Source organism: Schistocerca serialis, chromosome 7, assembly GCF_023864345.2.
Source record: "Schistocerca serialis cubense isolate TAMUIC-IGC-003099 chromosome 7, iqSchSeri2.2, whole genome shotgun sequence".
Classification (NCBI taxonomy): Eukaryota; Metazoa; Arthropoda; class Insecta; order Orthoptera; family Acrididae; genus Schistocerca; species Schistocerca serialis.
Genome location: NC_064644.1, coordinates 355701711 through 355845889, shown reverse-complemented (window position 1 = coordinate 355845889; position 144179 = coordinate 355701711). Strand labels below are relative to the sequence as shown.

Sequence of the window (144179 nt, the reverse complement as noted above, 5' to 3'; positions counted from 1 at the left end):
GAATGGGAAGCACTGGCAGTGTTCTTCACCCTCAAGAAATTTAAGTTTTATCTGGAGCACATGCAGTTTCTTCTAGAAACGGATAAACAAATATCTTTATAAAGGGTAGAGCAAGTAAAATATTCCATAACCTTAGCAGTGGTTTTATAAATGCCCAAGTGGCACTCACCATGGTATCATGTAATGGAATATGGGACTTGAGTTAGGTTCCAGCACATCCCCAGAAGATTGGGCAAATAGCATGCTGAGTGCTTCAGATTTTCGACTTTTGTTTCACGTTCAGTCATACTAGGGGCCAGACAATCAGGTGGCAGGTGCCATAAGCTACATGGCCAAAGGTGAGCTGCAGAATAACCAGGAGCATGGGATCTTTTGAAGATTGGGCAATAGGGAGGTTGAGGGAGGTCCCCGAACTCTTCACTAAATTGAAGGGAAAGCAAGATCTTGACCCTAGAATTGCCAGGATTAAACAGAGGTTATTACAATGGGGACAGGTCACTGTGTATAGTAGCCTGCAAAAAGGCCTACATTATTATAGTCACTCCAGCAAACATGAATCTAAAAGGTGTTTGCCAATGAAGTTGTCGGTCCCGTATTGCGTTACTTTCTAGTCACCATGATCAGTGGCCACTTGGGTATTCTTAAAACCATTCCTAAAGCTAAGGAACATGTTACTAGCACTACCCTTTATAAGGATATTTGGAGACTGGTGGGGCAGTGCGAATGTTGCAAGAGCATTAAGCCCAATTTTAAGTCACATAAGAGGCTTTTGCACTCGACTAAGGAGGATTGTCCTATGGAGAAACTTTTTATCAATCACATATGACCCATCCTTTGTACTCTGCACTTCCTTGGTCCCTGTGAGATCATATAAGAACTAAACGACCCCTCGCCCCCTTTACTAGTTTCGGTGGAGGAGACTGAGCCATATCAGCTCCCTTATTTACAAATTTCCCGCCTCGTCCGCATGAGTTCATGGCCATGGTATAGAGTGTGCTTTTCACCTAGGGCATAGTAGTGGTGTTGCAATTCAGGAAGTAAGGCATTGCCAAGGGGAGAGGTGAGCTGAGATTGGCGGTGCTTGGGTGGCAATGTCCTCCTCTCTCAGGGTCAAGGGGGTCATGAGGCTTGAATTTGTGGTGAGGAATACTGACTTTTGGGCATGGGGAAGCTCATGAGTGTACGACGCTTTCTGGGGTCAGGCACTTTCTAAGTATGGAGCTCACTCAGGTCTTCCCAAATTGATTGCCTTGTGGTAATCTACTTGCACTTGGATGCTGATTCTTGGGCACAGAATTAAGTGCCCTTGTTGCATCTTTGCCTAGTGTGAATTTTGGCTCTGAGAAACCCTCTCCTTGTCTGCAGGTGGGTAGATCAAATATTTGCAAGTAAGCATGATTGCTCCAGTCTAGTAAGAGTCTCACTGCTCCAACTGTCTCATTCCCACTATCTTTGTAAATTGTAGAGGAGCCAAGTCAAGTTGCAAATTTCTTGCTGTTTAGGTTTCTTAGTCCATGCTCAGCAGTACTTTAGGAATTATTTTTCTATTCTACCATCTTGCTTTGTTATACCCACAGTGAATGTGTATTGTAAGACATTTACCCAGTTTTAGTCATCTCGGTGAGCAGCACAAATGCAACAGTGTTGAGGGTGCAGTGATGGCCCAGACTTAGACATGTCTTTAGTCTGTTCCAGCATCACGGACAGTGTGGTATGTCATCTTGTGATAAACCTTTTGCATTTCTTCTATGTTTTTGTCTTCTTTAAAGGCCAAAGAGAAAAGATGAAGCGGTAGCCCATCATAGAGCCTATGCCTACCGTCAGGAGGAAGGAAGGATTCACGCTCAGCTAGTGAATGAGCGAGAAGCACGCCATTTTTAGCGAGTAATTGTAGACCGCCATTTTGGGGTCGCTATGAATAAGTGAGGAGTATGTATTTCATATGTGCACCGATTAGAAAAATACTGTATTGTTTTATTAACAGAAAGGTCGTGTGAGTTGTTACTTCAAATAGTACAATAATTACAAGAACTGAAGCCCACCTGTGTACTTTGGAAAATTATGAAGATCCGATAAGCTTAATGGGAACACGGTCAAGACTTCAAAGGTGAACACAGTGACCAAATGTAGCATTATAAAGAATGGTAAGCAAAAATCTACAGTGGAGAAAGAAACTACTTTGCCCCACAAAATAATATGAACTAATACGAACTTATTTCCAGGCATAGCTCAGCTTATTGTGCTAGTCATTCATGCCAAAAAATTAATCTAATTAATTCAATACATTTTAAAAAGCCACACATTACAACATTTTATTATCATCTATTCCATTATTTTATTATATTATAATCTGGCTTTGGGTACCTTGTGCTTGCTTTACCATTCTCCCAAGCTGTGCCATTTTTTAAAAATATATACAGTCTGTTGTTTAAATAATATCATCATTTGATTGTAATTTGACAAAAGAAGTTTCCAATTTTATAGGCTTGTCTATAAACAGCACTAATTTCATAAAAGCCCCTGTATCATTTTATAACTGTTGCCGGTATCCAAAGTGTTGTCCCCCCCCCCCCCCCTTTTTTTTTAACTTGCTGTTTAATGTATTTATTGCTGATCTCAGAAACTGTTTCTTGTAATACATACATTTCTTTTTTTAATGGCAATAAAGTTTTTCAAACTGTGAAAATGTGTACTTAAAACTCTGGCCCAGTCCTTTCACATGTTTCATTTTGGTTAAGCCACACTGTAAACATCAGATTTCAGCTTCAGGTGGGCAGAATGGCCTATGGTTAATGTGGCTTAAGGTAATTATCAGCAGGCATGGTTCTTGTATCAGGTTGTGTTGCTCCAAATTTAGTGAGCACCACTGTCCTTATTTTCCACTTGAGCCGTATAAAGTAAACCATAATACTATATGCTTTAATTGTGTAAATTTATTTGTGTGACGAGAGCTGAAGCATTACAGATGTGGTTGCTACAGAAGAATGTTGATAAGGTAAGGAAGGAAGAGGTTCTCCATGGAATCAGTGAGGAAAGGAATACATGGGAAATGGCAACATAAAGAAGGTACTGGTTGTTAGGATATCTGTTAAAATGTCATGCAATAACTTCCACTAGAGGGAGCTGCAGAGGGTGAAACCCTAGAAGAAGACAGAGACTGGAATACATCCAGCAAGTAACTGAGGACATTAGTTGCAAGTGCTACTCCGAGATGAAGTGGTTTTCACAGGAGAGGAATTCATGGTGGGTCGCATAAAATAAAATAAAAAATAAAAAAAGGTGTGTTTGCATGAGAGTGTACTAAAATGGCGTTTTCCATCTGTTTTATGTTGCATGAAGGAGATCCTGGCAGGTGGTTCCTCAGTGTTCCACCAATGTAGCAAATCAGCAGTGCAGGTCACTAATCACAAGAGCACTGACAACAGTCCATGGCAGCGAGAACATCAGGTCATCATTGTCAACATCACCATTGTACATTGTTAAAAACTGATGCTTGAAATGAACAAATGAAAATGTATTGGTTCTACATAATGCCTTGAGCTTGTGTGACCATTGAATGTTACCAATGTTTGTAAGATAAATTGTATGTTAGCTAAATGTGTGTCAACTACATCTACTGATAAGCATAGCAATTGTACCACTGAACCCTACTGAAGATACTGGAGTTAGACTTCTTGGAATATTTGAAGGCATCTGAAAGGATAGATCTTCTACTTTGTTACTGTTGAAACCAGTTTTAAAGTTATTAACTGACAAGATAATTTTGTAAATTAACACATGACAGAATACATAGTAGAGGGTTTCAAATTTATTTAAGTGCCAGAATTAGATTTGGGAAGTGTTCCACAACAGGAAACAGTAACTTTCATTAAAGTGACAAACTCTGAGCAGATAGAAAAATAGTTTCATTCGATTGCTCAACTTCAAATTTGATCTTGGAGGTCATTCGAGTAATCATTATCTTCATGTGAACTTTCACCTTGCACTAAATGTAAGAGACTCAGTGATCAACATTCTAGATTAAAATGTGTCTGATAGTAAATTGAACACAGGAATTTAAAAGACTATTACTTCTTAAAGTTTCTTGTAACTGATTGGCTGTTCATACAGTATAACAGGTATTTACATACAGATGTTAAAACTTTTAAAATAGAAAACTGAATGGAAAGTCCATTAGTCCACAAAGATGTTGATTAGAGACTCTCACAACCAATTTCACAACTTTTCTTGTAAGTCACTGCTTGACATTTACGAAGATAGTAATGGAAAATGATGCACACACATCAAAAAACAGTTTGCAGCACCCCAGTTCCCAGAACTCCTGAAGATAGACATTGATTGTGGATATTGTATCACAGATACAGTCCCTTTGACTGTTCAGAGATGTCACTAAACCTGCCCAGGGATGTAAACAACCATGCATGAGCAGTGCCTATTAGATGGAGGGGGTCAGACAGCCAATCCGTTCCAGTCATTCCACCAGGAAGGAGGTACACGGCTTGTGTTGTCTGTAGTTCAACCATGCCTAGACGGTCACTACCACAGTTCGATTGTGTCCGCATTGTTACTTTGTGCCAGGAAGGGCTCTCTCAACAAGGGAAGTGTCCAGGCATCTCGGAGTGAACCAAAGCAATGTTTTTCGGACATTGAAGAGATACAAACAGATGGGGAACTGTCGATGACATGCCTTTCTCAGGCCACCCAAGAGCCACTACTGCAGTGGATGACTGCTCCATACAGATTATGGTTCAGAGGAACGCTGACACCACCATGTTGAATAATACTTTTCATGCAGTCACAGGACATCCTGTTATGACCCAAACTGTGCACAATAGGCTGCATGATGCGCAAATTCATTCCCGACGTCCATGGCAAGGTCAATCTTTGCAACCATGACACCTTACAGCACGGTACAGATGGGCGCAACAACATGCGGAATGGACCGCTCAGGACTGGCATCATGTTCTGTTCACCGATGAGTGTCAGATATGCCTTCAACCAGACAACTGTCGGAGATGTGTTTGGAGATAACCGAGGCAGGCTGAATGCCTTAGACACACTGTCCGGTGAGTGCAGCAAGGTGGAGGTTTCCAGCTGATTTGGGGTGGCATTATGTGGGGCTGACGTATGCTGTGGTGGTCATGGAAAGCACCATAACAGCTGAACGATACATGAATGCCATCCTCCAACCCATAGTGCAACCACATCGCCTAGCATATTGGTGAGGCATTCGTCTTCATGGAAGACAATTCATGCCCCCATCATGCACATCTTGTGAATGACTTCTTTCAGGATACTGACATCGCTTGACTAGAGTGGCCAGCATGTTCTCCAGACATGAACCCTATCGAACATGGATGGGATGGATTGAAAAGAGCTGCTTATGGATGACATGACCCACAAACCACTCTGAGGGATCTACGCCAAATTGCCGTTGAGGAGTGGGTCAATCTGGATCAACAGTGACTCGATGAACTTGTGGATGGTACGCCACTATGAATACAGGCATGCACCAATGCAAGACGACATGCTACTGGGCATTAGAGCCATGGTTTAAATGGCTCTAAGCACTATGGGACTTAACATCTGAGATCATCAGTCACCTACACTTAGAACTACTTAAACCTAACTAACCTAAGGACATCACACACATCCATGCCCGAGGCATGATTGGAACCTGCAACCATAGCATCCACGTGGTTCTGGACTGAAATGCCTAGAATCACTCAGCCACTGCGGCCAGCAAGGTGTGTACAGCAATCTGCACTAATCTCTGAAGGTCTCACTATATGGTATGTGTGGTTTTCATGAGCAATAAACAGAGCAGAAATGATGTTTATGTTGATCTCTATTCCAATTTTCTGTACAGGTTCTGGAACTCTCGGAACAGAGGTGATGGAAAAGTTTTTTTGATGTGTGTCTTTCAACTTTATGCAGCAGAACTGTTAAAGAGTATCCTTGGTCAACAGAGTTTTTTCAAGTTTATGTGCCACTGTTTTCGTGAAGCAGAAAAGCACTTCTTACACGAGAACCTGATTTATTATAAATGTACTAGACGGCCCCTTCTCAACTAGGCAACTAAATGAATCTGATCTATACGTGTAAAGAAAAATAGGAATATAATTCTAGTTACAGAAGATATGAAATCCCATACAAATAAATTTTAGTATGAAATATAGTCTCCTGATAAAGACAGTCATTTATGTTATTGGAAGGCATCTTTGAAGAAATTTAATTAACTTCTGAAGAAAGAAATTTAATTAACTTCTGAAGAAAGAAATTTAATTAACTTCTGAGGAAAGAGTACTACATTTTATCATAACGTGAACACTGGCTTGGCTCTGAATTACTGAAGACAGGTACGCCCTTAATTATCAAGACTGTATTGAGGAGAAAAACATGTTGCCAGTGGAAGAGAGTATCACAGTAAATAAAGGGATGGAACATCTAATTGTGGCCACCAAAATGCACAGGATGCCACTAGAAGAGAAGAGGACTAAGAAATATTGAGGGATAGGTTGTCAGGGGAAGACTGAGTTCACTGGAAAATGTGTGGAGAGAGAGAATTCTCTTAGTTTGGAAGCAATCTTAAGTTTGTCCTGGTGCAGTTGAGCTGTCCACATATGGGGTCTGAGCAACATCTTCTAGTATGTTAGTGCAGGCAGGAGGCATCTTCAAGTCAATACCAACAGTCTTTCAGCAGCAGTCAAGGAGACATCTACAAGTCAACATCTACAGTCTTTGGCAGCTGACAGAGAGCAGCCACTGGCAATCTGTCACACTGTAGCAACTGTGGTGAGTCAGAGTCTGCAGTATACCAGTCATTTGCATTGAGGTGGCAGTTCAACAGCAGTGGTGATATACAACATTGACAGGTTTTCAGCACAGCAGTAGCTTGTCTATAAATATATTTACTGCTGAAGTGTTTACTGAAACACAATTTTGTTGTGTAGTTGTCAGTAAGTGGTGGATATACTTGGGTGTGATAATTATCCTACTTGTTAATTGTATAGTAGTCAGTACATTAAGTAGGAATGGAACCTGATATAATTCAACTGCTTAAAGAATTAAGAGAGTGCCTGGAGAAGGATTGGAGAGAGATGTGAAAGGAAAACAGAGAATGAAGAAAGGGTTTCACTGAGCCTATGCCCAACAACAGCAAAGATTTGGAAAGGGAACACTCTGAGAAAATGTCTAAACAACTCTGTAAGCAAGTGAGTAACACTAATAAGGCTCTTACTGAGCAAGTATTTTATCAGATATCCAAATTAATATCTAATTATTATCAGGGTCTAAAATTGGAGTTAACTTAGCAATTAATTACTAAGTTCACTGAGATAAGGTATTAGGATAATAATAAGGCTACTGTTGCACAAGTTACGACTTACTAAGGTCTCAGAGAAAATATCTAATAATAGTTAACTCTACGTCAGAGACCTGTGATCAGGCATCTGAAGTTAATACTCAACTTCCGACTCATAATTATGAATCTTGAGCTGACAAGGTGCAGGTGTGTAATAAAAGACAGAAATGAGTATCTTTCCAGTTTATGACTGAATTTGCTTAGTGATCTGGAAAAGATAAAGACAATTTGTGTAGAAAAGTAAATGTAAATATAAAGTAGAAAAAAATCCATGATATACAGTGACAGAGTAAAACTCATTTTTGATAAGAAGCAAGATGAAGGTTTATCTAAACTCTGGTTAGAAGGTGGTAGTAATTTATCTCACTGTCATCTAACATTGAAACAGTAGGGTACAATACATTTTTATAATTTTCTTAGGGATAGTTTAGCAAATTTAGGGTTCCTCGTGGAAAAATAGAAGGAAGGATGTCTTGTGTAAGTAAATCCTAGTTAGCTCCAGAATGTAGGCTCAGGGAGTTCACACACTTTGTGAACATGTAGCTCACAATTGCAGAATCCTGAGCCATTTCATGTGTATCTTCCTCTTGCATTTTCTGTACACCATTCACATCCTATACCTTCTGTTTGTAGTTTCTCTGACTATAACTCTCTTCGCATTTAGTCACTCTTTTCAGAAAAACTGGTAGTATGAATCAATGTGAACATTCCAGCCGGCCTTTCGTGTGAAAGGATATAAACGTATGTGTAATATATATATATATATATAGAGAGAGAGAGAGAGAGAGAGAGAGGAAACATTGTTAAAATCTCAAGTCTTTATACAGTAATATAGGTGACTGATTATTACCATTTAAAATACTTCAATCAGTAAGAAATAGAAGCAGTGATCTTTGATTCTTATAGTATTATTTACCATTGCTAGTACTAAATTACTCATTTCGCTGTAGGATAGTGATTTTATTTCTATCATATAAGTAGAGCAATGGCACTGCTTATATCATTACATGTTTCACTGGAACTACCGTATTTACTCGAATCTAAGCCGCACTTTTTTTCTGGTTTTTGTAATCCAAAAAACCGCCTGCGGCTTAGAATCGAGTGCAAAGCAAGCGGAAGTTCTGAAAAATGTTGGTAGGTGCCACCACAACTAACTTCTGCCGTTGAAAATATGTAGCGCTACACAGGCATGCTTTGTAGGCACAAATATAAATACTGGCGCCAAATCCTCTGCGTCAGTAAATGAATTTAAAAAAAAAAAAAGGTGGAAGATGAGCTTTTTTTTCTCCGCCCTGAGTTTCGACCACTGCATTTTCATACATTATCCAACGAAGTAAATATAAATTCCGTATTGTTCATCTTCGAATGTAGCAGAATTTCAATGTACTACGAAAATCCGACTGGCAAGACTGTTTGGGATGTTTGTCAATATGGCCAACTCTACATTCTGAATTTTTTTCTACCTGTGAGAAGAGATGGTTGCTAATAGGAACCTGACGAAATGTGAATCACATGCAGTATTCTCTTCACCATAAGAAAGAATACGAATAAAAACATTTTGCCATGTATTCTTTCGTGTTTGCTGCTATCTCATTTAAATCCTGTCTGCCTAATAAACTACGAAACTAGAGTGAGACAACAGCAAACGCGGAAGAATATACATATCGTGTCATGTTTATATTCGTATTATTCTTATGCCTAATAGTGATACAGTCAGAAATGAAGCACGGCAACTGACTAGATTTTTAAATCTAAGATGACTCTAATTTCTGTGCAGAATTTGATGTACTAAAGAAGCGGCCGCAAAGATTTTCAAACGGAAAATTTTTTTCGCCTAACTCTCGTTCAGAACATGTTCCATCTTACGCAGTCTATTATTTGGTTCTTGTTAATCATTATCAAAGAAAGCAGCAATGTAAGTAACAACAAATAGCAGTCTCTTGCCATTGTTTTGCTAATGAGATGATTCCTCTCTCTTTTTTTTTAAATTGTAAGCGGCGGTGGCGCGCACAAAAGCAAGCCATGCCGCGAGCAACGACAGGCCATAAACACGCACTATCAGAATGCGACAAACAATGCATGACACAGTACAGTAATGCATTTTCAGCTTAGAGTGACGTAAACACCTACAACAAAGAGAACGGCACTGATCAGATCAAAGCAAAATAAGCAATCGATTCAAACCAGACGAAGCACGTGAAAAAGGAAGGGTACCCATATAAATACGGACGGAGCGCCTGACGCATAGCGATGGCTACCTGGTGAAGCTTAACTGCTAAGCTTAAGACTCGAACCAAACTACTGTAGCTGTATCGTCATTCATTCGACCTAAATTGTGTCTCGTATTACAATGGACCAACTTTGTTTCGATTTGGAGGTGCGGCCTGAAACTTTTCTCTCCCTTTGAATTTCGAGTTTCAAATTTCACGTGTGGCTTAGATTCAGGAATTTTTTTTTTCCTTTATTTTGAGTCTAATTTTTCAGGTGCGGCTTAGATTCAAGTGCAGCTTAGATTCGAGTAAATACGGTATATTTCCATTCCTTTTGCCATTAAGCTCTTTTTACATTATTATTTTTCTTTAATACTAGGAGCTCCACATCTTGAGATAAAGTTTCCTTAAATTAACTGATTTGACAACATGCTCTGGACATACGAGTGGCTGTTTCATCATGTGTATTCGGGTGTTTTCCAGCACTGATTACATTTTTAGCAACCTTTACATCTATTCTTATTTATTTTCTCCATTTTAACTGAGGATTACTTGAGAAAACTTCAAAATGTGTGTCCCTTTACCACAAACAATGTGGGTTTGTTAGGATGCTTTTGACTAATTATCTTAGTGGGTACTATTTTGGAGGTATTGCTTAGTCCTGCACCTTTGACCAAATTATTTATAATATGTATTCTAATAGTATCAGTGATGTAAAATGTGGGTTACTTACTCTTCCTTTATTATACCAGCCCTAAGGAGCAGCTTGGGTTCTTGCCTGAATTAGCACCATCACTTTCTTATGCAATGAACTCTGGTCCATGTGCAAATATTATACTTCAGGTGTAGTCACTGACAAGATTGCCTCCACATAATGCTCAAAGGCATGAATCACAAAGTAATAGAAACTACCTTAGTAGAGGTTGGCTAAATGGGCTTTAATGCATAAAGAATCTCCTCTAGTAAACTATACCCACAACACCTGTTACACTGACATATTCATAATTATTTCCATAACTGTCAGAGATTGATGGTACTAACATCCTCATTCATCCTCACATGCTTTACTATATGTAATCCATTCACTCTTATCTTATCTTTCACCTTGATAATGATTAACTATAGACACTATATTCTCTCACTTCCTCCTCAGAGTTAAATTATGCTTTTGAATTGAGAACGGCAATAATTCTAAATTCACTTCTTTTTATTTCTTACTTCCCTGCCTTTTTGGCATACTATTGGTTCCTCCTACCCTATTTCAGCTAACAGCTGGGATTAGCCGCTTAGCCAGGGAGGGGAGGGGAGGGGAGGGGAGGGGAGGGGAGGGGAAGTGCGGAAAGGAGAGAAGTAAAGAGACTGAGTGTGACAGTGGAATGACAGCTATGTAGTGCTGCAATGGGAACAGAGCAATGGGTGGATGGGAGAGTACAATGACTAACGAAGGCTGAGGCCAGGAGGGTTACAGGAATGTAGGATATATTGCAGGGGTAGTTCCCAACCGTGTAATTCAGAAAAGCTGGTGTTGGTGGGAAGGATCCATATGGTACAGGCTGTGAAAGTGGCCATTCATACGGACACACAGCTTGTTGGTTGTCATGCCCACACAGAATACAGCACAATGGTTGCAGGTTAGCAGGTTAGCAGGTTGGCTTAGGCGGGAATAATGTTTCTTTCTTCTGTTTTCTCTACCCAATTCCCTTCCCCCTTCAGAAGAAGTTGCTGGCAGTTGAGGCAGTACTTCCTGTTCAACTTGAAATGGGTGGGTTCTACTCATATGGACAGCTGTGTTCTGGGTGGGAAGTTGTATTTTAACATTAACTGGGGATATCATTTCTACTGTCTGATAGAGTTCTTGGTACAGTTGAATTAACTTCTTTGTCTTTTCCCTACAAAACATGAGGGTTAGATAATATAATCCACTGCCTTGGATAATTTTGCTTTTTTTTTATTGTGAGTGCTTTTCTGTCTTTCTAGAGCCTTTGTAGCATAAAGTTCTGAATGTAGGTACATTCTCTCTTCAAGCAGTTTGACATAATTCAGTTGTTGAGGGCATTTCTAACCAAAAACAGTCTCATAAAATGAAAGACTCACATTTTCATGGGATTGTGAATTTTACACCCTTATGACATACTGTAATAGCGCAGTTTACTCAGTGTACTATAAACTCTATCAGTTCTACCATTCACTTGAGGGTGAAGACCACTTTTTCTTAACTTCCTAATGCATACGTTGACACAGCTGTTTAAACAATTCAGATATGCCTTGTTCTGTTGTTCTTGCCCACAGTGTGCCAAATTTCAATACACAACAATTAACAAAAGCTTGAGCCACTGTGTCTGCTTGTCATTTGGTATGGCAATCATGGCCACAAACATGAGAAATCATCAGTTATAATTAACTAATATCAGTTTTGGGCTGGTATTTGTGAAAAGGGTCAGGGATGTCAAGGCTGATCCTTTGAAAGTGTTTCTCTGTCTCGGGTAGCCTTTGTTATGTGATTCACTGTTGATTCAGCTCAGCTCTAAGTGCAAGAGAAGAAGTTCTTCTTATAGCATTCAATGAACTGTTTCCTCTGTGGGTACCAGTAATTTTCCAAATTGTGGCAGTCAGAGGCTTGTCATCTGCTAGGTCCAGCTAACATGGTGTCATAGGCTTGCATGAATGCTTCATCCTGTAAAAATGTTGGCACAATGATACAGTGACTACATAATGTTTGCTTTGAAAGCTCTCCATCATCAGAGGTTAACTGTCCTTGTTTGATGTGTTGCTGAAAATTGGGCTCGGCAGCCTGAGTTCTGCACTGCTCTTCTGTAGTCATTCTAGTGTTATGCAGTGTGTACTTTGTGAGTTAACCTGTCAGTGTTACCATTAGACTTCCCTAGACGATGCACAACCCAAATAAGGATTCACTAAGCCTTAAGGCCCTGTGGGTTAACCTATTTGTTGGATCCTTTAATCCCACGAGCCATTTTACTGTGGCACAATCTGTTATGAGCTTGAAATGCCTCCCATACAGATAGTAATGAAAACATAAGATACCAGAAATTGGAATCATAATTTCCTTTCCCATAGCTGAATAGTTGTTTTCTGCATTATTGAGCTTCCTCGAAGCATAGGCTAAAGGGTGTTCCCTCTCCCATCCACCTCTTGGATCAGAACACAGCTGACAGCACATTTTTTTTCAAATCATAAGACAGGCTCAACCGTTTTTTGATAGTCTGGAAAAATGAGAACATGACATGAAGTCAGTAAGTCCTTTAACTGTTGAAATGCTTTTTGATAGTCCGCAGTCCAGCTAAATTTTTCACCTTTTTTTAGCAAATTCGTAAGAGATCTTACGACCTTTGCAAATTTTGGAACATATGTTCTACAAAAATTTGCAATCCCAAGATATGATTGTACTTGTTTTACTGTGACAGGCATCGGAAAATCTTTCACGGCCTTCACTAATGGGCAGTTATGTGACCTAAATAGGGGACCTCCTGCAATAAAAAGTGATCTTTTTCTAAGCCTGGATTTCCTTTGGGTGCTCTGTTATACTGTCTAGATGACTAGGCATTGCTTTGGTATCAGGCTTCACAGAACTCTGCCTACTAAGCTTTGAAAAGTCAGTGGCACCTTTCAGACTGAAAGACATCTGATAATAGTGGGTGTCCAAACGAGACCAAAAAAGCTGTCTTAGGTGGATCTTCCACTGCTACTTCAAACTTGTGATAGCCACTACTAGATCTAAGGTCATCACATAATGGCATTGCCGCCGATTGTCTAATGTCACTGTGATATTACGCACGGGTACACATTGGTGATCGTTCATTGATTTAGTAATTGTTATCATCGCAGAACCATCTGCAGACTTCTTGGGTATAGTTACTACTGACACTGAACAGGGGCTAGTACTTCCTTCTATGATTCCATCCCGAAGCTGTTCATCTATGAACTCCATTACCAGTAGAAAATAGGGGGGGGACATGGTATGGTATCTTGTACAAGAATACTGGCAACTTGTTCCCAGTGGGAATTTTGTGTTGTATCAGTGATGTAGCTCGTAGTGGTCCAGGCGGGTTCACCAAACCATTATATTCTCCCCCATATCTACACTATCATTTTCTTTCGAATGTGACATTTTACCCTCAGTGCAGTTAATTGACAGACTGTCTCGGCTTCTGGTATTCTGCAATGAAATCCCTTTCTAAGCAATCCTCTGAAACTTCTAAGTTAACTATCAGTGTTCACTCTGATAGCCTCGCATCCTCTGAACCAAAATTACCTACAGTGATGACACTACTCTGCTACTATCTAACTCTTGCACATATGACGAAGTATGTTGTACAAAACATTGCGCCCGGTCCAGAACCGCTTTCTCTAGCAAGCGCTCACTACAGATACAGTATTAATCAGTGGATCAGTTCCTATGTTCCTGTCCTCTTGGTACTGTATCTCAAGTCGGGTCTAAGGGACTATATACACCGTTTAACTGGCTTACCCAGTGTCTCCGGTGCTCCACGAGTGTTTGGCTCTTTCAGCCATAAATTCAAGACTGAACAACATCCCATCCAGCTCTACCATTCACTGCTGCAGACTGACTTTGGTGTGATGTTTAATCAGAAGTCCATACCCAGAAGGACATAACTAACACCCACAGAAGGCAGAACTTCCACACAGATTTCGAAGACTCTCCTTCTCACTCACTCAGAAACCTTACAATGTGGAACCGAGAAAATTCACACGTTTATTACCCATACCACTAAACCTAGATCATGGCAGGATCAAATTCAATGTATTCAGTACACTCTGGTTAGCCACGAATACCTTGGTCCTGAATCCAACAGCAAACTACATGACTTTTCCTTTATGTAGCCAAAAAGACAAAGGTCTTCAACTGATTTTGCACTGAAGTGTTCATTACTCAAACTTACTGGAAGCATTGTACAGTGGTCACGCGGCTTCCTGTACCATTTAACACAGGGGAGCAAGTGTCACACTGATTACCCCATCTATTGGTCATTTCTGAAGACAGTGCCCCACTTGCTCGCACCTCTGATATCGAGTTTTACACAAAAATGTTGAATGTGCCCCAGAGCACCATGCCTACATCACATAATCTCCATATTAAACACTACCCACTTCTCCTTTAGTCTAGTTTTTTTGAGTTATCAGTCTTCTGACTGGTTTGATGCAGCCTGCCATGAATTCTTCTCCAGTGCCAACCTTTTCATCTCAGAGTAGCAACTGCTATTATTTGCTGGCTGTATTCCAGTCTCTGTCTTCCTCTACAGGTTTTATCCCCTACAGCTCCCTCTAGTACCATGGCAATTATTCCTGGATGTCTTAGCAGATGTTCTACCAGCCCGTCGTCCTTTTCCACATTTTCCATATATTTCTTTTCTTGCCGTTTCTCCGGAGAACCTACTCATTCCTTATCTCATCAGTCCAACCAATTTTCAACATTGTTCTGTAGCACAACATTTCAACTGCTTCTCTTCTCAAATCTTCCAAGGGTCCCTGTTCCACTACCAAACAATGCTGTGCTCCAAACGTACAGTCTCATAAATTTCTTTCTCAAATTAAGGCCCATGTTTGATACTCGAAGGCTTCTTCTTGCTAGGAATTCCTTTCTGCCTGTGCTAGTCTTCTTTTTATGTCCTCCTTGCTCTGTCCATCATGGATTAGTTTGCTGCCCAGGTAGCAGAATTCCTCACCTTCATGATCCCCAATTCTGACATTAAGTGTCTCGCTATTCACATTTCTTATTACTTTTGGCCTCCAATCTACTCTCAACCCGTATCCTGTAGTCGTTAAGACTGTTCATTCGATTCAACAGCTCCTGTAACTATTCTTCACTTTCACTCAGGGTAGCAATATCATCAGCAAATCTTAGCATTGATATCCTTTCACTCAGAATTTTAATCCCTCTCTTGAACCTTTCTTTTATTTCCGTTATCGTTCTTCAACGTAAGGTAGGTCTGGTTACTGAACCGATCTCTGTAAAGCTTCTGCAGTTACAATTGCCTTGTCTAGGGTTCTTGTAAATTCCATGTGTACTTTCTGTGAGATTTTGGATGCCATGCCCCACAAAAACCCGTCAAGTGGCTATTGTTTTCTCTGGAAAATGGCTTTATTGGTATGATCATCATTTGTTAATTCATATATATTGTCACTGATTTGTCTGCTATTGTCCACAAAACCCTCTATTTATACTCCCTGCTAATGCACTACATCATAAAGTTGAACTCGAAAATTCCATGAGGTGGTGGTCTTCCTGTACATGACGTATGTCCTGGCACCCCTACCAACTTTGAATGAGCCACACTTAATTGTTCATCAAACCAATTCCCTAATTCTGCAGGTGTATGCAACTTATCCATGAATATAAAAATATCTTCCCCACATTTACTGGAAAACAGTGCCACCAATGAGGCTGTACCAGCATCAAGGATAAGTGAAGATGCTGCAGATACCCATTCTTTCACACTTGAAACTAATCACTTCTCTACACAAAACTTGTGTGTCATCTCTAACTTTAGTCACTTCATTTTGTAGATGCTGAATTGTCTTCTGGGTTGCTGCTTTCTCTGGGATGGGACTGCCATTTTGCTGAGTGCAACAACAACAAATGTATATTTTCTATTTGGGTATACTAAGGAGTGAACAATGAGACTGGCCTGAAATAAAACACTTGTTGCTGGCACTTATTTGGAAACTAGTGCTGAATGCCACTGTTTCTGTACTGCCTTCTCTTCAAGGCTTCATTGGATGACTATTTCCAGCAGCTAGATGCCAATATTGAAATGTGTGTATACTGTAGGATAGGAGGGGGTGAGTGGTTCTCTGCTAAAGACTGGTGGTGGAGCAGGAAATGCAGGCAAAGTTCAGTAGAAAGAACACTTTGTTGATGGACATGAATAGTTAAGGTTCAGCACATATGAAACAGGCAGACTGCAAATGATGGGAGATTATTCTTGGACCCAAGTGTGCAGCTGCAGATGTGCCTGCACAAGCATTCCCTGTAGAACGTAGTGCCAACTTAGTTACCACAGCATGTTAGTGGATGGTGGCTACATCGTGGCACGGCAGTGGGGATATGTCAATATGCCCGAGTCGGACACTTGGACAGTGGTCACTGGTTTTTGGTCCAGTAGAGGCAGCGTCATAGATGTAGCAACGACTGACACAGGCTGTTGGTCATCAGATGGCCCAGCTGTGGCGACTTGCTGATGACCTGGTCCTATTGGTGTAAATCCCATTTCCACATGCTAATAGTTGTGGAATACCCCTGTTTAAGAGACCATGTCATAATCTGGAGTGGGTTCAATGACACTGGGTGGTGTAACTGGCAGGTTGGTCAAGTGTGATGTCCCTCTTGTCGACACACAGAAGCACTAGCTGTGAAAGTTGTGTCTACTGAGCACCGACCAATGTACTGCAGCATGGTTTCAGTGGCTGGGCTGTGGTCACAGCTACCAGTGTCTTCACTGTTATAACAAGCTGAAGAAGAAGCCAACACTTTTTCCAAACACTACAGTGTTATGACATCGTGCCTATAGCCAGACTTTGAATTCTGAGGGGTGGCCAGTTTTATTGGCTGCCATAGGTGAACAACCGATTTAGTCTTGGTGTCCAGGTTTTCTGACAGACTGTACCAATTAAGGTTCTGCGGGTTGGGAAAGGCACAATTGATTTTTTGTTTCTGATGAGGCATTCTGGACAGACTCTCACAGTTATAGGCAAATATCATTGAAATTAGCATACTTACATACATTAGCATGTTGCAGAATTTTACAACAAATTTCACACTCCTGTGTTATGACCAAAATCTCCACACAAATGTATGTGAATTCCAAAAATTAAGCTTTCTCCAATAGTCCAGAAGATCCATAGGGGTTAGATATGATGCAGACTTCCTACCAAATAGTCAAGAGGGAAGAGGAGGCCAAACTGCGATGTTATCATTGCCACAACCCAAGGTGGCAGAAACTAAGAGGGGAACAACACCAATAGCACCGTCCAGTTGATGGAAAAGGAAATGGGTGAACAAGAGACAGTAGGAATGTTGGGGCTGCAGGACAAATAAAAAACAGGAGGGGGGGGGGGACATAAGTGGGGAGGGGCGAAAGCATAGGCTGCCACAGGAGCACTACACAAGATGGGGCACCAGCACTGCTGCCAACCCATTCCAATCCCCACACCATACCATGATCCTGCCAGTGAGAACAACATCAGATGAAGAAGACACAAAAGAAGGGACAACAGAATGGCATGAAAGACCAGACAAAACACGGGGAAGAGGAGGGATGGCACCTGGCTGATGTGGATGCAACTCCAAAGGCCTCCCCAAAGAATGCCAATGTTAACTGAGGGACTCTAATTATGCAAGGAAATTCAGGTACTTAGATCTTGGAGGGTAAACCACTTTCATTGTGAAAGTAACAACATGAGAGCTGTCCGCTAACAATAGGCAAAAGGAGAGTGGAAGGGCATATTTAATGTGAATGGTCTAAAGGCAGGGCCGGTCCAGCAAAATATGGATTACTGTCTGGAGAAGCAGCAGCTACAAAGGTGGTGGTGGTGGTGGTGGTGGTGGTGGTGGTGGGGGGGGGGGGGGGGGGTTGCTCATTATGGAGTAAACAACTATGGGTCAACTTGGCGTGGCTGATACAAAGACAGCAGAAGATTGTAGATCCCCACTGTGATAGGTGGAAAAAAGAATACAACAACACAGGAGGACCCTTAATCACACAGTTTATTAGACCCCTCCCAACAGGGCACAAAACCAACTAGGGTCATACACACCCATGTCAGAATTGTGGAACACTAAGAAAAAAGGAGTTAAAAAAAGAGTACATGTGCATCCCCGTCGAGGAAACTAAAAAAAAAAAGATTAAAAATGGACTTGGAGAAAGGACCTTAAAATATGCCACAGACAAACAGATGTCTTGAACTAAAGATTAAATGTCCTTTCCCCGTTGTTGTTGTTGTGGTCTTCAGTCCTGAGACTGGTTTGATGCACCTCTCCATGCTACTCTATCCTATACAAGCTTCTTCATCTCCCAGTACCTACTGCAACCTACACTCTTCTGAATCTGCTTAGAGTATTCATCTCTTGGTCTCCCTCTACGATTTTTACCCTCCACGCTGCCCTCCAATACTAAATTGGTGATCCCTTGATGCCTCAGAACAAGTCCTACCAACTGATCCCTTCTTCTAGTCAAGTTGTGTCACAAACTTTTCTTCTCCCCAATCCTATTCAGTAACTCCTCGTTAGTTATGTGATCTACCCATCTAATCTTCAGCATTCTTCTGTAGCACCACATTTCGAAAGCTTCTATTCTCTTCTTGTCCAAACTATTTATTTCCATGTTTCACTTCCATACATGGCTACACTCCAAACAAATACTTTCAGAAACGGCTTCCTGACACTTAAATCCATACTCGATGTTAACAAATTTCTCTTCTTCAGAAGAGCTTTCCTTGCCATTGCCAGTCTACATTTTATATGCTCTCTACTTCGACCATCATCAGTTATTTTGCTCCCCAAATAGCAAAACTCCTTTACTACATTGTCTCACTTCCTAATCTAATTCCCTCAGCATCACCCAACTTAATTCGACTACATTCCATTATCCTCATTTTGCTTTTGTTGATGTTCATTTACATCCTCCTTTCAAGACACTATCCATTCCATTCAACTGCTCTTCCAATTCCTTTTCTGTCTCTGACAGAATTACAATATCATCGGCAAACCTCAAAGTTTCTATTTCTTCTCCATGGATTTTAATACCTACTCCGAATTTTTATTTTATTTCCTTCACTGCTTGCTCAATATAAAGGTTGAATAACATCAGGGAGAGGCTACAACCCTGTTTCACTTCCTTCCCAACCACTGCTTCCCCTTCATGTCCATTGACTCTTATAACTGCCATCTGGTTTCTGTATAAATTGTAAATAGCCTTTCGCTTCCTGTATTTTACCCCTGCCACCTCCTTTCCCCATATTGCTACACTGAATAAAAAGTAAAATGTGGTTAACAGCATGCATGTCGTTCACTAAAATAACTGATAACTCAGGTGGTAAACATAAATGAGAACGAAAGTGGTTAAAAAAGGGCATTCCGTCAGGAAATGGTGAACTGTCAGAAGTTTAGGGAAATGAACACATAATAGAGAGGGAGCACCACTTAACAAATGGTGATGGCTTAAAAGACAGTGCCCAATATGTAACATAGCTAAAATGATCTCCTGAAGGCGAGAGGGCTGAGAGGAGGTTATCCAAGCCGATGGGAGAAGGCTTAATTCCCCAGAGTTTGTTCCCATGAAGGGAGGGCCAGTGGTGATGCCAAAGTTACACCACCTGCTGACAGGCAGCAACACAGAGATCATCAGAGGTAATGGAAGAACTAGTGGGCCAAGGTACGAGGACTGCAGCCTCAGACGCAGTGTCAGCAGCTTCATTTCCCATCAGTCAGAGATAACCAGAAACCCACATAAACATCAGAGTGGCTCCATCGAGGGTGACGAAGTGACAGCTTTTCTGGACCCATTGCACTACAGGATGGATGGTGTACAGGACACAGAGTGTCGACCAGATGATGCCACTGAAAAGCCTTTGTCTCCAGATGTGCAGCATGGCCTCATACAGGGTGAAGAGCTCTGCTGTAAATACTGAGCAGTACTCTGGAAGCCGATACTGAAACTTGTTGGTGCCAATGAGTAATGCACACCCAACACCACGGTCAATCTGAGAGCCATCGGTGTACACAAAGGTACTATCGCGAAGTTCAATGTGGAGGTCGTGAAACTGAAGGCAACAGAGCAAGGCTGGAGTAGTGTCCTTAGGAAGTGAATGAGGGCCAAGGTTAACATGGGCCACTTTACGAAGCCAAGGTGGTGAAGGGTTCAGACCTACCAGGAAAGTTGCACGTAGTGTGAAGTTAAGTTGCCGTAGCAAGTGCCGAAAGCGGACTCCAGCAGGTAACAGAGAAGAGGTATGCACCCCCATACTGGCGATCAAAGGAATCATCAAAGGAGGAGGCACAGGATGGGTGGCCATGCATGGTAGACAAATGGCATGCATACTTGCTGAGGAAAAGGTCATGGTAGTAGGACTGTGGCAGTTCAGCATACAGACTCTCAACCGGGCTAGTGTAAAAGGTGCCAGTGGCCAAACAGATGTCACGATGGTGGATAGCGTTGAGACGGCATAAGAGGAATGGATGTGCAGGCGCATAAACAAAGCATCCATAGTCGAGTTTCGAAAGAATGAGGGACCGGTAGAAATGGAGGCAATCAGCTCCCCAGGAAGTACAGCAGAGGACACACAGAACACTGAGTGACCACATACAGCTGGTGGCCAGGTAAGACATATGGGAAGACCAACAAAGTTTCCTATCGAGCATGTGTCCCAGGAATTTTGTGGTTTCAACAAACAGAGGAGAAACTTGATCAAGGAAACGGTGGAAGAAACCAGCTGTGCTACTGGAAATTCACAGAAACAGCTTTGTCAGTGGAAAATCGAAAGCCACTGTCAATGCTCCATGAGTAAAGATGATCAAGACATAGCTGAAGATGTCGCCCATGGAGACAAATCCGAGGAGAACTGCAATAGATGGCAAAATCATCAACAAAAAGGGAGCTGGAGATGCCCGGCAGAGGACAGGACATTATACGGTTAATGGCAATATCAAAGAGGACAACGCTCAGGATGTAACACCAAGGTACACCGTTTTCCTAGATAAAGGTGTCTTACAAGGCAGAACCCACACATATCTTAAAAACTCGGTCTTTTAAAACTCCAAAAGGAAACAGGGCATGCAGCCTTGGAAGCCCCATGTGTAGAGAGTACAGAGGGTGCCAGTCCTCCAGCAAGTGTCATAGGCTTTCCCCAAACTGAAAAAACATGGCCACAGTATGGTATTTCCACAGAAAACCATTCATGACAAGGTAATGACAAGGTAATGAAATGGTCAACTGCAAAGCCACCACACCAGCCAGGCATGAATCATATGTTCCATCACCTTGCGAACAAAGCTGGTGAGACAAATGGGGCAATAATTAGAAGGAAGGCATTTGTCCTTACCAGGCATGGTACAGATATGACAGCTTCCGGGAAACATGCCCCCTGACCAGATGCGATTGTGCGTGTGAAGGAGAAAGTGCTCGCACGTTAAGGAAAGGTTCTTCAAAATAATGTGAACATCGTCTGGCCCTGGAACGGAGCGTCAGGATGAAGTGAGAGCATGATCTAGCTTCCTCATAGTAAACGCAGCGTTGCAGCACTCACGACTCAGAAAAGAGAAGGGTATCGCCTGAGTCTCCTCCATTCATTTCCGATGGAGAAAGGCAGGGTGATGGTGGGTGGAGCTCGAAATCTCTGCAAAATATCTACATCTACATCTACATCTATACTCCGCGAGCCACCTTACGGTGTGTGGCGGAGGGTACTTATTGTACCACTATCTGATCCCCCCTTCCCTGTTCCATTCACGAATTGTGCGTGGGAAGAACGACTGCTTGTAAGTCTCCGTATTTGCTCTAATTTCTCGGATCTTTTCGTTGTGATCATTACGCGAGATATATGTGGGCGGTAGTAATATGTTGCCCATCTCTTCCCGGAATGTGCTCTCTCGTAATTTCGATAATAAACCTCTCCGTATTGCGTAACACCTTTCTTGAAGTGTCCGCCACTGGAGCTTGTTCAGCATCTCCGTAACGCTCTCGCGCTGACTAAATGTCCCCACGACGAATCGCACTGCTTTTCGCTGGATCATGTCTATCTCTTCTATTAATCCAACCTGGTAAGGGTCCCATACTGATGAGCAATACTCAAGAATCGGACGAACAAGTGTTTTGTAAGCTACTTCTTTCGTCGATGAGTCACATTTTCTTAGAATTCTTCCTATGAATCTCAACCTGGCGCCTGCTTTTCCCACTATTTGTTTTATGTGATCATTCCACTTCAGATCGCTCCGGATAGTAACTCCTAAGTATTTTACGGTCGTTACCGCTTCCAATGATTTACCACCTATGGCATAATCGTACTGGAATGGATTTCTGCCCCTATGTATGCGCATTATATTACATTTATCTACGTTTAGGGAAAGCTGCCAGCTGTCGCACCATGCATTAATCCTCTGCAGGTCCTCCTGGAGTACATACGAGTCTTCTGATGTTGCTACTTTCTTGTAGACAACCGTGTCATCTGCAAATAGCCTCACGGAGCTACCGATGTTGTCAACTAAGTCATTTATGTATATTGTAAACAATAAATGTCCTATCACGCTTCCCTGCGGTACTCCCGAAATTACCTCTACATCTGCAGATTTTGAACCGTTAAGAATGACATGTTGTGTTCTTTCTTCTAGGAAATCCTGAATCCAATCACAAACCTGGTCCGATATTCCGTAAGCTTGTATTTTTTTCACTAAACGTAAGTGCGGAACCGTATCAAATGCCTTCCTGAAGTCCAGGAATACGGCATCAATCTGCTCGCCAGTGTCTACGGCACTGTGAATTTCTTGGGCAAATAGGGTGAGCTGAGTTTCACATGATCTCTGTTTGCGGAATCCATGTTGGTTATGATGAAGGAGATTTGTATTATCTAAGAACGTCATAATACGAGAACACAAAACATGTTCCATTATTCTACAACAGATTGACGTAAGCGAAATAGGCCTATAATTATTCGCATCTGATTTATGACCCTTCTTGAAAAAGGGAACGACCTGCGCTTTCTTCCAGTCGCTAGGTACTTTACGTTCTTCCAGCGATCTACGATAAATTGCTGATAGAAAGGGGGCAAGTTCTTTAGCATAATCACTGTAGAATCTTAAGGGTATCTCGTCTGGTCCGGATGCTTTTCCGCTACTAAGTGATAGCAGTTGTTTTTCAATTCCGATATCGTTTATTTCAATATTTTCCATTTTGGCGTCCGTGCGACGGCTGAAGTCAGGGACCGTGTTATGATTTTCCGCAGTGAAACAGTTTCGGAACACTGAATTCAGTATTTCTGCCTTTCTTCGGTCGTCCTCTGTTTCGGTGCCATCGTGGTCAACGAGTGACTGAATAGGGGATTTAGATCCGCTTACCGATTTTACATATGACCAAAACTTTTTAGGGTTCTTGTTTAGATTGTTTGCCAATGTTTTATGTTCGAATTCGTTGAATGCTTCTCTCATTGCTCTCTTTACGCTCTTTTTTGCTTCGTTCAGCTTTTCCTTATCAGCTATGATTAGACTACTCTTAAACCTATGATGAAGCTTTCTTTGTTTCCGTAGTACCTTTCGTACATGATTGTTATACCACGGTGGATCTTTCCCCTCGCTTTGGACCTTAGTCGGTACGAACTTATCTAAGGCGTACTGGACGATGTTTCTGAATTTTTTCCGTTTTTGTTCCACATCCTCTTCCTCAGAAATGAACGTTTTATGGTGGTCACTCAGATATTCTGCGATTTGTGCCCTATCACTCTTGTTAAGCAAATATATTTTCCTTCCTTTCTTGGCATTTCTTATTACACTTGTAGTCATTGATGCAACCACTGACTTATGATCACTGATACCCTCTTCTACATTCACGGAGTCGAAAAGTTCCGGTCTATTTGTTGCTATGAGGTCTAAAACGTTAGCTTCACGAGTTGGTTCTCTAACTATCTGCTCGAAGTAATTCTCGGACAAGGCAGTCAGGATAATGTCACAAGAGTCTCTGTCCCTGGCTCCAGTTCTGATTGTGTGACTATCCCATTCTATACCTGGTAGATTGAAGTCTCCCCCTATTACAATAGTATGATCACGAAACTTCTTCACGACGTTCTGCAGGTTCTCTCTGAGGCGCTCAACTACTACGGTTGCTGATGCAGGTGGTCTATAGAAGCATCCGACTATCATATCTGACCCACCTTTGATACTTAACTTAACCCAGATTATTTCACATTCGCATTCGCTAATAACTTCACTGGATATTATTGAATTCTTTACTGCTATAAATACTCCTCCACCATTGGCGTTTATCCTATCCTTGCGGTATATATTCCATTCTGTGTCTAGGATTTCGTTACTGTTCACTTCCGGTTTTAACCAACTTTCCGTTCCTAATACTATATGCGCACTATTTCCTTCAATAAGAGATACTAATTCAGGAACCTTGCCCTGGATACTCCTGCAGTTTACCAATATTACGTTGACTTTTCCTGTTTTTGGTCTCTGAGGACGGACGTTCTTTATCAACGATGATAATGTCCTCTCTGGTAATCCGTCAGGTATTTTATCGTTTCGCCCAAGGGGGGGGGTCCCTCTAACCTAAAAAACCCCCGTGTGCACGCCACACGTACTCTGCAACCCTAGTAGCTGCTTCCGGTGTGTAGTGCACGCCTGACCTGTCTAGGGGGGCCCTACAGTTCTTCACCCAATAACGGAGGTCGATGAATTTGCAACCATTATAGTCGCAGAGTCGTCTGAGCCTCTGGTTTAGACCTTCCACACGGCTCCAAACCAGAGGACCGTGATTGACTCTGGGCACTATGCTGCAGATATTAAGCTCAGCTTGCACTCCGCGTGCGATGCTGGTTGTCTTCACCAAATCAGCCAGCCGCCGGAAGGAACCAAGGATGGCCTCAGAATCCAAGCGGCAGGCGTCATTCGTTCCGACATGTGCTACTATCTGCAGCCGGTCACACCCAGTGCGTTCAATAGCTGCCGGAAGGGCCTCCTCCACATTACGGACGAGACCCCCCGGCAAGCACACCGAGTGCACACTGGCATTCTTCCCCGACCTACCCGCTATTTTCCTAAGGGCTGTAAGTGTTGGGGATAGCAGTAGGGTCCACTACGACATCATCTGCTGCTGTCAGACAGGACCTTTGTCCCAGACAGCCAACAGAGATTGGCCAACATGACAGATGAAAGAATGGAACAGTTAAATGAACTAGTAAAGGAAATCCAGTTAGCTTTTCTGACATCCTGAAGAACGCAACAACACTGTGCATGCAACCGTTTGGAACTAATGCAGTTTGCCACAGTAGGATGACGTTTAAAAACACGGAGAGCACATCGTCGTGGCACGCCTCAGTCCGGCAAGGGACCAGAACATGGATTGAGTGGAGTCTGGACAGAACGTGAGTGCTTCTGTGTTGAGGCAGATGAGGTTAAGGTCCGCCAAGAGGGCACCTCTCTGACAGGTTCCGGTTGAGCAGCAGAAAGGGGTGAGGGAGTTGCCCAACAAGCTGAAGGAAATCTGTCCTGGTGACAACAAATGATGGAGAGATGTATACAGTACAACGGGAAAAGATCAAGTGAGGAAGGAAAATGCAAACTGCAACAACTTGGAGCCAGGTAGTCAGCGAGATAGGTTGACTACGATATCATCCCAGATGAGCAACATGACTCCTCCATGACATGAAATGCCATCCTCAAGGGGTAGGTCAAAGCAGACCGGGAGGAAATGCACAAGCTCAAAGTGGTCATGAGGATGCAGTTTTGTTTCCTGGAGGCAGAGTACAAGCGGACACTGGAATTCTAAGAGCAGCTGCAAGTCCTCTTTCTTGGATTGAAGACCATAAGCATTCCATTGGAGGAGAGTCATGACGAGGAAAGAATGATAGGGTGTCACCTTGGTGGCTGCCGACTGCCAGCCTTTGAAGACTCATTGCTACAGGGCTCAAAGGCTGCAGGATCCTGCTCCGTGAGGTCTACAGAGGCATTAATATTGTCCTTCTGTTGGTCTACGGAGTCTAGGGCTGAAAAACGGTTGGTGGTGGGCACCGGTGATAAGAAGGTCATATGGGTGAGGGTATGACAGGACAAAACCGTCGAAGAGTTCTTCAAGTCGGTGAAGGGGAAGACCGTTTCCCATTGTTTGACTTCTTGTTTGCTGGCTGAAGGGATGTAGAAAGTCTTCACAGGAGTACTCCTTCTGTCCTTTCGGTTGTGTAACACATGACTTCGTCCCGTGAGGCAAAAATTTGATGGAGTGTTGCACAGCTGGAGGAGGAGGAGGAGGAGGAGACGGGGATGCTAAATTTGAAGTCTGATGTCTGCATGGCCATGTCCTCTGTGGACTGAGATGTAGAAAGAACAGTACTGTAGGTGCCAGATGTAGAACGCACAGTTTTCCACTAGCCAACAACTTGCGAGCGACCGGGTAAGGCATTTTTTCCTCACTGAGATACACAGGACAATCTACGGAGGGGGTGGCATTGTTGTCATTGCAGTTGATACAGCAGGGAGAAGGAGGCGGACAATCACCCTCATGAGCATCCCTACAACATGTCAACATGACCTTTAAGTGTGATTGTCATGATGACACTGCTAGCAGCACATCAGGCTCGGCAAGTATGGTCAGACTGTGATAACTTCATAGCCTGCTTTGATCTTTGACAGAAGCACCATATCAAACATGAGAAAAAGGGTGCTTGTAGGCACTAAGGATGCGTCTACTTTTTTCATCATCTGATGGATTGCAATGACACCCTGATCAGAGAGATACATTTGGATTTCTGCCTCAGTCAGAGCAATGGGCAGCCTAGTATAAATAACACCATGGGAAGAATTCAGTGTTCAATGGGTCTCGACATGAATAGAATAGCTGTGGAAGAGCGAAGCTGCAAGTAGTTGTTTTGCTTGAGAATCAGAAGTTTCCAAAAGCAAAGCGCCATTCCGTAAACGAGAGTAGGATTTCACAGGGCCGGCAATTGCATCAACACCTTTCTGAATAATAAACGGATTTACCGTGGCGAAGGACTGACTGTCTTCAGTATGTGAGACACGAGGAACCGAGGTAGAGCGGGAAGGGTCTTTGAATCATTATCCTCATCACGTTTACGATTTGTAGACACTGATTGCGAAGATGATTGGCTCATTACGAGAAAATTCCCCATGATGCCAGCGTCTCCGATGGTGTGCTCCTTCCAACTGCCCCACCCCCTCAAAAGGTGGTGCACCAGCATTAGGTGACCAGACAGAGGGACCAATCGGCGATTTAGGAAGGTGGCAACTTGGGCAATCACACCTCCTTGGGCCTGGCCTGTACCACAGGCTATATGCAAACCCTACCTGTCAAACCAGGGCTGGGAATTTCGTGTTATGCATCAGGCGCGTGGGCTGGCCTTTAAGAGTGCACAGGGAGGGAAAAGTAAAACAGGAATCTCTAAAGTCAAAGCAGAAGAAGGATAGGAGAAAGGGAATGAAAAAAAGAAAGAATGAACAAAAGACATTGGAGAGACTGTTCTGATATCAGCAACTGATATGCACGACACATTTCCAACAACATCCCAGGAAATGTTCCCCAAGGGAGGGGGGAAAAAGAATAGAATAGCAAGAGGATAGACATGCAGCATGGAAGGGAAAAGATGCTGCAAAGGCTGCATCCCTGTGGTAGCCAAGCACGAACCTACCAAAGAACGGTGATCCCCCTGGGGGCAAGGACTTTGATGCTAAGTTGCAAATCCCCAGGAATTGAGGGTAGATGGCAGTCCCCAGCTGAACTATTACCAAGCTCATTACCTGGGATTATCATGTGGCTGGGAACCCAAAAGAAATTGACTGAGGAAGCAGCACTTCAAGATCAGCGAGAAGCTCACGAAAGGCAGAGAACAATGGGTCACTCCGAGTCCATACATAACAAAATTTGGATAAGGGATGACCGTTTAATACAAAAAAGGGCCCGGTAAATTGCCATCAGTTTCGCAGTGAACACCCCACATGTGGCAGGCAAGAGATGGTATTCTGTGCCAACAGAAGACATGACGGCACGCCCCAAGTGATTGGCAGATTTAGAGCAATCGGTGCAAAAATCAACAGCATCCTGAAGCTCCCATAAAAGCAGGTCGAAAAAGCAATGGATGATGATCATCATCATAGCAGTAGAGACTTTCGGACCCTATGAGAGATCCATCTGAATTCAGGCCAGACAACTAAACAAAGGGGTGGGGGTGGTCAGGAGAAAAATGTGGGAAACAGGACAAAGAGGCAAGATGGAAATCACAGTGAAGAGAGGTGAAGCAGAGCCCAACTGGTAAACCCACCCAAGGGAAGGCAGCAGGTGTGCAGTATCCTGGAGCTGCCAAAAGAATACAGTAGGAGGGGTGAACAGGGAAAGAACAGATACCAATGGCATAGGATACCATGAGCTGGGAATGGCAAACTGAAAGCAGGGGGACGGGGAGAAGGAGGGGGGGGGGGGGGTTTCCAGCATCAGCCAGAAGACTATGGACAGGACTAGTGCAAAAGGCACTTTTGACCAAACTGAAATCCTGATGGTAGATGGGGTCCAAAAGGAACAGTGTGGAAGGGGCACGTGAGCTATAAATTTGACAACCATAGTCCACATGGCAGAAGAAGAATGGATAGCTTTGAGACATGAAATGGTGAAAGCAAAGAGGATCAAGTATGTAAAAGATGATGGCTGGTAGAAATCCTTGGTAACACAAGAGATACTGAATTTAATTGATAAAAGTAGGAAATGTAAATATGCAGTAAATGAAGCAGGTGAAAGGGAATACAAATGTATAAAAAATGAGATTGACTGGAAGTGCACAATGGCTATGCAGGAACAGCTGCAAGACAAATTTAAGGATTTAGAAGTATACCATTAACCAGGAAAATTAAAGAGATCTTTGACAAATAAAAGAATCATCAGTATGAATATCAAGATCAACCAGTCATAATGCAAAGAAGGAAAAGCTGAAAGGTGGACGCAGTATATGGAGAGTCTATAGCAGGGAAATGTACTTGAGGGCAATACAGAAATGGAAGAGAGGAGAGATGAAGATGAAATGGGAAATACGATACTGCATAAAGAATTTGACAGAGCACAAGAAGACCTAAGTCAAAACAAGGCTCCGGGAGTAGATGACATTCCTTTAGAACTATTGATAGCCTTCGGAGAGCCAGCCTTAAAACAACTCTTCCATCTAGTGAGCAAGATTTATGGAACATGAAAAATAGCCTCAGACATCACGAACAATATTGTAATTCCAATTTTAAAGAAAGGAGGTGCTGACAGGTGTGAATGTTACTAAACTATCAGTTTAATAAATCATTGTTGCAAAATCCTAATATGAATTCTTTACAGAAAAAGAATACACAAACTGTTACAAGCCGACCTAGGGGAAGATCAGTTTGTTTTCCAGAGAAACGTAGGAACATGCAAGGCAATACTGACCCTATGACTTATCACAGAAGATAGGTTAAGATTTAAAATGGCTCCAAGCACTATGAGACTTAACATCTGAGGTCATCAGTCCCCTAGGCTTAGAACTACTTAACCCTAACTAACCTAAGGACATCACACACATCCATGCCCAAGGCAGGATTTGAACCTGCGACCCTAGCAGCGGTGCAGTTCTGGACTGAAGTGCCTAGAACCACTCAGCCATAACGGCTGGCATAGGTTAAGGAAAGGCAAACTTATGTTTATAGCATTTGTATACTTAAGAGAAAGCTTTTGACAATGTTGACTGGAAATGTTAACTGGAATACACTGGAGATAGCAGGTGTAAAATACAGGGAGCAAAATCCCATTTAAAACTTGTGCAGAAACCAGATGGCAGTTCTAAGAGATGAGGGGCACGAAAAGGAAGCAGTTGTTGAGGAGGGAGTCAGACAGGGTTGTAGCCTATCCTATACATTATTTAATCTGCACATTGAGCAAGAAGTAAAGGAAACAAAAGAATAATTTGGAGTAGGAATAAAAGTCCAAGGAGAAAAATAAAAACTTTGAGGTTTGCCGATGGCATTGCAATTCTGTCAGAGGCAGCAAAGAACTTGGGAGAGCAGTTGAACAGAAAGGACAAGATCTTGAAAGGAAAATATAAGATGAACATCAACAAAAACAGAATGAGGATAACGGAATGCAGTCAAATTAAATCAAGTGACGCTGAGGGCATTAGATTAGAAGACTAGTAGTGAGTGAGAATTGCTATTTGGAGACCAAAATAACTGATGACGACCGAAGTAGAGAGGATGTAAAATGTAGACTGGCAAGAAAAGCATTTCAGAAGAAAAGAAATCTGTTAACACTGAGTATAGACTGAAATATCAGGAAGTCCTTCCTGAAACTGTTTATATGGGCTGTAGCCATGTATGGAAGCAAAACATGGATGATAAACAGTTTAGACAAAAAGGGAATAGAAGTTTTTGAAATGTGGTGCCATAGAAGACTACTGAAGATTAGATGGGTAGATCACATAAACTAATGAGGAGGTACTGAACAGTCTTGGGGAGGAAAGAAATCTGTGGCAGAAACTGACTAAAAGAAGGGATCGGTTGATAGGACACATTCTGAAACATCAAGGCATCATCAATTTAGTACTGGTGGGAAGTTTGGTGGTGGTGGTGGTGGGGGGGGGGGGGGGGTAAAAATCATAGAGGAAGACCAAGAGATGACTACGAAGATTCAGAAGGATGTAGGTTGCAGTAGTTACTCTGGTCAGAAGAGGCTTACATAGGATACAGTAGCATGGAGAGCTGCATTGAATCAGGCTTTGGACAGAGCAGATAATCATCATCATCATCATCATCATCATCATCATCAACAACAACAACAACAAACAAACAAACAAACAACAACAGTAGTAGGAGTAACAGTCCAGCCAGAACAGATCTAAGGTCTGATAAAGGCAGAGAGGAGTCCAACAGTCTGCGCTGTAAGGTTTGTGGGCATGGAAGCAAATGCTATTAAATTTTAGGAATTCAAATGGCAGATACAGAGCAACCAAGTAGGCTTTTAAGAACACCAAAGAGACAAAACTGTGGGACCATGGTCGGGCATTGGGTATTGGTGTGGAGTTCTGGACTGGGAAGGACTGTAGTATGGTGACAAGAGCACCACCCAAAATTTAAGGGGAAAGAACTGAAAATTGTGTGAAAGAGTCCAAGCAGAACAGCACCAGATGACAACCTGGAACTGTTGCTCCATAGAGGCCATTGAGTGAAAACCAGCCCAGTTACAGAAACCACACACATACAGAGCAGGGGTGACCAACAGTCTGATGGAAGCCAAACTGTGGCCCCAACCAAAGCAGACGATCGGTCAGAGACCATTCTTCCAGCAAACTGGACTAGTAAGTAAACAAAACGTCCCAAGATTTGACAACCCAGTACAGCCGAAGAGCCACCATAGTTTCAAATAACTTGCAGGGGACGCTGGTCAGACAGACCATCCGGTAAATGAATCCTTAGCAGAATTAATGACAAGAACAAATAATCTGTCCTTCCATTGAGAGGAGAAAACACGTTGGCGCCAAACACAGTTAAATACCCAGAAGAGTACTATCACTGGGAAGGAATGAGGTGTTGAAGCGATTTATTAAAGATTGAATCGGGGCAGGTGCTCAATAATGGAAAGAGGAGAGACCAGAAGTAGTTTCAATTCAATGAAAGATCTGTTGTAGGATTCTGCCTGGCAAGGGTTAAAACGTAAGTGGGAAGCTTCCGTAGGAGAAAGGAGGCCAACACCGATGATGTTGCAAAACGGGTCACAAGACGTTCTGTGAGAACTAACGCATCTGAAGAAAAGCCATCTGGGAAAGCAAGACCCGGGATATAAGACAGCTGTAGGCAATCCTGGAAGACGTGTAGTATAGCCCACACCCATGATGAAGGGACAGAGGAAGGCGACAAAGCATTCCCAAGCCACCCACTTGCTCTGTTTGATTAAGTAAGGGACTTTGGCACAAAGATATTTACAGGTAATGAGACCGGTATAGGACAGATGCTGCTTAGGGCATTGCAAGGCTCAACAGTGATCACATATGGCAATGGCAACTGCGAAGGTAATGGTAGTGGCTGTGCTCCACCACAGAACCAGCTGGTGATGAAACGGGTCCGTCAAATGGGGAATGGTAATGCTGGCAGTGCAAATAATCTTATTAGAGATACCATAGACGACTTCATATATACAACCTGACAAAGAAGGGGTAAACATGACCTGGTGTATAGAGGCCATCAGCAATCAGAAAGCCCAGCTAGGTAACCTGGCCCTCGGGAGGTGGGAAGGGGAAAAGAGAATCAGCTACTACAGAGGTCTCATGTGGTACCACTGCAATGAAGGGAGAAGTGAAGGGGAACTGACCAGAAAATCAATAGCAAAGAAAAGTGCCTTAAGCGGCATTAAATTGGGTAGGGGAATTCACATAAAGGCGGCAAAGGTTGTGGTCCACAAGAAACTGGTCTATGAGGTGAACCGCACTAGATAGAAAACCATTAACCCTCAAGGGGGAGGAAAAGGAGGGGGGGGGGGGGGGTTCTGAAGAACTGCAGTTAGGGCTGAAGGTGTAGTGGCCTGTCAGGAGAGAGACAGAAATTGCAACCATGATTGCATAGTCCAACAGGATCCCGACAGCTACTCTTTCCAATGTTGTACAAAGGGGGATCCATTTACTAATAATGTCCGTACAGAAAAATATGTACACACTGCTGGAAGCCCTCAAAGGGCTGTCCCAGTTCCGAAAGAAAGCATGGAACCATAGAGGGTCAGTAACTGAACATCAGCAAAATAAGAATCCTTTATTATGACACAAGCGGTGCAGGAAAAGGAAATGAGGGATTGCAACTACAGAAGGTGACGGTAGCATCCATTACAGTTCCACTGAATAAGCAAAGAAAGGGGGTCCAAATGGGAGGTGAACTGGCCAAAGCCAGTCACACTGTGGGTCACTGTCCATCACCAACAAGGTGGTGGTGATTGATTGATTAAGGAGGCATAGGACTAAATGGTGAGGACATCAGTTCTGCAGTTCCAAAGTTATACACAGAAGAGAGAGGGGTCCACTAAAAGTGGAGAGGAGTCAAACTATAAAACGAGAAAGTTAAAACACACACAGTAGAAGGGATAAAATGATAGCCCAAATCTAAAAAATTGGGAGAGAGAGGGATAAAAGAGCAGTCTTAGCAGGGAGTAGTAGTCATGGGTCCCAGACCAAGAAAACATGAAGAGTGTCCCCAGCCACAACCACCCTGTCCCTGATCCAGAAACAAAGCAAAACTTTGTGTCTGAAAACAAAAACTACTTCCATGCAGGTAAATGAGGGCAAGTTCAACCATTCTTGAATCGTCTGCCAATATTAAATTTAAGGAATCTGGATGACGATACTTATGGCGAAGGACCAAAAGAAGAGGACATTCCACCAATATAAGAGATACCATCAGTCTGGTTCCACAACCACATTGTGGGGGATGGTTCATCACGCAAGGGGGGAAAACGAGTGAGCCTAGCATGACGAATGAGTAAAAAGCATAAGACAGTGGACTCCTTCTGAGAGAAGTGGGAGGAGTAGCACCAAACTGCTGTAGACACCTTGATTGTGCTGAGTTCATTACTGTGAGCATCAGTGCACCACATGTCATTCCACTTTTGGGCGAAGAGAGATTTGATGTAAATCTGCGTATCAGCAGCTGGATTCATGAAAGGGAATAGGGGGTAAGTATCTGCTCCTCTAGCCAGACAGTTAGTCAGTTCATTCCCTGTGATGCCCACATAGCTTGGGACCCAGAAAAAGACAACTGAGCAGGTGGCACGCTCTAGGGCAGAGAGGTCACGAGTAGCAGAAACCAAAGGGTGCTAAGGACAGCATTGGTCAATAGCCTGCAGGCTGCTCACTGAGTCAGTACGAACTGAAACACTGTAGAGGGAGGCCTGAGAAACAAAATGTTGGGCTCTGTGAACAGCTAGCAGCTCTGCTGTGAACACACTACATGATCCCGGCAATAAATTGTGTTCTAAGCCAGTAGGAGACGTGAAAGAGTATCCTGCCTTATCTATCATCTTAGAACCATCAGTGTAGAAGATGGTACAACCCTGGAACTCTACAAGGATGGCACATACAAGTTGCTGAAAAAACCATATGGGCGACAGAGACCTTAGGATTCTGGAATGAGTTGGTCCTAATCTGTGGTCTAGGTAACATCCAAGGGGAAGGGGGGTGGTGAGGGAGGAGATACATGGGGCATGTTCCAATGAGGGAAAATGGAGATCCCAACAGAGAGAAGTGTGATGCATTCCAACTGGCAATCCCACCCATGGGCAGTTATCAGGAGGGAGACATCCCTCGTTGGCAATGGGTACACGAGATGGTCACACAATTGGCAAATGGCAATTGCATAAGAAACCAGGACTTGGCTCCATCGTATTTCTAGAGGAAGAATCCCTGTTTCTGTGAGGAGACTGTCAACAGGACTTGTGAAAAATGCACCATTAGCCAGATGCACCCTACAGTGGTGAACAGGGTCTAGTATTTGCAGAGTGAAAGGAGCTGCTGAGCCATAAACCTGACAACTATAATCTGATCTGGACAAGACCAGAGCACAGCACAGATGGAGAAAGTAGCATGGTCTGCACCCCAGGACTTGTGTGTCAGGAGATGGAGAGCATCAGGCGAATATGGGGCAGCCACATCAACTTTTTATCAAAAATAAGGCCGAAGAAATGGGACTGCGCTACAACATCGAGGAACATGCTGCCTAAATAAAAGTCCTGGATCAGGATGTACTGTGCGTCGAAGACAAAAATGCATAACCTGTGCTTTGGAGGGAGAAAACTAGAAGCCATGGGATATGGCCCACACAAGAGGCCCGTCAGATGGTGCCTTGGGAGCTGGTGATCAGCACATGCTACTGAGTGGTATTTGCACCAGATGCCAAAATTGACCACATACAATGCCAGGGTAACCACAGGCCCACCAATGGCTATGAGGAAGAGTGTTACACTTAACACAGAAACCTGTGGGATACCATTCTCCTGAATCCGATGGGTGCTGAGTGAAGTGCCAACTTGAACCCAGAAGAGCTGGTGAGATAAAAACTTATGATAAAAATCAGAAGGGGGCCACGGAAGCCCCAGTCATGGAGGATAACTAAAATGTGATTATGCCAAGCCATGTTGTACGCTGTATGTCGGTGAAAGAAAACCGCAACAAGGTGCCGGCGGTAAGCAAAAACCTGTAGGATTGCTATTTCCTACCAGATTAAATGGTCAGTTGGAGATCGTCCTTCCCGGAAGCCACACTGATACGGGGAAAAAGCCCCCAGAGATTCAAATACCCAACATAATCTGATGCTAACCATTGTCTCGAGCAGTTTACTAAGTACGTTCATCAGGCTAATTGGGCGGTAGCTGTGAAGAGATGTTGGGTTCTTCGCAGGTTTAAGGACAGGGATAACTATACTGTCTTGCCATTGCAATGGGAAAGCACTCGTGAGCCACATGCGGTTGAAGACTCTGAGGAGATATTGCTACCAGGTAACGTCCAAGTGTTGGATCATCTGGTTCTGGATGGAATCTGGGCCTGGGGCTGTGTCACGTGAAGAGCTAAGAGCCTGCAAGAATTCCAATTCAGTGAAGAGTTTATTATAAGGTTCAGCATGGTGCGGGCTGAAACAGAGGGGGGGGTCTGTGCAACTCGACATTTCTGCCAGAGAAAGGCAGTAGAATAGAAAGAGGATGCCACTGCCGTTACAAAGTGTTTCACGATCAGTGCACAGAGCAACTTGGAGGTTAAGAACCTGGAGGGCTGACTTTCGCTGGCGCTGCGATGAAGAGGCATATGCATCCAGGGAGGAAACGTAGGGTTCCCAGTATTCCTTTTTACTCTGCTTAGTAAGGTAACGAGCCTTAGCATGGAGACACTTAAAAGCGAGGAGGGTGGTCTGTGAAGGGTGTCACTTAGATAGAAACACACGCCATTGATAAGGGTGTGGAATCATTAGATCTGAATGTATTGTCCTCAGTACCCCAGTACACTTGATTTAGGGACTTCTAGAATTAATAGGAGAGGTGCAAAATACAAACAAGAGTAACATGCTTCATCGCAATTTCTTTAAATGTGGAATAATTGGAGAGCTCTGGTACTTCCCAATGACTGTTGACAAGAGACGTGAAGATGATAGCGATACCGAACCTACCCTCTGTCAGTAACTGTAAGGCGGCTTGTGAAGTGCTGGTTTAGATGTACAGAGTGGTCCATTACATGTAACAAATATGTCTAACATTTAAGATAGTAAAATATTAAAGATCTGACCCTACTATTGTGACAACGGATATGGCAACAGTTCTCACATGAAATGGAGTGTGATTGCCACCTAACTGCAACGTCATTGCCTGGAAAGGAGAATAATGTCTCTGCATTTACCATCCATTTTTCACCTTTCCGAGTCGGTGAAGAACAATGATAGATACCAGCAACCTCATTTTGGGGGAACAGTAAGTGACAAGTGTGTGGATCCATGAACAGAAGCACAACAATGAAAATATGAGACATGTGATCAATACATTTCACGGACAGTTCTGTGAAGAGCCACCAAGTTGTCAGCCTTTGAGCACGTGGGAGAAGAAAGCTTTTCACCTACAATTTGCTTTTGATACCCCTTGCTCTTGTTGTTTATCAGCCAAAATGGAAACGTGCTGAAGTCAGTATGTCAATAACTTGTGTGAAGTACCTGTTGCATGTGATCAAAAAGTAAGTCCCAAATGTAGAAACAAATTCTATTTCCAATTAGTGCTGAAGTAGAGTACTGTAGGACCAGTAGGAGTCAAAGCTTACAATAAGAAAAATTTTCAAGCCTGGCAAAACTGAATTAAATGCAAACAATGGATGGACACATTGCTGGATCTAGGATGAGAATGTTGGCTCAGACAGCAGTGACAGCATCATGCCAGAGGGAACTGATTGGAGAAATGCAAAATCACTCTGCCTGCTCCAGGGAGCTCACCGAGTGATTTGGCAGCTCACAGCGTGTACACCAGCGTAAGTACAGCTCTTGGTGCCACTATACAGTCCGTCTAGTTTCCTGTCACACGTCCAGCATAGAAAAGAAGTCCGCGGGACTCGGAATACCTACTAGGGCTTTGGCCGCCATCTGTTTGCCGTGTACAGCAAGGCAGCTCTCTACTGTTGGCTATAAGAAAGCTAGCTGCCCACGTACTGTGGAACTTCAATTTTACATCCTCTGATTTAATGTTTTTCACATTTCTATGCCATAAATTCGTAGCCCCTGTGAAAACCCGTAAAATCAATTCTAAGAATTACCTGATTTTATGTTTCTCCCTCATAAGATTTACTCAATTCTACGTCCTTACTTGACATCTCATTCGATTTTGGCCCATTTTCTTCCTAATGACATTTGATGTGACTGAATGAGTTGTAAGTGGCACTAAAGACAGATGGTTTGCACCATGGGTGGCAGCTGAGTTAAGGGAACATTTTAGGCTGTTGTGAAGAGGGGGGATGTGAGAGAGAGGAAATGCTATCTTAATCCACGAGTAGCGCTGTCAACAGACTCTGCAACATTTAGCTTCATTGTGCAAGCGTGATGGGTCGAGTAGATTTCATACTACTTTTTGCAGGAACTGACATGATCATAGAGCCAGCACTGTGAGGGCGACCAGGAATGAGGCTATCTATTTGTCGATCGCTACAGTGTGAAGTTGATGTTCATGGATGTCTTAGTCATAGGAGAATCACAGTTGCAGCAATATGTGTGTGTATGCACAACATGTGAAATATTTGTGACATGGAAGGATGTCAATGAATTGCTCGTTGTTTACTGGCAGCAATTTAAGCTGTAATCTTAAGTTACTGCCCAACGACACACTGAAATCACAACACATTTGGAAATAAACAGCCAAATATTTATTTCATCCTTTATCCTCTAATCAGACAGAAATGTTAAATAACATCAAATATTGCAGAACATACTGTATTACAACCACAACAAAGTTTCAGAATGTAAAAACAACACTGGTAAGAGTGGAAGGAGAAAGAAAAAAGAAAAAAAAATAGCATGCAGAAAGTTGTGAACGTGTAATCCCAAACTCAGCTAACTACGATGTTATCCATTACATTGCATCTTACTCATCTGAATTTTGTATTGTGCATTAGCTGTCATAAAATCTCTTGAAGTCTTATGTCACGTATTTCATTAATTGATATTTAATGGTAAGAGTGACTTATCTATAATATAGTTCACTCCACCCATGGTCTAGGGATAGTGTCTGATTAGTAATCAACATGTCCTCCGTTCAGGGTTCAAAACCCGACACCACTTTAATTTTGATTAATAATCAGCACTGGCGGCGGAAGACTTCCGGCATAAAAAGTCACCATCATTCTTGTCAGAGAGGGCAGAGGAGCAGACAGAGGTTCAGACCACTCTCTTGTCCTTGGGGTAGGAAACTGCCTCTAAAGGCAAAACAATGAGCAATGATCAATGGCATGAGGATGCAGAAGGCAATGGAAACCACTGCAGGAAATGAAAATAACATGTATCCACAGGACATGTGGCCTGTAATTGAGGAAGTGTGATGACGATCACTCCATTGGCAACCGACTCCAGAATAGTTCCCCATTTGGATCTCTGGGAGGGGACGGATAAAGGGGAAATGACCAGGAGTAGAAGACTCAGTAACCAACTAAAAGATACTGTTTAAGTTCTCAGGAAGTGCAGGGAAGCTAAGAAAATGGCTGCACAAAAAATGTGAAGAAATCGAAAAGGATATAGAGGTGATAACATTAAGAGTGGAACAGTAATTCTACTGTTAGATGCAGAGGAGAGCAGATAGGTGGAAAGAGTACATAGAAGGCCCCTATGAGGGAGATTTGTCTGATGGGATAGTAGAAGAAACAGGAGTCGATTGAGAGGAGATAGGGGATCCAAAGAGAGCTTTCGAAGACTTAAGATCTAAATCAGAAGGGATACATAACATTCACTTAGAATTTCTAAAATCGTTGAGGGGAAGTGGTAACAAATTTACTATTCTTGTTGGTATGTAGAACGTACGAGTCTGGCGACATACCACCTGACTCTTAGAGAAATATCATCCACACAATTCCGAAGACTGCAAAAGCTGACAAGTAAGAGAGTTATCACACAGTCAGCTTAAGTTCATGAATCCAAGTTGCTAACAATAATAATATACAGAAGAATGGAAAAGAAAATTAAGAATGTGTTAGTGGTGACCAGTTTGGCTTCAGGAAAGGTTAAGGCACCAGAGAGGCAATTCTGACATTGCAGTTGATAATGGAAGCAAGACTAAAGAAACATGAACACACCTTCATATGATTTGTCGACCTGGAAAAAGTGTTTGACAACCTAAAATTCTAAGGAAAATAGCAGTAAGATATAGGGAGAGATGGGTAATGTACAATATGTACGAGAGCCAAGAGGGAATAACAAGAGTGGACAGCCAAGAACAGAGTGCTCAGATGAGAAAGGGTGCAAAACAGGGATGCAATCTTTCGCCCCTACTTATTATTCAATCTATATATCTAAGAGGCAATGATGGAAATAAAAGAAAGGTTCAGAAATGTAATTAAAATTCAAGTTGAAAGGATATCAATGATACAATTTGCTGATGACATTGCTACCCTGAGAAAAGTTAAGAAGAATTATATGACATGCTGAAGGGAATGAACAGTCTAATGAGTACAGAATATGGATTGAGAGTAAATCAAAGAAAGATGAAGGTAATGATAAGTACTGAAATATCGACTGCCAATTACAGCTGTGTATGTTCATATTATGGAGTTTTTAATGTATTCCTCGATTTGGCATTGCCTTAAGTCTGGACCGCACAAAAACGTAAAATAGTGGTGCCACTGTAACTTGGATGAATTGTAGGTTTCTGGCAGAGTAAGCATAAGCCAATGATATTGCAGTGTTCACTCTCTAAGTCGATCGAAAAGTGTGCTGCAGAACTTAATTAAAAGAAGCACAATGGAACTCTGCACAAAAACAAATTTAGGCCTACCAGCATTCTGACCAATGGAAATCAGTGAACTAACGGATGATGACGAACACCTGGAGGTGTATCAAGTTGTGCAAGGATAATGATGATCAATATATGGACTTCTAGAAAAAGAACTAAGGGTTATTCAAGTTAAAATAAAATAATCTTACATGAAACGGGACTTTCTGTCCATCTTGTAGATGGAGGTTTTTGGTTCTTTGTGTGTGTGTGTGTGTGTGTGTGTGTGTGTGTGTGTCCATTATTAAACCCCTGCAATATATACGTGAGTTATTATCTATACTTGTCTCATTGCAAAAATTTACAACAGAATAACCATTTGTCATAATAAGTTACATTCGATACCGTTATGTAGGTTAGTGTTACTAGATTTTTTAAGACCGCTTACATTAGTAAACCTCAACTTGTGCTCCCTTCACAGCTCTGAGAATGTTGAGGCAGTATTCCAGTTCCCACCACGTGTTTCGTAACATGCGTTCTGTCACAGTGCCCACAGCAGCTTGTATCCTATAGCCTTCAGTTTGTCAATGTCAGCAACTGGTGTGATGAATACTCTGTCCTTGATATAGCCCGAGAAAAAAAGTCAAGGAGCGTAATGTCTCCAGAGTGAGGTGGCCAGGGTGTTGGATTGTTCCTTCCAATCCACCGATACGAACATTACTCCCCTCCCCAGAAATAACGCCCCTTGACCTTTTTTTTTTTATGGGGCTATATCAAGGACAGAGTCTTTCTCATACCAGTTCCTGACATCGACGAACTGAAGGCTAGGATACAAGCTGCTGCAGGTACTGTGACAGAATACACGTTACGAAACACCTGACGGGAACTGGAACACTGCCTCAACATTCTCTGGGCTACCAAGGGAGCACACGCTGAGGTTTACTAACGTAAGTGGTCTTTTAAAAAAAAAAACTAACCTATGTAACAGCTTCAAATGTAAATTATTATATCAAACGGTTATTCTGTAATAAATTGTTAGAATTGGGACAAGTTTATGTGCTCACTCTGTACTTCTGTTTTGTCTCGAAAACCAGGGGCAATAAATGCAGGGAAGTGTTGCACTGTACTGCATGGCAGCCAGAGCAACTCCTCGACCAAAATATCAACAGAAAGGTGAACGAAACACACTGACTGCATTATAAAAATTCCAAATTCAATATTATCAGGTTTCTTTTCAAGGGATCATCAATTATTTTCGTTTTCATTTAAAGGATTTAAAGCAACGTGTATGGGAAAAATTTCATCAGAAAATCATCTTTCCAAATCCCATTCCTTTTTTTCTAGAACACTGACCTACTGAATTGTGAGCAAAAATTATAAATGATGTAAGTGTGAAGCATGTATCAAATCCATGTTGGGAATAAATATTATTTTGTATTGCTTCACAGTAACAATTATCATAAAACATAAAAAGCTACTATTTCCTGGTTTATTACAATTAATTTGCTCCATCTGCAGTTTATGTAGAAATGCCTGCTTTAGGTAACTCAAGTCTAGATCACGTTCAGTGAACCTGAAATAGTGGGAATGATTATGGAAGTGACAGTAGTAAATTGTTAAGTTTATAATTTATGCAACTGTAACTTAGAATTACCAGTCATGGAGACAAAATGCACAAGACAGCATCATTATACTTAAATTTCTTCTTGTTTTATTGTCCAACTTGAAATGGGAACAGGCATTAAGCTAAAAAATTCAGTAACAACAAAAACGTTGACCATTGTCTGCAACAAATAAAGTGAACACAGCACAACATGTATTACAAGGTAGCAAACTCAAGTTTTTTTATTCGTAGGTCATTAAGGTTTCATTCCATTACCACACTTGTTTTATAGTTGTTAATAATGATTACATTCACAAATCCAGAGAGGACAAAATTACAACTCACTGCATCATGTAACGAATAGTTAAGCACCAGTGTTTGAAGAGTGGATGCACTGAAACTCGAATGTAGTCTTTTGAATAAAAAAAACTGGATTGTACGGTCTGTGCTGTAGCATTTCTTTCTGGTAACTCTGGCATCTCTGGAGCCAGACTCAGACAAGCAACACAATTATCACTACTATGTTTATTATGTTTTGTTGTGTCACTGCCCAAATTCAACAACGAAAACTGTTCATGCAACACAATGTAGTCAGACAATGACAATCTGATATAACACAGAAAGCATATTGTTATTGTTATTGTTATTATTATTATTATTATTATTATTATTATTATTAATGTTGTTATGCTTGTTCAGACAGTCTCCTTCAAACTTTAGCATTACTTTCTTATGCTGAAACTTTAGTCTTGAATGAGTTGTAGCACAATAGCAGAGTTTTATAATATTCAGTAGATCTTACTCATGTAGATATATATACATAATGACCATTATCTACAATGTATCCACAGAATGAACTGAAAATATGATCAATGGAATGAAATTAATTGAAATGTGTCAGTGAATATACATTCCTGCAACTACACACTATATTTCTGAGAACACCAACAGAAGGTATTACAAGACGAGACAATTCAAATTCACATATGATCAACAGAAAAGTTCACTATTACACATACATACTTATCCACATGAGAACATTTATTTACAAAATATCTCTCCAAAACATAACTTTATATAATGATAATTTAGTAGTACCGAATTAGATAAAACTGAAAAAATAGGTGGAGAGGTACAAGAGAAAACAGGAATTTATGTTACATACATACACTTTGAGGATTCATACAGTAAGATTATACATACATAACAAAACTGTTAACTGAATATAGAACATGCAGGAATTTCCACAGACTCCATCTTCACCTCAGCACGACTCTCAGGAGGTGGTGTTTCTTCAAGCGTCTCATTGAATGACAGGTAATGACGAGGTAGTCTTAAAGGATTGTAGCCTTGTAATTCTAAAAGAAAATCTTCCTGTTCATGTGATGCCTGCTGAGAAAAACATGAATAAGTACTTTTAACACACTGCAATGTTGCCAAATAGAAATTGGATATTGTTTCTTACCATTTGTTTTTTACCCGGATACTTTCGAACTCTACCTGATGGTGGGTAATTAATTCTTGCTACATTCCTCAAGACATCCGATCTCTCTGCCATTGGTGATGTCATAACAAGTTTTGACAACTGATCTATTGTTTTGTTGAAGAACTCCACCGTTTCCTTATTAAGTTGCTTCCCAGGCAGACCACAAAACATATAATATAAGGTTTCATACAGACTTCTGGGAAAACAAAAACAACCAATAGAGAATGTTAGTGATACAATGCACAAAGCAACTGTCACATTAACTATTAAGAACACTTTTCCATTAGCATGAAAACTCTAAAGCCATCAAGTACTGAAGCTGTAACATGATGCTACTTAAAGACACAGAACCAATGAACAAATTAATAATATTTATTTCTGCTTTTATATTGCCAAAGTCAAGAACGTATTATGGCTCCAGTTAAACTGTGTATTTAACTGAATGTAGGGCTACAAAAGAATACAGGTGACAAGATACTGACAGCTACAAACCTCTGTTTCCAAAGCTTGCATAATCAACTGAGCTGCCGTAACAATGTAATAACAGAGAAAAAAGCTATAATTACCAGAACTCAGGAAACAAAACTTTGAGCTCTATGGCCAATGGGGAGGAATGTAACAGAAGTTGAATGGGTAAATTTGAAACATGGGATGGTGAAACCAGCAGAGAACAAACTACACAGAAACTTGGGACCTGGTAGAAATCCTTGGGTGACACACAATATACTGAATTTGGTCGATTACAGAAGATGATATAAAAATGCAGCAAAAGAGCAGCAAAATCGGAAAGGTGGATCACAAGAAAGTGCAAAATGGCATACTTATTTGGAACTGTTAAAGAGCTAATGCAAGTGATATGGTCCTACTCAAGTCTGGATTTATCGTTAAGTAGGAATGGGAGTGGGAGGGCTAGGCCAAGTTCAAGGGGATCGAGCAATACAGGCTCCAACAGTGATAGCGAAAGGCGCGCCTCAGAATAGGCAACTCTCTCAAGCCAAATACGCGCCCAACATACAGGGTACAAGATCACGATTGGGTGCGGAACATTGGAAACCAATGTCGGCCCTGATGCTGACTATAAATACCGACGTTTCTTGTCTTCCCAAACCTTAAGTTGGAAGAATATATATATAAAAGGATATACCAAAATTATGGTCACTACACAATCAATACCCAGAATTATTTTACCTTTTAAATATTAACAGACATAGATAAAGGACTACAACAAAATAATCGTTGAAGCAACAAGTAGCAGGTGTTACTAACAACCGTAATACTTAGTCGCCAGACCTGCTGCGACCCAGCATACACATACATCAAAAATAAGGAAGTTTAAACAATACGGAAACAAGATGGCGCTATGGTTGGCCTGCTAGATGGCACTGCCATAGGTCAAACGGATATCAACTGCGTTTTTTTTTTTTTTTTTTTTTTAAATAGGAACCCCCATTTTTATTACATATTCGTGTAGTACGTAAAGAAATATGAATGTTTTAGTTGGACCACTTTTTTAGCTTTGTGATAGATGGCGCTGTAATAGTCACAAACATATAAGTACATGGTATCACGTAACATTCTGTCAGTACGAACGGTATTTGCTTCGTGATACATTACCCATGTTAAAGTGGAGTGTTTACCAATTGCGGAAAAGATCGATATCGTGTTGATGTATGGCTATTCTGATCAAAATGCCCAACGGGCGTGTGCCATGTACACTGCTCGGTATCCTGGACGACATTATCCAAGTGTCCGCACCGTTCGCTGGATAGTTACATTATTTAAGGAAACAGAAAGTATTCACCCACATGTGAAACGTCAACCATGACATGCAACAAATGATGATGCCCAAGTAGGTGTTTTAGCTGCTGTTGCAGCTGATCCGAACATCAATAGCAGACAAATTGCGCGAGAATCTGGAATCTCAAAAATGTCGGTGTTGAGAATACTACATCAACATCGATTGCACCCGTATCATATTTCTGTGCTCCAGGAATTGCATGGCGACGACTTTGTACGTCGTGTACAGTTCTGACACTGGCCACAAGGGAAATTAAAGGACGATGACAGATTTTTTGCACACGTTCTGTTTAGTGATGAAGCACCATTCATCAACAACCCTAACGTAAACCGGCATAATACGCACTATTGGGCAACGGAAAATCCGCAATAGCTGCAACAAGTTGAACATCAGCGACCTTGGCGGGTTAATGTATGGTGCGGCATTATGGGAGGAAGGATAATTAGCCCCCATTTTATCAATGGCAGTCTAAATGGTGCAATGTATGCTGATTTCCTACGTAATGTTCTACCGATGTTACTACAAGATGTTTCCTGCACGACAGAATGGCGATGTACTTCCAACATGATGTATGTCCTGCCCATAGCTCACGTGCGGTTGAAGTGGTATTGAATAGCATATTTCATGACAGGTGGATTGGTCGCCGAAGCACCATGTTGATGAATGGCCCGCACATTCACCAGATCTGACTTCCCGGGATTTCTTTCTGTGGGGAAAGTTGAAGGATATTTGCTATCGTGATCGCCTGACAACATGCGTCAGCGCATTGTCAATGCATGTGCGAACATTAAGGAAGATGGACTACTCGCTGTTGAGAGGAATGTCGTTACACATACTGCCAAATGCACTGAAGTTGACGGACATCAATATGAGCATTTATTGCATTAATGTGGTATTTACAGGTAATCACACTGTAACAGCATGCGTTCTCAGAAATGATAAGTCTACAAAGATACATGTATCACATTGGAACAATGGAAATAAAATGTTCAAACGTACCTACGTTCTGTATTTTAATTTAAAAAACCTACCTGTTACCAACTGTTCCTCTAAAATTGTAAGCCATATGTTTGTGACTATTACAGCGTCATCAATCACAAATCAAAAAAAGTGGCCCAACTAAAACATTCATATTTCTTTACGTACTACACATATATGTGATAAAAAATGGGGGTTCATGCAGTTGATATCTGTCTGACCTATGGCAACGCCATCTGGCAGACCAACCACAACGCCATGTGGTTTCCCCCTTGAAGCTAGACAAGTTTTGTTTGACACTTATTTCGTGATATATTTGGCCCGGTCACGATCAATGGACCAGCCAATAATCACAGAGCAATGACTTATTTGGTTATAACAGTAATTTCATTGAACACTCAACGTCACTCTGTCTGAAGGCTCCTCTCTTGTTGCTTGCCGTTAAACTGTCATTCAACGGTGCACGTTTACAACTACAGGAAAATTCGGGGGACACTACACGAAAGCCACGAGATGAATCTGCAGATGCGAACTTACAAATCAAGCTGACAATATACAGGGTGTTACAAAAAGGTACGGTCAAACTTTCAGGAAACATTCCTCACACACAAAGAAAGAAAATTGTGGACATGTGTCCGGAAACGCTTACTTTCCATGTTAGAAGTCATTTTATTACTTCTCTTCAAATCACATTAATCATGGAATGGAAACACACAGCAACAGAACGTACCAGCGTGACTTCAAACCCTTTGTTACAGGAAATGTTCAAAATGTCCATCATTAGAGAGGATACATGCATCCACCCTCTGTCGCATGGAATCCCTGATGCGCCGATGCAGCCCTGGAGAATGGCGTATTATATCACAGCCGTCCACAATACGAGCACGAAGAGTCTCTACGTTTGGTACCAGAGTTGCGTAGACAAGAGCTTTCAGATGCCCCCATAAATGAAAGTCTAGAGGGTTGAGGTCAGGAGAGCGTGGAGACCATGGAATTGGTCCGCCTCTACCAATCCGTCGGTCACCGAATCTGTTGTTGAGAAGCGTACGAACACTTCGACTGAAATGTGCAGGAGCTCCATCGTGCATGAATCACATGTTGTGTCGTACTTGTTAAGGCACATGTTCTAGCAGCACAGGTAGAGTATCCTGTATGAAATCATGATAATGTGCTCCATTGAGCGTAGGTGGAAGAACGAAACTAAAATGGGCTCTAACATGGAAATTAAGTGTTTCCGGACACATGTCCACATAACATCTTTTCTTTATTTGTGCGTGAGGAATGTTTCCTGAAAGTTTGGTTGTACCTTTTTGTAACACCCTGTACTATTGAACGGTGAACACACACACGCGACCACAGGCAGATTCCAACTGTCCAACTGTGAGCATCGCTCTACCAGGAGGCAATCTCACTGGTACAACCTCGCGGGCAGCAAAATAAATAGCAAACAACCGGCACATACTAGTAACCAATGCGGTCGTCCTCACAGGCCACCTCACACCAACTGCCCACACGCTAGTACGTCCTCTCTCTCTCTCTCTCTCTCTCTCTCTCTCTCTCTCTCAAAGCCCCAACGATTGCACACTAAGCACCGTGACCCCGTTTGGCAATGCGCCAGAGGAACGAGAGGGGGGAGGTGACTTAACTTGCACACCAATGAACCAAAAGTTGACCAGACCCAGTCGCTTGCGGACCTGGCATGGGCCAATAAAACAGGGGGGGAACTTACCAACACTAGGTGCTTCCTGGTCACATGGGTGTTCAAGTTACATGCGAAAACCCGATCCCCTACCTTTATTCGGACCGGGTCCCTACCACAATTATAGTGCTGAGCTTGCCAGAGATGAGATCGCTTAATATTGCGTCTAGCATTCTCATAATTGTACTTAATTTGATGTCGATCCAAACTTGCTGGTACGAGGTCTTTGATATTCCACAGATTGGCTAGGGGAGTATTAATTGGATAAGTAAGCATTAGGGAGGCGGGAGTCGTGCTGGAAGTCTCATGCTGAGCAACGTTAAAAGCAAGATTGAGCCACGGCAATGACGAATCCCACTTGTTCTGCGCGTTGGCATCATAAATAATTAAGGCTGCCTTTAGGTTCTGGTTAACACACTCAGCCAACGAAGGCTAAGGATAGTAAGGTGTGGTGGTAACATGTTTGATGGCATTATTAAAGCAGAACCTGCGAAACCCTTTTAAAATACAGCTGGGAGCATTGTTGCTAACCAGGGTCTTAGAGGTGAGGGGAGGGGGGGCGGGGGGCAAAAAGAGTGAAAACTTTAGTAAGATGGTTAACGGTGCTGCACGTCACAGTCTCCCTGCTAGGGAGGAGCCACATGAAGCGGCTAAAGGCATCCACGATGACCAAAATATTGCAGTTCCCATTCCTGTTCCCGGGTAAGGGTCCCACGTGATCAATGAAGACCTTATCCATGGGGGTAAACTGTTGGTCAGACTGCAATAATCCCTGACAAATGTTACTTCCAAGTTTACCCAATTTTACAGGCCTCACATTGCCTAACTAATCAACGGACATCCTTGTACATCGCGGGCCACATGACATGCTGGCACATTCTGGTGACTGTTTTGGCCACCTCTAAATGTCCGCCTAGGAGGAAGTGTGAAAGTATGTACAGGTGGGCTGAACAAGGATCTGGGGCAAGCAAATCCTATCCTCATTGGACCTGCCGAACCGCTGACATAGGACTCCTATGTGTAAGGTATAACCGATGACCTCTTTCCCATTCAACACGGCTCGCCTAATGTGCCCCAAGATGGGATCTTGAGACTGTTGCTCTTTGAGGTTAACAAATAGTGCAGGGATCTCTGATAGGCGTCGTTTTTAAGATCTTCCCCTTTCTCCTCAAACATGCACTCAGCTCATTGGTAGCCTGGTTCTCAGCCCCTTTAATATGGTGAACCTTAAAGGAAAGCCCGATACGGGTACCGCCCACCTAGCAATATGCCCACTTTTTCTGGGCCTGGCTAATACCCAGCTTAATGCCTGTTTATCCGTCTCGAGGTCGAACTCCCTACGCTCGAGACAGAATTTAAACTTCTTGAGGGCGAACAAAACAGTGAGAGCTTCACATTCGTACACGGAGTACTTCAATTTGACCTCGAACAGACACCTAAAGGCGAAGGCAACAGGGCGTCTATCCCCTTCAATTTGCTGCAGGAGGACGGCAGCAATGCCGGTACTTGACGTGTCGGTCTGGACAATGAATCAGTGATTGAAGTCAAGGATGGCCAGGACCTGGGGGTTGGTGAGGGCAATTTTCAGGGCGTCAAAGGTGGCTTGTTCGCTCTCTCCCCAAATAAAGCTCACCCCTTTCTTGCGTAAGTTGTTAAATAGGGCAGCCTGCTGAGTGAAATTTGGGACAATCTTCCTGAAATAATTGGCCATCCCAATGAAACTTGCAACGCCCTTCTTACTGGTGTGTAGGGGAAAAGGTAGTAATTTTGCCAAGTTATTAATAATCACAGAGCAATGATGTATTTGGTTGTAACAGTAATTTCAACTGTACGCTCATTGAACACTCAACGTTGCTCTGTTGAAAGGCTCCTCTTGTTGCTTGCGTTAAACAAATTGTCATTCAACAGTCTACGTTAACAACAACAGGAAAATTTGGGGAACACTACAAGAAAGCCGCAAGATGTGAACTTGCGTATCAAGTTAACAATATACCATTTCACGGTGAACACACACATGCAACCACAGGCAGATTCAAACTGTCCTATGGTGAGCCGGTGCAACCTTGCGGGCAGCAAAATAAATAGCAAACAACCGCCACATACTAGCAACCAATGCAGCCATCCATGGGGGCCATCTCAGACCAACTGCCCGTACACTAGTACGTCGTCTCTCTCCGAAAGCCGCCAGCAATCACATGCTAAGCACCGTGACCCCCCCCCTCTCATGATGCACCAGAGGAAGGAGAACACAGTTCTGCAAGGTTTAAAAACTATCAAGAGGAAAGATGTATGCCATCTATATGAAAAATAAAGACAAATGTGAACATAAAGAAGTCAGATGGCAACCCAGTAGACACAAAAAAGGCTTAAATAATATAACAAGAACTATCAGTTATTGACAAAATTATTTAATTGGACAGATCAAAAATCTACTCATCAAGTGGCAGCAGAAGGCACACATAAAAGACGGTTGTATTTGCCTAGCTTTCGGAGCCACTTGCTGCTCCTTCAGACAGAAGAGTTGAAGGGAAAGGAAAATGGGGTGAAGGGGAAGGGCTGGAGAGGTCTAGGAAAGGGGGTAGATTTCGGAAAAGTGACCCAGAACTGCGGGCCAGGGGAGTATTACTGTATGGGATGAGGAGGAACGACTTATTGTTGGGGACTGCATCAGACGAGATTTGAAAACCTGTGAGCTTAAAGGTGGAAGACAGGGCTATATGCAGACAGAGATTATTGCTTTAAACATCATGCACGAGTTAATAAGAGTGAAAAGCTAAGTGCATTGTACATAACATAGGTGGGAGGGGGCAATGAAAAATAGACGGGAAAGACAATGAAAGAGGTAGAAAACTAAAACAGAGTGACGCAAGTAGTTGAACAGTGAAGAAATGTTGAGACAGAAGAAATTAACGTAAATTAAGGCCAGGTGGGTGGTGAGAACCAAGGACATGTTGTAGTGTTAGATCCCACCTGGGGAGTTCTGAGAAACTGGTGTCTGGGGAAGAATCCAGACAATGTGTTTGGGGAAACAGCTGCGGAGGTCACAAATGTTATGTTGTAGAGCATGCTCTGCAACTGGATATTGAGAGTTGCCAGTATACACCCTCTACCTATACCCATTCATCCTAACTGGTATTTTGGTGGTAGTCATGCCGATGTAAAAAAAAAATGGTTCAAATGGCTCCGAGCACTATGGGACTTAACATCTGAGGTCATCAGTCCCCTAGAACTTAGAACTACTTAAACCTAACTAACGTAAGGGCATTACACACATCCATGCTCGATGCAGGATTCGAACCTGCGACCGTAGCGGTCGCGCAGTTCCAGACTGAAGCACCTAGAACCGCTCGGCCACACCGGCCGGTGCCGATGTAGAAGGCCGAACAGTATTTACGTAACAGCTGGTATATGACGTGTTGCTTCGCAGGTGGCTTTCCCTTTCATAGTATATGTTTTGCCACTTACAGGGCTGTTATCAGTTGTGGTGGGAGGGTGCACAGGGTAAGACTTGCAGTGGGGAAGGTCATAGGCCTAGGAGCCATAGGGTAAGGGATGGGTGCAGAAGGAGCATAGGGTCCGACAACAAGATTGCGGAGATTGGGAAGGGCGACAGAAAGCTATTCTAGGTGTGGTGGGCAAAATTTCAGGTATAATGGATCTCATTTCAGAGCATGATTTTACTAAGTCATGGCCTTGTTGAAGTCGCTGATTAATACATTCCAGACCAGGATAACACTGAGTCATCAGTGGTGTGCTCCGACGTTGTTTTTTGGAGGGATTTGCAGTACCAGGACTGGATGTGAAGGCCCAGGAAATATGCATTTTAAGTAGGCTGGTGGGGTAACCATGTGCAGTGAAGTCTGAAGTGAGAATCTTAGAGTCTGCATCCAAACAAATACATTTGCCTCAGATGCCAAGGCTCTATGGGAGGGAACATTTGATATGGAAAGGACGGCAACTGTCAAAATTTTAGTACTGCTGTTTGTTGATAGGTTTAACGTGAATGGAAGTGTGTTGCTGGCCTTTGGTGAGGATGAGAACAACATCAAGTAAAGCGGTATGGGATTCGGAATAGGACCATGTGAAATTTAATTGGGAGAAGGTATTCAGAGATTCCAGGAATTTTAGCACATCAGCCTCACCATGAGCCCATATGGTACATATGTTATCAATGTATCTAAACCAAACCAGGGTTTGAAGGCTTATGAATCCCAAGTAAGCACCCTCCAAGTGACCCATGAAAAGGATGGCATAGGAAGGAGCCATCCTGGTTCCCACTGTCGTACCTCTGACCTGCTTATATGTCTGCCACTCTAAGGTAAAGTAGTTGTTGGTAAGTATAAAATTTATTAACGTGAGTAGGAAGGTTCTTATAGGTTTGAAATCAGGTGGGTAGTGACTGGGGAAATGTTCAGCAGTAGACATACTATGTACTTGGGGGATGTTGATAAAGAGGGAGGTGACATCAATAGTGACAAGCAATCTGTGTAGTGGGAGTGGGATGGCCACAGATTTCAGATGATCTAGGAAATGGTTGGTTGGTTGGTTGGTTTGGGTTGAAGGGACCAAACAGCAAGGTCATCAGTCCCTTGTTTCAAATGTGGTCCATTCCGATAGTGTGATATCTCAGTGAAGTCAGAATGATAAAAGGGAAAAGGCTAAAAAATGTTAAAAGGCAGTCATGTTGTCAATGGTAAAACAAAATGAGGTAAGTCAGCAAGAGAGAGAACCCAATGCTATGATAGAAGCAGGAAATATCCAAACACTGAAGCAGCAGAAGCAAGACCACCTCCGACTTAAAAGGTGCGATCGCTAGAATGTAGAAGTGCTTATGGGAAAAGGAGACTAACCAATCCTAAAAAATGATAAAAACAGAGTAAAAGGGGGAGAAAAGAAGAACGTGGTCAGAGGGGGAGTCGGTAATCTCCAAATATTGCTTACAGTGAGAGATACCCCAACACTCACTGCCCTGCCCAAACACCAGAGTGAGATTAAAAACCTTAAAACAGAGAATAAAAACCACTTTCCCAGAGGAATCTGAGAACCAGGTCGACCATCTGGGAATTGTCAGCCAAATCACAGGTAAAGTGTGGGGGAGCCAAAAGAAGGGGGCATTCAACCAAAATGTGGGCTACTGACTGGAAGGCTCCACAACCACAAAGTGGGGGGTGGCTCATCACACAAAAGAAAACCATGGGTCAGCCTGGTATGGCCAATGCGGAGACGACACAGTGTGGTCGAGGCCTTTCGGGAGAGGTGAAAGGAAGAACGCCATGGGCCTGTTGTCACCTTAATCGCACGAAGTTAGTAGACAAGGAAGTAGCCTCCCAAGAGTTGGCCCATGAGTGTGCAAAGTGGGACTTGATGTGAAGCTGTAAATCCGCTGCAGGAGGGGTTACAGAAAACGGGGGGGGTAACTGACTGCTCCCCCAGCCAAACGATCAGCGAGCTCATTACCCGGGATACCCGCGTGGCCAGGGACCCAAAGGAAGTCAACGGAACAAGCAACACAGTGAATATCAGCGAGATGGTCATGGATGGCAGAGACCAAGGGATGGCACGAAAAACACTGGTCAATAGCCAGAAGACCACTCATTGAGTCTGTGCATAACAAAACGCGGTTGTGTTTGGACTGTTTAATAAAGGTAAGGGCCTGGGAAATTGCCATCAATTCTGCAATAAACACCCCACATTTAAGTGGCAGCAGATGATTTTCAGTTCCAACAGAGGACGTGAAGGCATATCCCACATGATCAGCAGATTTAGAGCCATAAGTGTAAAAAACAACAGCATCCTGAAACTCCCATAAAATTCAACGGAAAAAGGAACGGAACACCATCAGGGGGATGGAATCTTTCGGACCTTGGTGGAGATCCATCCTAATTCGAGGCCGAGGAACTAACCAAGGGTGGGTGGAGGGGAGGGAGTGACGAAGACAGGACAAAGAAGGAAGCTGAAAATCACGGCAAAGAGACGCAAGGCGCAGCCCAACCGGTAAACCCGCCCGAGGGCGGGAATCAGGTGGGCAACGTCCATGGTCTTGGAACAGGACAGAATAGGAAGGATGAGTGGGAGAGGAACAGACAGAGAGCACATAAGACACCAGAAGCTGGGACCACCGAACAGAAAGGGGGGGAGGGGGGCAGATTCCACCTTCAACCAGGAGACTATCAACGGGGCTAGTAGGGAAGGCACCGGTGGCCAAACGGATACCACGATGGTGGACTGGATCCAGAACGTGCAGTGTGGAAGGAGCAGCCAAACCATAAACTTGACAACCATAGTCCAAGCGAGACAGAACTAGAGCACGATGAAGACAGAGAAGGAGGGAGCGGTCCGCACCCCAAGAGGCGTGGGCAAGGAAGCGAAGGACATCGAGTTTACAGAGACATCCTACCTTCAGAAGTCTGATTTGGGGCAGCCAAATGAGCTTGTTGTCGAAAAGAAGACCCAGGGAACGAAACTGTGGGACCACAGGCAATTGTTGTGCATCGAGATAGAGCTCTGGATCAGGGTGGATCGTAGTACGGTGACAGAAGTGGACCACTCGCGATTTTAAAGGAGAGAATTGAAACCCGTGTTAGAGGGTCCATGCAGAGGCATGCTGTATAGCTCCCTGGAGCTGCCGCTCTGCAGAGGCCATCAAAGAGGAACTAACCCAAATGCAGAAATCATCAACGTACAAGGCAGGGGCGACCAAAGGACCGACAGAGGCTACAAGTCCATCGATAGCAATGAGGAAAAGGACACTCAAGACAGAGCCCTGTGGGATGCCCGTCTTCTGGGTCTGTGCAGAACTAAAATCAGTACCTTGAATGACTGATGGAACAGGAACTGGCGGATAAAAATCAGGAGTGCGCCCCAAAGACCCCACTGATGAAGTGTAAGTAAGATGTGATGGCACCAGGCCGTGTCATAGGCCTTGCATAGGTCAAAAAATACTGCAACCAAATGGCGGCGCTGGGAAAAAGCCTGCCGAACTGCGGATTCCAAGTGAAGTAAATGATCGATCGGAGACCGTCCCTCTCGGAAGCCACACTGGTAAGGGGACAATAGATCCCGAGATTCGATGACCCAATTGAGCCGATGGGCTACCATCCGTTCGAGTAACTTGCAAACAACATTTGTCCGACTAATTGGCCGATATCTGTCAACATATGGGGGGTTCTTACCAGGTTTAAGGACAGGAACCACAATGCTATCGCTCCACTGAGAATGGAAGTCACCCTGGAGCCAAATACGGTTAAACACCCGGAGAAGATGTTGCCGTTGTGGAGCACTGAGATGTTGAAGCAGTTGGTTATGAATGGAATCTGGGCCAGGGGCCGTATCATGAGAAGAAGATAGAGCAGAAAGAAATTCCCATTCAGTAAAAGGTTCGTTGTAAGATTCTGACTGACAAGGGGTAAAACACAAGGTGGAAGCTTCGGCCCGCTGTTTCTGGTGAAGGAAAGCAGCCGGATAGGAGGCTGATGCTGATGCCACTGCAAAATGGGTCACAAGATGTTCCGCAAGAACTAACGGGTCCGTACAAAGGCCATCTAGGAGGTAAAGGCCTGGGAGGGTGTACTGCCGATGGAAACCTTGGAGAGAGCGAAGTGTAGCCCATACCCGTGACATAGGGACAATAGAACCAAGGGAAGAAACAAATCATTCCCAACATATTCGTTTGCTCTGTTTGATTAAATAACAGGCTTTAGTGCGAAGGCGTTTAAAAGTAATAAGGCTGGCAAGGGATGGGTGCCTCTTAAGGTGTTGCAAACCACGACGGCGATTACGGATGGCAATGGCAATGGCAATGGCCGTACTCCACCACGGGACTTGCCGGCGACGAAATGGTCAAGATGAGCGCAGTACAGCAAGGCTAGCAGTGCGAACAATCGCGTCAGACGCGTCACGTAGGACGTCATCAATACAACCCAACAAAGAGGGAGAAAACACGACCTGTGCGGTGTATAGAGGCCAATCGGCGCGTTGGAAAGACCAACGAGGTAACCTGTCCATCAGGGAGTGGTAAGGAAGAGAGAGAATCAACGGGAAATGGTCACTATCACAAAGGTCGTCGTGTAGCGACCAGTGTAATGAAGGGAGGAAGGGGGAAGAAAAAGAAAGATCAATGGCAGAAAAGGTACCATGACCAGAACTGAAATGAGTAAGGGAGCCATCATTAAGAAGGCACAAGTCGTGGTCTGTAATAAACTGATCTAAGAGAAGGCCTCGTCTAGATGGAAATGCACTGCCCCACAAGGGATGATGAGCATTAAAATCCCCAAGAAGGAGGAAGGAAGGAGGAAGTTGCCGAAGAAGGGCAGTTAAGGCAGCAGGTGTAAGAGCCCTGTCTAGAGGGAGATAAAGATTGCAAACCGTGACCTCAGAGTCCAGGTGGACCCTAACAGCAACCACTTCCAATGTAGTTTGAAGAGGAATCCACGTGCTAGCAATGTCTGTACGGACCAATGTATAAACGCCACCAGAAGCCCGTAGAGGTCCGACCCGATTTCGACAGAAAACACGGAACCCACGGAGGGTCGGGGAGTGAGCATCAGTAAAATGAGATTCCTGGAGAACCACACAAGCTGCAGAGTAAAACGAAATAAGGGATTTCAATTCCGGAAGGTGATGGTAGTATCCATTACAATTCCATTGGATAACCACAGAATGATGATTTAAATGGGGGCTGAACAGGCTAAAGCCAGTCGTACCGCCGGGTCACCACCCGTCACTGACAAGGAGGGAGCGACATCCATGAACGGCAGGTCAGAATCTGGTTGTGAAGCCGGGGATGGGACCTCTGGTGACACCAGAGGCTCTTGGTCCCGGCACTTATGTTTCTTCTTCTTTTCAGGTTGAGATCAAGGAGGGCTGTGTGGCATAAAGGAGCCAGCAGCAGCAAGATCCGGAACAGAAAGAGATCGGGCGACCTGGGGGCCGACAGGCCGCAGTTTTCGCGGTCGTCGCGTGGCAGCAGACCTTTGGCCTGGAAGATGCCGGGAAGGGGCATCCCGCGAGGGGCGCCCTTGACCGGCAGATGCCGAAGGAGTGGAACATTTCTCCAGCTGGGGATGGGGAGCAGTGCCCGGAGAAGGTGTGGGAGTTGTAGGGGAGGGGGAGAGGAGAGGGGAGGAAGGGGTGAAGAAGTAACTAAAGCATAACTAGACATCACGGACATGGGGTGAAGATGTGTATACTTCTTACGAGCCTCTGTGTAGGTTAAACGATCAAGGGACTTATACTCCTGTATCTTCTTTTCCTTCTTATATACTGGGTAATCTGGTGAACGTGGAGAATGACTACCATGACAATTAACACACACAGGAGGGGGAACACAGGGACTCCCCTCATGGAGTGGACATCCACAGTCACCACAGAAAGGGGCCTGCGAACAGTGAGAAGACGTGTCCAAAACGCAAGTACTTAAAACACCGCAGAGGAGGTGGGATGTACAGCTTCACATCACATCGATAAACCATAATCTTTACTTTCTCAGGGAGGGTATGTGGTGTCACTGCCAGACACCACACTTGCTAGGTGGTAGTTTTAAATCGGCCACGGTCCATTAGTACATGTCGGACCCGCGTGTCGCCACTGTGTGATCGCAGACCGAGCGCCACCACAAGGCAGGTTTCGAGATACGGGATAGCACTCGCCCCAGTTGTACGGACGACTTTGCTAGGGACTACATGGACGAAGCATTGCTCATTAGCCGAGCCAATAGTTAGAATAGCCTTCAGCTAAGTCAATGGCTACGACCTAGCAAGGCGCCATTAGTAACATTGCATGTATCTAAAGAGTCTCACTTGTATCGCCACAATCTCCAGATGTACCAAAAGGATGGATTAAAGTTAAGTATTCCCGAAGCTACGTACTTTTCTTTATAGCCTTCATTACGTATCCTGTTTCAGACCTCACGCATCCGGCTTTAGCTTAGCGCGTGCCTTTCGGCTTCCTCTCATTGTGTCTAGGCTGTCTTGCCTAGACACAACAGGGTATCCCCTTCAAAGGCCAGGATAAAGGCACCAGTATCAATGTGATTGTCCTTAGGACCCTTCTGAACACGCCGAACAAAGTGAACACCCCACCGTCTGAGATTGTCCCGAAGTTCCTCATCAGTTTGAAGGATGAGGTCCCTGTGAAAAATCACACCTTGAACCATATTTAGAGACTGGTGGGGGGTAATGGACACAGGAATGGTGCCAAGATGGGTACAAGCACGAAGGGCCGCAGACTGGGCAGCTGAAGCAGTTTTGATCAGCAACGAAGCCAAGCGCATCTTGCTCAGGGAGTCCACTTCGCCAAACTTGTCTTCAATGTGCCCCACAAAGAATAAAGGTTTGGTATTGGTGAAAGTATCCCCATCAGTCCTGGTGCAAACTAGATAGGGGGGAAAGGCTTTGCCCCTAGCCGACTGGCCTGACCCTCTTCCCAGGGGGTAGCCATGGAAAGGAAGGCTGAAGGGGCAGGAGAAGCAGCACTAGAAGAATCAGTTCCACGCAGAGACGGCCGCAAAAGAACGGCCAGAGTTCTGGACCCGTATGCGTTTCATTTGCATAGCGTCCGCCCTGATACCACCCACTTCGATCAGGGGCTCTCCTCACGGGCGCCACCCAGCCACAGCAAGGGCCATCTGGCACAGCGGCCATTGCTGGGAGTTCTGATGCTCCAGGATGACGAGCAACCACTCCAAGGCTTGCATGAGGTGGTCACAGCTCAGGTATCAGAAGTGTGATCCCTGTGTGTTCAGGGGGCTCAACCAAAAGGGTACATAGCGACCCCACCACACGGGCTGGCTACCGTGCTGGCTATGCACCCTAGCATCAGACAACAACATGAAAGAAAAGGTGGAATGAACTAGGAGGGCACACGTCGGCGACACTAGGTAAGGTGCTCTTCCCCAAATGGCTCACACTAAGGAAGAGAAATTTAGTAATGGAGGTCAAACCCCAGAGGGGGACCAGGGAGTGCCAAAAGGAGGTGATTACGCAACAAAGCTAAACTGCAAAACCAACAGAACCAGGAGGATAGCAGGGGCCATCATAAGGAAGGACAGCACGAGAGGGAGAGGAGAGGGCGAGGGGGAAGGAGCAAGGAGGGGAATGGGAAGGAAATGCAGCCCTGGAAAGAAGGAAGGCTGCAATAGCTCGTGGCCCCGTGCTCGCCACGCACGTATCCACAAAAGAGTTGTGGACCCCCCCGGGGGAGGAGGGGGGGGGAGGGGGGGGCAGGTTGGTATCTTTTATGTAGGAGAAGAGTCTTTGTACTATGAGTTGTGGGTGTTGATCAACTAAGGCAGATACACGTTCGGTGGGTGCTTTGAAACCAGCAACTATGGGACGACCAGTATTAACGGATTTGTGGATCTTAGTAAGAAGGTAAAAGATGGGGGTTCGTGGTTTGGGTGGGGTGAGAAGTTTTACGGATTGAAGTGTTGGTTCTTGTGAGGGGCCTGAGGTTTTAAGGAGGGACTGCAGGTCAGTTTTAACCACAGGGATGGGATCTTGATGGCAGACGCTGTATGTAGTGCCGTAGGCCTTCACTCATATACCCCTTTCGATCACGTACTATAGTGGTAGATCCTTTGTCTGCTGGGAGGATAATGATGGAGTCATCAGATTTTAGGGAACATAGTGCCTAGAGTTCTGCAGAAGACAGGTTGTATGGACCTGAGGAAGGGTTGTGAAGCAATGCTGGATGTGAGCAATTCTTCGAAAGAATAATTTTGAGGTGGTAGTTGTGGAAGAAGTTGGGATTGTGGTCTGAACTGTTAAATGCAGAGTTCAATGTCAGGTTCGCTGTTAGAAAGGTTTTGGGATCGAGTTGCAAAGTAATATTTCCAATGGATATTACGTGAAAAGGAAAGTAGGTCCTTCACCAAAGCTATATGATCAAATGTAGGTTTAGGGCTGCAAGTTGTTTGCTTTGTTTTGCTTTAGAGTGCAAAAACATCTGGGGTCGTAAGAGTCCCAGTCAAAATTATACAACAGGAAGACAGAGGAGTTAAACAACGACTATAAGTCAGTCCCAATTGCCAAAAGAGAAGACAGCTAAAAACGGGTGTGGAGAAAGGGCTAAAGAGACATCTTACAGAAATGGAGGTCCAAAACTAAAAATTAAATGGCCTTAGCCATATTTCTTTGTCGGATAAAAAGTAAAACGCAGTTGACATCCTTCACGTCATTTGCTAAAATAGCCAATAACTCAGATGGCAAACCCGAGGAGGAACGTGAACGGTTAAAAAAATGGGCATTCCATCAGGAACTGGCTGACAGTTAAAACTTGGGTGCAATGTGGACGAAGTGGTAGGGTAGCGCCACTTATCAAGTGACGATGGCTAAGAAGGCAATGCCCAATATGCAACCTAGTTAAAATGAACTCCTCCCGGCTAGAGGGCCAAGCCACTGGGAGAGGCTTAATGAGCCAGAGCTTATTCCCATGAAGGGAGGACCATTGGCGATGCCAAAGAGATACTATTTCCTGACAGACAGCAACACAGATATCATTGGAGGGAATATAGAAACTAGCAGGCTGAGGTACGAGGACTGCAGCCTTGGCAGCAGCGCCAGCAGCCTTGTTTCCTGGCAGACTTACATGACCAGGAACCCACATAAACGGTACAGTAGCCCCAGCAAGAGGGAGCAAGTGACAGTTTTCCTGGATCCGTTACACTAAGGGATGGGCGTGTACAGCGTACATAGACTTTAAAGGGTGATGAGCGAGTCTGAGCAGAGGACACAATGGAAAAAACTGTGTCGCGAGATGTACCCCCATGCTCTGATACAGGGCGAAGAGCTCAGGTGTAAATACTGACAAGGGAACCTCCCCATCGCACCCCCCTCAGATTTAGTTATAAGTTGGCAAAGTGGATAGGCCTTGAAAAACTGAACACAGATCAATTGAGAAAACAGGAAGAAGTTGTGTGGAACTGTGAAAAAAATAAGCAAAATATACAAACTGAGTAGTTCATGGGAAGATATCCAATATCAAGGACATTTGGAACGCAGGAGCGCTGTGGTCTCGTGGTAACGTGAGCAGCTGCGGAACGAAAGGTCCTTGGTTCAAATCTCCCATCGAGTGAAAATTTTAATTTTTTATTTTCAGTTTATGTGACAAACTCTTATGTTTTCATCACTTTTTTGGGAGTGATTATCACATCCACAAGAAAACCTAAATCGGGCAGGGTAGAAGAATCTTTGTACCCATTCGCCAAGTGTACAAGTTAGGTGGGTCAACAATATATTCCTGTCATGTGACGCACATGCCATCACCAGTGTCGTATAGAATATATCAGACATGTTTTCCTGTGGAGGAATCGGTTGACCTATGACCTTGCGATTAAATGTTTTCGGTTCCCATTGGAGGGGCACGTCCTTTCGTCTACTAATCGCACGGTTTTGCGATGCGGTCGCAAAACAAAGACACTAAACTTATTACAGTGAACAGAGACGTCAGTGAACGAACGGACAGATAATAACTATGCAAAAATAAAGAGAGTAATATTTTCACTCGAGGGAAGACTTAAACCAGGGACCTCTCGTTCTGCAGCTGCTCACGTTACCAGTGGACCACGCCGCTCCTGCGCTTACATTGTCATGATGTTGCCTATGTGGTCCATGGACTACTCAGTTTGTATATTTTGCTTATTTTTTCACAGTTCCACACAACTTCTTCCTGTTTTCTCAATTGATCTGTGTTCAGTTTATCAAGGCCTATCCACTGTGCCAACTTATAACTAAATCTGAGGGGGGTGCGATGGGGAGGTTCCCTTGTGAGCAGTGTGCCGAAGTTGATAGCGAAAGACACAGGCACCAATGACAAAGGCACATCTGACCGCACAGTCTGCCCGTGAGCCATCAGTGTACACAAAGGTATTATTGCGGAGTTCCATGCAAAGGTTGTGAAACTGAAGGCAACAGAGCGTGGCTGGAATTGTGTCCTTAGGAAGTGAATGAAGGTCAAGGTTAACATGGGCCAGTTCACGAAGCCAAGGTGGTGAAGGGTTCAGACCCACCAGGAAAGTTGCAGGTAGTGTGAAGTTAAGTCGCCATAACAAGTGCCGAAAATGGACTCCAGGAGGTAACAAAGAAGATGGACATGCCCCATACTGGTGATCAAAGGAATCATCGAAGAAGAAGGCATAGGATGGGTAGCCACGCATGGCAGACATACAGCATGCATACTTGCTGAGGAGAAAGTCACGGCGATAGGACAGTGATAGTTCAGCAGCTTCAGCATACAGACACTCAACCGCGCTAGTGTAAAAGGTGTCAGTGGCCAAATGGATACCACAATGGTGGATAGTGTTTGGACGGCATAAGAGGGATGGATGTGCAGACTCATAAACAAAGCACCCATAGTCAAGTTCTGAATGAACAAGCGACCAGTACAAATGGAGAAGTGTGTTTTGATCGGCACCCCCAGGAAGCACCATTGAGGACACATAGGACATTGAAGAACAGCGTACAGCAGGCTTACAGGTAGACACGTGGGAAGACCAAGAGCGTATCCTATAGAGCATGAGCCACAGGAATTTCGTAGTTTCGACAAATGGAAGGGCAACAGGCCCAAGATGTAGAGATGGGGGAGAAACCATTTGCACAGCCAGAAATTCATACAGACAGTTTTGCCAGTGGAAAAATGAAAGCCACTGTCAATGTTCCAAGAGGAAAGACGATCAAGACATTGCTGAAGACGCTGTTCAGTGTGACACATCTGCAGAGAACTGCAATAGACAGCAAAATCGTCAACAAAAAAGGAGACTGAGATGCCTGGTGGGAGACAGGCCAGTATCAGGTTAATGGTGATAGCAAAGAGGACAACGCTCAGGACGGAATGCTGAGGAACACCGTTTTCTGAAAAGGCAGAACCCATACGCACCCTGAAAACTCTGTCTTTTAAAAATTCCTGAAGGAAACAGGGCAGACGGCCATGGAAGCCCCACATGTAAAGAGTACAGACGATAACAGTTCTCCAGCAGATGTCACAGGCCTTCTCCAAATCGAAAAACACGGTCACAGTCTCCGATTTCTGCAGAAAACCGCTCATGACATGGTTGGACAAAGTAACGAGATGATCAACTGCAGAACGCCACGCTCAAAATCCACACTACGCATTCATTAGTAAACTGCAAGACTTGAGCCACCATACCAGCCGGGGCATGAATCATGTGATCCATCACCTTGCACACACAGCTGGTGAGAGAGATGGGGCAGTAGCTAAAAGGAAGGTTTTTCTCCTTACCGAGTTTAGGTACGAGTATGACAGTGGCTTCACGCCAAAGTCCAGGAAATGTCCCTCTGCCCAGATACAGTTGTATGTACTAAGTAGAAAGAGCTTGCCTGCAAGAGAAAGGTGTTGCAACATCTGCATGTGGACAATGTCTGGCCCTGGGAGGAAGGATCGAGATCTACTGAGAGCATGGTCTAGTTTCCTTATAGTAAAGGCGGCATTGTAGCACTCACAATTCTGAGAAGAGAAGGGTATTACCCAGGCCTCCTCTACTCGTTTACGATGAGGAAAGGCAGGGTGATAGTGGGAAGAGCTCGAAACTTCCACAAAACGGCGGCCCAATGTGTTGGGGCCAGCAATAGGGTCTACGATAATATCGTCTGCTACTGTCAGGCTAGAAATTGGCGAATAGATCTTGGTCCCTGAGAGCCATCGGAAATTGGCGCACACAAGAGGAAGGGGTGGAACTGTTAAAAGAATTAGCGAATGAAACCCAGCTAGCTTGATTGCTATCCCGAAGAATATGACAACACTTTGCATGCATCTGTTTCTAATGAATGCCATTTGCCATCGTAGGATGGTGGTTAAAAGCACGGAGAGCATGAGAGTGCGAATTGAGTCGCAGCATGCCTCAGTCCACCAAGTGACTGGGACACGGCGTGGTACAGACGAAGTGCGAGGAATGAAATGTTCTGCAGCAGTAAGGATAACGTTTGTGACATATTACACCTGGTCATCACAACTGGGAAAATCTCATTCTTCGAAGGTCGCCAGGGAGAAGTAAAGCCATCAGACAGCCTTAGTAAGCTGCCATTTGGGTGTGTACGCAGGTGGAGTATGTCAGCATGTGGGAAATAGTTGCTAGTGTAGGCATCAGAAAGAATGGACCACTCAAGACGATGGGCAAGCTGGGCAGTGCCGAAGGATAGGTCCAAATGTGAATAGGTGTGCGAGGAGTCAGTAAAAAAAGTGAGTGCTCTAGTGCTAAGGCAGAAAAGGTCAAGTAGATTAAGAAGATCAGCCAAGAGTTTCTGGGAAAACCCCAAAGGGGGATGAGGTGCATTAAAGTCACCGAGTAGCAGAAATGGGGTGGTGGTGGGGGGGGGGGGGGGGGCCATAGCTGCCCATTAAGCTGAATTAAGTCTGCCCTAGTGACACTGAATGATGGAACGATATAACTGGTAGAGAGGGAAAAAGTCAGGTGGGGAAGGAAACGTCTAACTGCAACAGCGTGAAGACGGGTAGTCAGGGAGATGGGTTGACTATGAATGTCATCCTGTGTGAGCAGCATGACACCCCCACGAGATGGAATGCCGACCTCATTGGGAAGGCCAAAACGAACCGGGAAGAAATGTGAAAGCTCAAAGCAATCATGAGGGCGCAAGTTTGTTTCCAGAAGAAGAGTCACTGCTACAGGGCACAGAAGCAGGAGGATCCTGCTCCACAGAAGCATTGGCTTGCTTGTGCGGTCAGTCTGTGGAGTCCAACGCTGAAAAATGGTTGGTGGTTCGCACTGCCGACACTGAGGCCGACCAGGCTAAGGTATCATGTGGCAACACCGTCGAAGAGAATCTTCGAGTTAGCGAAGGAGACGTCCGTTTGCCTTTGGTGGCCTCCTTTGAGCCTTTCCGATTAGAGGAAGACTCGGGTGTCATTTGGCTGGAGGGGCGGAGGAAGCCTTCATGGGCGTACTCCTTCCGACCTTTCCAGCCTACCAGTTGTGTAGCTGGTGGCTTCGCTCCTTGAGGCAAGAGTCTGATGGCTTGTTGCACTGCTGGACGATGCTAACTTGATATTGGGTGAGTTCACAACCTCAGAGCTGAATTTGAGGTCACATATCTGCATGGCCACGTCCTTCATGCAGTGAAGGGTAACTAGAACAGAACTAAAGGTGCCAGATGGAATAATCAGGGTTTGCGACTACCCAATAACTTACGAGAGACTGGGTAAGGCACTTTTTCCTTTACCCGGATCTCTTGGACAGCCCGCTCATCAAGGTACATGGGACGATCCCGAGAGGAGGGGGCATGGCCGCCATTGCGGTTGATACAGTAGGAGAAGGAGGCAGACAATCGTCACCGTGCACATCCCTCCCACAGTTTAAACATTTGGCTGGGTGTCAACAAGATATTCTAGTGTGGTTGAAGTGACGACACTGGTAGCTGTGCATCGGGTTTGGAATGTATGGCTGGATTGTGATAATTTCAAAGCCTGCTTTACTCTTGAATGGAAGTAACACTATCAAACGTGAGAAAAAGATTGCGGGTGGGCACTACGAAGGAATCTATCTTTTTCATCACCTGATGGACGGCAATGACACCCTCATCAGAGAGGTAAGATCGGATTTCAGCCTCGGTTAGACCGTCGAGCAGCCTAGTGTGAGTAACACTATGGGAAGAATTTGAAGTTCTATGGGCCTTGAAACGAACGGGGTAGTCGTGGAGAAGTGAGGCGCAAGCAGTTGTTGTGCTTGAGAATCAGAAGTAGTCTCCAAAAGCAAAGTGCCATCCCATAAATGAGAGCAGGATTTCACAGGATTGGCAATTGCATCAACACCTTTCTAAATAATAAACAGACTTCCCATGGTGAAGGACTGACTGTCTTCAGTGCTTGAGACCACGAGGAACCATGGTGCAGGGGGAAGGGTCTCTGAATCATTAGCGTCTTTACATTTATGTTTCGTAGACGCTGATTGTGAAGATGATTGGCTCATTGCGAGAAAATCCCCCATGATTGCCAGCATCTCCAATGGTGCACTCCTCGTAACTGGGGGACCCCTTCACAAGGGGGCGCACCCAAGTTAGGTGATCGTTCGGACCTCAGGTCACACCTCCCGAACACCTGACAAGACAGACCAGTCGGCAATTTGGGAAGGTTGCAGTGCAGGCAATCACCCCTCTATGGGCCTGGCCTGTACCAGGGGGTACATGCGAACCCTACCTGTCGACCTGAGGCTGGGAATTATGCGTTTCCTTGTCACCTCTTACGTGTCAGACGCATGGGTCAGCCTTCAGGAGCACGTAGGGAGGAACCTCAAACGTCGAAGTGGAGGAACGAGAGGAGGAAGGAAACAAAGAAAAGAAAAGCAAAGCAAAGCAAAGCAAAGCAAAGCAAAGCAAAGCAAAGCAAAGCAAAGCAAAGCAAAGCAAAGCAAAGCAAAGCAAAGCAAAGCAAAGCAAAGCAAAGCAAAGCAAAGCAAAGCAAAGCAAAGCAAAGCAAAGCAAAGCAAAGCAAAGCAAAGCAAAGCAAAGCAAAGCAAAGCAAAGCAAAGCAAAGCAAAGCAAAGCAAAGCAAAGCAAAGCAAAGCAAAGCAAAGCAAAGCAAAGCAAAGCAAAGCAAAGCAAAGCAAAGCAAAGCAAAGCAAAGCAAAGCAAAGGAAAGGAAAGGAAAGGAAAGGAAAGGAAAGGAAAGGAAAGGAAAGGAAAGGAAAGGAAAGGAAAGGAAAGGAAAGGAAAGGAAAGGAAAGGAAAGGAAAGGAAAGGAAAGGAAAGGAAAGGAAAGGAAAGAAAAGAAAAGGGAGCTAAAAACATTGGTGAGATTGTTCTTATGTCAGCGACAGACAATGCAGAACATTGCCAGTAACATCCTGGATGTGTTCCCCAAGGGAGAGGCATAAATAATAGCAAGAGGATAGATATGCAGCACGGCAGGGAGAAGATGCTGCAAAGATTGGGCCCCTGTGGTAGCCAAGCACGAACCCACCAAAGAGTGGCGAGCCCCCTGCGGGGGAGGGGGCTCATGATGAGGCAGACCTAAAATTCCTGGAATCTCTGAATACCTTCTCCCCATTAAATTTCACATGGCCCTGTTCTGAATCCCAAGTCACTTTCCTTGATGGTTATCTCATCCTCACTGAAGGCCAGCAACACACTTCTGTCCACATTAAAGCTACCAACAAACAACAGTACTTACATTTTGACAGTTGCCGTCCTTCCCATGTCAAACTTTCCCTCCCACACAGCCTTGGCATCCAAGGCAAACATATCTGTTCGGATGCAGACTCTTTAGAGCAATACACCACCATTCTCACTTCAGCCTTCACTGCATGAAAGTATCCCACCAGCCTAGTTGAAAAGCAGTTTTCCAGGGCCAACACATCCAATCCTGGTACTGCTAAACCCTCCAAATAACAACTTCTGAGCGCACCATTGGTGACTCCGTATTATCCTGGTCTGGAATGTGTTAATCAGCTACTTTGACAAGGCCAAGACTTCCTAAAATCGTGCCACGAAATGAGATCCATTCTATCTGAAATTTTGCCCACCATACCTGGAACAGCTTGCCTCACCTTTCCAATCCCTGCAATATTCTTGTCAGACCCTACGCTCCTTCTGCACCAATTTCACTACCCTATGGCTCCTACCCCCGTGGCTGTCCTCACTGAAAGACTTGCCCTATGCACCCTGTTACCACCACCTTTAACAGCCCTGTAATTGGCAAAACATATACTATCAAGCAAAGGGCCACCTGCGAAACAACACATCATTTGCCAGCTGGTGTGTAAACACTGTTCAGCCTTCTACATTGACATGACTACCACCAAATTATCAGTTAGGATGAATGGGCATAGGCAAAGGGTGTATAATGCCAACTCTTAATATCCTGTTGCAGAGCATGCTCTACAACATAACATCTGTGACCTCCGCAACTGTTTCACCACACACATCACCCTTGACTTTAATTTACGTTAATTTCTTCCATCTCAGCATTTCTTCACTGTAACTATTCTTTGCTTCACTCCATTTTAGTTTTCTACATCTTTCACTGTCTTCCCATCTATTTTTCCGCCACCACCCTTCCCGCCTCTATTACAGCTTTTCACCCACCTCTGTTACAGCTTTTCACTCTTATGAATTCATGCTTGATGTTTAAGCAGTAATTTTTGTCTGTGTGTCACCCTGTCTTCCCCCTTTAAGCTCTCAGATTTTCAAATCTCTTCCGATGTAGTCCCCAACACTCAGTCTTTCCTTCTCATTCCTACGTTAAGTCTCCTGTGTCCTGAGGTCCTGGCTGACTTTACCAGAATCTACGCCCTTTCCTAGTCCTCTTCAGTCCCTTCCTTCCCCTTCAACTCTTCTGCCCGAGGAAGGAGCCACTGGCTCTGAAAGCTTGGCAATTACGACAGTCTTATGTGTGTGTTCCGCCACCGTTTGGTGAGTAGATTTTTTATCTATCCAATTAAATAAATAAGGCTGAAAGGTGGAAGAAATATACAAAAAAGCTATGAACAGGAAATGAAGACAATATTGTAGGAAAGGAAAAGGAATTAGATGAAGATGAGACGAAAGATACAATACTGTGAAAGTAATTTGCTTTTTAACACTGCCATAGAGGTTTCAGAAAACAGTTAGAATTTTTGGATTTTGTTTTGTAGTTTTCTTTTTTTTATAATTAGACTCTAATTTGCAAAGTTAATGATATCTAGTAAATATACACAAATGCTTGGTGCATCAATGTTCTAAGCAACAATGAGTTTTCATGTAAAAATAATGTTCACGGTAAAAACAAGCTGTGCACAGCAATATGTAATGAATGATTGCTGAGTATGTGCAGATAATTTATGAAGCACAGTATACCAATGGAATTTTTTGGAAGAAATACAATATTTCACCACATGAAAAACATCAAATATGTTCATCAGAAAAGTGGTAATTATGGCAGAATAAGAAGTTAATATTACATGAAAATAAAAAATATATGAAAGTCTCTTATAAAACTTTGTTGAAAATTGAGGTACAGAAATTTTCATTGTAGTTACAAAGTTAAATACTATAAATACAGGTAACAGCAACCAGTTGATTTATTGTAGTAAGTGTGTATTCCAAAACCAGTTTCCAAACCTTTTCTGTCTTGTCTTGCAGACTTGCTAGCGGACATACAAAGTAACAGTCCTGAAAATAACACTCTTAGATCTCAAAATCCCCGAGAGATTAGTTGCTTTATTACAAATACTTTGTTAATGACACTCTTAACCTGTTTAATGGAACAACAGAAGGAATAGAATGCCTAGCAGGAGAACTTAATTGATTACAACAAAAAATTGAATTCACTGTAAAACATGGAACTCGTTATTGATGGTAGGGATGTAAGAAGATTTAAAAAAAGGCTGTAAAAGCAGCAGCAAAATGGGAATCCAGAGATCTAAAAAGTGAAATCAGAAAGAAAGTACAAATGACAAATCAGGAATTGTTAGACAACTACTGCAAGGTTCTAAAAAATAAAAAGAGGAAAGATGGATGCCATATGAAATATACAAAAGTGCTATATACTGGAAATGAAGAGAATACTGTAGGAAAGCATGTTCATACACGAATCATTTACGAACAATCGACAGAATCTGGTTTCACTAATATTCCAGACCATGTTAATGTAAAGTTTATGTTCATATAAATATCTGCAATTCTCTGCAAATAGTGTAACTTTAATTTGTTTTATTTTTGGACATTCAAGCTAAAATTGGTTCTGATCGAAGTTTTGTCCATACACTGACTGTATCATATGCTAACAAAAACAGTATATTATATCTTTGTGTCAAGATCTTTGTAACGAGCACCAGTTGTACACCACATGCTGAATGCTGGCTAAGCTTGATGGTAGGGATGTAAGAAGATTTTAAAAAAGGCTGTAAAAGAAGCAGCAAAATGGGAATCCAGATGTCTGGCTAACCAGCGAAAAGTGGGTTACTGAAACAAACTGGCAAGCACAGTGGAAGCTGCCAAGTGGATAGTAATTAAAAAAATCCGAGCATACTATCACACAAGTACAGAACTCATTTCTGGATAAAAAAATCACCATCTAAACATAAGTCATTGTGAAACATCAAAACATTTTTTTTATCTTCTTGCCACTGAGCCAGTACCCAGCACTATGCAATGGAATCATCATTCAACTTCCTGCACACTAACTGACCATTTCGATGAATGTTACAAAGCTTACATGAAGGCTTACAATACGACACTAAAAGCTGCAAAATTTGTGGGTAACATGACTGCTCTGTTACTGAACAATGGCACAAGGCAGATAACTGACAAAGAAACAGGAAAATCTTCAGACAGTAATAGCAGATGTCTGAAGATCAAAGTAAACAAAAAAAAATAGTTTACACAGTAGTTAGTAGTACTTTAAACAAATATTTTACCAACCTATGCAGACACTGACACAAAATAACAAAAATGATCCTATGCAAGCACTGCACCTGCTTAAAAATGAGCAAGATCCCATCACTAATTCATGTTATTTGTATCCTACAACAGAGCAGGAGACAAAGTTATAAAGAAATTTGAAAACTTCCCAATCAAATGAGCTATCAAAATTTTAAAGTTAATAACAAATGAAATGGCCATACCACTTCACTACCCACTTAATTCATGTTCACCGAATAAGATTTTTTCAGATAAAAAAAAACAACAACAGAGAGTCTTACAACTACACAAAATGAAGATCCAATGTGCTTTACCAACTACAGACCAACTTACGGCCCATTTTCTCAGAAGTTCTTAAAAAAATTACATTTATATCAAATATTGGAAAAAATGGCATATTAAATGGTTTGTTTTGTTTTAGGGCACAAAAACAGATAGGGTCATGTGTGCCCAAGTCAGAACTGTAGGACACGAAGAGAAAATATAAGTTGAAAATGACTACTCGTTGTGTCCGACTGACGGAAGGAAAGGCAGCTAAAGACAGGGACTTAAGAGAAGGGACCATAAAATACACCATAGAGAAATAGAGGTCCTGAACTAAAGATTAAATTTCCTTCGCCATATTGCTATGACAGATAAAAAGTACAATGTGGTTGACAGCCTGCACATCATTCGCTAAAACCGCCAGTAACTCAGATAGCGAACATAAATGAGAACGTAAGTGGTTAAAAAAAGGGTATTTTGCCAAGAAATGGTAAACATTCAGATGTTCAGGGCAATGAACACATAATGGAAGGGGAGCACCACTTAACAAATGGTGATGGCTAAAAAGACAGTGCCCAATATGCAACCTATCTAAAATGATCTCCTAGTAGTGAGAGGGCCAAGAGGAGGTCGTCCAAGCCGATGGGAGAGCCTTAATTCCCTGGAGCTTGTTCCCATGAAGGGAGGACCACCGGTGGTGATGCCAAAGTGACACTGCCTGCTGAGAGGCGGTGAAACAGATCATCAGAGGGGGTGGAAGAAATAGCAGGTCGAGGTATGAGGACTGCATCCTTGGCAACAACATCAGCAGTCTCATTTCCCATCAGACTGACGTGACCAGGAACCCACCTAAACATCACACTGACTCCATCAAGAGTGAGCACGTGACAGCTTTCCTGTACCCGTTGCACTATGGGATGGACAGTGTACAGCACACAGAGTCTCTGATGGGCAATGAGAGAGCCACAGCAGACGATGCAAATGGAAAGCCTGTGTTGCCAGATGTACTGCGTGGCCTTGTGCAGGGTGAAGAGCTCTGCTATAAATACCAAGCAGTGTTCCAGAAGCTGATACCGATAAACATTGGTGCCAATGATGAAGGCACCCCTGACACCACGGTCAGTCTGAGAGCCATCAGATACTATCGCAAAGTTCTGTGCAAAGGTCATGAAACTTACAGCAATAGGGTGTGGCAGGAGTAGTAGCTTTAGGAAGCTAATCAAGGCAGAGGTGTACATGAGTTGCCACACGAGGCCAAGGTGGTGAATGGTTCACACCCATCGGGAAAGTGTCAGGAAACAAAGTTAAGCTGCCGGAGCAAGAACTTCAGCCGGTAATGGAGAAGAGGTAGTGCCACATACTGGTGATCAAAGAAGTCATCAAGGATGGAGGTGTAGGATGGGTAGCCAGGCAGGGCAGACAAGCGGCATGTGTATCTGCCGAGGAGAAAGTCATGGCTGTTTGACAGCGGTCCTTCGTCTGCAGGTGTCTTAGGCTTTCTCCAAACTGAAGAACATGGCCACAGTAGGGTATTTCTGCAAAAAATCATTCATGACATGGGCTGACAAGGTGATGGTCGGGGCATGAATCATACGTTCCCATCACCTTGCACACACAGTTGGTCAAAGAAATGTGGAAGTAACTAAAAGAAACATGTCTGCCCTTGCAAGGCTTAGGTATAGGAATGACAGTGGCTTCACACCATCATCGGGGAAATGTGCCCTCTGCCCAGATGTGAGAGTATGATCTAGCTCCTTGATCGTAAACATGGCATTGTAACACTCACGATTTTGAGACTAAGGGGGTATCGCCGAAGTCTCCTCCGCTTGTTTCTCATGGAGCAGGGCAGGGTGATAGTGGGTGGAGCACGAAATGCCTGCAAAGTAGTGGCCTCAGTTGTTGGAGGTATCAGTAGGGTCCACTATGGCACGATCTGCTACTGTCAAGCTGGAAATTGGGCAACGGACCTTGGTCCCAGACAGCCGTTCGAGGCTGGTCCACATGGCGGAAAATATTGTGGAACAGAACTAGGAAAGGAAATCCAGCTAGCTTTTCTGCTAGCCCGAAGAATGCGACGACACTAAGCATGCAACTATTTGTAACGAATGCAGTTTGCCACTGTAGATTATGGCTAAACACGCGGAGAGCACTTCTCCGCACACAAATTGCACCACGGCAGACTTCAGCCCACCAAAGGACCAGGACACAATGCACCACGTCAAAGAGGAAGTGTGAGAAATGCAATGTTCTGCGGTGGTAATGATAATGTTTGCAAGATATTCTATCTGGTCATCACAACTGGGGAAATGTTTTTCATCGAAGGCCTCCAGGAAGGAGTGAAGCCTCCAGTCGGCATTAGAAAGCTGCCGTTTGGGTGTGCAAATAAGGGGGGTAGGAATCACCAATTGGGTAGCACACGCAGAATGGTCGCTTAAGTACGTGTCAGAACGGACCACTCGAGATCATGGGCAAGCTGGGCAGTGTACAAGGCGAGGTCCAAATGGGAGTATGTGTGGGTGGAATCAGAAAAGAACGTGGGTGTTCCCGTGTTAAGGCAGATGAGATTAAGGTGATTGAGAATGTCAGCCAAGATGGTATCTCTCTGACAGGTTCTGGGGAAGTGTGTTGCCCAACAAGCTGGAACACGTCTGCTCTGATGACAGTGAATGACAGAGGGATGTGAGTGGTACAAAGGGAAAAGGTCAAGTAAAGAAGGAGAATGTCGACTGCAACAGCTTTGAGCCCGGTAGTCAGGGAGATGGGTTGACTATTAACAGCATCCCGGAAGAGCAGCACAAATCCCTATGCTGGCCTCGGGGGAAGGTCAAAGCAGACTGGGAAGAAATGTGAGAGCTCAAAGCAGTCATGCAGCTCAGAGCAGTCATTAGTCCTCTTTGTGGGCACTGGAGGAGAATCCTAACGAGCAACATGGAGGAGGGAGAAAATTAATGGGTGTCATCTCTGTGGCTGCAGAGAGACAGCCTTCGAAGACTCGCTGCTACAGGGTGCAGATAATGGAGGATCCTGCACCACAAGATCTACAGTGGCATCGGCATTCTCATTGAGCCGATCTGCAGAGTCCAGGGCAGAAAAACAGTTAGCAGTGCGTGCCATTGACACAGAGATCGGCTGGGCAAGGGTGTCACTTGGCGACACTGCCAAAGAGGGTCTCCAGGTCAGCAAAGCGGAAGAACGTTTGACTTCTTGGAGCCTTTCCAGCTGGCACAGAAAGACTCAGATGTTTGTTGGCCAGAGGAAAGTAGGAAGTCTTCACGGGAGATTCCTTCTGTCCTTTCTGGCCCATCAGTTGTATACCAGGTGACTTCGCCCCTTGAGGTGAAAGTTTGGTGGCTTTTTGCACAGCTGGAGGAGGATACGGGGATGATAGCATGACACTGGGCGATTTCACAACCGCAGTGCTGAATTTGATGGCACATATCTGTTTGACCACATCCTTCATGGAGTGAGATTGTCGCAAGAACATTACTGTAAGTGCTAGATTGTAGAGGGTTTCTGACTAGCCAACAACTTGCAAGCGACCGGGTAAGGCACTTTTTCCTTCACACACATCTGTACAGCCTGCTCATCGAGATACATGGCACAATCTCGGGAGACGGCGACATGCTCACCACTGGAGTTGATATAGCAGGGAGAAGGAGCTGGACAATCGCCTTCATGGACAGGTTAAACATTTGGCTTGGTGTTGACAGGACATTCGAGTGGGATTGTAATGATGACACTGGTAGTAGTGCATGAGGTTCAGAATGTACGATCGAACTGTGGTAGCTTCACTGCCTCCTTTGATCTTCGACAGACGCACCACTCTATCAAAAATGAGAAAAAGAGTGCTTGTAGGCACTAAGGATGCACCTACTTTTTTTGTCACCCAATGGGCTGCAATTACACACTTATCAGAGGGGTCCATTGAGCAGCCTAGTATAAATAACACCACGGGAAGAATTCAGTGAACAACACATGCCATGTCAGTGCTCTTGGAAGAGAGCTGTGGTGGTACCATGGCTCTGGTGTTGTTCCCGTGTAGTTACTTGCAAAGACAGATAAAAAACAACACACACATCGAGATTTGAGCAGTGATTAAGTACTTCATAAAGAACGGTATGAAAGAAAAGAACATTCATGCCGATTTCCAGATACTAGATATTGATGGTGAAAAAGATGACAGGACCATTGCAAGAAAATTCCTCATGATTGCCAGCATCTCCGATAGCGGGCTCGTTCAAACTGGGGTCCCCTAACAGAAGGGGGCACACCCGCCTTAGGTGACTGTTCACACCACAGGTCACACCTCCGTAACAGGTGACAGAGGGACCAATCAACAACTTGGGAAGGTTGCAGCTCAAGCAATCACCCCTCCCTGGGCCAGGCCTACACCAGGGGGTATGTGCAAACCCTACCTGTCACTCCAGGACTGGGAATTACGCCTTACCCTGTCACCTATTGTGCATCAGACGTGTGGGCTGGCCTTTCAGATAGGGGAAAAAAGAGGAACGAAGAACAGTGAAGAGATGTTCTGATATCAGCTACTGAATATGCAGAACATACTTCCAAAACATCCCAAACATGTTCCCCAAGGGAGGGGGAAAAGACTAGCAAGAGGATAGACATGCAGCTTGGACGGCAAAAGATGTTGCAAAGGCTGGAGGCCCATGGTAGCCATGCACGAATCCACCAAAGAGTGGCGAGCCCCATGGGGGGTATTAAATGGTGAGCAATTTGGATTCCAAAAAAGAAAATCAACAGTTTCAGCAGCATTTGGATGTATACCTATTATCTCAGAGGGATTAGATCAAAGCCCAAATCCTCTTGGCCCATTTCGTGACTTGCCGAAAATTTTTTACCTTTCTGACCATGACTTTTGATAAGGAAACTATCAACTATGGAATTAAGGGAACAGCTCTTGGTGTAATTAAATTGTACCAGCAAAATAGAGAAAAACCAGCAGACGTACAATTTGAAAGAAAGAAATATTTAATAGAATTTCAAGAAGTCACAGGACACTATCAAAGCAATATATTGGTGAGCCGTGCACGGCTCGTGTTTATGCCATTTATTGTTCGTCATCTTCTATTACAGTACTGCCTCCTCGTTTTCTTATTCCATTTACTGGCGTCACTAACTTCCTGTCTTACTTGCCCATGAGCACCAGCAGCAGCGCATATCGAGAAGTGCCCTGTTGCACCATCTCTGGAGCGATCGATAGTATTTCCGGATCATCGTGTGTGTCAGTTAGTTGGAGACGTACCAGCAGAGCAGTTGGGACGCAGCAGCAGAGAAGTCGGGAACAGAGCGACAGTGAGGTGCGGACAGCCAGTGCTCGCCGATTGCTGGTGACACACATGAACTGATGGAGGGAGGTTGGAGCGGGATGACCGTTGGTTGGTCGTATCGTGGGCCGACGTATATTTGCTCCTTTCACCATTTCTGGGCCTGGGGAGTTGGTCAGTTGGCGTGAAGCAGTGAGGAAATCTCTGTGGGGCAAGTTTTGGCCGAGGCCGCTGGCGACGTCAATGTGTGATCAGAGTGTGTGGTGCTGTTCACATCGCTACGAGGTCCGTGGCTCACCAGCCCTGGATACGAAAGTTAAGTTTTGGCTTAATCTACAAGTAAGTCACAGCTGCTCACATTGTGTCGTTTGGATTTCGTTGTTGGTTGTTGGTACATTCCCACGAGCAACAAGGAGTCTTTTCAAGTTGGCAAACTTTAGCTACCTTCTGGTGGAGTTTAACTGTAATTGGTAATTTTGAATTGAAGTGCACCGGTGGAATCTTCTGCCTTGTGGCCTTTAACGTTTCGGTTACCTGCCCTGGTCGTTGACGTACATTTGAACAGTGTACTTCCTCATCGTGTTGTTACCATCCAGCACGGTGTGTAGTTTGACAGCTCAATGTATAATTAGTTGTAGGCGCCAATACTTTCAACATTGTTCTATTGAACTCTCTGTTGTGTGCTGGTTGGATGAAGTGGAAGTTATCTTGTCAGTGGGTCTGCTGACTGTCTGTCTGTCGGGTTGTCGTCGAATCAAGAATGGTTGGGCCGAGTGCGTGTCTCACCTAAGTGAGCATTAGTGTTTGAATTCCAGGCCGACCCTCAGTAACTTCTGAGCACCATTGTGTGTACTGCCTTTTCTGATTTGTTCTTGTTGTTTGTATTTGTATGCTTTTATTATTTTTAAATTAAGGTCCTTTTGTCCCTGAAGGCATAAGATTGTTTGGGCCTTCAGCCTAATTAAAGAACTGATTTAAGATGAGGCCTTCTTAATTTTAAATTTCTGATTTTGGTTTCAGTTTTAAGTTATTGGCTTTCAGCCGATTTTTAATTAAAGTGGTCTTGCCCTTAAGGCACGAGATTGTAGGGCGTATTCAGCCGGTTATTAAGTTTCGAAACTTAATTAATTAATTAATTTTTTTTTTCCTTAGCTCTTGTAATGTTTGGTTGAATAAATATAGTTCTAAGTTCAAGTGTAACTGACAGCCGCTTATTTTGGCCTCTTCCAGAAGTCAAACTACCTGTCCTGTTCTGCGGGTTTGTCAGGGCGTCTGATTTGGGACCCCCATTGTTTTTGATATTCAGGGCGATTATAATTAAACTTTCAAACCCGTGTAGAAATAACACCACTGGTCAGAATGGTGTCAAATTGCAGCATAATATTGTCGGAGAAAGGGGAAAATGTACGGCAGAAGAAAAATAAATAGTTACTAAATGTAGCAACAGATGGCATTGTAAGCATCATAATTTAATAGTGGTCGACTTCAAATGACAAATCATACAACAATGCCTAAGGTGTACATCTGATGTTAAACTTTCTTACTCAGTGTGCACGAGCGTACAGGTGTGATACTGTTACTTACGTAAGCACATCTACCACAGCAAGTCATACATATATCAGATGGGAAACATCAGTTTTTAACTGTCCCGAGGCCAAAAACCGCATAAAAGGCATCAATCACATTGATTTTTAATTGTCCTGAGGCCAAAAACCACATAAAAAGCAACAATCGAAACCAAATCGGATTATTAATTTCCGTGTGACTGGCGCAAAACATTTTCAATATGCTGTCCACTGTTTACTGCAACACGATGAAATCAAGAAACAGCACGTTCAACTGATTGACGTGTTTCCGGGGTCACGTTCAGAATGTGCTGCACAACGTTGATAAGTTTGCAGTCTAAACACTGAACAGAACATCTTTCAGATAGCCCCACAGCCAGAAGTCACACGGATTAAGATCAGGTGATCGGGATGGCCAGGCTGTAGGAAAATGGCAGCTGTTAATTCTAGCATTTCCGAAATAGCGCTTCAGCAGCTGCTTAACTGTACTTGCAATGTGCGGAGGTGCACCATCTTGCATAAAAGTGCTGTTGGAGAGTTGGAATAACGTGGTTGCGCAAAAGACACTCACAGCACTTATCAGTGACAGTACAGATAACAGGGCCAGAAGCACCTGTCTTTTCGAAAAAATATCCCCTGTGATGAATGATGCCATAAACCCGCACCACACCGTGACCTTTTCACGATGAATTTGTACTGGTTGATTTGTGTGTGGATTTTCCTTTGCCCATATTCGACGCTTCTGTGTATTGACATATCTTGTCAGATGGAAGTGGGCTTCGTCTGTCCACAAAATTTTCCACAGCTAATCACTTTCCACTTCCATGTGAGCAAGAAATTATAAAGCAAAGGTCTATCTTGCTGGCAGGTGAACAGGAAGCAACAGGTGCACATGGGTAATTTTTAATGGATAGCAAAGAAGGATGTTTCGTAGGATTTTATGCACCATGCTCAGGTATGTCCAATGTTCAGGCAATTCTCCATGCACTACATGTTTGCAAACCACCACTTGTCTCCTCCAGCATTGCTGTGGCCACTGCTTCCACTGATGTCTAATCACTTTGTTCCCTTCCACTACCAGGCTGCACACCAAAAAACACGTCTCTTAGAATTTACAAAACATTTTCTCCAGACCTAAGGCAGTCATTGGACGAACGACTTTGTTCAAACCCTCCAATGTCCGGAACTTCTGCAGAGCGACGTGTGCAGTGGTCATTCTTGTAACACAGTTTTACAAGCAGACCATGATACTCCATTGAGACAGTTATGGTGAACATCGCAGACGCGAAAGAAGGAAAAGCCGTGGACCCGGCATGTTTGTACCAACTTCAGTGGGTCATGCACATGACAGGTGTTTTCATCTACATATTCTGACACATACAGCACCACCTATTGATCAATTTTCAAACTTTTTTTTTTCCCTTTGGCTATACATTTCCCCCTTCTCCAATAATATTCCATTGCAATTTGACGTCATGCTGAACAGTTGTGGTATTTCTACAGCGTTTTGAAAGTTTTAACTTTCATCATAACCACCCTGTATGTAAATGACTTATCTCTTTACATTGAAAACGATTGATTGATTGCCTGATTGAGAGGGTTTATGTGACCAAACGGCGAGGTCATCAGTTCCGTGATTCCGAAGTGAGTCACAGAAGGAACAGGGCCTGCCAAAAGTGGATGAATCCAGTCAGGGAGTCAAATTATAAAATAATGAACATTAAACACACACAGCAAAAGCATAAAAGGTGAGACCAAATCTAAAAACTGGAAGAAAAAGGGGAGGGAGGCGATCATGGGGGTCACACACCGAGAAGGCTGCGAAAGATGTCCCAATCACAACCAACCTGCCCCTGCTCCAAGACTAAAGGTGAACATTACATCTGTAAATAAAAACTACTTTCACGGAGGAAACCGAGAACCACCTGAACCATCTATGGATCATCTGCTAATATTAAATTTACGGAATTGTGAAGACTATACTTAACACGAAGGGCCGAAAGAAGGGGAAATTCCACCAATATGAGATATCGTCAGTGTGACTCCACATTGTGGGGGTGGGTCCTTCCTTAGGAGGAAACAATGGGTGAGGCAGGTATGACCAATGTGTAAACAGCATAAAACAGAGAACTCCTTAGGAGAGAAGCAGAAGGGAAAGTGCCAAACTGCAGTAGACTCCTTGATTGTGCAGAGCTGATTACTATGAGCAGTAGCATTCCAGATGCCATTTCACTTTTGGGCAAGGAGGGATTTGATGTTTATCTTCATATCCATAGCTGGAATCATGAAAAGAAATGGGGGAGGGGGGGGGGGTCTAAGTATCTGCTTCGCTAGCCAAACAGTCAGCCAGTTCATTCCCTGGGATGCCCACATGGCTTGGGACCCAGAAAAATACAGCTGAGTATGCGGCATGCTCTAGGGCAGAGAGAAGGTCATGAGTAGCAGAAGCCAAAGGATGCCGAGGATAGCATTGGTCAATAGCCTGCAGGCTGCTCACTGAGTCAGTACGAACTGAAATACTGTAGAGGGAGGCCTGAGAAACGAAATGTTGGGCTCTGTGAATGGCTAGCAGCTCTGCTGTGAACACACTACATGATCCCGGCAATAAATTGTTTTCAAAGCCAGTAGGAGATGTGAAAGCGTATCCCACCTTATCGATAGTCTTAGAATCACCAGTGTGAAAGATGGTGGCACCCTGGAACTCTGCAAGGATGGCACAGACAAGACGCCGGAAAACCATAGGAGGGACAGAGACACTAGGACCCTGGAATAGATCAGTCCTAATCTGTGGTCTAGGCACCATGGGGGGGGGGGGGGGGGGGGGGTTATGGGAGCCAAGACACGGGGTGCAGTCCAATGAGTGGAGATGGAGATCTCGACAGAGGGAAGTGAGACGCATGCCAAACGGCAATCCCAACTGTGGGCGGATGTTAGGAGGGAGACATCCCTCAATGGCAAAGAGCACAGGGTACACAGGATGGTCATGGAATTGGCAATTCTGTAAGAAACAAGGAGTTGGCTCTGTCGGACGTGCAGAGGGGGAATCCCTGGTTCTGTGAGGAGACTGTCAACAGGACTAGTGCGAAAGGCACAAATAGCCAGATGCACCCCATGATGATGGACAGGGTCAAGGAGTTTCTAAGTGGACAGAGCTGCTGAACCACAGACCTGACTACCATAATCTAGTCTGGACAAGACCGGAGCACGGTAATGATGGAGAAGAGTGGAATGATCTGCAACCCAAGATGTGTGGGCCAGGAGGCGAAGAGCATTAAGCTACCGCACACACACACAGTCTTCAGGTGGCAAACGTGGGGCAACGATGTCAGCTTCTTATCAAAAATAATGCCCAAGAAATAGGACTGTGCTACAACATTGAGGAGCTGGTTAACTAAATGAAGTTCTGGATCAGGATGTACTGTGGGTCGATGAAAAAACGCATAACCCACATTTTGGAGGGAGAAAACAAGAAGCCATGGGCAACAGCCCATGCAGAGGCCCATCATATGGTGCCTTGGAGCTGGTGCTCAGCAGATGCCGCCGAGTGGGAGCTGCACCAGATGCACAAATCGTTGACGTACAACGCCAGGGTAACCAGGGGCCTAACAGAGGTCACAAGCCCATTGATGGGAATGAGGAAGAGTGTGACCCCTAGCACGGAATCTTGTGGGATATCCTTCTCCCGAATCTGAGGGGTGGTTAGTGAAGTGCCAACTTGAACACGTAAAAACTCGCAGATAAAAATCGAAAGGGGACCACAGAAGTCCCAGTCACAGAGCGTAACTAAAATGTGATGGCACCAAGCCATGTCATATGCCTTATGTAGATCAAAGAAGACCACGACAAGGTGGCAGCGACGAGTAAAAGCCTGTCGGATGGCTGATTCTAACTGGAGTAAATGGTCAGTTGGAGAGTGTCCTGCCTGAAAGCCACACTAACACGGGAATGAAAGCCCCCAAGATTGAGTACCCAACATAATCTGAAACTGACCATCCTTTCGAGCAGTTTACAAAGTACATCCGTCAAGCTAACTGGGCGGTAGTTGTCTGGAGATGTTGGGTTTTTCCCAGGCTTAAGGATGGGGATAACTATAGGATCATTCCATGTCAGTTCAACCAGGGGCTCCAGCTCATAGTCTCAGATTTGATTGAAATTCAGTACACTAATTCTACCATGTGTACAAAGTATTAGCTTCCCCTGCCAATTAGTTCCAGAATTATGACTTGTGAAAGAAAGTGGCATGACCTGGAAATTGCAACCTGCATCTGGCAGTCTATCTTCAGACCCAACTTCAGGTCTTAATAACTTAGGAACTATTCCACACAGTCCAGTGAAATTTTTACAAACCAGTAACACCCATTTAGAGAACACCCTCCATGAATCAAAACACCCACAACATATTTCTGAGGGAAAATAAAAAATTCCAAAATGTGATTTAAAAAATGTAATACATTAAAAGGTACATATGCCCTCTATGCCAAATATAATTCACTAAAAAGGGTACAAATTTTTTTTTTGGTAAGCTTGGTATGGCCTAAACACACACAGAACTCATCATGTCCATATCATCACAAAAACAGAGTTACACGCACACAAAAATTTGAAAAATTACCTGAAAAACATTGACTTTCGTAGTGTGGTAGCACAAAATGGACAAGTGGTATCCAAGCCAAATTTCACACACTGCGTAAGTAGACAATGATATATATCTCAAAATTTTAGCATGTTATTGCAAGACATTTGTGTACAATGGAAGTTAACAGATGTATTTAGTGATGTGGCCATTGTCCCACAACACAATTTTGTAAAAACGTATCTTAAATTGCTCTGCCTTTTCTTACCCTCTCCCACAACTGTTTAATCACTAAGCAACAACATATAGACAGATTAACCCAACCTATCATTAATGTTTACTGCACCTTAACTGCTAAAAGCCAGTCAATTTTGCTTCAAACAGAATTTCTCCCACACTTTAGCTACTGCTCTGTATATCGAGTGGCAAACTGTACTGTCTTCTTGACACTGTGGTAGGAACTGGAACTGTCATAAGAATATGTTCAAAAGGAATCCTACACCTGTCTGCCAAACGTGGACAATGAAATGATCTTGCTGGTCCTGCTGGTGCCATGAAGTTCACAAATACATCACCTTCTGCTTCACAGAACTCTGCGACACATCCCAAGTACCATTTGTCGTCATAAACAGCAATAACATAGCAACCTGGTTGTATGTTGCTGGTTTTGCTTCTGAATCCTGAGTCAGACACACTGTGAAGACACATGCTGTGCATGAACCTATAGTTATAACGGGACAGTCTGCTCATCTGCACATTGTCAGAGTCCGCTGGAGAGAAGTGATGATGGCTCCTTGTGCCTGCAACAGTTTTAATGTGTTCTAGTCTTCTTTTTAGCAACTCGACTGATTTCACCTCATCTTTCGAAACATAGAATGATTGTATGTCATAGGTATTTTACTGTACCCACGTAAGTAACTGTAGACTTGTGAGAACGTGACCTTCTGTAGGGTGCTGCAGACTAGCTTGTGATGCCATGCGCTTAATGGTAGCACCAATACCATCACATACATTTTTAACACGACTTGTTGCGAAAAAATTCCATTCTGCGTGAATCTGAAAATCATGGTAATGCATGCATAAATTTTTGAGATTTTTCGCAGTTTTTGTACTGACTAGCTGCCCCATCACTGAAGTATTTTGCAAAATGTATGTGAGGCAGCTCGTTTTTCACATATGCCACAACAGTGTGAATGTGGGCATGAACTGCAATGGCATCATGAATTAAACAGTCACTAAAAATGCACAGGTTCATGACAGACACATCACCTGATTCACCTCTGTAGTAAATCGCAAATGGTTGGAGAGTTGCTTGACTGTTGTCCCATTGATATCCTTGGATGGCATCCTGAACTATAAACGCATAATTTTCAGGAAAGTCTAGTATTTCATATTGTTTCAAATTATCCTTACAAAACTGGGGATAAGTCGATTGTGCTGTTGCTGTGAAGCTGTGTGTGGTCAGTTTGTCCATTTTTTGACAACACATTTCAACAAAATCATCCACTGTACTTTGCTTTGTTTCAAGACTTGTGCGATCCATGTGTGTCCATTGTTTATAAGAAACAAGTTCGTCGTCGTCCATAAGGAGTTCACCATAGTTTGTTATTCATGTGTTCTGCAAGACTTGCCTTACCAGGACACTTTTCACACCTGCATATCGTGCACTGGTAGGAACTGACGTCACACACTAGCAGCTCCATTGCACCTTTGTAATCCAGACCAGAATCCTTTACAGCAGCAAACATCAGCTTGGCATTATGATGGGTCTCACATACACTAACACTGTGTGTGCCCCCTGCACTTACAGGCACAACCCATTTTAGCCAAAGATTGAAAAAAGATGATAAACCTACTTCGGTATTGGGATACTTTTCTTTGAATTCTACATATAGTTCTGATATGTTGCATAGCAACTGTCTTTTTTGCATCTGTACACGAACATTTCCTATTTTCACCGTTACACAGTCTCTTTTTTTCCAGGCATTATTCGGCTGTAGTCATTATTTTCATAAAACTCCGACACTAGCACCTTTATTTCTGAACTCAATTGCTTACCTGGAGCCTGCTGAAATTGTGGAAGCACTCCTTGGGTTGCTTTTAATTTCCTAGCTTGCTTTACCATATATGTAAAAACATTGAATTCCTTTGCAGTGTAGTCAATAGACCAGCTGGAAGGTGCAAGGGTAAGAATAGATACTTTTTTCTGGCGTGTGGATACAGCACATTTTTCTTTCAAATCATGCACAATTTTGTCCAAATCAGATAATTTCTGGCACGATTTCTGTTCCTTTGGAGCAGATAGTTCTTCCTCTTCCACTATTAGTGTGTCAGCTACTTTGTGTTTTAATTCCATTTGAGCTTATTGTACTTTTCTTCTACCATAGCTAGGCCTGTCTCTCTTCCCAACTTTGTGTGTCTTCATGGGAGACAAACCAAGAGCAGTCACTGAAGTATTTAACTGCTCATCCACTGTGGTTGTAGGTGGCTGATACTCTTCGTCACTGTCACGTAAATTATCAGAATATTCTTCATTTTTTAGCACCTGGAACATAACTTTTGTCCTGGTTTCACGTTAAGTCTCATGCACTGATTCACTTTCAATACTGATTTTATTTCAACTTCTCTGAGGCTACACTTCACTGTCTTCTTATGAATCCGAAATGGATCAAAACAACTTCTTTGTAGGGAAGAATACTTACCCAGAAACACTTTCATATGATGATAACAACCACTAAAGTTTCCTGGAACTGTACTTCTTGTGCCCACAGGGTGTATCCCGGATCTCCATAGGAACAAATCTTGGTCCAATTCATCCAGATCATGCAGTACGAAGCAAATTCCACATTTTGTTCCATATGTTGTTTTATGACATTCAGATGCTTGTGCTCTACCAATACTGCAACTTGTTTGAACAAAAGCACCACTAGTACACTCTTCTGCCTCCATACTGACTTTCCACAACAGTACTGACCAGTCTGAACTAGAATCTTAAAAACATGAGTAACCTGTAATTGTTGCTTGTTTCATTTGTTGTTCTTGCCTAACAATGACTCATTCTGTCCCTGAAAACTACCATTGTTTAACTGTCTGTTGCCTAATGGTTCCCAACAATTGCTGCAGCTTTATCTGAAACAAGCTGTCTGCATCATCACTATTACTTGCTAAACCATGTTAAAAGAAACATAACCGAATATATTTCTGTCAACTTTTACTGTACACAAATGCCTTGCAATAACAAGTTGAAATTTTGCCATATACTATATTATGGTCTACTTATGCAGTGTGTGAAATTGGGCTTGGATATCACTTGTCCCTTATGTGCTACCACACTTAGAAAATCCGTATTTTTCAGGTAATTTTTCAAGTTTTTATATTTTCGTGTGCATGTAACTCTGTTTGTGTGACATATGGGCAAGATGAATTCTGTGTATGTTTAGGCCACATTAAGCTTACCACAAAAAAATTTATACTCTTTTAGAGTGAATTATATTTGGCATAGAGGGCACTTACAATATGTACCTTTTAACGTATTACTTTTTTTAATCACATTTTGGAATTTTTTATTTTCTCATCTGAAATATGTTGTTGGTGTTTTGATTCATAGAGTGTGTTCTCTAAGTGGATGTTACTGGGTTGTAAAAATGTCACTGGACTGTGCGGAGTAGTTCCAAAGTTATTAAGACCTGAAGTTGGGTCTGGAGATAGATTGTCAGATGCGGGTTGCAATTTCCGGGTCACGCCACCTTCTTTCACAAGCCATAATTCTGGAAGTAATTTGCCGGGAACTTAAAATTTTGTACGTGAGTGTTCCACAGTTGGTAGCATTGGTGTGCTAAATGTCAGCCAAATCTGAGACTATCAGCTGGAACATTTTCTCAAAATGGTTGAATTGACATGGAATGACCCTATACTACTTTACCATTGTGACAGAGGAGCCCCCGCGAGCCAAATGTGGTTGAAGATCCTGTTGCCTCTGGGGAACATTCAAGTGTTGGATCATCTGGTTGTGGATGTAATCTGATCCTGGCACTGTGTCCCCTGAAGAGCTAAGAGCCTGCACCAACTCCCATTCAGTGAAGGGTGCATTATAGGGCTCAAAGTGGTTTGGCATGAAACAGAGGGTGGCCTGTTCAACTCTGCGTTTCTGCTGGAGAAAGATAGTAGGGTAGGAAGAGGACGAGATGCCCACAAAGTGTGTCACGAGGTGTTGTGCGAGGACCAATGGATCAGTACAAAGAGCATTGTGGAGGTTCAGACTCTGGACAGTTGACTGTTAAAGAGTGGCCCTGAAGGCTACAGAGTTTGGACCAAACCCGCGATGAAGAGGCAAACGTCCCCAGGGAGGAAACACAGCGCTCCCAGCATTCCTGTTTACTCTGCTTAATAAGGTAATGAGCCTTAGCATAGAGACGCTTAGAAGGGAGGAGGTTGTTCTGTGAAGGGTGTCGCTTAAATTGCTGCAGCGCCCTTCGGCAATCCTGGACAGTGACTGCAACTGTAACATCCTTGATCCACCACAGTACTGGTCGACAACGAGGGGGCCTGTGGATTGGGAGACATCAGTGCCAGCAGCGAATAGTGGTAGAGACGCCTTGCACAACAACATCAACGAAATTCGAGAGGGAGGTGTCTAAGTTCACAGCAGACGTATATGAAGGTCAACTGGCCCTGCGGAGTGCCCAGCATGCACTGGCGGCAAACAGGAATAATGGAATCACCGAAAAGTGGTCACTGTCACAAAGGTCATCACGGGATGATGAATATAGGAAAGGAAAGAGGGCAGGGAAGGAGATCGTGAGATCGACAGCAGAGAAGGTGCCATGAGCAGCACTGAAGTGGGTATGGGAACAATCATTGACGGGAGACAAATCAAGGTCCGTGGTAAGTTGGTCAATTAGGATATGCCTACCCATTGAAATGACACTCCCCCACGGTGGATGATGGGCATTGAAGTTCCCAAGAAGGAGAAACGGGGGCAGGAGCTGCTGGATTAAGGTAGACAGTTCAAGGTAAGGATGAGCCTACCTGGAGGGAGGCAGACACTGAAAATGTTGATTGCAGGTGTCTTTTGCACTCTAACCACTATCACCTCCAAGTTTGTATGTAGAGGACCGAGTCACTAATGACATCAGAGTGAACCGAAGTGCAGACTCCACCAGATGCTGCCCTGGGGCCAGCACAGTTCCGACTGAATGCCCGATAACCATGAAACTGGTCATCACGGACATGCATTTCTTGAAGAGCAAGATAGAAGGCAGAATAGGAGGAGACAAGATGTTGCATTTCCGGTTGGTGATGGTAGTATCTGTTGCAATTCCACTGGATGATCATGTGACGAGAGTACAAGGTAGACACGAACAAGCCAAGAAGGAGATCAGGTCACTTGGTCAGTAGTTGTCACTGACAAGGATGGGGTGACATCCATAAGTAAGATGTAAGACTCAGGGGAGATGGCACCACTCGGGGCACCTTGTCTTTGGATTTATGTTTCTTCTTCTTTTTCTGAGGTGGAGGAGGGCAGGCACAGGGGGAGTGCAGACTTCTCCTAGATCATGAACGGAAAGAGAGCAGGTGACCTTGAGGTGTACGGATGGTGCGTCTCATGGCCAAGTGGTGGTACGAGTCTTCTGGCCTCAGAGACACCAGGGAGAGGGGTCCCGCGTGGGAGCCTGTTCACGGGCAGAAGCTGAAGAAGGGGGGCACTTCTTCGGCCAGGGAGGGCGAGCGGCTCCCTGACGGGAGGTCGTAGGAAATTCAGGGGAGGGGGGAGCGGTGGTAAGGACAAGGGAGGAGGAAATGAAGTAACATAGGCAAAAGTTCAAGATAATGAGACTGGATGGTGTCTCCCATACTTTTGGCAAGCCTCAACGTAAGACAGGCGATCCAGGGACTTGTCGTCTTTTCTCTTCTTTTTCTCTCTTGTAAGCCGGGCAATCCGGCGAGTGAGGGGAGTGGCGGTCAGCACAATTGATGCACACAGGTGGCAGAACACAGAGACTTCCCTCATGGAGTGGGTGGCCAGTCACCAAGCAAAAGGCCCACCATACAGCAGGAAGACATATGCCGAAAAAGTAAGCACCGAAAGCACCGCTTAGGTGGAGGGACGTACAGCTTCATGTCACATCTGTAGCACATAACCTTGACCTTCTCTGGGAGGATATCCCCCTCGAAAGCCAGAATGAAGGTGCCAGTATCAGTGTGGTTGTCTTTGCAACCCTTCTGCACAAGTCGAACCAAATGAACACCAAAGCACTCCAGATTAGCCAGGAATTCCTAATCAGTTTGCAGGAAGAGGTCCCTATGAAAAATTACTCCCTGGACCATATTCAAGGATTGGTGAGGAGTGATAGACACCTGGACATTGACAAGACAATCGCAGGCATGAAGAACTGCAGACTGCGTGGTGAAGGAGCATTGATCAATAGGGAGCCCTACCACATCTTACTAAGATAGTGCACTTCACCTAACATGTCCTCGATGTTTTCCATGAAAAACAATGGCTTTGTGGCAGTGAATGTGTCCCCATCCATCCTAGTACAGACGAGGTAGCGGGGAAAGGGTTTCATCCCAAGACAGTGAGTCTGGCCCTCCCCCATGATGTAGCCAGGGAAGGGAAGATTGCCGGGTCATAGAAAGCAGCATTCGATGATCCTTCACCATTTGAAGAGACTGCCATTTAAGAATGGTCAGATTTTTGCAGTTTGATACACTTCATGTGCCAAGCATCCGCCCTGATACCACCATACCACTAACTCCGATCAGGGGCTCTCCCCATGGGCGCCACCCAGCCACAGCAAGGGCCTTATGGCATGGTGGCCGTTGCCAGGAGTCCCAATGCTCCAAGAAGATAAGCAACCACTCCTTGGCACATGGGGAGGGAACAGCTCAGGTATCAGTAGTGTGATCCCTGTGTTGTCAGGTGGCTCAGCCATATGGGTACGTAACAGCACCACCACATGGACTGACTATACGTGCTTGTGACCTAGCAGTGCAGAAGGAAGCTACAGTGGGGAAAGGAGAGGAATCCACTCTGTAGATGCTAGGAAGGGAGTTCTTGCTCACATGGCTCACACTAAAAACAGGAAATTTTGAAGTGGAGGTCAAACCTCAAGTGGGGACCTAAATAAATCGAAACACCGAGAGAGGAGAAGGAGGTGGCAACAGGGAAGGAGCGAGGATAGGAAGGGAGGGCAGAGTAAAGGAAATGTAGTCAGGGAAGGAAGACTTGGCTGCAATAGCTCGGCGTCCTGTGTGTGTAGCCAGGTAACATTGACAACTGCTGATATTTTGATATGTACACACTCAATCATTTTTGAGTCAAAATAGTATCACGAAAGCAATGGACAAGGGAATTTAAAACTTTGCTTTGCAGTATGCTCTCACAGGCCTGCCCCCCCCCCCTCCCCCCTCTGGAGAGTCAGTCAGACAGTGACAACCATCAGCCTGTAGATACAAGTCAGTCCAAGTCTTGAGTTTCTATAAATAGTACGTCTCAACGTACCATCTACCTTCCTCCTGCCCAGTACAGCAACGAAAGCAAGGCAGCCATCTTTTTCCACATGCATCACGAAATGAATATCCTGGTGGATTGCATTCAGGGGTTCTAAAAAAGTCATTCAAAGTCTCACTCCAATGAGGCCAAACAACAAAAGTAATTTCTACATTTCAACTCTAATCAAGGCGACAAAGAAATACAAATGAAGAGAGAAAGACCACATCGAAGCTTACTAGACCATCAGTCATTTAAACGGTTTCCCTCAAACTGACGAAAGAAATCCATCTCATTCTGAATGTGGTGCTCACACCGACCTGCTATTGGGCTCAACAGAGTACCAGGAGGTCTTTAAGAACTTGGCAGATTTCTTACGCCAATTGGAGGGAATGCGTCTTAATTACTCTGATATTCAAGCAAGTTTTGAGGTTAGTTTTGGGATTTAATTAATGAACCTATTTTGACATGTGTGCCTTCCATTAACCATCAACAGATTGATGGGAAGGCCGTTGTTACCAACCAGATGTAAAAGCTTGAAACCGGAATTTGGTTGCAATAATTACATGTCTGTTGTTTGAAACTGAAACAATATTTTATTCAAAATAATCTCCATTGCTATTTATACATTTTTCTTAACTCTCTGGCAGGCTATGAATGCCACACCAAAAAAGCAGTTTTTCTTTTGATTTGAACCAGTCAGCTAGACATTTTCGTACATTTTCATATGAACTGAACCGTTGTTCAGTGACAGCGTGTCCCAGTGATGCAAATGATAATCGGACGGAGCCAAGTCTGGAGAGTAAGCCACATACCCTAGTGTTTCCAAACTGAACGCCTCAATTGTTTCCCTGACATATTTTGCTGTGTGTGATGGGGCGTTATCATGGAGCAATATAACTGTGTTGCCTTTTTCCATATTCCGGTCTTTTTCACGTAATGCTTGATTTAACTCTATCATTTGCTGTTGGTAGTGATCAGCGCGAACGGTTACACTAGGTTTTAGTAGCTCGTAATAGATGAAACCCTTCTGGTCCCACCAAACACAGAGCATTGTCTTCTTTCCAAAGTGATTTGGTCTTGCAGTGGATGTTGTTGGTTTGCTTGGATTCACTCATGATTTACGATGCTTAGGATCCATTTTTCATCACCTGCCACTATTCAATGGAGAAACACCTTTCTTTTGAATATTGCGAGCAGCATTTCGCAAACGGTCTTTCGAGTTGCTTGCTGTCTTCCATTCAATTCATTTTCCCATTTCCTGCACCTCTCCCATAGCTCTCAACCAAAGTGAAAAGGCTTTCAGCATCAGACCCAACTGTTATGCGAGTTCCTGTTGAGTTTGAAAATCATCTCCTACCAATAAGGCCTGCAATTCGTTGTCTTCAAACTTTTTCGATGGTTTCCCATGCTCGTAACTTCTCACATCAAAATCACTAGTTTTGAAATTTTCGGAACACTCAAAACACTGTGTTTTCCCAAGAGCATGTTCGCTGAAAGCTTCGACAAGCATTCTATGCAATTCTGCAGTAGTTTTCTTCAAATGATAACAGAAAACCAATGCTGTCCACAAATCGTAGTTTGTAGACACAAAACTTGACACGTTTACAGATTTGAAACTTTTTTTTTTGTTTTTTTTTTTTTTGTTTTAGGGCGCAAAACTGCTATGGTCATTAGCGCCCGGTCTGTGACTTAGGAAACAGTAAAAAACCGAAAATGGAAACCAGCAGCAATGGGAACGAAAGTCATAAAATTGGAGAAACTAAAAGCAGAAGGAAGGCTTAAAAATCCACTACAAAAAGGGGTTGGTTGTCCCCAAAAAAAGCTTCAAATGACTGACGTCATCTCATTGGCATTAATAAACTCGAGAACGCGATCGGCCGAGCGCGTGTCATCTGCTAAAATTGACGATATATCAGGCGACAGCTGTAGACGGACGCGTAATGAATTAAAATAGGGGCACTCAATTAATAGGTGTCATACCGTCCACAGCTGAGAGCAGTGGGGACAGAGTGGGGGAGGATCGCCGCTTAAAAGATGTCGATGGCTAAAAAGACAGTGCCCTATCCGGAGTCTAGTTAAAATTACCTCCTCCTGATGACGCGTTCGGGAGGAAGAGGTCCAAGCACAAGGAAGAGCTTTCACGTCCCGCAATTTATTATGGGGGAAGTGTCGACCAATGTGCGTGCCATAAATGAACAACACGACGACATAAAACGCTCCATAGATCGGCGAGGGGAATCGATCGAATAGCTGGCCGAAGAAGAGAGACTGCAGCCTTGGCTGCAATATCGGCCGCCTCATTGCCACAGATACCAACGTGTCCCGGGAGCCAGAGGAACGCCACCGAGACGCCCCCCCTAGGTGGAGCAAGCGCAGACAGTCCTGAATCCGGTGGACCAGAGGGTGCACAGGGTAAAGAGCTTGGAGACTGAGGAGAGAGCTGAGAGAATCGGAGCAGATAACGTACTGCATCCGCTGATGGCGGCGGATGTAGTGGACAGCCTGGAGAAGAGCGTAAAGCTCCACAGTATAAACCGAACACTGGTCGGGAAGCCGAAAGTGATTTGGGGTGTCGCCAACAATATAGGCACACCCTACACCTAACGATGTTTTCGAGCCGTCAGTGTAAATAAATGTGGCGTCCGTCATTTGTGCACATAGAGCAGCAAATGCCGGATGATAAACAAGTGAAGGGGTACCATCCTTGGGAAATCGACAAAGGTCACGGAGCAGGCAGATCCGGGGACGGAGCCAAGGCGGTGCTGTACCCCAAGTTGTCAAGAAGGTTTAGGAAAGCGGAAGGAAAGAGAATGGAGCAGTTGACGGAAGCGGACTCCCGGTGGTAGTAGGGAGGAGGGGTGGCCTGCATACCCTACATCAAAGGAGGCGTCGAAAAAAATGTCATGGGCTGGATTAGCAGGCATGGCAGACAGATGGCTAGCATAATGACTCAGAAGGACTGCTCGCCGATCGGACAGCGGAGGTTCAGCAGTCTCAGCATAAAGGCTTTCCATAGGGCTGGTGTAAAAAGCTCCAGACACTAAACGTAATCCACGGTGGTGGATGGTGTCGAGATGCCAAAGAATAGACGGCCGAGCAGAGGAGTAGACTATTACTCCATAGTCCAATTTCGAGCGCACTAAGGCGCGATTGAGGCGGAGAAGGACCACTCAGTCCGCTCCCCAGGAGGTACCATTCAGGACACGGAGGGTGTTGAGGGATCGCAGACAGCGAGCCGAAAGATAGGAAACGTGGGAGGACCAGCACAGTTTTCTGTCAAACGTAAGACCCAAAAATTTAGCGACGTCTGAAAACGGAAGGTTGACAGGACCTAGATGTAAGGAGGGCAGAAGAAACTCCTTACGTCGCCAAAAATTAACACAAACGATCTTACTGGGAGAAAAACGGAAGCCGGTTTCGATGCTCCAAGAGTGGAGGCGATCGAGACATCCTTGAAGACGTCCTTCAAGAAGACTGGTCCGTTGAGAGCTGTAGTACATTGCAAAATCGTCCACAAAGAGGGAGCCAGAGACATCGGGAAGGAGACAATCCATAATTGGATTTATGGCAACGGCAAACAGTACAACACTCAGCACGGAGCCCTGGGGTACCCCGTTTTCTTGGGAGAAAGTACGGGAGAGAGTAGTGTTCACCCGCACTCTAAATGTGCGCTCTGCCATAAATTCGCGAAGAAAAAGGGGCAGTCGACCTCGAAAGCCCCAAGAGAACAGTGCGCGGAGGATGCCTGTCCTCCAACAGGTATCGTATGCTCTCTCCAGATCAAAAAATATTGCTACTGTTTGGCGTTTCCGGAGAAAATTGTTCATGATGTAAGTGGAGAGAGCAACAAGATGGTCAACTGCAGAACGATGCTTTCGGAATCCGCATTGGGCAGGTGTTAAAAGACTGCAGGATTCCAGCCACCAAGCTAAACGGTAATTCACCATACGCTCCAAAACCTTACAGACACTACTCGTGAGAGAAATGGGGCGATCGCTAGAGAGGAGATGTTTGTCCTTTCCAGGTTTCGGAACAGGAACGATAATAGCTTCCCGCCATCGTCTGGGAAAAGTACTGTCGGTCCAAATTCGATTATAAAGGCGAAGGAGGTAACGCAGACTATGGGTTGATAAATGCAGCAACATTTGGACGTGGATACCATCCGGTCCTGGGGAGGAGGAGCAAGAAGAAGAGAGTGCATGTTGGAGTTCCCGCATGGAGAAAACAGTATTGGAGCTTTCGCGATTTTGAGAGGAGAAAGCAAGAGGTCACACTTCCGCTGCACGTTTCTTCGGGAGAAACGCTAGTGGGTAATTTGAAGAGCTCGAAATCTCAGCAAAGTGCTGACCCAATGAGTTAGAAATTGCGACGGGGTCCACTAATGCATCATGCGCGACAGTGAGCCCAGAGACCGGGGAGAAACTAGGCGCGCCTGAGAACTGTCGAAGCCGACTCCAAACTTCCGAGGAGGGAGTGAAGGTGTTAAATGAGCTAATAAAGAATTTCCAGCTTGCCTTCTTGCTATCGGGGATGACACGACGGCATCGCGCATGGAACTGCTTATAGCGGATACAGTTGGCCAAAGTAGGATGGTGGCGGAAAACGCGGAGAGCACGTCGCCGCTCACGTATTGCGTCACGGCACGCCTCGTTCCACCAAGGAACTGGAGGGGCGCCGAGGCAATTCGGAGGTGCGTGGTATTGAATGTACCGCAGCTGTAAGAAGAATGTCGGTAATATGTGTGACCTCATCTTCGACACTGGGAAAGTGACTGTCATCGAAAGTCGCTAGAGATGAAAAAAGTGTCCAATCGGCTTGGGCAAACTTCCCACGTCGCGGGTGCATATATGGCAGTTGAGGCTGCAGTCTAAGGACACATGGAAAGTGGTCACTCGAGAGTGTATCATCAAGGGCAAACCACTCGAAGCGCCGAGCTAGCGGAACAGTACCGACCGCAAGGTCCAAATGAGATAAATTTGTCGTGGAGGCAGACAAAAATGTAGGGACCCCAGTGTTGAGGCAAACTAGATCTGCTTGGTGGGAGACGTCTAGCAATAGTGAGCCACATGGACAAGGATGTGGAGATCCCCGAAGCGGGTGGTGGGCATTGAAGTCCCCAACCAGCAAATAGGGGGGTGGAAGATGACCAAGAAGATGAAGGAGATCAGCTCGAGCCATTGGTGTGGACGATGGAATGTATACAGTACAAAGAGAGAACAAGTATCCAGAAAGGGAAAGACGGACGGCGACAGCTTGGAAGGAAGTGTTTAAGTGGATTGGGTGATAATGGAGAGTATCATGGATAAGAATCATGACTCCTCCATGGGCTGGAGTGCCTTCAACAAAGGGGAGATCATATCGGACGGACTGAAAATGAGGGAGAACAAAGCGGTCATGGGGACGCAGCTTTGTTTTCTGAAGACAGAAGATGACCGGCAAGTAGGATCGTAAGAGGATCGACAATTCATCCCGATTGGCTCGAACGCCGCGGATATTCCAGTGGATAATGGACATAGGGTGAACAGAAAATGGAGGAATGTGACCAAGGTTGCTGTTAACTCAACGACTGCTCAGAGCTTGCGACCGACAGCATGGAATGGCATTCAGACGAAGGCAGAAGATCCTGATCCATAGGTTGTTCAGGAGCAGCTCCTGCCACCAGCGATCGGCCGGTTGATCGGCCGCCAGCAGTGCGCCTCGGCGACACGGAAGACGGCCGAGGGCGATTTCCTCCACGTGGTGCTGTAGATGGGACACACCTTGGCGGAGAAGGAGATGAACTGGTTTCTTTGTAGCCTTCTTGAAAGTATGATGTTTAGATGGAGGAGGAACCGATGGTTGTGAAGTTGGGGTACGTAAAAAATCTTCACGTGTATGCTCTTTTTTGAAGTCTTGGTGTCTGACTTTTGGGCTCGAGATTTAGCAGAACCCGACGAAGGGTGAGCCAGAGAGTGGGCAGGCGAAAGTGGCGAGGTTGAACGGGCGATCTTTGCGCTGGCCGATCTGACGACTGTGGCACTAAAGGCGAGGTCGCAAGTCTGCGTGGCCGCCTCCTTTGTTGGCCGAGGAGAAGCAAGGACAGTGCTGTATTTTCCTGTCTGAGGGACGGTGGGCTGTCGAGTGGCGAATAATTTTCGAGCAGCAAAGGTCGACACCTTTTCCTTCACTCTGATTTCCTGGATGAGCTTTTCGTCTTTAAAAACGGGGCAATCTCGAGAGGAAGCAGCGTGGTCACCCATACAGTTGATGCAGCGAAGGGATGGAGGTGGACAAGCACATTCATGGGCACCCTTGCCACACGTAACACACTTGGCCGGATTGGAACAGGACTGGCTGGTGTGATTGAACCGCTGACACCGATAGCAACGCGTAGGGTTTGGGACGTAAGTGCGAACGGAAATTATCTCATAGCCTGCTTTGATTTTCGATGGGATTTGAACTTTGTCAAATGTCAAGAAGACAGTGCGGGTTGGAATGATGTTCGTGTCAACCCTTTTCATAACTCTATGAACAGCCATTACGCCCTGGTCAGACAGGAATTTCGTCGTCAGACAATCCATCGAGGGAGCGTGTATAAACGACTCCACGCGAGGAATTTAAGGTACGGTGCGGTTCCACCCGGACAGGGAAGGTGTGGAGAAGTGAAGTACGCAGCAATTTTTGTGCCTGGAGGGCACTGACCACTTGTAACAACAAGGTGCCATTCCGTAATCTGGAACAAGACTTTACAGGACCTGCAATTGCGTTGACACCTTTCTGGATAATGAAAGGGTTGACCGTGGAGAAGTCGTGACCTTCATCAGACCGAGAAACAACAAGGAACTGTGGCAACGGGGGAAGAACTGCCTGTGGCTGAGACTCAATGAACTTACGGTTGTGAGCGGACATAGTGGAAGGTGAGGAAACCATTGCGGAAGAACCCCCATGATTACCGGCGTCTCCGATGGCGCGCTCCTCCCTTGTGGGGGCCCTCTCTGAGGTCACTCCCGCCTTAGGTGATTGTTCACACCTCAGGTCACACCTCCTGACAAACGGACGGAGGGACCAATCGGCACTTTCGGAAGGTATCAGTTCGGGTAATCACCCCTCCCTGGGCCTGGCCGTTACCAGGGGGTGCGTACGTGTCCTACCTGTCTACCCGGGGCGGGGAATTACGCGTTACCCCGTCACCGGCTACGCACGAAAATGCGTGGGTCGACCTTCAGACACGCACAGCGAGGAAGAAAGAAAAAGGGAAAAACAAAGAAAGGGAAAGGAAAGAAGAGAGGTCTCAAACGCTGCAGCGGAGAAAAGGGTGAAGAGAAGAGGTAAGGAAAAGAGAAGGACAAAGGAGGGATGAAGACATACAAGCAGAGAAGGCGAAGAATGCGTTAAATTGACAAGCATCCGTCTCCAGACGTAGGCACAAACCATACTCCCAGAGGGGGAGAAAGGGAAGGAAAGAGGCAGAGGTGAGGGGAGGGGGGGCGAAGATGGGGGCTAGGGAAGGACGCGGAAAAGGTAGGTATGCAGCCCGGAAAGGAAGGAGGGCCACATTAGCTCGGGGTCCCGTGCTCGCTACGCACGTATCCACAAAAGAGTTGTGGACCCCCTGGGGGGAGATTTGAAACAGATACAATGTACGGAACTTTGGTTACTGTCCGTCGACATTCGTCGCAAGTTGTTACAAGAACCGAATGACACTGCAGACGCGGTCTCATGGACCCCACACTGTCAGCTAGCACAATCTATAGGGAAATTCCGGCTTAATACCTTTACACCTGTACTATTGCCAATTTGTCTATGGAAGACTTCAAGGTATGTTAGACAGTAGGCAGAGCCTTTCAAACCTGTGTGTGTTTCGAGATACGCAGACAATACTTGGCAGTGAGAATATGTATGACATTTTACAACAGCTGAATTCAATCCACCTGAATATTCGTTTCACGGTGGATGTGGAAATGGAAGGTTGCTTTCCATTCCCTGATGTGTTGGACAAGAGGAAGATTGATGGTGTACTGTGGCATACCTTTTATAGGAAGCCTAGTCACACAGTTACACTGATTTGCCAGTTATCATCTGGGTTGGCAAGAACAAGTCCTTCGTACCTTGAGGGGGGGGGGGGGGCGGGAGGGGGGGGGGAGAGAGGGGGGGGGGACTTCCGCAAGATCTGGAACAGAAGAGAGCAGGTGACCCTGGGACGCAGAGACTCTGGGTCCCCCAGTCTAAGTGTGGCAGGGAGGAAGCCCCGTGAGCGGTCCCTTAGTTGGCAGATGCCAAAGAAGAGGGCACTTCTTCAGCTGGGTAGTGTAAATGGCACCCACAAGTGACAGTCTGGGAATCACAAGAGTGGGAGTAGAGGATTGGGGGGGGGGGGGGGGGTTGCAGGACTGGCTGGTTGGTTGGTTTGTGGGGTTGGAGGGACCAGGCTACAAAGGCCATCTGTACCTTATTCCATGACCAAGAAACACCCACAAGGAAGAAAAACAAGCAACGGAGATGACAAGGAACGACACAGAACAAGACAGACATAGACAAAGACCAGAAAAGAGAAATTAAAAGCACACTAAAGTGTTACAGTCGTTGGCCGATCATGGAAACAAAAACAACAAAAGGAAAAGCCAACCACCAAAAGGGACATTAAAAACCTCAATCTAAAACCGTAGGCCAAAGGCAAGACTTAACACAAAAAAAGACACAAACCCTCAAATCAAGCGATAAAAGCCCCCGGGTGGAAACAACTCTAAACTAAGCCTGCGATTGCAGTGTCTGTTAAAAGTGCTGGGAGCGTATCAGGCAGGGCAAATGTCTGCCTGAGCACAGTTAAAAGCGGACAGGCCAACAGGATGTGGACCACTGTCAACGCTGATCCACAGTGAGGCAGAGGTGGGTTCTTGCGGCGCAATAAATGACCATGCGTCAGCCTGGTGTGGCCAATGTATAGCCAGCAGAGAGCAACTGATTCCTTGCGAGAGGCTCGCAAGGAGGAGCGCGACACACCTGTAGTCTCCTTGCTGACCTGAAGATTGTTTGGGGAAGGCAGGGAGCGCCATTCATCACTCCAAGTACCAAGGACTTTTTGCCGCAATACTGACTGGAGATCACATTCCAGAAGGCCAATCTCCGGGCCGGTGCACTGATAGCCTGCTTGGCCTGCGTGTCAAAACATTCATTACCCAGGATGCTGACATGACCTGGGGTCCACACAAAAAAACACAGAGCGGCCACAACGGGCAGGAGTATGTATGGACTCCTGGATAGCCTTCACCAGACTAGAATGAGGAAAACACTGGTTGATAGCTCGGCAACCATTCAGGGAGTCACGAGAGATAACGAAGGACTCACCTGAGCAGGAGCGGATATACTCTAGGGCGCGAGAGATGGCAACACGCTCTGCAGTGAAAACATTGCAGCCATCCAGCAATGAGCATTGTTCAGATCGATCCACAAGAGTAAAAGCAAAACCAACTCGACCAGCAACCATCAAACCATCGGTATAGACTACAACAGAGCCGGGAAACTCGACAAGAGTGGAAGGAAAGCGTCGGTGGAGGGCCTCAGGAGGGACCGAGTCTTTTGAGCCTTTTGCCAAATCCAGCTTAAGGTATGGGCGGAGCACACAGCACAGGGGTATATGTAGGTTGGCCAGGAAAAGAGGTGGGAGAGGGAAAAACTCAAGCCCAGAGAGAAGAGACCAGACGCAAATTGACCAGGGCTGCCATTCTGGAAGATGGATGACCGAGTTGGGGAGCAGGAGACGGTAATTGGGACGCCTGGGAAAGCTACAAACATGCGCAGCATAAGCAGCCAGAAGTTGTTGGCGCCAGGTCCACAACAGAGGGACACCAGCCTCCACAAGTAGGCTGGCGACAGGGCTCGTGCCAAAAGCTCCAGTGGCGAGTCGGATCCTGCAGTGAAGGATGGGGTCAAGCAACCGCAATGCGGAAGGCAATGCCAAACCATAAGCCGGGCTCCCATAATCAAGACTGGACTGAATCAATTCGTGATACAGCCGGAGAAGGGTAGACCAATCGGCACCCCAGCTAGTGCGACTCAAGCAACAAAGAGTGTTAACATGGCGCCAGCACATTTGTTTAAGCTGCCAAATATGAGGGAGCCAAGTCAACTGGGCATCAAAAAGTAAGCCAAAAACCGATGCGCCTCCATCATGGCAAGAGGTTCGCTGTCAAGATAAAGCTGTGGTTCAGGGTGAACAGTGCGATGCCGGCAGAAATGCATGACCCAAGTCTTGGCAGCCAAGAACTGGAAGCCGTGCATGACAGCCCAAGACTGCGCCCTACAGATAGCACCCTGTACCTGCCATTCAGCAACCGCAATGCCAGTGGAGCTATAGTACAGGCAAAAGTCATCAGCATACAAAGAAGCCGATATGGACGTTCCCACAGCTGCAGCTAGCCCACCGATAACTAAAAAGAGGCAGCCACTAAAGACAGAGCCTTGCGGGACCCCACTCTCCTGGACTCGATAGGAACTATGGGAGGGACTGACTTGCACGCAGAAGGAACGAAATGACAAAATTTTGAAAAATCGGGAGCGGGCCCCTAAGACCCCACCCATGAAGCATATGGAGGGATGTGATGTTGCCATGTTGTATCGTACGGCTTCCACATGTCAAAAAATACGGCAACCAGATGCTGATGGTGAGCAAAGGCCGTATGGATGGCAGACTTCAGGAAGATCGGATTATCGGTGGCAGAGCGGCCCTTATGGAACCCACTCTGAGACCGAGCCAGAAGGCCCCGAGACTCAAGTAGCCAACTCAACCTCTGGATCACCATGCATTCGAGCAACTTGCACTGAACGATGGTAAGGCTAATGGGGGGGGGGGGGGGGGGGGTGTAGCTGTACACCACCGGTGGGTTCTTGTCAGGTTACAACACAAGTATGACGATGCTTTCCCGCCGTTTTGATGGGGACTCACCTTCAACCCAGATAAAGTTGAAAAGGTCTAGGAGGTGTTGCTGGCTGTCCACCAAGAGGTGTTTAAGCATCTAATTGTGGACATGATCCAGCCCATGAACCATATCAGGGCAAGCGGCTAGTGCACTTTGGAATTTCCACTCAATGAGTGGAGCACTGTACTATTCTGGGTGGTGTGTATGGAGTGAAAGGCTCCGCCGTTCCAATCGCTCTTTCAGGAAGCGGAAGGCCAGCAGGTAATTCATAGAAGCGGAACTCTGAGCGTAATGCTCTGCTAGGAGTTCTGCATTCATGTCAGATTCAGTACAGACTGCCTAATCTTGGTCCAAACCTGCGATGGAGAGGTACGGATACTAATGGTGGAGACATATCTTTCCCAGCACTCCTGCTCCTGTCGGCGAATAAGGCACAGGCTTGGGCATGGAGCCACTTAAAGGTAATGAGGTGTTCAAGTCCTGGGCACTGCTTATGACGTTGAAGGGCCCGCCTGCAATCTCTAATCGCCTCAGCAATCTCCGGTGATCACCAAGGCACAGTCCTCTGCCAAGGGGACCTGGAAGAACAGGGAATTGCAGATTCCGTTGCAGAAATGATGCCGGTGGTTATTGTGTGAACCACCACATCAATGGCGTCATAAGAAAGAGGCTCAATAGTGGCAACGGAGGCGAACAAGTCTCAGTTAGCCTTATTCAAAGCCCATCTGGAGAGGTGCCCACAAGAGTGACGCTACGACAGCAACAGAAAGATGGGAAAGTGGGATGGATGGTGAAAGGCCAGGGCTGCAGACCATAAGGTCATTGGCTGGGTACGTGCCATGCTCCACATTGAAATGCGTGGGGGGCACCACTATTTAAGAGAGAAAGGTCGAGCTGTGCCAACAAGTTCTCAATGGCAGCACCTCGGCCTGTTGCCACCAATCCACCCCACAGAGGGTTATGGGCTTTAAAGTCATCCAGTAACAGAAAAGGTGGAGGCAGTTGGGCAATCAGCACAGCCAATAAATGCTGTGGGGCACCACCATCTGGTGGAAGAGGGATACTGCAGACGGTAACAGCCTGTGACGTCCGCACCGTAACAGCGACAGCCTCTAAAGGCTGTTTGCAGAGGCTTACACTTGCTGTGAAGAGAGTTAAGGACTTAGATGCATGCTCCACGAGATACTCTCTCATAAGATGCCCGATTCTTATACTAGTCCCGATAGCCACAGAGGGTGGGGGGGTTTGCAATGCCGGAAACTAAGTTTCCTGGAGAGCAATGCAAAAGAAAGGGTGAAGGCTGAGAAGTTGTCGGAGCTCAGCAAGGTGGTGGAAAAAACTGCTGCAATTCCACTGAAGAATGACATCGTCCGCAGCCAAAAACGGCGTGAAGGGACTCAGGAGGCAGATTATGGTGCTGGGTCATCTACTGCCAGTGAAGAGAACCTGAATCAAGGACCACTGAGCCTGAGGTAGAGGCGAGATTCAGGTTGTAAGGGGACGCCAAAATCAGCAAATCGTCCTCAGACGCAGAGTTGGGAAGGACAGGTGGCACAGAGGCAACCAGAACCTCTTCCTTCTTATACAGCTTTGCCTTGTTCTTCTTCTTCTTCTTCTTCTTCTTCTCCTCCTCCTCCTCCTCCTCCTCCTCCTCCTCCTCCTCCCCTGCTGCTCCTTAGGAGCAACATGGGAGGGAGTCACAGAAGGAGGGTCAGGGACAGACTAAGAGCAGGAAGCTCTTCGATCTGCTGCTCGTGGCTCCTTGAGCCACTGATTGACGTCAGCTGTCGGGCTGGAGGGTGCCTGCAGGGACAGCCGTTGCCAACAGGGCAACGAAGTCACAGCGTATGATGCAGTCATTGGAATAGGATAAAGGCGTTCTTATTTCCTCTTTGCATCTTAATAGGCGAGCTTGTCCAGGGTTTTGACTTCCATTATTCGCCGCTCCTTATGGGGAACAGGGCAGTAAGGCGAGCAGGGGCAATGGCGCTTCCCACAGTTGACACAAGTGGGAGGAGGCACACACGGAGCGCCCAGGTGCAGAGGACGACCGCAATCCTGGCAGGTGGCACTGGATGACGTGTGGTCAATCCTCCAGCGCTTGAGGAGGGACGTAAGGTTTCACACTGCAACGGCAAACCATCACCTTGACCTTTGGGGGTAACGAGTCACCCTCAAAAGCCAACATGAAGGCACCAGTAGCAGCCCTGTTATCTTTGGGTCCTATGTACACGCACCGGACGAAGTGGACACCGCATCGCTCCAAGTTGGCGCGTAGCTCCTCATCCGACTGCAAAAGGAGGTCACGATGGAAAATAATACTGTGGACCATGTTAAGGCTTCTATGGAGCGTAATCAAGTCAGGGATGTCACCCAGCTTGTCACAGGCAAACAGTGCCCTCAACTGGGCTGGGGAGGCCGCCTGGATCAAAATTGACCCGCTACACATTTTAGATAATGCCGCCACTTCCTCAAACCTATGTTCAAGATGGTCAACAAAAAAACTGGGGCTTCGTTGCCTGAAAGGTCTCCTCACCAGTCCTGCTGCAAACGAGGTACTGAGGTGAATATGGCTCTTGAGACCTGGTCACCAAACGGTCCTTCCAAGGCATAGCCATGGAGGGGAAAGATCGGGAACCATAGGTCGCAGCATCGAAATCATTCATGACACACATTGAGACTGCTGGGGCCAAGCGACCACCAGCCTGATTTGATTTAACCTGTTTCATTGTGGGTCATCCGCCCTGATGCCATCCAGTCCGACCAGGGGCTCTCCCCACAGGCGCCATCCAGCCTCAGAGAGGGCCACCTGGTGGGATGGCCATTGTCGGGAGTCCTGGTCCCCCAGAAGGATGGGCACCTACTCCTTGGCATATGCGGGGAGGTCTCAGCTCTGGCATCAGCAGTGCAATTCCTGCCTGTGTTGTCAGGGGGCTACCACCAAGAGGGTAAATGACAACCCCATCATGACCAACTGGCTACCGCACTGGATGTCGGGTGCTGAAATGGTCCACAATTGTCATGGGCGCGAAGGATGGTATGGCGTAGGAGATGAGAAGTAGGCAACCCATAAGACGTTGGGTGCAAAACCCACTACATGACAATAAGTAGTATGCAAGATCTTGGTGCATGATGGAAAAAAAAAGGGAGAGAGAGAGAGAGAGAACCACGTAAGGCATCCTTCCCCAAATGGCAAGCACTAGCAACAGAAATTTGGAAAGCATGGAGGTCAAACCCGAGAGGGGACCATTGCAGAAAAGCCGAAATGTTGGAGACTCCTTTTAGTTGGCTCTTACAACAGGCAAGAATACCACAGGCCAATTCTAACCCCCGAACCCGCAGGAGGAGGGGGGGGGGGGGGGGGGGCAGGACTGAGTTTAGGAGGGAGAAAGGACATAACAGACAAAGTTAGATGCAACAGACATGGGGTGAAGACTGTCATATTTCTCATGAGCCTAAGTGTAGGCTTAACAACCAAGGGACTTACACTCTAATATCTTCTTTTCCTTCTGATAAACCGGGCAATCTGAAGAGTGTGGAGAGTGATGATTGTGACAAAGCACACAGGCAGCACAACACAGCAGCTCCCCTCAAGGAGTAGGTGTCCACATTCACTGCACAGAATGTCTACGGTACAGTGGTAAGCCACGTGCCCACAATGCGAACACTGAAAACCAACACCTAATGGGTGGCAGGATGTACAGCTCCATGAGACATAGATAACTGACAACTCTGATCTCTGGGACACTTCCACTGAAATGCCAAAGGGCACCAGGATTGATGCAATTGTCATTACAACCTTTGTGAATACTCCAAACAAACTGAACATCTTGCAATTCCAGATTGACTCCAAGTTCCTCATCATTTGAAGGATGATATTCCTGTGAAACATAACACCCTGAGCCAATATTCAAAGAGTGGTGAGGAGTAATGGACACAACAGCGTCACCAAGACGGCCACAGACATGAATGGATACAGATTGGGCTCCTGAGGAAGTTTTGATCATCAGTGAACCCAATCTTACTCAGAGTCCACTTCACCCAATTTGCTTTCAATAGTTTTTGCAAAAAATAATGGCTTGATTGTGGTGAAAGTGTACCTGTCAGTCCTGGTGCAGACTAGGTAGCGGGGAAAGGCTTCCACTCCAAGCTGGCAAGCCTGGCTCTCCTCCCAAGGGGCAGCCAGGGAAGGAAACGTTGCAGTATCATAAGACGCAGCATTTAAAGATCCATTTCCAAATAAAGAGATGAATGTAAGAGAATGGTCAGCTTTTGGAAGCTTAATACTTTTCATACAAAAGATCTGCCGTGACACCATCCACTTTGATCAGGGGCTCTCCCTGTGGGTGTCACCTAATCAGCCGTCAGACAGCTGCCACTGCTGGGGGTTCTGGTGCTCCAAGATGACAATCAACAACTCCTAGGTACACACGGGATAGTAGAGAGAGAGAGAGAGAGAGAGAGAGAGAGAGAGAGAGAGAGAGAGAGAGAGAGAGAGAGAGAGAGAAAATTAATCTTTCCGGTACTGTTGTACATGTAGTTTTTTGGATTCCGTTGCACAGATGACTGACAAAGTTTTGCCTTGAAAAAGGCAAGGCATGCACCTGTTGAAGTATCGGCGGATGTTGACTGCATTCTTGCAAGTTATTTGAACATCGTGTAAGCCAGGAGAAACACAGGTCTTACATAAAACAACACTGTTTATGAAAACTGGATGTAAATGTAGTTCGAAATGAAGTTCTTGGAGCTCACTATTTATATATGTTTACTGGGGAAAGTCCATATTACTACCAAAATGGTTCAAATGGCTCTGAGCAGTATGGGACTTAACATCTGAGGTCATCAGTCCCCTAGGACTTAGAACTACTTAAACCTAACTAACCTAAGGACATCACACACATCCAGGCCCAAGGCAGGATTCAAACCTGCAACCATAGATATTAATACCAGAACAAGCTATATTTGTTCCAGCAAACATTAAACTACTATTTCCAGATGATGCTATGTGAATGGCACGCGTCTATTACTGTAATGCTATCACAATCTATGAAACAAAAATATGGGGTCAGTTGTGTGATGCAAAACAGATATTCACACTGCGAATAGTAACCATCAGACAAAAATGAAGACACACTGTAACTATACAACTATTTTTCCTCTTCATATTTCAAGTACCAGCTTGAATGAGAAATTTAAGCAAACGATAAATAATTGCTTATAGTAAATCCTTTCTATTCAGTTAATGAATAAATAGTAAACAGAGAAAACTGGAAATAGGTATATAGTGTAATACAATTAAAATTTGTATAGACAGATAGGTCGTAATTTCAATGTGTGTTCTTAGGGGTATGGAAATAAAATGTGTGTAGGTAAATACAAAATGTGGAATTGTGTATGATGCTACAGTATTTAAAAATGATATCCTAAGTTAATTAAGAAGTATGTGATTATGATTGTCTAAATTTGACATTGCAAATGTGTACTTGTATCTGGTCCATGTTTGTACATCCAAAGCTAATAATTTATTAATTAATTTAACAACAACCAATTTTGGTGACTCTCCATCCAGAATAATACGCTATGTCCTCACTACCATGAAATTCTCAACCGAGTCTAAAATTCTGCCTAATACCCCATATCACTGCACTTATGTTAAGAAATGCTGGTGTGGAACCACATCAAATGCTTCAGTAATATGAATATGGCTCTCACTACACCAGAAGAAATGTCCCCCATAAAATCAATAACTTCTATAATTAAACAGCAACAAAGCTAACTAAAGGGTGTGCTTCTGAGTAACAAATGAAGTATTCTTTGCAACCACTCATTTATCAATGGGACATTTCCCAAATGGTTGAAATATGCTGATGTTAAGCCTCTGTTTAAGGAAGAAAAGACAGGAATACTGTTAAACTTCCATTCAATTTCACTTTTGCCAGTAATCTTGAAAATTTTACAAAAGGTAATACATTATTGGTTTCTTAACAATCTGGCAAAAAAAAATATTGTTACAGTCACACCTGAGATTTCTAAAGGGTTCTGGTATTGAGAAGGGAGTCTACGTAAAGCAAGAATAAACTTAATTCATTACACACAGTAAATTAAGGAAAAAACTTAATTCATTGGACACACTAAATCACAATATCTTTTAAGTAGCTTAGAATACTAAAACGTAACAGAAAAAATTGCGTCGTCATGGAAAAGATGGATTGCTGCTCACCACATAGATTAGATTAGATTTACTTTCATTCCAATTGATCCTTAGTGAGGAGGTCTTCCAGGATGAAGAACATGTCAGAAAAACAACAATACATGACAAATATTTACAACTAAAACGAATAAGCTAATGTACCATTCCACAAGTCCCAAGTGGAATGATCGTCATTTTTCAATGAACGCTATATGAAAGAGTCATTTTACAAATACTAACGCACTGAATTTAAAATAAAAAAGTTTTTTATGTATTCATAAAGTAATAAATGTGTAATACAACTACTATAATACTTATTTACAATGAACACATTACTGCACTGAAATGGTGCAGAAGTTAGATTGTACTTACACACACACACACACACACACACACACACACACACACACACACACACACAACTAAGTGACTTTAAAGCCTTGTGAAGATTATTCTTATTTCTAGTATTGATTCCATTAATTGAGCTGCTGGTTTGAAAAAGTGATATTTTTAATGACAAATTTCATTAAGGAGTAAATATATTGAGAAGCAGTAGTTAGTATCCCTAGTTCCCTGAACAGGCTTCTGAAGGATGTTCTTGAGTTCACACCACATACAACTCTTACTGCAAGTTTTTTGCCCGGCAAACTTTAGCTTGGCTTGATGAATTACCTCAAAAAATAATCCCATATGACATTATGGAATGAAAGTAAGCATAGTATGCCAGCTTTTTCCTTTTTATATCCCCTATGTCTGACAATTCGCATTGCAAATAGAGACCTGTTAAGAGACTTCAGCGGTTCTGTGGTGTGCTCCTCCCAGTTGAATTTATTATCAAGCTGTAATCCCAAGAATTTAACACTGTCCACTTCTTCTATCTGTTTATCATATGTTAGGCATATACTCACGGGACACCCCTTACAAGTTCTGAACCGCATGTAGTGTGTTTTTTTCAAAGTTTAGTGACAAAGAATTGGCTAGGAACCAGTGATTAATGTCCACAAATATATTATTAGCTGATCTTTCTAAGACTACACTTGATTTGCTATTTATTGCAATGTTTGTATCATCGGCAAACAAAACTTACTTGGCATCTGGTAATGTTACTGATGGAAGAAAGGGTAAGGGCCCAAAATGGAACCTTGTGGGACCCCACATGCAATTAGTTCCCAGTTGGATGATACATGTCTCTTTCCTAGTAACACCCTTTGTTTTCTGCCAGAGATATAAGATTTGAACCATTTTGCAGCATTTCCTGTTACACTGTAATATTCTAATTTCCTTAAAAGGATTTTGTGATTTACACAGTCAAATGCCTTTGACAGATCACAAAATATACCAGTTGCCTGCAATTTTTTGTCTAATGAATTAAGCACATTTTCATTTTCACGGTAAGTGCAGACGACCTTCTCAATATCAGAACCCTTAAGAAATCCAAACTGTGACTTTGATGGTATGTTAATTGAGATAAGATGGTTATAAAGCCGATTGCACATTACTTTTTCTAAAATTTTTGAGAATGCTGGGAACAGTGAAATTGGATGGAAATTTGATGCTATTTCTTTATCTCCCTTCTTAAACAGTGACTTAACTTCAGCATATTTCAACCATTCAGGAAATATTCCACTGATAAACGACTGGTTACACAGATAGCTTAATATGTTACTTAGCTCACAATCACATTCTTTAATTAACTTTGTTGATATTTCATCATACCCACTAGATGGTTTTGATTTTAAAGATTTTATGGTTGGTTGAGGTTTAAGGGACCAAACAGCAAGGTCATCAGTCCCTTGTTTCAAATATGCGCCATTCCGCTAATGGGACAACTCAGTAATGTCAGAACAATAAAACGGAAAAAGGGAAAAAATGTAAAAAGGCAGGCATGTTGTCATTGGTGAAAAACAAAATGAGGGAAGTCGGCAAGAGAACGAACCCAACACTATGCTGAAGCAGCATAGGCAAGACCACCTGCGACTTAAAAGGTACAACTGCTATAATGTAGAAAGTACGTATGGGAATAGAGACACCCAAACACTCACCGCCCTGCCCCAACACCAGAGAGAGATTAAAAACCTTAAAACTGGGAATAAAAACCACTTTCCCGGAGGAAACCGAGAACCAGAGAGACCATCCGGGAATCGTCAGCCAACATCAAAGGTAAAGTGTGGGGGAGCCTGTACTTAGCACGCAGAGCCAAAAGAAGGGGGCATTCAACCAAAATGTGGGCTACTGACTGGAAGGCTCCACAACCACATAGCGGGGGTGGCTCATCACGCAAAAGAAAACCATGGGTCAACGAGTATGGCCAATGCGGAGGAAACACAGTGTGGTTGAGTCCTTTCGGGAGATGCGAAAGGAAGAACGCCATGGGCCTGTGTCACCTTAATTGCACGAAGTTTATTAGACAGGGGAGTAGCCTCCCAAGAATTGCCCCATGACTGTGCGAAGTGGGATTTGATGTGAAGCCGTAAATCCGCTGCAGGAGGGGCTACAGAAAACGGGGGTAAGTAACTGCTCCCCCAGCCAAACGATCAGCGAGCTCATTACCCGGGATACCCACATGGCCAGGGACCCAAAGGAAGTCAATAGAACAAGCAGCACGGTGAATATCAGCGAGATGGTCGTGGATGGCAGAGACCAAGGGATGGCGCGAAAAACACCGGTCAATAGCAAGAAGGCCACTCATCGAGTCCGTGCATAACAAAACGCGGTTGTGTTGGGACTGTTTAATAAAGGTAAGGGCCTGGGAAATTGCCATCAATTCCGCAGTAAACACCCCACATGTAGGTGGCAGCAGATGACTTTCCATTCCAACAGAGGACGTGAAGGCATACCCAACACGATCAGCAGATTTAGAGCCATCAGTGTAAAAAACAACAGCATCCCGAAACTCCCATAAAATTTGGCGGAAAAAGGAACGGAACACCACCGGGGGGGATGGAATCTTTCGGACCGCGGCGGAGATCCATCCGAAGTCGAGGCCGAGGAACTAACCAAGGAGGGGTGGAGGGGAGGGAGCGAGGAAGACAGGACAAAGAAGGAAGCTGAAAATCACGGCAAAGAGATGCAAGGCGCAGCCCAACCGGTAAACCCGCCCGAGGGCGGGAGTCGGGTGGGCGACGTCCATGGTCTGGGAACAGGATAGAATAGGAAGGATGAGTGGGAGAGGAATGGATAGTGAGTGCATAAGACACCAGAAGCTGGGACCGCCGAACAGAAAGGGGGGGGGGGGGGGGGGGGAGATCCCAGCTTCAACCAGGAGACTATCAACAGGGCTAGTAGGGAAGGCACTGGTGGCCAAACGGATACCACGATGGTGGACTGGATCCAGCACGTGCAGTGTGGAAGGAGCAGCTGAACCATAAACTTGACAACCATAGTCCAAGCGAGACAGAACTAAAGCACGATAAAGACGGAGGAGGAGGGAACGGTCCGCACCCCAAGAGGAGTGGGCAAGGAAGCGAAGGACATTGAATTCACGGAAACATCCTACCTTCAGGAGTCTGACATGGGGCAGCCAAGTGAGCTTGTTGTCGAAAAGAAGACCCAGGAAACGAAACTGTGTAACTACAGGCAATTGTTGTGCAGCGAGATAGAGCTCTGGATCAGGGTGGATCGTAGTACGGCGACAGAAGTGGACCACTCGCGATTTTAAAGGAGAGAATTGAAACCCGTGTGAGAGGGTCCATGCATAGGCACGCCGTATAGCGACCTGGAGCTGCCGTTCTGCAGATGCCAACGAGGAGGAACTAACCCAAATGCAGAAATCATCCACATACAGGGCAGGGGCGACCAAGGGACCGACAGAGGCTACAAGTCCATCGATAGCAATGAGGAAAAGAAGGACACTCAAGACAGAACCCTGTGGGATGCCTGTCTCCTGGGTCCGTGGAGAACTAAAAGCAGTACCAACTCGAACTCTGAATGGCCGATGGATCAGGAACTGGGGGACAAAAATCGGGAGTGGGCCCCGAAGACCCCACTGACGAAGGGTAAGTAAGATGTGATGGCGCCAGGCCGTGTCATAGGCCTTGCGAAGGTCAAAAAAACACTGCAACCGAATGGCAGCGCTGGGAAAAAGCCTGCCGAACTGCGGATTCCAAGCGAAGTAAATGATCGATTGAAGACCGTCCCTCTCGAAAGCCACACTGGTAAGGCGACAATAGATCCCGAGATTCGAGGACCCAATTGAGCCGACGGGCTACCATCCGTTCAAGTAACTTACAAACAACATTGGCCAAACTAATTGGCCGATAGCTGTCAACAGATAGGGGGTTCTTACCAGGCTTAAGGACAGGAACCACAATGCTATCCCTCCACTGAGAAGGGAAGTCACCCTGGAGCCAGATACGGTTAAACACCCGAAGATGATGTTGCCGTTGTGGAGCACTGAGATGTTGAAGCAGTTGGTTATGAATGGAATCTGGGCCAGGGGCCATATCATGAGAAGAAGATAGAGCAGAAAGAAATTGCCATTCAGTAAAAGGTTCGTTGTAAGATTCTGACTCACAAGGCGTGAAACATAAGGTGGAAGCTTCAGCCAGCTGTTTTTGATGAAGGAAAGCAGCTGGATAGGAGGCTGACACTGACACCACTGCAAAATGGGTCGCAAGATGTTCTGCAAGTACTAATGGGTCCGTACAAATGCCATCTAGGAGGTGAAGGCCTGGGAGGGTGGACTGCCGATGGAAACCTTGGAGAGAACGAAGTGTAGCCCATACCCATGACAGAGGGACAGTAGAACCAAGGGAAGAAATGAATCGTTCCCAATATATCCGCTTACCCTGTTTGATTAAATAACGGGCTTTAGCACGGAGGCGTTTAAAGGTAGTAAGGCTGGCTACGGATGGGTGCCTCTTAAGGTGTTGCAAAGATCGACGGCGATTACGGATGGCAATGGCAATGGCCGTACTCCACCACGGGACTTGCCGACGACGAAATGGTCCAGCTGAGCGCGGGACAGCAAGGCTAGCAGCGCGAACAATCGCGTGAGACGCGTCACGTAGGACGTCATCAATACAACCCGACAAAGAGGGAGAAAACTCGACCTGTGCAGTGTATAGAGGCCAATCGGCGCAGTGGAAAGGCCAAAGAGGTAACCTGTCCATCGGGAAGCGGGAAGGGAGCCTGATAATCAACGGGAAACTGTCACTATCACAAAGGTCGTCGTGTGGTGACCAGTGTAATGAAGGTAGGAGAGAGGGAGAAGAAAGAGAAAGATCAATGGCAGAAAAGGTACCATGACCGGCACTGAAATGAGTAGGGGAGCCATCATTAAGAAGGCACAGGTCATGGTCGCAATAAATTGGTCTATAAGAAGACCTCGTCTAGATGGAAAGGCACTGCTCCACAAAGGATGATGAGCATTAAAATCCCAAGGAGGAGGAAGGGAGGTGGAAGTTGCTGAAGAAGGGTGGTTAAGGCAGCAGGTGTAAGAGTCCTGTCAGGAGGGAGATAAAGATTGCAAACTGTGACTGCAGAGTCTAAGTGGACCCTAACAGCAACCGCTTCCAATGTAGTTTGGAGAGGAATCCACGTGCTAGCAATGCCTGTACGGACCAACGTACAAACGCCACCAGAAGCCCGCAGAGGTCCAACCCGATTTCGACAGAAAACACGGAACCCACGGAGGGTCGGTGAGTGAGCATCAGTAAAATGAGATTCCTGGAGAACCACACAAGCTGCAGAGTAGGACGAAAGAAGGGATTTCAATTCTGGAAGGTGACGATAGTATCCATTACAATTCCATTGGAGAACCACAGAACGATGGTTTAAATGAGGGCTGAACATGCAAAATTCAGTCATACCGCTGGGTCCCCACCCGTCACCGACAAGGAGGGGGCGACATCCATGAACGGCAGGTCAGAATCTGGTTGTGAAGCCGGGGATGGGACCTCTGGTGACACCAGAGGCTCTTTGTCCCGGCACTTATGTTTCTTCTTCTTTTCAGGCTGAGATCGAGGAGGGCTGTGTGGCATAAAGGAGCCGGCTGCATCAAGATCAGGAACAGAAAGAGACCGGGCGACCTGGGGGCCGACAGACCGCGGGTCTCGCGGTCGTCGCGCGGCAGCAGACCTTTGACCTGGAAGGTGCCGGGAAGGGGCATCCTGGGAGAGGCGCCCTTGACCGGCAGACGCCGAAGGAGTGGGACACTTCTCTGGCTGGGGAGGGGGAGCAGCACCCATAGGAGAAGGTGTGGGAGCCGCAGGGGAGGGGGGGGAGGAGAGGGGTCCAGGATGGGGGTAAGGAAGGGGGAGGAAGGGGTGAAGATGTAACCAAGGCGTAACTAGATGTCATGGACACAGGGTGCAGTTGTGCATATTTCTTACGGGCCTCTGTGTAGGTTAAACGATCGAGGGACTTATACTCCTGTATCTTTTTTTCTTTCTTATATACTGGGCAATCTGGTGAACGTGGAGAATGACTACCATGACAATTTACACATACAGGAGGGGGAACACAGGGACTCCCCTCACGGAGTGGACGTCCACTGTCACCACAGAGAGGGGCCTGGGAACAGCGAGAAGACATGTGGATAAAACGCAAGCACTTAAAACACCTCATAGGAGGTGGGATGTACGGCTTCACATCACAGCGATAGACCTTAATCTTAATTTTCTCAGGGAGGGTATCCCCTTCAGAGGCCAGGATAAAGGCACCAGCATCAATACGATTATCCTTAGGACCCTTCTGAATACGCCGAACAAAGTGGACACCCCGCCGTCCGAGATTGTCCCGAAGTTCCTCATCAATTTGAAGGATGAGGTCCCTGTGAAAAATCACACCCTGTACCGTATTTAGAGACTGGTGAGGGGTAATGGACACAGGAATTGTGCCAAGATGGGTACAGGCACGAAGGGCCGCAGATTAGGCAGCTGAAGCAGTTTTTATCAGCAACGAACCCGACCGCATCTTGCTCAGGGAGTCCACTTCGCCAAACTTGTCTTCAATGTGTTCCACAAAGAATAAAGGTTTGACACTGGTGAAAGTATCTCCATCAGTCCTGGTGCAAACTAGATAACGGGGGAAAGGTTTTGCCCATAGACGACGGGCCTGACCCTCTTCCCAGGGAGTAGCCATGGAAGGGAAGGCCAAAAGGGCAAGAGAAGCAGCACTTGAGGAATCAGTTCCACGCAGAGAGACGGCCGCAGAAGAACGGCCAGAGTTTTGGACCCGTATGCGTTTCATCTGCATAGCGTCCGCCCTGATACCACCCACTCCGATCAGGGGCTCTCCTCACGGGCGCCACCCAGCCACAGCAAGGGCCGTCTGGCACGGCGGCCATTGCCGGGAGTTCCGGTGCTCCAGGATGACGAGCAACCACTCCAAGGCACGCATGAGGAGGTCACAGCTCAGGTATCAGAAGTGTGAACCCTGTGTGTTCAGGGGGCTCAACCAAAAGAGTACATAGTGAACCCACCACATGGGCTGGCTACCGTGCTGGCTATGCACCCTAGCATCAGACAACGACGTAAAAGAAAAGGTGGAATGTACTAGGAGGGCGCACGTCGGAGACACTAGGTAAGGTGCTCTTCCCCAAATGGCTCACACTACGGATGAGAAATTTTGTAATGGAGGTCAAACCCCAGAGGAGGGCCAAGGAATGCCAAAAGGAGGTGATGATTACGCAACAAAGCCGGAGTGTAAAACCAACAGAACCAGGAGGATAGCGGGGGCCAACATAAGCAAGGACACCAATAGAGGGAGAGGAGAGGGCGAGGGGAAAGGAACATGGAGGGGAAAGGAGGGGAACGGAAAGGAAATGCAGTCCTGGAGAGAAAGAAGGCTGCAATGGCTCGGGGCCCTGTGCTCGCCACGCACGTATCCACAAGAGTTGTGGACCCCCTGGGGGGAAAGATTTTATGATGGATATTATTTCTGCTAGGGTAGTAAGGGTCAAATTAATATTATGAAAGTTACTTGAAATGTCTGGTCTGAGGTATTCCATAGCAGCATCTACCAAACCTGACAACCCCATCTTTTCAGTAACAGTTATAAAATGTTTGTTAAAAAGTTCTGCAACATTATACACATCTGTCACCAATGTATCATTTACTCTTAATGCTATTTGTGCCTCTTCATGTCTGGTTCTATCGGTCTCCTCCTTCACTATATCCTATATTGTCTTTTTTTTGTTATCTGCTATGACTATCTTTTCCTTTTAATATATTTGCTTTGATGTCCATATTACAGTCTTTAATATTTTGCAGTATTTCTTGTAATGTGCTATAAAAACAACATCGGAACTATTTCGGATTGACAGATACAGTTTTCTTTTTGTTTTACAAGATACCCCTATTCCTTGAGTAACCCACGACTTCTCTGTAAACATTGCTCTAACCTCGGTAAGTTTAGGGAGAAAACAGTGTTCGAATAAGGTAAGCACTTTATTAGCAAAAGTGTTATATTTTTCCATTCATGCCATGAGCACTGTAAACGTAAGCCTAGTTAATGTCTCTGAGGAGTGTCCTAAAATAATCAATTTCTGACTTATTGATTACCCTCTTGAGATCAGATTTAACAGACTTTATATCCTGTTCAGTATTAACATTTAACAGAAGGAACTGCATGTCATCGTCTGAAAGGCCATTGACTATTGGTTTTGTAATATAATTTTGTTCATTGGACTTTTCTATAAAGATAATATCAATGGCTGTTTGTGAGCAATTGGCTACCCTAGTGCGGAACTTAACAGTGGGAATTAAGTTGAGTGATAGTGTTACTAATTTAAGTAAGTTCCTTTTTTTTGGGAGAGTCTTTAGGAAATCTACATTGAAATCACCAGCAACCACTATTTCTTTGTTTTTGGTTGTTAAATGAGCCAGTACAGCTTCAAGGTGGTTTACGAATAGATTTAAGTTACCTGCAGGTGCTCGATATACACTTAATATTATGAAGGATTTTTTGTGAAATTCTACTTCTGTTGCACATGCTTCCATATGCTGTTCTAGGCAAAATTTATGAATGTCTATGTTCTTGAATATATGACAGTTCCTGATGAAGATGGCAACTCCTCCTTTTTCCATTTCTGATCTACAAAAGTGAGATGCTAACCTAAACCCTGTAACACTTAAAAGTTCTATACCAGTGGTCACGTGATGTTCTGAGAGGCAGATTATGCCAGCTGGGTTTGAAGACTAATTCATCTATGCAGATAGTTAATTCATTAAGTTTATTTCTCAGTCCTCGAATATTTTGATGCAATAAAGATCGCTGACATTTCACACTGACTGAGTTAAAATTGGGTAGATTTAAAATATCTGCTGACTGTTGAAAATTCTTAACCAATAGCTGTTTATGCTGATGTAATAAGCTAGAATTATGTTTTCTGGTTTCTTTCTCAAACTCAAGGTTTGTCTCAGTTCTAACCTCTCTTAAAATTTGGTTTCTTTCTGTCCTCCCTACCCTAAAAAAGGGTCTTTTCTGAACCCCATAACCACTGGTATTTTACCACTCATGACAGTGCCTCCCCCCTTTAACTTTCCTGCTATTTTCCCCAGCCAATTTACCCTTCCCCTTCCTGTTGAGGAGGAGGCCATGCCTAGTATAATCCCACCTATTGAGAGAATCAACAGGAGCCACAACAATGTGTGACCCTGCACCCGACATAAGCAGCCGTTCCAGGTCCAAATTAACTCTCTTGACAGAAGAATTCAAATGAGATTGGCCATGGCGCCCAAGAACAAATACAAATTCAACACTAGTATGCTTCGATGCTGATGCAATCTTTGCCAGGTGAAGCACTATACTGTACCCAGGATCTCTGTCAATACTGTTACCTGCCCCACCCACTATAACCACGGTGTCTTCCTTAGCGAAATTTCTGCAAAGTGATCCTAAAGCCTCTGTCACCAACTCCAGACCAGCACTAGGTTTAAAAAAATTGGTGACCTGGTAATCTGATCCTAGTTCATCCTGCAAAAGTTGGCCAACACCTCTTCCATGGGAACTACCTAACAACAACACCACCTTTCTCTTTACTGGTTTCCCTACATTCTAACTTTTCAATATGCTGCTGAAAATTTGTTGTGCCCTGTCTACACCCGCAACTGCTTGAGGCTTACCTCCTAACTGAAGCAACAGGTCAAATCTATTTTCCACATTCACCACGAAGCTATCAGACAAAATTCTATGCCTGTTCCTCCCGTTGCCACTTCCCACCTCTCTTTACCCTTCACCCTCCTTTACCTGTCAACATCTCCCCTGGCCTTGTCTAACTCAGCCTGAAGGGTGGCAATTTTCCCTTCCTGTTCTAGTATCTTCCTATCTCTACTACAAATCCTACAAGAACACTGATGAGTCTTATTTACTTCCCCTATTCCCACACCACTACAGTCACCCACAGGGAAAAAACTACGGCACCCATCACACCAAAGCCCTGACCTAACAATTCTACGGCCAAGTCAGGCACTTTTCACTCATGATAAACGTAATAGTTTATTAAGAATAAGTCAGTTAAATTACAGATACGGGGTCACTGATAGGCACAACAAAATGACTCAAGTCAGCAAGCAACAAACTTACAGCATGCTTGAATAACTGCGAGTCAGCAACTTCTGTTAACCACTACAATGAAAAACCACACAAATTTTACTTTTTTATTCACTCTATGATCAATTTTGGGCTTCAGCCCAGAACTAGTAATCGAAAGAATAAAAATAGTATAATTTGCAACTTTGGATTTGTTTTTTGTTGTACTACAGAAGCAAGCTTTTGGCCAAAACACCATCTTGCAAATTAGACAAACAAAAAACACACACACACACACACACACACACACACACACACACACACACACACACACACACACACACACACACGGCTACTGTCTCTGGCTGCCAAGGTGCCATACTGCGAGCAGCTGCACATCTTGGGAGAAGCAATCTGGGGTGGTGGGGGTAAAGAGGAGGCTGGGGTGGGGGTTGGTGAGAGGGGACAGCAGGTTAGTGAGAGGGGATGGTAAAGTGCTACTTGTGGGAGCGTACAGGAAGAAGGTGGAGAGATTGTAGGGCAGCTATGATGAAGTCGTGACGCTAGTAATTGGATGGAATAAAAGGGGGTGGGGGAGGGGGCAGAAAAGGAGAGAAGTAAAAATAGTGGGGTTGCATTGTTTGGATAGAGGGTTGTGTAGTACCGGAGTGTGAACAGGAAAGGTGAGACGCGGGCGAAGGGTAACAACGAATGAGGGTTGAGGTCAGGAGGGTTACATGGAACGTAACATATATCTAATGACTGTGTCACAGCATGTGCCATTTGGATCTTTCCTACTAACACCACCTATTCTCAGTGGTGCAGGTAGGAATTCTTCCTGCAATGTATCATATGTTCCCGTAACCCTCCTGACCTCAGCTTTCATTAGTCATTGTCCTTCACCCACCTGCCCCCTTTCTCTGTTTCCACGGCAGCCCTAGACAACCCTCTATTCCACCAACAAACCCACAATATTATTACTTCTCTCTTCTTCCACCCCCAACCTCCGCATCTAACCTCCCAGCTGCACCTAGCTGTCCTATTCTTTCTCCATCTCATCCCTGTATGCTCCCACAAGCAGCACTTTACCACCACCCCGATGCTGCAGCCGCCTCTTTACTGCCATCACACAGAGTGTTTCTCCCATCATCATGAGCAGCTGCTCCCGTCTGGCCTCGGGGCAGCGAAAGACAATGGTCATGTGTGTGCAAGTTGCATTTGCGAGAGTGAGTGTGTTTTCTAATTCTGGAGCAGGCCTTTGGCCTGAAGTTTACTTATTTGATAGTCTACAACAATGTAGGAAAAGACATTGCTACATACCGAAAAGAAGACATCAATCTGCAGACAAGCTCAATTAAAAAGTCACTTACAGAAGGCTTTTGGCTACAGCCTTCAACAGTGAAAGAGAAACACACACCATTCATACACACAAGCACATCTCATGCGCATGCAACCACCGACTATGGCAGCTAAGGCCAGAATACAGCCATCACGTGGAATGGCAGCAGGAATTTGGAGGGGTCGGGTTAGGGATAGTAGCATGCCGGTGGGAGGACAGAACAACACTGTCTGGTGGAGCATGCAGGAACAAGAATGCCAACAAGCACTGATCAGGAAATTGCAGGGTCAGAAGGTGGAGCAAAAAGGGGAGGAGTGAGGAAAGATGCGTGGTTGTGTGGGCAGACAGTGGCAAAGAACAAGGCTGAGAGATGAAAATGGGGAGGAGCTGATAGGAGAGAGGCTTGGGTGGAGAGTGTGTGGACAGTATGTTACCACAGGTTTAGAGGGGGATAATTATGGGAGCGGAGAATGTGTTGTACAGGGTAACTTTGATCTGCGCAGTTCAGAAAAACTGGTGGTGATGGGACCTGCATCCACAAGGATCACTTCACTTGGCATTTGTTTAATATCCATTAGCATATTTGTTTTTCTTTGAAAAATTTTTGGCTATTGTGGATTTTCGGTCTTCTGACAAGTTCTACATCCTCACTGATCTTCTCGCTATGGATCTATTGGTACAAAAAGAGTAATCTGATCTTCGAAGTCAAGAGATACTGCATTCTGTTGGATTTCCTTGAACCATAGTGTTCTGTATGTTATGTGTGAAAAGTGCAAGTTAACATCTGAGAAAGGAAAGAAATAACAACAACAATAATAATAATAGCGGATTTAAAGGGTCTGACCATTCATGTTTTCTAAATGTTTGCATAGAGTATATCTCAGGTGCGGCAAAATTTCCTAGGGGATGCAAGAAACCACCTAGAAACTACATCCAGACCTGCTATCTTACCAGTCCTAATCATTAATCTGAAAGACAGATTCACTCCAGCTCAGAGTTCTCTCTTCGTGTCCCAAAGGCGAGATAATGCACTTGCCTATCCATGAGGGTAATGTTTGCTTTGCATGCAGGAAGTCATTTTATGTGAGATACATTATTACATTTGATCTCAAAATACGTTACGGAACTCTACAACACAAGTCAACGAGACAGGATGCTAGTTTTATATGTCACATCTATGCTTTTAGTAGATGGGTGTGGCCTGTGCTTTCTGTGATCACTGGGCAGTCTAGTGATGTAAAATGGCTGGGCACTTACAAGTTGGGACAAATGCCCAAGATAAATGCATGGGCAAATGCTCAAAATTAATAAATTCTCAGGCATTTATGCATTTTAATGATAAATTAATAAGTGGCACTCATAAAAAAATTAAACTGCTATTTTATTTTGGCAAACGTGTTTCGCGACACTGCTTTTGTAGTGGTTGGTGAACCAAGTTGAAAAAGGTGCTTGACTGTTAGGGAGAGTTCCTAGTGGAAATAAATTGGACTTTAAACATAACTATACATTTTTAATGAGGTCCATTCTTGGGGTAGTACATAATAAAAAAAGAAAACTAAAGTTTAATGTAATGCTTGAAATAAAGTTAACTAAGTACGCAGCCTGAAGACATTTTTACTTATACTATACTACAGAAAAAAGTTCCCCCATAATGATTTTAATTTGGGATGACTCATATTTCAATTCCCATTCCCTGAGTAGAAGAATTGCCAATTCTCTAGGACTCTGCTAGTAGCCTATAGGAATGTAACCATTACTGTATGTTGGGCATCAATTCCTTATTATCAGATCATTTTTATGTTGGTGTTCTCACTTTATCTTCACAGTAGTGCAGTCGTATGAAAGTAGATAAAGAAAGGAGCAGTATAGCAAACTAGTTCATCTCAAATGTCAATACATCTGACAAAGCATTTTTTGGTTTTTCACTCAAAACAGTTTAACATTTAAGAATACATTTAGGCCCTAATACTACACAGCTGTTTAGCACTGTGTGTGTGTGTGTGTGTGTGTGTGTGTGTGTGTGTGTGTGTGTGTAAGAGAGAGAGAGAGAGAGAGAGAGAGAGAGAGAGAGAGAGAGAGAGAGAGAGAGAGAGAGACACTGGTGAAACAAAAAAATATTGTAAATAAGCAGCTATGAGTAACACACCCCTTCTGTTTTCCTTTGGGTCTTAGTAATAAAGGCAATGAATGACACTCGTATGTTCACATTTGCTAACTCTGGACATCACCCTGCGTTATTTACCAATGTCTGGAGTTGAAAGAACTTCATCCATTCACCACAAAGCGCCCAGTTAAAATATTATTGGTGTATTACAACCCTTTCTAAAATTTCTAATTTGTGTTACCACAATCCTAGGGAAGGTTCTTGTTCTAATTCAGTTTACTAGAAGACATTGTGTCTTTACTGCTGTCCACTCGTTTGAAAGAGAGGTAATACGTAAAAGAAAGTTTGCTATTTGTACTCACTTGAAGTCAACTCCTTTACAACTCTTTGGGTCTGGATGCTCCTCAAATTTTGAAATATACAGAAACGCTCTTGCTATTGGTAAAGCCTTTATTTCAGTATAACCAGGTGGTTCTGCAGCATGAAAACGCTGAAGCCACTGATCAATAGCTTCATCTGTAACAGCAGACTTTATTTTCTTGTGTTTACAACACACTGCAAAACTTTTATTTTTCTTTGAATATGCGTCTGAGCGTTTTTCCATTAAGTAACGCGCATTCTTACTACAGTGACTAATAAATAACTTAATGCTCTCTTCACTTTTCGTTTGGACTTCTCTCTGTATAGCTGTTATATTTAAACATCCATGTTTCTTAAGTGCCTTCAGAAAACGAGATTTTTCTTCTGTTGTCCACGTTCCTTTCTGTGGATCGTAGTCGCGTTGCGGTTTTATTATTTTCCGTTTGTGGCGTGTCATATTAGTCTCAGGAACCACCTGAAATAACATTCACGCATTTATTAACGAAAAACGGTTTCTTGTGAATTAACTAACGCCAGTAACATTCAGATGGAAGATAAAGTATATGAGCACATAACTCGACTTTTCGCCTGTAAGCATACTGCAATGATTATGACAACATAATCTTTTCAAGATTTTAAAGCTCCTATTTCTAAATATATTTCTAGTATTAGGTAACAGTTCTGAGGCGTAACTTAACACATGTACGGCAGACCAAAGAATGATTAAAGCAGAAATTGATGTCACGATGAACATAACACCTGCTGAGGAATCCCTGCAGCTCAGTTTGTCTGCGACGGTTTTAAACTTCAACTCCTATACTTGGTTGTAGTTTAGTGAACGTAAACAAATAACACTGCGTAAGTATACATTTAACACAAAAGCTTTAATATCAATAGTAGTATGTATACTAACATCCTCCCTACTTGATTGCTGACATCCTTCGCTTTCTTCCATATTTATAACTCTAAGCCGTTATCTGACTACAGTACAGACCACACATTCCTTCAACTCTTTAAATGTTTATATGTTTCCATAGATGTACCGTTTTACGAGTACTCGCTATGCGCATCTCTGACGAACATGCTGCCAACCGTTCAAAGTAAAAGCCTGGTCACACGCAACGATCAGTCTGCGCAAATGGACACATCATACGTGCGCAGACAGATCGTTGCCTGTGATCTGGAGATTTGCGCACATTTATCAGTTCGAATAACCCTTACGAGGGTACGATAAATCATTTTTGATGTTGCTTCTTCGTGTTTTATATTCCTTGCTCCAAGACTTCCTTGATTCTTCGAGATCACCCAAGCCGGAGACTTAAACGAGACAACCTCGCGCCGCGCATCTGTCAAATAAACGGCCGGCTTCCTAGAACGGAGCACGTTTAAAATAAAAGTGCTGTTCCAGCCGTCATCAGTAAAATTTTGCTCCAACTACACATCAGAGTCTTTTAGTTTTGTGACACAATCATCCACAAAACTTTCACTGCATGATTACATATCGCCGTAGAATGTTTTCTAGCTGTAACCATTGAGTTATTTTCAAGTTTAGAGGCACTATCCATATCAAATCGCGAGAGCTTTCAATGTTATTGCCAACACACACTTGAATACACATGCAACTGCAGTGGCAGCTCGTGAATTTGCATTCTGGGCGTTCACAAACTTTTGGATTCAGATAAATATGAGAGTGTGAAATCGTCTAATGTACAACTGTTTCAAGAAGTTTATACAACTACATCCCTTGCCAATAATGATAACAATAGTAATAATAATAATATTTTAATTGAATCGACTGTGGGTTCTTTGTGAAACATTGTAAATTAAATAAGCATACACTGTTTTTTGCCTCGTTTCACAGATTTTATTGTTGTTACTGCACAGACTAGGTTTCCGGTTATAAGCCTATTTTAAAGAATGTTATTGATTCCCAAAGATGACAATGCACAGATAAACATTTGAATCAGTAATGTACTTGAAAATGGGCTTATAAACCGAAACCTAGGTTGTGCAGTAACAACAATAAAATATGTGAAACAAGGCATTTTTTTTTGGGCAAATGTACAATATCCCTAACACGTGAACTCATGAATTTACTTGTGGGGTGAAAGTCAGATATTCTTACGCTGCATCCACACAACAACTTGTGCTAACTGTACACTTCCTTGTTAAATGTTCACTTGTAGTCACGCTTATTTGATTTCATCACTCTCCCAGTTAAAGGATCTGTTGTCGGCCTTGGTTCCTTTGCGGTACACCGATAAGCGGTACAAAATATTAACTCGCTCGCCGACAAGTGGAACACAAAACAAAGCAAAATGGAAATCGTAAAACTTTAAATTATTGAAAATATCAGGCACAGACTCTGAAAATGAGCGTGTAATTATCTGTCAGAACGGTAATTTGCAATGAAACGAAATGATAACGAAGCAGAAGACTCTATGACTGTGTAGAATCCATGTAGCAACGTAATTGTTCTTCTACACGCTGGTGCAAGAAACCAAAAAGACCGGCGTTAGTAGACACTCTCTCTGTTCTAGACTTGAAGAAACGCACGCTACGGTGGCCATCTGGCATTGTAAGTTATGAATTTTTTAATAATATATGGTAATTTATCATAATTGTGTATTTTTCTTTCATGTGTATAGTGGCCTTCATGCAGAAGAAAAAATATTATTATCAAGGTTTTCAGTATACTGGATAAACAACAAGAACGACGAACAATCGATCATTCTTGGCAGACATCTTGCATAGGAATAATTTCATTGCGGTCTGTCATCAACGGACGATTTAAAAGACTTGCGTCATAATAAGTAAAGAAGAGAAAATGCATAAATTAATTTATTTCGTATTAGAGTAAAAATTAAGAACATTCAGTTCATTACAGATATTGGCCACTTCTCAGCTAATAAAGGTTATCCTGTTTAAAAAAGGAAACACTTTCTTTAATTCAAAGGTTTCTTTTAATTAAATTTTGCTTTGTTTAAGATATCCTGCAGTAATATTTTAATGTGATAACACGAAATATAATTCCCGAGATTACGTTTACGTTTTTGTCTCTATGAATGCTCCACATAGACAGCAACTCACGCATTCCTATATTAACAAGGCGGTGTGTCGCATGCTGTTAAATAATCAGAGCTCAGAGAACTATTTTACAAAAGTATAGCTTCACAATATAGCTCTCTTGTGCTCACTCTCCCAAATAAGTGCTCTATTCACGCTCTTGCCAGGCATAAATACGAATAAAGTTAGGTGTTGAGGATACAGGGTACTTTTCCAGCTCAATATTATATAAAAATCAACAACTATTTCCTTCAGGCACTGTTTATAATGTATACGTTTTTCCACCTATTATGTTTATTACAAGGATAAAAAATATCATATCTTACATTTTAATTTTTATAGTTTTTTCCTAATAAAATATTTTTTTTCTACAATTTAGTTGATTCTGCAATAAAGCTTTGGTCTACTACATAAGTATAGACTATTGCAAGTTACAGAAAAAAATTAGAGCAATGCTTTATAAACTTCAGGAAATATTTGTACCTGAACTCTGAAAAATACAACTTGTGGGAAATTGTGAATGAAGATATGAGTCCAATTAAACTGTCCCTCACAACATTCATGGAGAATAGTCTTCATCCTGCAGCATTTCGTCGCCTTCAAGCTTCCTCTTGGTATACCTTTTAGCACTTCTTGCTTCATTGGTAAGTTGAAGAGCGAATCTTTCAGCTTCATGCACCTGTTGTCAGTCACATACAAGCAGTTGATCTTCCATATTAGAGCCACATTATATGCCTAATTTACCCAGGACTTCCAACCTTTCTATCACTCCATCATTGAAACATATCACTGCATTTTGTACACCAACTTTTAATGTATTTAGTCCTACAAAAACATTCTTGGGTAATCTTTCCCATATGCAATCGTTGAAACTTTCATCTGTATTCTGAGTGCCCCTATGAAGACATTTACTAAGCAAAACAGGGTCAATCTGGTCTCTAAAAACTGGTTTTATTTCATTCATAACAGGCTCTGGAAGAGAATACTTATGTGGTATATTTGACCACTTTCTTTTGCTTTTTGGTAACCACATCAAGAATCTGCTCCTTTAGGGCAAAGTCTGTGAGCAAGTTTCTCATCTGTGGACAACTTACGAAAGTAGGTGGCCCTTACAGCTTTTCTCATTGCTGTAACATCATTCAGACGTGCAGGTCGTCTAATGGCCAGTCCATAATAACTCTGAAGAAGGTCTATTTCAGTTTCTGTCAATATGCCTCGCCCAGACAGAGATTTTCCATCAGCAACTTTCCTTTCATTTCTGTTCATAGCTTCCTTAATCTAGCATCCATTCTCATTTGCACATGTTCACAATATTCCACTTTTGTTACCAAGGTATCACCATAAACATTGGAGTCATTAATTGTATTGAAAGCTTTAGAGTCCCCGTCACTTAGGTACTTCTCAGATGTAACGTTATGAATAGGCACCAACCTCTGAAATATTTTTAGAGCTCCATCACATTCCATACCTCCACTGTAACCATCATAATTCTTAGAACACTGATATTCAATATGTCCTTCAGTGTTACCGTGGCAGGTATGGCAGAACTCAGGTAAGCACTCAACATCAACAACTTTTCCATTCTCCAGAGAAGTAGCACTTACAACACCATTCAAAGAACGATGTCCTCGACGTTGCTATGTCCCATCAAGTGCAACAGCAATGGCCCTGGTTCCATTAATATTTACAGTTTCTTCTACTGCAAGTTTCATAGATGCTTTAGACACAAAAGTCAAAGCACCTAAAACAGGGTGTATACGTGGACAAGGAAAAAAAATTCCCAGTTTTTTCCCAGATTTCTTGGTTAAAAATACACTTTCTCCCGGGTGACAGTATATTTTTCCTTATCGATCCTTTGAATGGTTATGGTTTTATATACGGGTGTACGATTTCCTGGCACTTTAGAAAACGAAACTTCGATGCGCTTTTGTAAGCTGTTCGTAGCTCATGTCACGTGATCTCGCCAGCCGATAACAGCGGATATTCACAGCACAGGAAACGTGATGTAGTCAGCCAACAGCAACATCACTTAAGTAGCACGAACACACAAACAGGGAAAGTTAATAGTTTAAATTAATATATATAGTGTAGCTACAAGAAAAGCAGAGCTTTCACGTATAATATTGTTCTCAAGCTGCAAGAGAAGCTAGGCTTTCGCATATACTTTTCATCTTTTTTGCGCGTGTCACACTTTAAGATATATCACACAAATGTGCCAGTAAAATTTTTAATAATGACATAAATGTCTGATCTTTAGGGTTCGAAATTCTTCTAAATGGCTCGTCATCCAAGTGTTGATTCTTAAATGAGAGTCAAACGCTCTGTGATTAAATAAATTCATGGTACATTCTTGCACATAGTTCAACTTACGTAAAAGGATATTTACTTTGAAAGTAACGCTTTTCAAACCACTATTCGCAATATTTCCCGGTACGTTTCAGCAGTTGCCAGAGAGCGCAGATAACAGGCCACACTGGGCTTGGGTAGCTATCATGGTGTACAAAGCCCGTATGCACATACGTATAAAACATTGAAAGATCATACATTATGTCATAAAAGAAACAAGACATCAGAGGATACTGCAAGAGTATCGGAATTTCGTAAACCATATTAAAGTGTGCACATTTAAAGTGCGCACTTAAAGTGCACATTCGTATCTCCAGATTCTCAATGAAGTAGACCTCGAGCTGATATTAAGCTTTTCAGTGTGGTTTTGGGGATGTAAATTTTCTTGGAGCACCAGTACTGTATTATGTCATGTTTGGTTCTTTATTATGGCATAATGCCATACATGCTGGAAAATGAAAACGTGCACTTGAAATGCAGCAAACGGTTGAAACTAGCCAGTGCTGTGGAATTAAACATTTCGTTTCAAATACATTGACTGCCTCTGCGGAAAACTTCATTGTTCTGCAAGGCGATTAATGCTTGACTATCAGAAAGGTGGAAATAAAATAAAATCTGAGAGTAATGACATATTTTAGCCTTGCGTAATTATGTGAATGCGTTTTAATTCATCTGATAGCTCCCGGCCACAGATATCCGTTTTGTTTTCATTTGACGTGAGAGTAAACGAAGGGGAAACAGCAAAACCACTAAATGTAAACATGGGTCATGTGGAGACTACCCACTATAACTCAGACTGCTCTGTGCATCAGCCCCAGATCTACGACATTTGCGAACCGGGTCAATACTAAAAAAAATCGAATTTTCAAAGTATGTTCTTCTTGTAGCGCACATCTTTCTGAAAAGTCTGAAATATAAAACATATGTATTCGAGGAAATGTAAGACATATTATTTGGTCTTAAGTATGCCAAAGTGCAGTGCCATGCCTCTTCATTAATCGTTTTTCTACTGCACGTCCAAACTATATTCAGGAGGGTGGAAATTGAAATGTCCTGTAGTGCCTCTCCTTCACCCAGTCGGCCGGTTTGACAGCCTGCCCCTCTTTAAAAAAAATCTCGCAATTAATAGCGGATGGGATTATTTATAATCGAGAGAACAAGAACTCTTAAGAAAATTGAACTCTTTATTGCCTATTAGTTAATAACTTGCTGTTTTGTGTGGCATAAAATTAGATATAGGATATATAAAACCAATACTGACAAGAGAGAAGCAAGAAATTACACATTTTTTCAAACCTTAGCTCGTAGCATTTCTCTCTCTCTCTAATCTTGCTACAGCTTTACATAGCGTACTTTTCTTTCTGCAAACGAATCTATTACCTCATCAAAGTTATTCAACCGTTTCGCTACATGAAAAATCGAAATGTCGTTATCTAATACTGAAAAAGCTGTTAATACAAATAATACCCAAGACTGATGTGGTTTCTCGATCTGATTTCGTCAATTTTGTCACTGTCTACTAGATAAAACAAAACAGGCCTTTCTAATATGGTAGCAATTTTGTAACACACCAAGTAAACGAGACTTTTGGAACAAATGGCTATTTTTATAATGCGACAGAATATAATCCACGAAGTACCAATAACAAATGCCTATGAGGCCTACTACAAGCAAAAAGCTTTATGTTAGGAAATACTTTCACATTTCATTCATACGTACCAGCTTCTGAAGCATGAGATAGAAAAGTAGTATTACGAAATTTTTATATAAATTTGGAATCGTCTTATTCTTCCATAATTTGTGTGATGTCCCCATTTCTTCTCTTTCCTCGTTCTAACAATGTCATCACCAATTCTGTGGCTATTGCTGCCATTGTCAAAATTTGTTCGCCGATTAACTTCACTAACCCTGCCAGAATCACAAGTTTAGTCATCCCGCAATTATTTTCCGGTTAGGTGTTATTACGTGTTTGAACAACACCTTTTCCGCGCTACTTCCAAAATAGAACTTAAGCGGCTGCTAGCCAGGGACTGTACTACTGGTCGTAACAGTGCAGCGATCTGGCCAAAAAGTTTCTGTCAAAATTTCATTTTTTTGGATACACCGAGAAGATAATACGTAATCTTTCTCACCTGTTATACCTGTCAGTCGTTTATTTCCATTCTGGTAGTCGGAATCTATGGATTTTGCTAGTAATTATAACACAATCAACCACATAATCAGACAGCGATTGGCATTCATCCGTTCGGCTTTACTCTCTCAGCTCGTATAGTCCCGTCCCCTTTTGTCTGCGGAAAGTTTATTTCTACATGCGACGAGGACTCTCCTGGCAGACACATCACGTAAACTATACATGCATTCAAAAGTCAACTTATGATTCATTCAGAAATCAACTTAAAATGTGTTCAAAAATGTTCAAAAACCAACAGGGAAGCGTTTCAAAATCATATGAATAATCGATAGACAAAATTGCGCTGGATGCTAGGCGCTTTGTGAAACAAGTTTTTTTCCTCAAGAATATGAATTTGGCGCCCCCTTTTCCCGATAGCACCTAGCTGCTTGCTGCGAGTTCTTGCACAGCCAACAGCCACATTCCTGTAGCCAGAAGCGGGAGAATATACTACTCAAACGCGACTCAGTTGCGAAATCTCATGAGCCCGCTCGTAACTGCTAAAACAAATCTAATATAAAACCATTTGACACATTTTGCTGTTGGCAGACGCTTGCATGAGCACTGTGTGTCGTCGTTTTATATGGCGCATTTCCTTTAAGTTATTCCTTTAAGTTATTTTCGTTTTTTTCTCTTGTTTATGTTTTATTGTTGAAGTATTATTCTGCAGTAGTGGGATACAGTAATATCCTTTATTAGAGATCGGTTCTTACCAGTCAAAATTACAAAAATTTAACTGAAAACTAGAACAGTGAAAAATTCCCGGAATTCTAAAAATATCCCTTGTTTTCCCCGGTTTTCTCCCGGATGAAAAAATTCCCGGTTTTTTCCCGGATCTCCTGGGTGTCCGGGTCGTATACACCCTATAAAAGTATTTTTATGCACTTGCTGAACCTATTGGGAGGAGGAGGAAGGTCCATCAAATCACAAAACATTTGAGCAGCCTTCTTTCCTTTTCCTATTGCACGCATTGCATACACTAACTTCAAATTCACATCATATGAATTATGCACAATGTTCCAAGTCATTTTTGAGGTAGATTTATTGCGGGATCTACACAGAACAACTAATTTTGACACTAAACCCTTCCTGCTACTTTGTTGTTCAGTTCTTTCCAGATGGCATAAACCATCACATTGTTTAAATTTCGCCACTTCCTTTATCAAAGAAGATAAGATGTACACATCATCAACAACAAATCAACTACAAACAGCGTCACTGTAAACACAAAAAACTGAATCACCAGGAGGTGTGCACTGTGGGAGTTTCTTTCCTGAAGAACTGATACATAGGCTATTTTCAACAGTGTGGCGTCCTTTGTTTGAAAACTAGTTACCACGGAATTTCCTTTAATTGAATTTCTTGGTATGTGGCATAGTTCGTATTTATTGCTCACTAAAGGATATGTACTTCCACAAATATATGTAGCACTTGGGTAACAAATATTTACACGTGAACAAAGTACTTCAGCAGAAAAAAAATAAATACTAGCAAAGATAATCGTTTACAGACACTGGAAACATGCACTGTTACCGACAGATACAATGTATCATACGTATAATCATGGAAACAGAAAGTTCACAGTTCTTTTCGAAATAACACTGGTTTCTGTAACAGAAATAAAGGGGATGTGGCGGCATACAACACCGTAACTTTAAAATTAGGTTTATATAGGTCATTTTTCATTTGAAACCCTATAATGTATATATCAATGTAATCAGGAAAGACTATAGAATTTAATAAAGTCATAAAGAATTTCGATTTTTCCACCATTTATAAGTACCCTGTTTCCTTAAGTTTTTCTTTCACTCTTTTCGTCACATTCGTTGAGGACACCATAAGTATATTTGAGACGGTGTCCGGACCTTGGCGGTAGTGCTACAGTGGGTGACTTTTCCTGCTAATTTACATTTCTGTTCCCAGAATGAGGTTATCAGACTCCAGTGGACTGTGTGCAGATATGAAACTTCCTGGCATATTAAGGTTGTGTACCAGACCGAGACTCGAACTCAGGACGTTTCCCTTTTGTGGGCAAGTGCTCTACCAGCTGAGTTCCCCAAGTATGACTCATGATCTGCCCTCATAGTTTTACTTTTCTGTTAGCATTTAAAATAGATTCAACATACGTCATGTTTAAATTGCACACAAAAGCCGATTCCCACACAGTAACCAACCAACTCCAAACACAAGGTGCCATTTCTGGAAATGATTAAACTCAAGTAGTAATGTCTACCAACATGGTCACTTGACTAAAATACAAATAAGGCGCTAAGACCCATAAGGGCCTAAAGCTCACCCCATCGATCCCACATTTAAGTGAATATCAGAGAAACCAGTGATACAGTTTTTTGTGAATTTTAATATATACAATGTGAGCCTACAGCACAGATAAACCTGACTCACCATACGATCAACAGATTTCAGAAGCATGAATAACTGCTACAATCTTACATTCGGCAGCGATTTGCTTTAGGCCCTTATGATTCTCAGTGCCTCAAATGGATTACTGAATGATAAAATTCAAAACAACACAATATAACTCGTTCTGAAACTCACAAAATAGGTTTACTGTCTAATTTTACTATAGTCTATAATGAGTGAATTAGCATATCTGAGGAGTGTACCATCATCTAAAAGGATTTGTGCCGAGCAACAGGGATAAAAGTCTGCTGCAGTGTGCTACCGCCTGGAGTCACTGGTGTAAACTTCAAGGGTTAGCTGTGCACATCATGAACCATACACGCTGTGTATCAAATCTGTATGTATTTGGCCCATAAGGCAATTGCGCAATTGTGTCATGCAAGATGTGCATGAGCAAAAGCTCCTTGAACCATGCTGTACCGACGGTGTGCTCATGACCATGATGCCAAGTTTCATGGAGTCCAGATGAGCAGCAGTGCAGTAGATTTAAGTGCCCCATCTTTCAGACTGCAGCATCTATGTTACTAACAAATCCACTCAGTGTCAAAAGTTATGGTGTTCACATGCTCTGTGCTTTTACACAGCAACTGTCTCTATGCAACTGTCAGTCTCTACACTAACTTGAATTATGGATGCCTTCCACTGATATCCTATAGAAACATATAGACCCGTTGAGTACAGCATGGCACCACACATCACTTCACACAATTCTACCTATGTTTTCACACAAGTCTGTAAAACTTTTAATAACACCTTCTGCAAGCCATTCTTCATTTCTCTTAAGATCTTCCTCTTGCTTTCGTCTTCTTTCATCTGGATCATTTCTAGAGTCAGACATGGTGCTTAAATAATGCGCTACACTGGCGAAAATTCTTGGTATTGTGCTGTCTCTTAATTTTGGTCAAGCTCTTTGCGTTTTTAGCATATCTTTAAATGTATCAAAATTTATTACATCCCCTTCTTCGATATGCTTAGCACAGACCACAAATCTCATGGAAGATGACCAGTCCTTCCTTGGAATGGCATTTAACCATACACAGAACATATCTGTATCTGCTGGGAAGCAGAACACTGTGATATAACTTTTACTGACACTGGATAGTTAACTGCTTGACCATCCCGGGACACAACACTTGTCTGTCATTTGAAAAATATCATTAAATTAATGGCAACGCGCAATTCGTGTAGATAACAAAGGACACTGTCCTAGTCTGTTTATTATGTGGCTCCACTCACTTCATTATATTTACATTTCGTTTCTATACAAACATAGTCAGAAAACAGACCAGCGATATTTCGATGTCTAGAGAAAAAGTTTATGTAACAAAAGTAGCAGATATAACAGCAACTGAATCCAAACATTCACAATGGACACGGAACTGCATCAGTTCAGTAGGCCATCTTCACAGTCTTGCCACTTCTCAAAATTCTGGCTTGTGTAAAGTGGGTTAGAGTGTCGTTACTTTTCTTTGTGGGTCCATTTCTTTCCTTTTGCAGGGTCGTTTCTTGAAATCCTGCAGTTTACGTTTCTTTTCTAAAAAGATTTCTTTTATCTATTATGTCCATTATAATTCCCCCTGTGAATACTTTTGTAGTAAACAATCCTCAAGGGTACAACCTAATAGAATGCTCATCTGTAAACCAGGAACTATTGTGAACAGAAAACTAATAAATATAAAATATAAATGCATTGAAGCAGATAATTCATTAAGGGAACAAGCTGTAAGACACGTGATGCATAGGAATTCAAAGGAGAAGACAGGCAGATCTTAAATACTTTTGCCAATACCAAAGCAGAATAACATGAGAAACATTGCCAGAAATAATAACACTCAGACCATCTAAATCGGCATATTGTGCAGCATATTCAACGAAAGGTTCCACTGCTTCATTACTCTCTTCAAAACAGATAAAGGAATTAACCGACACCATGACACAACAGTACTTACATAAGGGCTACTACAGTGCTAGACACAGTATTATCATTATTATTAGAATGTTTAGAAACAAAGAAGCATTGTCAGCCTGAAGTCGTCCAGTTGCCACCAGTTCACAAGTAAGCAGTGCAGCAATGAAGTGATTTACTTACAATAAGTGTAGGGCACACATATGAACTTGTTTCATTTTAAATGGGTTTGTAATGCGCAGGTCAAGCAAGTGCCACAATGGAGAGGAGTAATGCAGGTTCAAAAATGGTTCAAATGGCTCTGAGCGTTATGGGAATTAACTTCAGTCCCCTAGAACTTAGAACTACTTAAACTTAACTAACCTAAGGACATCACACACATCCATGCCCGAGGCAGGATTCGAACCTTCGACCGTAGCGGTCGCGCGGCTCCAGACTGTTGCACCTACAACCGCTCGGCGACTCCAGCCGGCGGTAATGCAGGGGTCCTATGTTTTGTAACAAGTGTGTGCCCTCACTGTGGATAGTTAGCTTTCTTTTCTGAGAAAGTGTTGTGGGTAGGACTTGCAATGCACCAGGAATTCCTTTATCATTCATTCTAAAACACCCACATACACACAATAAAACTAAATATCAACTATTTTTCATCATTTTAAGAATAAAATTGCTCCAAGAAAAGTATTTCATTTTGTAGTTTAGTTATGTGCTAACGTTGGTGATAGGATGGGGGGGGGGACCATAGATGGCATAGGGGGAGGAAGGGGATACTAGCTAATGCCTGATTGCTCTCAGGGGCAATGGTCTAAGAAAGCTTGGGAACCACTGCACTAGACAGTCAGAATTATTAGAATCTCCAGCTGCAACCACAAGAGTAATGAAGCTAAGAAGGAACATGCCTCTCACACTCCAAGAGGCTTTTATGTATCCTTCATTGCAGAGGAGGAGGGTATAGCAGAGGATTAGAATCCGACACCACAGATGCATGGGCTCAGTGCAGTTACCCTGATACCAAATCAGTGCAGTTACCCTGGTAACCCAATAAATCAAAAAATGGCGCATATTTAAGAAAAAATAAATATCAAGCAATTTTCTACAAGAATACAAGAGGGTCTGAAAATAAAATAGATCAGTTAGTAATGAATCTAAATGATACTGAATCTGAAAACCAAACCACACATAATACGTTGAACCAAACACCATGTCACTAGTGGAATGCACGTGTTGTGGATTGACAGATTCAGTGTAGCATCTCATTGTTGCAGATCAGCCTCAGAGAAAGGTCAATTAGTGATTTATTCTAGAAATTATGTAGTATTTTAAAGCCCTAGACGTAAGTAATTTTTGTAATGAGCAAGAATTTTAAGTGTGTGGTGCAGAAATGACAGCAGATAGTGCATCAGTTATCATATTATCAATTTACAGAGCATCTGGGAATCTTATTCAAACAGAGTGAAGCAGTCTTCTCCAAATAATTCAAAAAAATGTTTCAATCATATTAATAGGCGACTTTAATGTAAATTTCTTGGGGAAAGCATTAACAGTTCTTACAGTTCAGTGTAAGCAATAGATTTTCCCACTAGGGTAACTGACCATCATAAATAAAGAAACAATGGAGACATACAGACAGGAACTGCAGCTATTAACTGGTCTGAAGAGTGTGTATATATATAAAATTTGATAGCTTTATTCAGGCTCCAAGTCTTTCTGAGGATGTGTTTCCAAAGAAAGAAGACAAGAGAAATGTAACAGTACATTGAAGCCATGGATTACTCAGGACATGCAAATCTCAAGTAAAACGATAAGTAAATTTTATGCATTAGCTAGAATGTCTAATAGTTCTACTATGACAAGGCAGCATAAAGTGAAATCAAAATATTAAAGAAGGTACTACAAAAAGCCAACTATGTGTGCTTAGAAGAGGAAATTGATAAGTGTAATAACAAAATGAAGATCATTTGGAAATATAAGAAAAGTGAGATGGGGAATAGTTCTGCTGCCAAAGAAACGAATAGTTTAAGAAATGGATGCAACAAATGGATGACCCTCAAATGGTGACTAATATTTTCAACAATCGCTTCATGACACGTTACGAATCCAGTAGCGTGCTTGGGTTCTGTAAATAAAGCCAACAAAATGATGATTTGCATGTTCTCAAACTGATGATGAATGAAATAAAAAAAATGATTTAGCCTTTAAGAAGTAAAAATTGTGATGGTGTTGGTAATATTTCCAGTAAATTATTAAAATATTGCCGTACAGAAATAAGTGAAGTCTTCTGCCTTACTTATAATATGTCACTTGAGGAAGGAGTAGTTGCTGACAGATTAAAATATGGACTCATACTGTCAATTCATAAAGAGGAAGAAAAGACAGACACTACAAACTATCGACCAATTTCACTACTCTCAGTTTTTTCTAAGTGCTGGAAAAATGAATGCAAAATGGAGTGGTTATGCATCTTAGTAAATACAACATCCTCAGCAACAGATAGTTTGGTTTTCAGAAAGATGTATCAACAGAAGATGCAATACATGCGTTTCTTGACAATGTGTTGGAATTCAAAAATGACAGTATTATGACAGCTGGAATATTTTGAGACCTGAGAAAAGCTTTTGACACTATCAGCCACTATGTTCTCCCGAATAAAGCCAAAGCCTTAGGAATGAGTGGAATCCTACTTGTATGGCAGAAAGCAGAAAGTAATCATGGAAAGAACATACAGTGGCAATGTCTCTCCAGACTGTGGCTCATTTGCCAATGGAGAGCCTCAAGGCTCAGTATTAGGCCCTTTGCTTTTTCTAATATTTGTAAACGATTTGCCACTGTGAACAGAACACTGTAAGGTCACCATGTTTGCTGATGACACCACCATAACGCTTGACAATTCTTCAGTAAACGTATTAAGTGAAATAATAAATTAAGTATTTGCATATGTGGCAAACTGGTTTGAAATTAATGGTCTTTCAGTCAATCTAAAAAAGACAAATTATGTTCTTTTCTCTTCTAATTCTAATGTGCAGACGAAATAAATCTAAAAATGGGTGAGCATGAGGTCTCAAGGGTTGAGTCCTCTAGGGTTTGGCATCTGTATACAGACAGTAAACTGAAGTGGGACTACTATATTGAAGCCTAGTGCAAAAGATTAAGTACAGCAATATTTTATTTAATAATTATATCTGATAGCAGTGAGATGAGCACAAATAAAAATGGCATACTTTGGCTATGTTCATACACTCATGACCTACATTTTTTCCTGGTGTGCTTTCTTACTCAAAACCAATCATTCATACCATAATTACAACACTCAGAGGAAACTTGATATCGACTATGATCCCAAAAAAATAGTGTGCTGCAGAAGGAGGTTCTGTACAGCGGTTCTGTACAGCAGCACCAAGATTTTTAATGCCCCCCCCCCATTCACAAATTAAAGATCTTATTGATAACATACCTAAGTTTAAATAAAAATTAAGGTATTTACTTCTAGATGGACGCCATTATAGTATGGATGAATTTCTTAGTCACAATGCATAATATAATTCCTAGTCTATGTGCAGCACAACAAATTTAGGTACATCTGTGGAGAATGTATGCTAGCTCATATGTTAAACTACTCATAAGTTTCTGTTACTCACATATTATTTACGTTTTTAATATCATAAAATCAATATAATTGTGTACTAAGCAATAACTTGTAAAAATTTAGTCATTCTGTATCCTGTGAACTGATCACATAAGGATCTACAGAACTCAATACAAACAGAAATTTTCATCTGTCTGTCAATTTCAGTGAGCCATGTGGATTTGGATTTGTAGCTGTTAGTAAGTTTCAAAACTGGGGAGACAGGGCGGGGATCACCGATATTTATATATATGTATATATATGTGGTGTGTGTTCTTTTCGGCATCTCCATTGATTTAAATCAGTGCCTACTCACAGCTAATGTCTGTAACTCCTTTGGGTCTTCATTCATAATGGCTGCTGAATCAAAATGGTGTCTGTTCTTTCAGACACATCTGGAGAGCAGACACCACATACGATTAATGAAGTGAGGATGGTGAATAATCTCTTCTGAGCAGATGCACACCAGGCTCGAACTCTTACAGGAATTGACAAAATGCTGCGAGTAATAAAGGTAATGGGTGAAGGGTACTACATTCATAGTGCGTGGATAAGTTGAGATTTGAGTCTCGTGAGAGGCAAGATAGGGTAATCTGTGCAGTTATGATGGCAACTGTGTCCAGATGGCTCAGTCGTCAGAGCATCTGCATAGTAAGCAGTAGACCTGCTTTCAGACTCCACTCCAGCACAAATCTTCAACTTCCCCCATTGATTTAAATTGACGCCCACTCACAGCCAATGTCTTTAATTCCTTCATGTCATAGTAATTGGTATTTGTATGGAGTTTTTTTTAAAATAATATTTTATTCCTCGTTTGTCTGCTTGTTTCTGTAGTTCTGTGAATTGTTCTCTGGCACTACACAGTGAGTTAGTAATTAACGACAGGTCAGCTGCAAAATCTAGACAATTTCTTCTGGTTCAATCTGGGTTTCTTCCTAGTGAGATACCCTTAGTATTAATGCATTTCCTCCACTGTCTCCCTGTCTTCTTTAATGTGAGGTTGAAAAGCAGAGGTGATAAACATATCCTTGTCTCACTGCTAATTTCATTTCTAAACGTCTTTAAAGTTCCCCTCATAAATTTTACTTTTGATGTTGTGTTTGTTATAGTTCCTCTAATTATTTCTGTTATTTTATTGTCAAGTCTGAATTCCTTTATAATGCTGATTTATGTATATCTATCGATTGAGTCATATGCCTTTTTAAAATCTACAGAGTTATCACACATTTCACGTTCGTGACTTTTCTAATTTCTTCTTCTTTCGTTTTGCCCAACTTAGGACCACGTTAATTCGCTTCAGCTTCGTTTCTTCTGGTCTTTCTTCATCTCCAATATTCTTTCATTCTCATATTTTGCAGTCGTCTTGGTTCTCCTGTACAAGGCGATTTGTTCTAGGTCTCGTTCTGGTCTCAAAAGATTTGAAGGCCTGAATTTTTTTTTATTGAAAATCACCTTGTTGTATATATCTGGATCCTGTATTCTCATTTCTTCCAGATCTCTTTGTATCTCTTGGATCCATCGTACTTTGGTTTTCTTGTTCATCAGAAATTGTGTGATTCACTGTGTTAACCTCCCTTGGTCCATTCTGAGGATGTGTCCAAAGAACATGGTCCTTCTTTTGCTGATGACGTCAGAAATTTTTTCTATTTTTGTATAAAGTTCCTGGTTGGCTCGGTTTCTAAATTGACCATCTTCTGTTCTTCAAAGTTTTAATATTCTCCTGAGAATCTTTCATTCTTTCATTCCTCTTGATCACTCCGAATCTTGCTAAGTTGAGAGTTTCTGCTGCGTATAATGCTTCAGGGCAGATCACTGTTTGGTAATGTTTCAGTTTGGCATTTATCGAAATATTCTTCTTATTGCAGATGTTGATAGTTTATATGCTAAAATCATTTTGTTTATTCGTGCTCCCATTGCTTCTTTTTCGGTCAGTCCAATGTCTATCTATTCTCCAAGGTATTTGAACCCCTCCACCTTTTCAATTTTCCGTCCTTCTATTGTCAACCACGTAGGAGCTGTAGTGATGTTTGTCATATATTGTGTCTTCTCGATAGAGATCTGTAGGCCTGCTTTAGCTGTCCATCTCTGTAGTTCTGTGATTTGGTTAGTTGCGAATGCTAGGCAATCTACCCTTACTCTTTATTCTTACACCCAAGTCGTATTCCACCCAGTCCATACATTCCTTGTCGCCACTCTCTGATCACCTTATCGAGGACACAATTAAAGAGCAAGCACCCCCAGTTTTAATCTTAAAGGCCTCTGGCAGCTTTCCTCTGAATTTGATCTTGGATGTTGTAGTGCTTAGGGTCTGTTTAACCAGGTCACAGAACAGTTTGTTGCCTATGGAATTACAGGCTTCCTTGAAGTCTATGAATGTAAGCACAAACTTTTTGTTCCTGTTTTTGATAAGCAATTATCAGTTTTAGGTTCAGCATCTGTTCTGCGCATTACCTCCCCTTTCTGATGCCTCCTTGGTACTCATCAATTTGTTGATTTACTTGTTCTCCCACTCTATTTATCAGTGCCTTTGAGAATATCTTATAGGTGACAGGTATTAAGGAAATTCCCCTGTAGTTCCCAGGATCCGTCTTATTGCCTTTCTTGTGTATAGGAAGTATTAGTGCCAAAGTTCAACCTTCTGGGAGTTGCTCTTCTTCCCACATTTTTCATATAATTTGTGTTAGTTCTATGATCACATTCTCGTTCGCATACTTTTAGAGTTCTGCGATGATCCCGTCTTCCCCAGGGGCTTTGTTATTTTTCAAGGTTCTTATAATGTTCTTCCGATTCAAATGCTGCTTCATCTGTATGTCTTGTTTCTTGTAATGCAGTTACAATGATCTTGTGCTTGGCCAAAGTATCAGTAAGAGTTCTCAATTTTCCAGTTTTGAGGAGTGAGTTAATATTGAAGGTAGCAAAGTATAACACTTTCTTACTTTTCAATCTCTTGCATGCTGTTGCGAGCTCCTCAGAATCCGTTGGCTCACTAACACTGTCATTGACAACGGTGGATTGGTTACCACGTGGGGTAGTGCTTTCTATAAGCGAACTTGCCATCATGCTGAACACCTATGCATTGGCAGGCTTACAACTGGGGTAGTTAGTCTCAGAGGTTCCTTGAAATGTGACGTGGCTTTTCTTTCATGGCTTATTTGAGTGACAAAACTCCTTTATCTGGGCTTAGGAATGGCAGCAGCACTTTCAGGTTACTCAATCCACCTGTTAGTACTGCAGGTGGAGTCTTCCCCATTTCTATTATGTTATTCAAATTTAATAATTGCTCTGCACAAGACTTTCCATTTCTGAATCCTGCTTGATATTCTCCTAAATGTCGTTCAAGTATTCCTTCAGCTTTAAAAGTGCTATGGAGGAGGTCTTACATGTTACTGGCAAGAGGGAGATTTCTGTATAGTTGACAGGATTAGTTTTCTTTCCATTATTATATAGTGGATGGTAAGATGTTTGTTGTCCAATTTTCATTAATGATTTCTGTTAGATGTAGAATAATGTTGTCACAAGAGCGTTTCCACAATTCAGTAGCTATATTGTCTTCTCCTTGATGCTTTGTTATTTTTAAGATGTTTCATGATTTCTCTGATTTCCTCTATTGTCGGTGGTTCTGAGTCTGGTTGTATTTGGATTACATTACCAAAATAAAATTCTTCTTTTAGCAGATCACAGTTGTGTAGTTCTTTGAAGTAGTCCACAAGTACTCTGCACTTCTTGGTGTTATTATATGCAATCTTCTGTATTTTTGGAACTGTAAACTGTAAGTTTTGTGGTGTGTACTTCTTTTAACTAATTTTGAATGTTTTATAAATCTCTATTGTGTTGTTCTTCTAGAAATATGCCTCAATTGACGTTAGCTGATTGTTTATACGTTGTACTTTGATCTTTTTGAGAACTTTTGATGCCTACTTCCTTGTTTCTGTAAAATTTTCCCTGTTCTTATAATTTTTAATTGTATTCCAGGTATTCCAAGTTCATTATCTCTATTTAACTACCTCATCACAATCTTTTCACAAGGTGTGTTTCTATTTCTTGTTAAGAGGCTAATTTTTTCTGTAGTCTGAATAATGCGTTTATGAAGTTGTTCCCAATATTTAGGTACTTTGTATTCCATCTCCATTATCAAGGTGTCTACGTGGACAAGGAAAAAAAAATCCCGGATTTTTCCCGGATTTCCCGGTTAAAAATACACTTTCTCCCGGGCGAAAATACAATTTTTCCGTGTTAAGTGACCGTATACTATTCCTTGGCACTGTAAAACTCATCAATCCTTTGATTGTTTATGGTTTTAAATACCGAAGTAGAATTTCCCGCCACTTTAGAAAACGAAACTCAGGGGAAAAGAAACACGTTTTGAAACATCTTTGATGTGCAGCAATATGTACGCTGAATATTTTCGTATTACGAAGGTATAAATTCGAATTCCACCAAATGCCGCATGTTACTTTCTGAAGCAATGAAATCGAGATTGCCATGCGCTTTTGTAAGCCACTCATCACTCATGTTACGTGATCTCGCCAGCTGATGACAGCATAGGACACGTGATGTAGTCAGCCAATAGCAAGATCACTCTCAAGCAGCGCGAGAACACAAATAATAAAAGTTAATGGTTTAAATTAATATACATAGCATTCACATATAATATTGGTCTCCAAGATTAATAAGCTAGAAGAGAAGCTAAGCTTCCACATATAATGTTGATCTTTTCTGCGTGTGATACACTTTAATATACATCACACAAATGTGCCGGTAAAATTTTTAATAACGACGTAAATGTGTGATCTTCTGAGCTCGAAATTCTTCTAAATGGCCGTCCTCAAAGAGTTGATTTTTAAATGAGAGTCAAACGCTTTGTTATTTAAGAAATTTATCGTACATTCTCGCACATAGTTCATCTTGCGTAAAAGGAAATTTGCTTTTAATGTATGTAACGCTTTTCAAACCACCGTTCGCAATATTTTCCCGCTACCTGCTAGAAATACCGTAATTTTGTTTCAGCCGTTGCAAGAGAGCGCCAGATAAAAGTCGTCACCGCGAGATGACGCAGGAAGGCCATATGTTCGTACGTGTAAAACATTAAAAGATCTTACATTAGGTCATAAAAGAAACAAGACATCAAAGGATACTTCAAGAGCATCGGAATTTCGTGAACCATACTAAAATGCATAATTCGGCTTAAAGTGCACATTCATATGTCCAGATTCGGATGCAAATTTTCTTGGAGTACCAGTATTGTATTATCTCATGTTTGGTTCTTTATTATGGCATTATGTCATACGAGCACTTGTAATCAGCGAACAGTTGAAACCAGCCAACAATGTGAAATTAAACAGTTCGTTTCAAATAAACTGACTGCCTCAGCAGAAAAGATTAATAAAAGCCAAATCTCTTTAGCAAACCGACAAAAATAACTTCATTGTTCTGCAAGGCGATTAATGCTTGACTGTCAGAAAGGTGGAAATAAAATCTGAAACTAATGACATATTTTAGCCATCCGTAATTATGAGAACGTATTTTAATTCATCTGATATCTCCCGGTCACAAAAATCCGTTTTATCATTTAACGTGAGAGCAATAAACGAAGAGGAAACAACAAAATCACTGAACGTACACACAGATCACGTGGAGACGACCCACATCGCCATCACAACTCAGACTGCTCTGTGCGTCAGGCCCGGATCTACGATATTTCCGAACAGATGCAAGAAGCGGGAGAAGATACTACTCATACGCGACTCAACTACGCATGCACAAGAGCCCGCCAGCAACTGCTCAAAGGAGTCTAATTTAAACAGTTGTGACGTCACGCTCATCGGAGGCAATTTGTTGTTATGAAGCATTGCATAGTCTTCCAAAAGTCTTTGATACATTTTGCTGTTGGCGGACGCTTGTATGAGAACTGTGTTTTGTTGTATACGGCGCATTTCCTTACCAACTTTTATTTTACGTTTTTTTTTTTTTCTCTCGTTCATGTTTCGTTGCTGCAGTGTTATTCTGAAGTAGCGGGGTACAGTAATATCCTTTGTTAGAGTATTTGTTCTTCCCACTCAAAATCAGAAAAATTTAATTGAAAACTAAAACAATGAAACATTCCCGGAATTTTAAACAATTCCTGGGTTGTTCCCGGTTTTCTCCCGGATGAAAAAAGTCCCGGGTTTTTCCCGGATCTCCCGGTCGTCCCTGGTCGTATACAACCTGATTATGTAATCATTTTCTCTAGATAACACTTTTTGGTTTGGTATTGGTACTTTTTTCTAAATACTGGTCTAACTTCGAATTTAATAAGAGATAGGCATTGGTCTGAATATAAACTGACACTCTTAACAGCTTTTACATTGAGTGCCCCCAGTGCACAGTGTGCACAGTTTGTGAAGGTCTGATATGCATGCTAGCCAGAAAGTTGCAAGTTGGAGATCTGAGTAAGATTGCTCAAATCTGTCAGCACCAACCACATCTGTGTAGACAAATCATAGCATGTGAACAGATCACTGCAAATCTCGTGCATGAAACGCACTACATTCAGCTGTTTGCTCAAATTGGTTCAAATGGCTCTGAATACTATGGGACATAACACCTGAGGTCATCAGTCCCCTAGAACTTAGAATCACTTAAACCTAACTAACATAAGGACATCACACACATCCAAGCTCGAGGCAGGATTCGAACCTGCGACCGTAGCAGCAGCGCGGTTCCGGAGTGAAGCGCCTAGGACCGCTCGGCCACAACGGCCGGCAGCTGTTTGATCTATTTAGTGTTTCTCATCAGTGTGTGTAGAGAGAACTTTAAAATGGCATGTAGAGCAGAGAGTTTTCTTTAGCCTACCACAAAGTGCGCAGTAGGAACGACTGTTACCCTGTCCAACCTTTCTGATAAAGAGAGTGTCATAATAAGAAACATTTCAAACTATGAACAAAGTTGCGAATCAATTTATATATCCGTAACGTCAATCACATTAATATTCGGAAAGTCGATGAAATTAATCGTTAATTAAACCATATCAAACTAATTTTCCCTGGCAATCAAATAACCAGAGGACCTTTGCCTCATGCGGGTGGGGTAATTTTCCTAGTAATTTGCTATATGGCTTCTTTGCGGCGGAGGGACAACAGTCTGTCCCACCCTTTTCGCCGAATTGCCGCTACTCCAGGGAACTCAACTTCCGACTCGTGAGTCCAGACCTTGCGGGCTGGAACAAATTTTAACCGTCACTACAGTTAGGTTGGCTACGGACCCCCTTTCTGTGTGGACGCTTAATGGGTTGCGATCCTCTCGGTATCAAAACGGCGAGAGAGGCTCTCACGTTCACAGTTGCTGGCAGTTATTAGTTGGAATCGGTCTGTGAACTTCATTAGTTCAGAAGCTGCCGCCATTTGTATGACTTTGCGCTTCCTTCCCCTTCTCAGTAGCACCCATGTAGCTTACAAATCCGGTTAGAACTGCTTCGCATTAAGGTAATCCAACCATGATCTTTTCGGTGGTGAATCGTCACAAATACGTTTGCATATACACTATGTGACCAAAAGTACCCGGATACCTGGCTGAAAACGACTTACAAGTTCGTGGGACCATCCATCGGTAATGGTGGCATTCAGTATGGCGTTGGCCCATCCTAGGCCTTGTTGACAGCTTTCACTCTCGTAGGCATACGTTCAATCAGGTGCTGGATGGTTTCTTGGGGAATGGCAGTCCATTCTTCATGGAGTCCTGCGCTGAGGAGAGGTATCGATGTCGGTCGGTGAGACCTGGAACAAAGTCGGCGTTCCAAAACATCCGAAAGTTGTTCGATAGGATTCAGGTAAGGAGCCTGTGTAGGCCAGTCCATTACAGGGATGTCATTGTCATGTAACCACTCCGCCACAGGTTCTGCGTTATGAACAGGTGCTCCATCGTGTTGAAAGATGCAATCGTCATCCCCGAACTGCTTTCA

At 43.6% G+C, this 144179-nt stretch overlaps 1 protein-coding gene across 3 annotated transcripts; it reads right to left on the bottom strand.

Annotated features, from left to right (window-relative positions):
- Window positions 1-42063: 42063 nt before the first annotated feature.
- On the bottom strand, window positions 42064-121771 carry LOC126412651 (uncharacterized). 3 transcript variants are annotated; one of them, XM_050082347.1, is made up of 4 exons: window positions 121629-121771; window positions 120718-121190; window positions 43313-43529; window positions 42064-43239 (listed from the first exon to the last, which is right to left on the bottom strand). In XM_050082347.1, the coding sequence occupies exons 1-4, from the start codon at window positions 121668-121670 to the stop codon at window positions 43063-43065; spliced, it is 909 nt and encodes a 302-aa protein (XP_049938304.1). In that variant the 5' UTR covers window positions 121671-121771; the 3' UTR covers window positions 42064-43062. The 3 variants fall into 3 exon arrangements, with proteins under 3 accessions (XP_049938304.1, XP_049938305.1, XP_049938306.1); XM_050082348.1 differs by having other exon boundaries at window positions 42064-43236; XM_050082349.1 differs by having other exon boundaries at window positions 121640-121751.
- Window positions 121772-144179: the final 22408 nt, after the last annotated feature.

Coding starts and splice junctions, on each gene's coding strand:
- LOC126412651 (XM_050082347.1), bottom strand. CDS start 121,670: ATGGAAGAAAGCGAAGGATGTCAGCAATCAAGTAGGGAGGAT. Junction 121,191..121,628: donor AGCAATCAAGTAGGGAGGAT/GTTAGTATACAT, acceptor ATGTTATTTCAG/GTGGTTCCTGAGACTAATAT. Junction 43,530..120,717: donor TGTAAAGGAGTTGACTTCAA/GTGAGTACAAAT, acceptor TTGTTTTCCCAG/AAGTCTGTATGAAACCTTAT.